The sequence below is a fragment of the Mobula hypostoma genome, chromosome 8 (genome assembly GCF_963921235.1).
Source record: "Mobula hypostoma chromosome 8, sMobHyp1.1, whole genome shotgun sequence".
NCBI lineage: Eukaryota > Metazoa > Chordata > Chondrichthyes > Myliobatiformes > Myliobatidae > Mobula > Mobula hypostoma.
The window spans coordinates 92,260,144-92,397,590 of record NC_086104.1 but is presented as its reverse complement, the minus strand read 5'-3'; the positions used below and the strand labels follow the sequence as shown (position 1 = coordinate 92,397,590).

Sequence of the window (137,447 nt, the reverse complement as noted above, 5' to 3'; positions counted from 1 at the left end):
TTCAATATACTTCAGATTTTATCAGCATCCTTTGGACTACTGGTCCAGGTCTCTCGATCACTAGTCCAGCAACATAACCACTGCAACACCATACCACAGTAGAGCATGCACTAATGATTAGAAATCATTCTGATGTTTTGGCAATTTCCCATTCCCATTCTGACATGTCTATCCATGGCCTCCTCTATGGTCACAATGAAGCAACTCATAGTTGGAAGAGCAATACTGATTTCTCTATCTTCCAGTAATTTCTCCCCCACCCCTTCTCCTTTTCCTTTCTCCATTTTCGTTGTCCTTTCACCCCATTTCCTCCCTCTGGTGTCCCTCCTCCTTCAGTTTCTCCTGTGGTCCACTGTTCTCTTCTCTCAGATTCCTTCTCCTCCAGCCCTTACCTTTTGCACCGATCACCACCAGCTTCTTACTTCATCCCCCCCCTACCCTATCACCTACTTTCCAGCTTGCATTTCTCCCCCTTCCCAACCCCCAACAACTTCTTATTCTGGTTTCTGCCTCTTCCTTTACAGTTCTGAAGAAGAGTTTCAGTTGGAAACGTCGACTCTTTATTCCTCTCCATAGATAATACCTGTCCCCCGGAGTTCCTCCAGCATTCTGTGTGTGTTGCACTGGATTTCCAGCATCTGCAGAAGCTCGTGCCTCTACGCGACCTTAAACAAGTCTTCGCTTCAGGGCACTTAGGCGATGGCGAGAGAATCCCGGCCAGGTTCACACACGCGGTAACGGAGAGCCGTTCCCGCGGGAGCGCGAGGGCGGATCGCGCGGGGTGGCCGGGGGGCGCGAGGGCGGATCACGCGGGGTGGCCGCGGGAGCGCGAGAGCGCCTCACGTGTGCTGACCGGAAAGCGCTAGGACGGCTCAGATAACGTCGAGGGTCTGGCCCACGGTGAGGAGGGAGAACGGAGTGGGCAATTGACCTGTGGAGAGGAGGCGAGGGTGGGAGTCAGGGCCAGCTTATGTTGTGCGAAATGTTAGTCATTTACAGGAGATACCAGTTTATGCACATCAGGCTTCCAAAATGTGATAATGACCAGTCAGCGATGAGGTCGAGGTACTGTATATACTTTGTGGCCAGCGCTCCTAGAATGTGAGAACTGCACTTTACACCGACTTGAGGGAGCTGACAGGATCTTGGCTTTATATTGCTTCCAAAAGATGACATCGAAGAGGTGCACAGGAGCAGGGGCCTGGAATTTTTGTGCCTCGGACATGTAGTATGTTTCTGATTTCACCTCCCCCCCCCCCGCCGTCTTCTTACTTCTTAAGAATGTCCGCAAATGACCCATCACTGTCACTTGAAAGGAATGTGAAATGAGTAAAGATTGATGAGCTTCTCCTACAAGGGAGTGTTTCACAATTGGGAGATGCACACGCAGTTTAAGTGGGATAAGCCCTGTACTAGTAGCAAGAGAGTGCAGGTAAACACAGATGATCTGATCAGTTAGGTAAGGATAATCCATAAAACATTGGGGAAGATTTAGGCCATTTGGCCCATCAATTCTACTCCATTCCTGGGAGCTCCAGACTAATAGGGGGATGAAGGGAGTTAACTGCAAAGGCTAGAAATCCACACCAGTCAAGGGAAGAGCTCAATAATGCATTCATATGTTTTGAGACAGGTATTTTTGCTAGATCCTTTGAAGCCTTTTGTTGAACTCCTGGTTGAGCATGTATGCTCTACTCCTCTGCTTTTTTCCACCAACCCTTGTAATACCATGTTTGAAGTAAGTTAACTAAAATAAATGTGGATTAAAAAATACATACATCAGTAATGATAATTATAAAACTACTGGATTGTTGTAAAAGCACACCAGCTGCAATAATGTCCTTCTGCCTTCCTTTCCTGATCTGGCCTATATGTGAGTCAGCAATGTTGTTGACTCCTCACCATTTCCTCAGAGGCAATTGAGAATGGACAATATATGCCAAAAATATACACATCTGTGAATGAATAAATTGCAAGCATGGTTTAATACTTGCAATGCCCTTTTCAAACTGATTAATGAAAGGAGTGAACAATGATTTCCAAAGTGTTGCCAGTTGCATGAGATGGAATATAACTGTATTCTAAATGCCTTCAAATCCAGTGCTGCAGCTTCAATTTAACCTTGACTTGTCCCAGTACATCATGGGCACATTCCTCCCCACCATCGGTAATATCTGTAGGAGGCTTTGTCTCAAGAAGGCATCATCACCAACTGGGCCTTGCCATCTTCTCACAGCTACCACTGGGCAGGAGATACAGAATCTTGAAGTTTCCCACCATCAGCTACAAGAACATCTACCTCCCTTCAACCATTCAGTTCTTGAAACAACATTATAATTTAGCAACACCATGACCACATTTATCACTTTGCACTAAAATAGACTTTTCTGTTTTGTGTTCTTTCTTTAAAAATTGTGTAGAATTTATCATTTATGCTTTTAATTTATGCTTTCCTTGTGCATGCTATGTGCCTGTACTGCTTCTGCAAGTTTTTTATTGCCCCTGTACTTGGGCACATGGCAATAAACTTAGTTTTGCTGTCGACACATCTCTTGGGTATATTGTCTGTATGTAAATGATGCAGCAAATATTGGGAGAAAGAAACATCAATCATTTACAATTGATAGATATCTTCCAGTCAACTGAAATTATTTTACACAAAAGGTAGTGTCAAATTTAATTATTTGTTTGCCAAGACTAAACAGCCAGAACTGAGGCCTCACTAATCATGTAAAGGCAATGGAGAAATGCTTTGTTTAAAAATAAATCAAGATTGAGATTGGAAGATTGAAGGACAAAGTATAACTTTTTTTTTGCAAAAGAATTAGGAATGAGAATAGGTAATTTAGTTCTTCAAGCATGCTCCACCATTGAATAAGATCTTGGCTGTATCCGCCTCAGTGTCATTTTTATTTCTTTTTCTGATCTTGTGATTCTAAGCATCTTAGGCAGGGCAAGGATCCTCTCTATCCATTCTGAGGACCGTAGTAAGAGCTTTAAGTATCAAAGAATTAGCTCTCATCTTTAAGAACGCCAGAGAATGCAGGCCTAGTATAGTTAATTTCTTCTCTTGGGCAAACCTCCAATTCCAGGACCCAGTATGGAGAACTTTTGCTGCATCCCACCTTGTCAAATTTGTATATACATTATCAGATAAGAAGTCTAAAATCATTCTTAACATTCCAGGTGTGGTCTCACCAAGGCCCGAAATAATTGCAATAAATCCCTAATTTGTAGTGAAAACATAATGCACTTAAATATTCGATTTGGTGCTTTTGCAGGCTATCAGGTTGGTTTTCTTTTCCTGCTAAGCCCTGTCCCTATAGCTTCCTGGGAAACATCCAGAGCAAAAACTCTGCAGTCACCTACCAGATATGGGGATTTGGATTTCAGAATCTTGGAATTCCTAATCTGCACACTTTACAGATTGTGTAACCTCAGAGCAGTTACTAGTATTTAAACAGAGCCTTTTGTAGAGTCACAGCATTGTAGCACAGCACAGAAACAAACCTTATGGCCCACAGAGACCAAATCAATCATTAAGCACTATTTATATTAATTCTACATTAATCTCATGTTTTACTCTCCCCACATTCTCACTCTAGATTCTAGCACGCACTATACATTACTGGCAAATAACCTAGTGTTGGGGGGTGTGGTGGGGGCAGTTGAGTTGACAATCAACAATATTGTTGAAGGATGGTAATTGGTTGTGTAAATATTTCTTGTTTTACTGGATGCCTAAGCTGAACAACCCTGTAGTTCATTGATTGATCCAATATTGTAGCTGTGTTGGAACAACTTGCTTGAAGTATAGATAGACTTTACAGAGGAATGTTGTTTGCCACTCATTGCCTTTGTTGTATCCACTGACTCAGGCAATATTTTCCATTCATTGCAAGTGAATATATAGAATATAAAATCATACCGTTCAGTACAGGCCCTTTGGCCCATGATGTTATGCCAACCTTTTAAACTACTTCAAGATCATTCTAACCTTCCCACCCACATACATAAATTTCAGAATTAAATCTTGACAGATCCAGTGTCAAGAGTTGACTGCCCTACTGGTGGGGCTATGCTGACTGTGAAATCTCTTCAAGAAGTCTAAAATGCCCAACATTTTTCATTCAGTCTGACATGTGTTCACATGGTCCCACACACCATAACCATCTAGTTCGGTCCCGTCTTGCCATCATTGCTCCTCCCCCACCTCCTCCTGTCCACCTTCTTACTGGACAGGCATCTGAAACATAGCAAAAAACAAACAGCAGCTGTGGAGGTAAAGTGGTGGTCACTGCTTCAGGTTGAGATCCCGATGCATAGTCTGTGATGCTGGATCTCAATCTGGAACATCATAGTAGGGGTTCATGTTGCAAAGTTGTCCAGATAGGACCAGGCACAGCCTCAGAATACAAGAATGTCCCATCAGAGCAGAAATGAGGAGGGATTTCTCTAGCCAGAGGAAATCTGAGGAATTCATTGTCACAAACGGCAGTGGGGGCCATCATTGAGTATATTTAAAGCAGGGGTTGATAGGTTCTTGATTAGGAAAGGCGTCAAAGGTTACAGAGAGAAGTCAGCAGAAAGAGGTTGAAAGGGATAATGAATAAGGCATGATTGAATGGTAGAGCAGACCCAATGGGCTGAATGGCCTAATTCTGCTCCGAAGTCTTATGGCCTTATGGTGATTGGGCAAGATGACATGAAGCTTGTATACAACATTAACCTAGGCATGAAAATATCAGGCTAAATAGTCTGCCTCTGTCCTCATATTCTATGTGTTTTTAGTGGTTTCTTTTTATCTTTTCAGTTATAATAATATATGCATGTTTTAAAATTAGGAACAGATTGGATACTCTTAAACATGAGTAGCAGTCAAGTTGAATGGTATGGCTTTTGTGCTTAAGGTTGGACAACTGTTGAACTTGATTCATTGCCAACAAATGTGAAAAGGGTTATTACTGATTAAAAAGTGAGCACTTGATTTGAAATAGCTTCTCCATTATTCTTCAGATCTGCACAGTTTTTAGGATGCAAATAAAGATAAAATATATTTAAAACTTTTGTAAGCAATACTGCTTTTTGTAGCTCTTTTCCAACTCTGAGATTATAGTGATAATACATAATCTGCCCTTGCATAACCTATTTATAATTTACTAATTTGTGGAAATAATCTGAACAGACAAAATGCTAAGAGAACCTTTGTTTTTCAAAGCTTGTACAGTTTATTCAGATAACTAAATAAAACTATCATTTTGTCAACAGATTTAAGAGACTGCGTGATGATTTCAACATCACACAAGCACAGGAATTTTGTGTCCGAACCAATGGGAAACAAATCAGTTTCTGCCTTGGCTGGAATCGGAGGAGCACTTGGAAGAAGACTAGAAGAACAAGGTTTTGATAAGGTAAGAATGGGCTATATGTTCCTGGAAAACAGGTGTATCTATTGAATCAAGGAATAGAGATCTGTGTGTGTTTGGAACCTGTCACATCTGATGAAAGGTCACTGGACTAAAACATGAACTCAAAGCACAGGTACTGCTTTGCCTACTGAGAATTTTCTGTGTTTATGAATAATTCAAGCATCTGCTGTATTTTACTTTTGTACAGCTGATAAATACACTTCCCTTCTGCAATTGTCATCTTCATTTCTTTCAATTCATTCTCCTAGTTTTGATCATGTTCATAGCCACCTCCTTTATCAGCATTATCTCCATTTCTGATTTAATTCGTATCTTATTGAACCAGTTTGATCATTAATGGCATTTGTTTTGGAGAATAACACACACAAAATGCTGAAGAAACTCAGCAGATCAGACAGTAGCTATGGAAGGAATTGAGAGCCAAGGCTGAGACCCTTCATCAGGACTTTTGGGAGCTGTGGCTGGATTAGCCAAGGCAAACAATTGTAGTGCATTTTGTACATGGGACGCATTACAGCCGTGTGTATCAACAGTGCGGGAAATGAATGTTTAAGGTGGTAGAATGGGATACCAATCAAGCCAACAGCTTTGCTCTGAACATTGTTTTATCTTCTTTAATGTTGTTGGAACTGCTTCTATCCAGGCAACTTGAGAGGATTTCATCATAACCTGACTCGTGGCTTCTAAATAGTTGGAAAGCTCTGGGAGTCAGGAAATGAGCCACTTGCTACAGAATGCCCATCCTAGGGGTTACCACTGATCAGAGATATGATTGCATTAACCACAAGGTGGCAGGCCTCAATGGAGTACCTCATAAGGCTCTGAAAACTTGTGCCAACTAACTGGCAGGGGTATTCAAAGACATTTTCAATCTCTCACTGCTACAGTCAGAAGTACCTATCTATTTCAAAAGGGCAACAATTATACCAGCTCCCAAGAAGAGCAGTATGAGCTACCTTAATGACTATCAGCTAGTTGCACTCACATCTATGGTGATGAAGAGCTTTGAGAGGTTGGTCATGGCTAGAATCAACTGCTGCCTCAATATGGACCTCTCATCACCACACTGCAATTTGTCTACGACAAATGTTGGTGATATTAACCCCGATTCTGATAAATACTGTGATTGCAGATACAGGTCAAATGATGCCCTAGTGTCAAGGGCAATCACTCTCATCTCCAAAATTTGCCTCCTTCCTTCATGTTTGATGAGGACTGAAGCGATGTGGTCTGATGAGCAGATTGTGGCATTGTTGGAAACACCTTCCATCGACTTTCTGATGCATGAGGCTAGGTGATAATTTGCCCCACCATTTGTGGATAAGAGAATTTTGATGTGCTGCCAAGTTGTAACTGTATTTAAACATTTTGGCTAGATGCATGGCTAATTCTGAAACAGATGTACAGTACTACAGCTGGGAACTTGTCTATTGCAATAACCTTTAGTATGTCCACTGCTCTCAACCATTTCTTGATGTAACAAGGGGTGAATTGAATTGGCAGAAGGCTTAGCTTCTGTGATGGTGGGGATCTCAGAGGGAAGTTAAGATTAATCATTTATTTATTAACTGAGGTTAAAATCCTTGAGTGCCCTGGTGAGGTACAAGTTCAAATCTTGGCTTCTGGTTATAAATCTGGGAAGTTTACCTAGCATCATTTCATATTACATTCAACCTTTCATGTTTAAGATTCATCTGAAGGAGGGAGGAGAAGATGGCAGCGTGACGCAGTGCGCGTGGCCGTTCCGAATGAATATCGATATGTGTAACTAGGGGTGCCATGCATCAATCCGGATTTGATGGGGACAGTCGTGAAAGCGCAGAGGAACGTCTGGAGTAACTTCTGAAATGCCTGCTTCGCTGCCGCTGCTACTGTGCGATCGAGAATCTCCGGAGACGAAGGCCCCAAATCCTCGACTTTGTGTATCGCCTGTTGCCAGGGCCGGGGTTGAAACACTCGGCAGAGATGGTGCTCGTGCTCAGTGTCGAATAGGTGGTCGGAGGCTCGGAGTTTTTCAGATGGACTCAGAGTCGGACTGTGGTCGGATGCTTCCGGGATGCTGCATCGGCAAGTTGGCGGCGCTGGGGGTTTACCGTCTGCGTGAGATGATGGGGCTTTTGAGAAACTCCGAGATTTTCACTGTGCCATGGTCTGTTCTTATCAAATTACGGTATTGCTTTGCACCGTTGTAACTATATGTTATAATTTTGTGGTTTTTGTAAGTTTTTAAGTCGGTTTGTCATGTGTTTTCGTGATATCATTCTGGAAAAACACTTTTATCATTTCTTAATGCATGCATTACTAAATGACAATAAAAGGGGACTGTGTGTCCTCATAATCATAATCATCTCTCTGTTCTCACTCCCTAGACTGTTCACACTATCCTTCTAATCCCAAATAATCAGTCCTCAGCAAAAATCTCAGTTTCATCCACTTGGACATCTAATGTAATGAATCTCGAGTTTAGTGTGATTCTGAACATTTCTTCATTTATGTTTCAGCTCCCTGATGTCATTTACCCTCACAGGAGATAGTGTCTTTCATTTTCAGAATTTTCATTTCATCTAGGCCTTTCCCTTTGACTGCTTCACCTCTTGTCCTACTAATAAAAGGGGTGCCACAGTGCCATAGCGGATAGTGCAATGCTATTACAGGTCAGAGTTCAGAGTTCAATTCTGACATCACTTGTAAGGTGTGTGTAAGTTCCTCCCTGTGAATGTGTAGGTCTCCTCCCACAGTCCAAAGATGTACTGGTTAGTAGGTTAATTGGTTACAGTAAATTGTCCTGTGATTTGGCTAAGTTGGCTTGCTGAACAGTGTGACTCTTTGGGCCAGAAGTGCCTGTCCACGTAGTAATAAATAAATAAACAAACAAATACATACATATCATTAACTCTCCATATTCTGAGGTCTAGCACTAAAATATTAAGCACCAAGCTCGGCAGTAATGTAGGTGAGAGGGTAGGTTGTGCAATTGGCAAGGTTACTCATAGATAGATATCCTTGGGAGAAGGAAGCTCAGGCTGGTGGAGAGTCATAAGGATTGTGATAATGATTTGAGAGCCAGTAACCCGATGGGGAAGAAATGAAATAAGATAGATGACAGAAGGGTCTAGGTGGAAAAAACAAAGAATGTTCCGAAACATGACCCAGGCAGCCATAAACCTACCAACTTCCAGTTTCTGCAAAGGTGGTGTGCAATGCATTCCCAGAAGGTAGATTAACATTAGAGATTGTACACCTTTGATACATTCTCAGGTTAGATCCCTCTCTCTGGTATTGAAGTGAGTGGATTTATAAGTGACTCTACTGACGTCCTACATCCAATTTATTTTCTTTAACCCATTCCTCAACACTTGAGGTTACTCCCTTCCCCAAACACTACTCATCCTTTCCTTTGCTGACTGCAATCTACTGCTGTTGACTTAACTATTTCCTCCATCTGTTGTTCTCTTTTTCTGTTCATGTTAATCATTTCTCCTTTTACAGCCTCTTAAATAGCTACTTTGCTTCCTTTCTGCCTTCACGTTTACTTCTCTCAATATATAGTCTGCCTAATATTTTTAGCAATTTCTGTTAAACATTTCAGCTTTTGTCATTGTGAAGGGAAAGGGGTATTCTAGGATCACATACATACGTAAGCAGTGATGTGGATTCATAAAGCGTAATAGTGAACTCTAGAAAAACTTTTTAACTTGTTTATGAGTTCTACCTACTAAAAGCCTCCAAAATGTGGTGGATACAGCTCAGCTCATCACAGAAAAAGCCTCCCCACCACTGAGCAGGTCGACAAAGAGCACTGCTACAAGAAAACAGCATCCATCATCAAGGACCCCCACCATCCAGACCATGTTCTCTTCTTGCTGCAGCCATTGAGAAAGAGGTACAGGAGCCTTAGATCCCACACTACCGGGTTCAGCAACAGTTATTACCCCTCAGCCGTCAGGCTGCTGAACCGGCGTGGATAACTTCACTCACCGCAACAGTGAACTGATCACTGTCAAGGACTCCACAACTTAATGGTCTCAGTATTATTTATCTTTTATTATAATTATTATTTTTTATTTGTACAATTTGTCTTCTTTTGCACATTGGTATCTTGTCCGGCCTTGTGTGTAGTTTTTCATTAATTTTATGGTATTTCTTTATCTTACTGTGAATCTCTCTTCCTGCCATTACAGACATTTACACCACACGCTGCATCTACAAAGCAAACAGCATTTTGAAAGACCCCACGCACCCCTCATACAAACTCTTCTCTCTCCTGCTATCTGGCAAAAAGCACCGAAGCATTTGGGCTCTCACGACCAGACTGTGTAGCAGTTTCTTCCCCCAAGCCTTCAGACTCCTCAATACCCAGAGTCTAGACTGACACCAACCTACTGCCCTCTACTGTGCCTGTTGTCTTGTTTAATATTATTGTAATGCCTACACTGTTTTGTGCACTTTATGTAGTCCTGGGTAGGTCTGTAGTCTAGTGTAGTTTTTGTATTGTTTTATATAGCACCATGGTCCTGAAAAACGTTGTCTCATTTTTACTGTGTACTGTACCAGCAGTTATGGAAAAAATGACAATAAAAAGTGACTTGACTTGAATGCCTGCAAGAAAATGGATCTCAGGGTAGTATATGGTGACATACAGGTACTTTAATAATAAATTTACTTTGAACTTTGTTCAACTATTTTGGATTCCTGTGTTCTACTCCTGTCTTTTTAGGGGCAGTAATGAAGGTGCAAAATAAAATCTAGGTGGGTCATAAAGCTGACATCTGTCTGGAAAAATTGAGCTACTCTGTAATATAAAAGGAACATTGAGAGATAGTCCCATAAAAGTTTATAACAGTATGAAAGTGCTGGTTTGAGTTGGCAAAGGTGATGTTTTTGCTTTTGCAGTGGTTTCTCATAATTCCACTTAGAAATTTGGAAGAAACCTCAGCACTCAGAATAATTAGAATGGAAGTGACCTGACAGGAATAGTTGAGGTAAACTGTACAGATGCATTTAAGAAGAAGCTGAACAAGAGTATGAGGTAGAATATATTGATCATTAAATGATAGAAAGTCTGGTATGGAGCATATACTGTGCTTTATATATAAAGAGTAATATTTACTGCTAATCTTTAGTAATCTTATTTTCTGTTCCGTTTTCAGGCTTATGTAGTGCTAGGCCAGTTCCTTGTTCTGAGAAAGGATGATGAATTATTTAAAGACTGGTTGAAAGATATTTGTGGAGCCAACAGCAGACAAGCTGGACAGTGTGTCTTCTGTTTACAGGAATGGTGCAATGCTTTCCTGTAGTTAATATTCTTGTCTAAGGCATGTATGAATTTCATTACTTATGATCTGGGTTAATAAAGGCGTTCTGAACAAATAACGATTTTCCTTTGTTTGTCTTAAGCATGTATGTAGTTCATTGCCTTGATGTTTTGTAGATTAATACCAATATTACATGCAACATCAATCCTTTTTTGTCAAGATATGTGCTTCACATTAAAATGAGTAGCTAGTTTCTGATACAAGTGCTGCGCTTTGTGTGTCCACAGTGCTATGAAACAAAATGAGAAAAAGAGCAGGCTGAAATAGCAGCAGAACTGGTAATTTGATAAAAGTTATATACATTAAAGTAAATTTAATTTTGACTATGGACAGAATCCTTCAAAAGCAAAGATGACAATATCTCTAAGTAGTGGATACAGCCAGTCCATCACAGGAAAAGCACTCACCACCATTGAACACATCTACAAGGACCACTGCCACAAGAAAGCAGCATCCATCACCAAGTACACCCACCATCCAGGCCATGCTCTCTTCTCGCTGCTGACATCAGCAAAAAAGTAAAGAAGCCTTAAGTCGCACACCACCAGGTTCAGGAACAGTAATGACCTTTCAACCATCAGGCTCCTGAACTAGCATGGGTAACTTCACTCACTTCAATGCTGAACTAATTCTTTTTTGTATTTGCACAATTTCTCCTCTTTTCCACATTGCTTGTTTGTCTTTGTGTGTAGTTTTTCCACTGATTTTATTGTGTTTCTTTGTATCTACTGTGAATGCCCACAAGAAAATGTATCTCAGAGTTGTACATGGTAACATATACGTACTTTGATAATAAATTTACTTTGAACTTTTGAACTTTGAAGTATTTAGAGCTCAGTGTAAACACTGCATTAGTTTTGTAGCTTAACAAGTCATAGGCTTATAAATGGTTCACAAAGCCAAAAGAAGTTGCCATATTTAGGAGGGGTCAGTTTTTCTGATTGGTGTACATAGTACTCAAGGTTTTGATTTATTCCATTCCTTTAAGTAGATGTTGACTTACCACACAATGTCTATAAATAAAAAAATGTACAACAATCACATTGGCATTTTCAGATTAGGACAGTATATCATCACGAGTATTGGTAATGGTGGATACATTAAATCTATTGCCTTCAGCTTTGTAGCTTTTTGGAGTGCTGATTATATTTATTTGTGCGCAGCTGCTGCAAAAGAACAGGGTAAATCTGGGGTTAATTTAAGGAGCTGTCAGTCCTTCAGGTGCTCAGTGGGCAAGAAGTGACTGGAGTAAATCTTATATTGCTGCAGTTTAAAAAAAAAATTTTGAACTTTCAACATTAATTTCCTCTAAAGGAGAACCATTATCTTTTACAGTATATTTACAAATTCCAGTCCTTAGAAAGGGCAAACAGGATACCCCACAGTGTGCTGAAGAAATAATTCCTCTCAGGAGACTCAGCTGTTCCTACATGACGTACAGTAGTTGTTTATTGATGGCCATCAAATATCAAACATCCATGGCTGCAACAACTGTTGTAGTTGCATGGGAAGTTGGAACTTGCAGGATATGCATCTGGCTATCAATCATATCAGTGCCCAACAAGAGCAGAGTCAGCTGGATTAGCACCCAGTTGCTCTCACATTTACTGTGATGAAGTGCTTTGAGAGGTTGATCATGACCAGAATCAACTCCTGCGTCAGCAAGCACTTGGACTCACTGCATTTGGCCTACTGCTACAACGGGTCTACAGCAGATGCAATCTCACTGGCTGTCCGGTCAGCCTTGGACTAATACCTACATCAAGTTGCTGTTTATTGATGGAGCTCAGTGTGCAACACCATCATCCCCTCAGTTCTACTTAACGAGCTTTGAAACCTGATCCTCTGTACCACCCTCTGCAACTGGATCCTTGATTTCATTGTGAGATCACGGACAGTCCAGATCAGAAATAACATCGCCTATCGCAGATAATTATCACAGAGGCACCTCAATGATGCATGATTAGCCCGCTGCTCTACTCTACACCTTTGACTGCATGGCAAGGCACAGCACAAAATGCCACCTATATATTTGCCGATGAGATAGCTGTTGCTGGCAGAATCTCAGGTGCTGATGGGGAGGTGTACGGGAGTGAGATAGTTCAGCTGGTTGAGTGGTGTCACAATGACAAGCTTGTACTTAACGTCAGTAAGACCAAGAATTGTGAACTTCAGGAAGGGAAAGTTGAGGAAGTACACATGTCCTCATAGAGGGGTGAACTGTTTCAAGTTCCTGGGTTTCAACATCTTTTAAGATCTACCCTGGGCCCAACATATTGATGCAATTACAAAGAAGCCACACCAACGGCTTTATTTCATTATGAATTTAGGGAGGTTTGTTATGTCACTAAAGATACTAAAAAAATTTCTGGATGTACTGTGGAGAACATCCTAACAAGCTTGACTATCCTTACCAATTCGTTTGAATAGGTAACAGGATGTTGGTAAGGGTTGCTTTAAGACTAACAAATTTCTACAGATGTATCATGAACAGCATCCTAACAGGTTGCATGACCATCTGGTAGGAGGGGCTACTGCATAGGATCAGAAAAAGCCACAGGGGTAGTAGACACAGCTAGCTCCATCACAGGCACTCGCCTCCCCACCATTGAGGACATTTTCAAAAGGCAATTTCTCAAAAAGGCAAAAACCATCATTAAGGACTGCACAACCCAGGACATGTCCTCTTCTCATTACTGCAGGAGCCTGGAAACGTACATTCAATATTTTAGGAATAGCTTCTTCCACTCCGCCGTCAGATTTCTAAATGGTTAACAAACCCATGAACACTACCTCACTATTTTTGCACTAAATTTCATATATATTTCTTATTGTAATTTATGGTATATTTCATGTATTGCTGCTGCAAAACACATTTCATGACATAATGTGTCAGTGATAGTAAACCTGATTCTGATATAATGGAAATCAAAAATAAAATGTCCAGTCCTTTTATGTGTAAATCAGTCACACGTGGAAGAAAATAATTGTAATAATGCTGTCCTGTTTGATATTGCAAATAAGAATCAGGTTTATTAATAACATACTATATACTGTGAAATCTGTTGCTTTTTGGTGGTACATTGCAAGACAAAAATTATCATAATTTGCAAACTTAAATAGATGAATAATGAGGTAGTATTCTTGGACCATTCAGAAATTTGAAGGTGGAGGGGAAGTCGTTCTTAAATGTCGTGTGTGTCTTCAAGTTTCTGTTCCTCCTCTCTGATGGTGGTAATGTGAAGATGTCCCCGATGGTGAGGGTCTTTAATAATAGATGCCACCTTCTTGAGGCACCGCCTCTTAAAGATGATCTTGGTGGTGGGGAGGGTAATGCCCATGGTGGAAATAGGTGAGTCTACAACCCTCTGCAGCTTCTTGAGATCCTGATCATTGGAGGCTCTATATCAAGTTGTGATGTGACCAGTCAAAATGCTCTCCACCAGTCAACATCTGTAGAAATTTGCAAGTTTTGGTGACATACCAAATCTCCTCAAATTCTTTAGGGCCATTAGTGTGCCTTCTTTGTGCTCCTGAGATGTTGATGCCCAGGACCTTGAAGCTTTTCACTGCTGACCCCTCAATGCGAACTAGTGTGCATTCTCCTGACTTTTGCTTCCTGAGGTCCACAAAATGTTCCTTGGTCTTGCTGATGTTGAGTGTGAGGTTGTTGTGATACTAACCAATCTAGCTCATTCCTCTATACCTCCTCATCACCAACAGTAGCAAATTTATATATGGCATTTGAGCTGTGTCAAGCCACATGATCAAGGGTGTAGAGAGAGTACAGCAGTGAGCCAAACCGTGCATCCTTGAGGTGCACCTGTGTCAATTGTCAGAAGTATCACTTGCGTAAGTAGATCAAAAACACATCTTCTGCAGTTGAATCAAATTAAGGACAGTTAAACAGCACTGGAAATCTCTCAGCAATTCTCTTCCCCACCTCAAAATTATTTTAAACTTGCTCCTTAAAACACATATATAGTTCTGCACAGTATTTATTCATAAATGGAACTAATATTTAACTGTTGGAAATAACTTTCAACATTTAGGATTACTAAAGCTATATTCCTCAGGATGCATTATTCAGATTTGGTTTTGAAGACCTTCCATCTTAGGCAGTTGCTTAGGATTACTTGTTATCATACTAGAGAAGAGCAGAATATGTCCACGTATAATCTTTTCTAATGTGGGGCATTCCTGTACATCAGCTATTTTATACTCTTGACATAATGGTGCCTTGGCACAGTAGCAGAGAAGTCTGAGATGCTGAATACCAGTCAGAAAAGCCAAGAGAAAATCTGTAGATGCTGGAAATCCAAGGAACACATAAAATACTGGAGGAACTCAGCAGACCGGGCAGCATCTATGGAAAACAGTACAGTCCATGTTTTGGGCCGAGAAAGCTCTCCATTTCTTTCTGACACCAGACCCAACCAATTCCCCTCTACCACCACTCTCCTCTGTCTAGCGGAACTTGTCCTTACTTTTAATCATTTCTCCTTTAGCTCTTCCCACTTCCTTCAAACAAAAGGTGTAGCCATGGGCACTCACATGGGCCCCAGCTATGCCTGTCTGTCCGCTATGTGGAACAGTCTGTGTTCCAAGCTTACACTGGTGCCTGTCCCACACTTTTCCTATGCTACATCAGCAACCGCATTGGTGCTTCTTCCTGCACCCATGCTGAAATTGTCGACTTCATCCACTTTGCCACCAACTTCCATCCAGCCCTCAAATTTAACAGGTCAATTTCTGACACCTCCCTCCCCTTTCTCGATTTCTCTGTCTCTATCTCTGGAGACAATTTGCCTACTGATGTTTATTACAAACTCACTGACTCACACAGCTACCTGGACTATACCTCCTTCCACTGTTACTTGTAAAAACACCACCCCCTTCTCTCAATTCCTCTGTCTCTGTTGCATCTGCTCTCCACATGAGGCTTTTCATACCAGAAGAAGATGCCCTTCTTCAAGGAGCTTCCCTTCCTCCAACATCAACATTGCCCTCAACCACATTTCTTCCATTTCACACACGTCTGCTCTGACCCCCATCCCCCTGCCACCCTACCAGGGATAGGGTTTGTCTTGTCCTCACCTACCACCCCATCAGCCTCAACATCCAGCATATAATTCTCTGGAACTTATGCCATCTCCAATGGGATCCCACCACAAAACACATCTTTCCCTTCCCCCCTTTTCTGCTTTCCACAGGGATCACTCCCTACACAACTCCCTTGTCCATTTGTCCCTCCCCACTGAACTCCTTCCTGGTACATCCTTGCAAGCAGAAGAAGTGCTACAGCTCCTCCTTCACTACCATTCAGAGCTCCAAACAGTCCTTCCAGGTGAGGCAACACTTCACCTGCAAGTCCGATGGGGTCATACACTGTATCCGGTGCTCCCAGTGTGGCTTCCTGTATAGCAGTGAGACCCGACATAGATTGGGAGGTCGCTTCGTCAAGCGTCTGTGCTCCATCTGCCAGGAAAAGCAGGATCTCCCAGTGGCCACCCATTTTAATTCCACTTCCCTTTCCTGTTCTGATATGTCTATCTATGGCTTCCTCTACTGTCATAATGAGGCCACACTCAGGTTGGAGGAACAACATCTTATATTCCACCTGGGTAGTCTCCAACCTGATGGCATGAACATTGATTTCTTAATTCTGGTAACCCCCCTTTTCCTTCTCTCACCTTATCTCCTTGCATGCTAATTACCCCCTCTGGTGCTCCTCCCCATTTTTCTTCCTCTCCTATCAGACTCCCCCTTCTCCAGCCCTCTCTCTTTCACCAACTTCCCAGTTGTTTGCTTCACCCCTTCCCCTCCAGGTTTCACCTATCACCTTGTGTCCCCCCCCCCCACCTTTAAACTCTACCCCTCATCTTCTTTTCTCCACTCCCGCTGAAGGGTCTGGGCCCAAAACGTCGACTGTACTCTTTTCCATTCATGCTGCCTGGCCTGCCGAGTTCCTCCAGCATTTTGTGTGTGTTGGCTGAATACCAGGTTCTGCCAAACATGCTTAACGCGCTTTGATAAGCGAGGTGGCATGGTAGTGTAGCAGATAGCTCAACACTCTATAACGCCATTGATCAGCGACTGGGATTCAATTCCTGCTGCTCTCTGTAAGGAGAATATATATTCTCCCTGTGACCATGTGCTCCCCCCCCCCACCACATTCCAAAAACATATGGGTCAGGGTTAGTGATTGTGGACATTCTATGTTGGTACCAGAAGCATGGCAACACTTGCGGCCTGCTCCCCACCCCAGCACACTGAATAACCAATAAGCATCAGTGCACACAATGCATTTCAATGTACATGACAATCAAAACTAATCTTATATCAAATGGGAATTTAAGAATTTAAAGGAGGAAATGGAACTCGCACCAAATTTGGCATAGAAAGGCAGGGGGAAAAAAAGGACAAAGTAAACATTTAAAACAAAATAAACCACTTTATATAAACAATGGAACTGCAGCAGTGTGATTCCAGAGATTGCTATTCCCTTTTTAGGGTGTGGGTAACAAGTGGCATTGCAGAAATATAATCCTTGTTATCAAAAACGTCCTTGCACTGCTAAGTGCCACCCTTTCTCAATGCTTTATTTATATTGTGAGGGCTCTTGAAACACAGGCTGCTCTACATGGTTATTGGATGAGTGACACAAATTGTCCAAAAACTTCTAGTGACCGCATTCTTAGGGTATTTATTCTTCGTCATAAATTGCCAAGTTAGTTGCAGAATAAAGAGGGTCATCAAGACAATAAGACGTTGGAGCAAAATTGAGCCATTCAGCCCATTGAGTCTGCTCCACCATTCAATCATGGCTGATTTATTACCCCTGCCGAAGGTTTTCAGCCTGAAACGTTGACTGTACTTTTTCCCATAGATGCTGCCTGGCCAGCTGAGTTCCTTCAGCATTTTGTGTGTGTTGCTTAGATTTACAGCATCTGCAGACTTTCTCGTTTGTCATTTATTACCCCTCTCATTTTGTAAATATTCTGTAAGCTTAGTCCCTTTAAAATGACTTCATGACCAATGCAGTTTTCCTTAAAACTAAAAAAAACGTGAAACTAGAGTAAATAAAATTATATATATATTTAAAAGTTTATATAAGGTTAGAAATAACCATGACTATGACAGCATATAAACCAGGAGAAGGTGCAGTTGTGGTAAATAGTATATAGTGCAACAAATTTTCGAGAAGTTCAAAATTTCCTCTTCATTATTAACTCAATGATAAATGACAAAAGTTTCTGTTTTCTGCTCAAATCAATATAAAAAATGAACTCAAGATTCTGCAGATGCTGGGAATCCAGAACAACACACACAAAATGTTGGAGGAATTCAGCGAGTCAAGTAGCATCTATGGAGAGGAATAAACACGTTTCGGACTGGCATCTTTCATCAGGTCTGGAAAGGAAGGAGCCAAAAGCCTGAAAAAGGAGGTGGGGGGCGGGTGGCTACAAGATGGTAGAAGATATGAGAGGGATGAAGCGAGAAACTAGCAGGTGAAAGGTGGAAGAAGTGATGGGAAGATGAAGGAATCTAGTAGGAGAGGACAGTAGACCATGGGAGAAAGGGAAGGAGGAGGGGCACCAAAGGGTGGTGATGGGTGGGTAAGGAGGAGGGGTAAGAGGGCAAGCAGAATAGGGAAAGGAAAAATACAGAAGTGGGCGAGGATAGTAATTACCACAAGTTATACCATGAGGTTGGAAACTATGCTGACAGAATGCGAAGTGTCTTCACCCCCCTCTGGTTCCCCTTCCCTTTTCTCCACGCTCCACTGCCTGTCCTATTAGATTGCCTCTTTTTCAGCCCTTTACCTCTTCCAGTTTCTTACTTCATTCCCTCTTCCCCCACACACCCACTTTCGCTCTCACCAGGTCGTATTCCTTTCTTCTACCCCCCCACCCCCCAACTTATTCCAGCTTCAGGTGGTGAATCTGTGGAAATCATTGCCACAGATGGCTGTGGAGGCCAAGTCATTGGGTATATCTAAAGCAGAGGTTGAATGGTTCTTGATTACTAAGGATGTCACAGGTTACAGGGAGAAGGTAAGAGAATGGGGTTGAGAGAGATAATGATGAAATAGCAGAACAGACTCAATGGGCTGAATGGCCTAATTATACTCCTATGTCCTATGTACTTCTTCTGCCTTCCTTTCCACATTTGATAGTCTCAGTCCAAAATGTCAACTGTTTATTCCCCTCCATAGATGTTGCCTGACTTCTTGTTGTATTCCTCCAGCATTCTGTGTTGGTCAAAAAGGAACAAAACTTTAGAAGACGTATCCTTTTAAGTAGAACACTAAAATTAATTTATTTACTTAATTCTTGAAGATCTGTAAAGATCAAATACCAGTTGTTGCTCTGTTCAAATGTATTGTAACTTTTTACATGAGTTCTGTGACTTTTTAAATGAAAATAAGTTCAAACTTGCAATCAGGAAATAAAAGAAGAATGGCTTAAGAACAGATAGCAAACAAACTTAGATGGAAACGATCAATGATACAAACACATCCATACATCAGTTGGAAGCCATGATGAGAACAGATTTGGGAGCAGAATTTTCATATGTTTATTTGTTTCAAACGTCTGAGGCATTAGTAAATCTTCATTGAGTCTGCATACTGAATGTTCATCACCTTGTAAAGTGGTTTTGGTAGGTGACCATATACTTCCAGAAATTAGAAAGATAAGGTGCTAAAAGTCAGCCTCCAACAGACAATAAGGTAGATTTTTTACATTTTGTGTTAACAAGTAATGTAAGTGGAATCTATTAGCAAAAATCTTTGCAAGACCTGTCCAGTGATAGCCTCATACCTGAAATGCTCACCCCATTTTATACCCTTATTCCGGTGAATCAAGGTCTCCAAATTGACTTGGATAACATTCAATGACTCCACTTCCCCTTTCATAGGGAAATTAACCAATCTTTAATTAATCATTCTGAGAAGAGTTCCCAAATTACAATAGATTAGCAGAGTGCATATTTTATCCCAGTTAATTTTTGCTTGAGTTTAGCATTTTGCATTAAGGTTGGAAGATTCAAGCAGATCACTGACCATAAATTTGCATTTTAGCTTCAACACAAGGCAATGTAATGAGAAGGGTCAACATCTAACCATCATTGAATGACAATAATGCTCCTTCAGCAGCAGCTGGTTTCAAATTTACAAACAGGAAGGACTCGCCTGGAAGCAGAAAGTAGGTGCCAGCTTGTTTACTACGGCAAATTGCCTAAAAACTAGCTGACAAACCTTATGGCTGGCTAACATCAATTCTATAATCGATTTACTGGGGAAGATTCAATATTAAATTTTGCAATCACTATCCTTTAAAATTTGAAAGTGCAACTTTCAAACATTACTGAAGTAAATAATTTAAACAATTATAAATAAAGGTTTTCTGTGAAGTCCTTTTGAGAGACGTTATATCCTATACAGTCTATAAAAAAAAGTGGCCAGGTTACTTCATTCAAATACTATGGATTGGCAGGCTTATTCAGCACAATGCCCCCAAGGAGGTTACAGATACTATGGATTGGCAGGCTTATTCAGCACGATGCCCCCAAGGAGGTTACAAATGAAGCATGGAAAAATCTCCTCAAACTTTGCTCTCTTTTGCAATGGAATTCCAATATTTAAATCAACATATACTATTGGCAGACAGTTCCAAATGTGAATGGCTCATTTGCAGATATTGTGGCCGATAAAAGCTATTCAAAGCATGTTTATAGCTCTCACAGTTGTGCTTTGATGCATACAGAATAAAATATTACAGGCTCGTGTAATACATAACTGAATGGTCTTAAATGTAACAAAATGGCAAGTCCCTGCAACTGACAGATATCCAGCAGTAAATGGTATTACTTATTCAGCAAATCTGCGATATTCTTCTCATTATGCTATGGTGACATCCATTGTAGATGGAGTGTTGAATAAGGGTTGATTGTGATGTCCAACTGTGAGTAGCTATTTTTCTAAATGAACTAGTGTTCCCTCAAAATGGTTTTATTTTCATTTCATGGAAAAGATCTGATTCAGATCTGGTTCAAGCCTGGGAACCAAGGTCACTGAGCGTACCAAGATAAAGATGTAAATGAAGAATTCTAGGGCAGTATTTACTATTGGACAGTTACTTTAATAATTCAAGTATTATTAGCCCTTAACATGTAGATTTAATTGGTTATTAACACCTGAAATATGTATTATGATTGGTACTAAAATATACAAATGATGGGAATCGGAAGTGCACAAAGTTTCTATTGGATCAATATTTGTATCCAACTAGTGAATTTCTGTATAAAAAATAGCATTTCTTTGTTCAAACTTCAGAAAAGTGTGGTGACAGGGGCCATGCTGTTTTCCTTCTGCATCAGTAAATAAAGTGTGATTGAGGAACGAGTTTTCAGAGTCCAGTTCATTGGCGAGACAGTGTAACAGCCAACAAAGATGTGCTGGGGCCAGCCTGCAAGCTTTGGCAAACATTCCAGCGCCAACACAACATGCCCACCAAGCTTGACAGAACAACACAGGACCACCAAGTCAAAAGCATCACTAGCAAGCCAAGACCTGTTCCTCCCTCCCAACCAGTCCTCTAACCCCAAGACAGGCCATCTTTGGCCTCCAGGCTCCAACGGACTCGTGGATTCGCAGATATTGGGCTTTCGACTTCCACAAAGGACTCAAAGAGGTTTGCACCCTCACAGCTCTGGCTATCATGCCTCGACTTCTGTACTTCGGAACGACCTTAGGGTTTTGATCTTTTGGTAGCGACCCAGGACTCACCAATAACAACGAATGAGGACACAAGATCCAGGCCTTGAGCTCCAGACTCACCGATGGCGGGCCCCTGAACACTAGGCCTTGAACTCTGGTCTTTGCCAGCCCAGCTTGCATACCGAGACATTACCAGCCTCATTCTTGCTGCTTTGCTGGCTCAACATCTGACCACATCCAAGTGGCTGAATGTGGAACAGAGGCCTAGACTCCAGCCTGTCCTCTAAATCCCCCACATCCCTGTCCCTAAATCCTAACCTGATCACTAACTCCCTTCCCAGACCTCAAAATTTTCTCTACAAACCTAAAAAAAACAAATAAGGCAGAGCTTATAAGACAGAAATTGCAGCTTTGTGCAATCTTGACTGGAAAAGGTTAAACAAAAGGCACCATACTTGAAATTCTGTTTCGTGTGAACATTAATCTTTGCATATAGAACATGTCGCAATTTAGTCTATGAATAATCCAATTGAATAAAAATGGTATTACATATTAAAAAGAAACAAAAAATAAACACAATCCACAAGCCCTTAAAATTTAGTTTTTGTTGATTCCTAAAAAATAAAATAAACTTATAACAAAGATTCTCACCATTTTTGTTAAAGATTATGCAAAATCTCAGCCAATGTGGCGACCATCTAAAAATCAGTGATTTTTTGATCGCCTGGATTTAAAACAATAAACCACAGGACTCAGAATATTAAAATCAACAAAGTCTAGATCCGCATTTTCTGATTGCCCCATTGCCACTGGGGGAAGACAATATTTTGAAGAAGGTGTGTGTTCAACCCTGACGGAACTGTTTGATAATGTAAACAATCGCATTTCTCTCCAGTTTCAGTGAAGGGAGTCAATGTAATGGAATGTAGCTCCCAGTGCCCAACTGCTCTCAACACCATTGATCTTTCGAGCAAGCTGTAAAGAGAATCACAAACCAGCTCAGATAAGACACTGCAGAGTACTAAATGAAAAATGTTAATTTCATCCATCACATCCAAATTACCTTTAACTCAGCATCGTTTTGAAATCCCAGCTCCTGTAGCAGTACGGTTATGTATACAAGATCCATGCAAAGAAATGGTTGATCTGTTGACCCAGCTTCTATACTTTGACATGCTGAAAAATAAGTGATTTTCATTTTTCATAAAATGGTCTGAAAAGGATCCAAGTTCTTTTGGGTGCTCCAGTGATTGAATAGTGGAGCAGACTCAGTGGGCCAGATGGCCTAATTCTGCTCCTATGTCTTTATGGTCTTAGAATGAATTTCATAGCAGAGTGAACCACGGAAGAAAGGAACCAGAAGGTAGTGAGGAGCAGGTGAGGAGAAGAGAAGGAGTGAGAATGGAAATTGGAGAAAGAGAAGGGAGAAGGGAGGAGAAAGAACTTAGACTGGATAAAAATGATAAAACTTAAAAGCATAAAAGTTAGACTGAATCTCTATATTTATTCAGTGACAGGTTACCATAAAAGAAGTGGTACTGATACAAAGGTCCAAACATGTCTCCTGATTTAACTGAAGAGTTATATTATGGGACTAACTCAAGAACATCAAAACAGCATTCTAGACATAGTAATTCTACTTCTAGCTATAAAGATAGAAAAAAAACTTATTTTCTGAGTAAATTACAAGAATAAAAACTTTGTTTTTGCATTTTAGAGATTAAATATTCAGGCAAAGTTCCAGTGTTCCTTCAGATATTTTAATTGCACTTGACCTCTAATGCTCAAAGGAAACCATGAAATTTCTCATGCTTTTCGATTTTGGAATTTTTTTTCTCCCTGAATGGGAATGAGGCATTCCCTTGCAATTACATGTGCATACATTGCAGCGTAGTGGGTGAGTCAACTATAGTGGAGACCAAACCCATCTTCAGTGGAGATCCAAAAGTACAGCAATTCCTGCAGGGAATTAGGAACAATAAGATTTTTCTTTCTTTGACTTCAGGATATTGAGGCCAATTCACACTATCTGGCGCATCTCAGATAATGAGGTCAAAAGTGGTCTTTTTGAAAGCAAATTGGGAGAGTCATTCACTGGATTAATTTTGAGAAAATTATGACAACATTATATTGTGAGGCACCATTAAGGTACTTACTACACTGGTTACAGTAACCTAACAAAATCAATATGTGAAGGTTCTTCGTCATCCAGGCCATTGTATATCAAGCAGTAGTAAATCAAAGCAACTGTACTTGCTGTGTTGTCTGGAAGATGTTTTGCCACTCATCCGAGAGGCTTGACATTTTGGATGGGGAGGGCAGGTGGTTTGAAAGAAGAGTTAAAGAAGCCATCGTTGTCAAACTGGAAAACCCATTCCTGAACAGAGGCGATGGGGTACAACACCACCTATTAGTTACTTACAATGCGGTCTTAACATCTCTACAGCAGTTCACACCTCCATTCATGCAAAGATAAGACTAATGACCCTCTCATTACCTCTACTACGTTTAACGACCCTCATGTGATTGCTATACCTTTTAAACAAATCACAGAGTTTATAAACCAGAAAACCACCCACCATGGATTAGAACCAAAGAAACCTTTTGGATGAGTGGCAAAATATCTTCTAGACAACACAGCAAGTCCAGTTACCTTGATTTACTACTACTTGATAACAAAAGCAATGCATTTTAATTCATTTATTAAAGAGTCTTTGCTCTCACCCATTTTCTCCTCAAAGTAGGCAAATTTAAAACTTTGAAATGGCAAGCAGAACAAATACACACATAGTAGTTTCATTCCTGGATAAAAGTATTCCTCGTTTCCCCAAACTGCCCCTCTAGCTGACCAACTACTCCTCCCAGCCCATTTTGTCATAGCACGTGCCACTTTAGCTTTCATATTAAGGTGATACTGTCCGTTTAAACCCAGTAACTTAGTCTATATTGAAAATTCTTCTAATATGTAAGAATTCGTGCTCAAGTCTTTGCAGTGTGCATCATGTTCTATTTCCACTCCTTCAAACATATGAATTATTAGGTATTTTCTCACTTGAAATCAAATACATCCTTGATGAAGGAAGTTCTCAGTGGCCAAGGTGGACACCAGATGTCCTGCCAATTGTTAATCGGTTTTAGAAGGGTGGGGGAGGGGGGTACAATTTTAAAAAGTAGCAAACAAGCCTTTGCTCCAAAATCAATTGCAAACTGGAGGAGCTGCAATACTGTGGCAACATTAACATTTCTAGTGATAAAGACCATTTAAAAATTAGGAACAGCAATACTTAACACATTTTGCTAGAATGGGCGAGTTAAAAAAAAAAATCAGCATCACTGACTGGGCAGGTATGATCTTTTGTTTGCACAATTCATAATTTCTCATATATCCTTACAATATATATATGATATATTCTGCCCAGTGAGTCTAATGCTGACACACAGAGCAATCCTATTCCAAATTTATTTCACATAGACAATGCTAGATGTCTGGATTAATCTTGAGTTAATGAAGCTGTGAAGCACCAGCACCACCCACTGTCATCCCCTGTGATATGGAAGACATTCGGTCACCTAGCTAAGCTGAGAAACATTACAGACTGACAGCAGTTAAAAATAAATACTGTTCAGATTCAAGACGCGCACGATTCCAAAAATTACAACAATAATCTAGAATTGTTGCATTGGTAGTTCTTACCAAGCTTGGCTGCTCTCCTATAATCTTCAACTCTTAAAATGCCTCCTTTTTCTTCATCTGAAGAGGATTATGAGAGGTTAGGAGCTGAAATGTATTTAATTATATTTACAAGTTAACACTTATTCCTGCCCCTCATTTACACATTGGATTGTCGCATTTTCTACTTCCTAAGGAAAGGGTGTGCAGAATGTTTCAGACTTTCAGTCCTTACCTCAAGGAACTAGGAGGAGCTGAACTTTTCTAACAGCTGCTTACTTCCCACCTCTGACAATATTAGGCTTTCAGGAAATGAGGTCCCATTTTTATCTCTATTGCTTGATGGTGCCAATTCATGCTTGCTTGGTTGGGTGTCTGAATGAACAATTCACACAGCAATATCCATTGTCTTACCAAAGTACCTCTTCTTGACGTGAGTATAGGCAGGTTACTCATTCACAGCCGAATTTGCTCAGGATTGAGCATTAGGCACCAGTGAAGGAATGACAATGGGCAGGTACTTTCATCAGCAGTTTGTCAGCAGCAGCACACCACAGGGAGAAGTGGAGGTTTACCAATTCTTGGTCAGTTATGACGTTGGGATATAGCTGTATATCCAAGTTGCATCATCCATCAAGGACACCAACAATCTAGGCCATGCTTTCTTCTCATTACTGTCATCGGGAAGGAGGTATAGGAGTCTTGGGTCTCACAACACCATGCTCAGGAACAGTTAATACCCTTCAACCATCAGGCTCCTGAATCAACATGGATAACTTCATTAACCTTCTTCCCACCCCCCCACTTTCACCAGCTCAGGGCTATTTGAAAAGATCTAGAGAAACTTGACAATGCTGCGCCTTGCAGCAATCTAGTAGTTAGAAGAGCAACCCCCAGGAAACATCACTACAAACACATTTCAATCTGTAATCATCAGTCCATCACCCTTTGTTTCATGTCAGTCAAGTGTGGCTTCACCTTGAAAAGAGCAACATTTTATAACTGGGCTGGTGAATATTACTGAGCACTCTCATGATCTGTGGGCAATATTGGGAACTGAAAGATTCTGCCAACATCACATTTGTTTCTCTTTTATCCCTGTACAAGACTCTGGTATGGCCGGAAGCTGCAGGAGACTACTAGTTGTAAGGAGCATGCAAAATGGAAAGGCAGAGTACTTTATCACTGTGATAGATTAGTAAACATTGAAGTACAGAAACAACCTGGCTGTCCTTGTACACAGGTTACCCACAGTAATCATGCAGTGCTGCAGGGAGTTAAGAGGCAGAATTAGGCCATTTGGCCCATTGAGTCTGTGCTACCATTCCATCATGGCTGACACATTTTCACAAAAAAACACATGCTTTTAAGTAAATGATCCACTGGCCTTCTCTACAAACTATTTTCAGTGGAGGAGAAAGGATGTCTTCTTATTTTGCACACAGTTGAGATCCCAGCAGGTACACTGGGTATAGTTTTTGTGCTCTGACCATAGTATATGGTAAATATAGTAAGTATATACTTACTATAGAAGGTTCACTAACTTGTCAAGGTAAGTTTATTGTCAAGAACGTATTACTGCATGTTACCATATACCCGTACTACCTTGAGATTCACTTCATTGATCTGTAGGATAGCAATACGATCAATGGAGACTGGAATGAGCAGAGTTTAGAAGAATGAAAGGGGATCTCATTGAAACAGGTTTGACAGACTGGATGTGAGGAGATTCTCCTTGACTGAGATGTCCAGAATGGGGGGGGGGGGTCCCAATTTCAGGGTATGGAGTAAAAGCCAGTAGGGACTGAAATGAGGAGGAATTCCTTTACCTGAAAGAGTTCTCCACAACAAGACAGTGCAGGCCAAAATGCTGAGTATATATATATTTGAAAATATATAGATTTCTAGATATGAAAGGTAACAAAGGACACAGGGAGAGATAAGAATGATGATTGAATTATGAGTATTGAGTAATGAAAACACAGGAGGAGTAGATGATTCAGCCCTACGGCATGCTCCACCATTTAACAAAATCATTGATGCCTTTTGATTTCTTACGTATCCTTAGAAATGGATCTGGAGTCTCCTCCCAAAAGCAGCTGTCACAAGAAATCATCAGGGCCACTGATGCCCCTCATGCAATTGCCAAGGGAGAGTTAGGGAGGAATTTATCCTACCTCATTTAATCGTGTTTTTTTTTGCCTGCCGGGACACTGCATGGTCTTGGGGTGCTTACGTAGTGCACATTGTGTGGGTCAGGCTGGAAACACCAGAGTGCTGCCTCTTGTACGTGGTTATTGTTATTATAATCCTACCTACTCTACTCTCATAAAGACAATGAATGCAGTTTTCTGTTGCATAATCTGAGATTGCCCAGTTCAGCACAGGAATTCTTGCATTACAGGTGCAATGGTTTCTAACGTTACTGGAAACAGAAGACCATCAACGAAACAGACTTCCCTCATGAACTTACCAATCAGCCCAACATCGACTGCTCTGTCGTAGTAGTAGGAAAATGCATAAAATGAAATGTTCTGTACTTCCTCAGGCTTATGCACCCTTTTGTAAAGCACCTTCTCTATCCTTGAATAACATGAATCATATAGGTGCTCTCCTAGAAGCAGAGAGAAGGGGGAAGTTATTGGCCATTTACTTGTTACAAGTACTGAACAGTGCAAATAACTCTAATTGTGTGGTTTAATGCCAGTGTAGAGAAGAAGAAATATGATCAAAAGGATGTTTTGTGCATATGAGTTTCAATTATTATTAAGTTAGGGAGCTCAGGCAGAAGATGGCAGTTGATGCCTTATTACTGAATAATAATCAAGTATTTTTTGCTTTATATACTGATGGCAAAGCAACATACTGGGGGAGTGGGAGTAAGAGAGGGCAGAGAGAGCGGGGTGGGGGGGGGGTAGTGAGAGGCTTAAAACATGTCCTTTCAATGCTCCAAGATTCTATAATTCACTTGGAAACATTCACCACAAGTGCTAGACAAATAAGAATCAAAACATATTAAAACTATACTCTACCTGCTTTCTGTCCTTTAATGCTGTAAAGAATTTCAGCATGTTTCCATTCTGTTTTGTAGCCTGGTGCTAAGCAGGAACTGACTAAGTCTTGATCTTTCTCAGCTGTAAATGAGTGAACAAAATCAAGGACAGCAAGACGTTAGAACTCAGTTGCAATTTCTCTCACAAAATTATTGGAAGCAGAGAGGACCTTCATTGGTTGGGATCAACCATGGATGTTGTGTCCCGGCTATCGATACACAAGCCAGGGCAGTACAATATGGAGTGTAAGCTGTTGTCAGTGCAGCAGGCTACCCTCACCACACAGCTGATGAATCCAAAGGATCGGCAGAGACCGATACAGCTTGGCACCAGCTGTGTCACAGGAGTTGCCAGTCAGTGTTGAACTCAACGTAGGACTGCCCAAGGGATGAAAGCTCCAGATTTCCCCTTGGGATTTACTCCCGAAGCCTTACAGATGAGTGAGTATAGCTACAAGACATTGGAGGTTTGAGATCAGAAGTTTCCTTCTCCGAGACAAGCTGCCAAACATGGCTGACGAGCCCCATCTGCCTGGAGCGACTGCTTTTAAGGCACCAGTAACCCGCCTTTGCTCCTTCTCCTGTCAGTAGAAACAGTTGCGCTGGGCTTAGTAGCTAAGCCACATGAAAGCCAGGAGCTGGACCTGGTCGTCAGAGGCCATTTGAGATGCACACCATCAGGAGCATTTAATAAGTAATGGGTATTTATCCCCACTAAAGCCACCCCCCCCCCCCCACCAAGCTATGACAGCTTTTAGAATAAAAATGTTTTATTTCTAAGTTCTCCATATTCAATCATTTTTTTCCCCAGGTAAGACAAGGGAATTTATGTTTGGAATAATCACATAGTTTTTCACTCTTCTTTTAAAGAAGAATGTACTTGTCCTGTATATAGTGCAGAAAAGGTTCTCATGGTTGAAAAGATGTCTTACAAAAAGATTGAGCTGATATTTATTGACAAGTGATCTTATTGAAACATAAGAAAGAGGAGCAGGAGTAGGCCATCTGGCCCGTCGAGCCTGCTCCACCATTCAATAAGATCGTGGCTGATCTGGCCATGGACTCATCTCCACCTACCTGCCTTTTCCCCATAACCCTCAATTCCTCAACTATGCAAAAATCGATCCAACCTTGTATTAAATATATTCACTGAGGTAGCCTCCACTACTTCATAGGGCAGAGAATTTCACAGATTCACCACTCTTTGGGAAAAGCAGTTCCTCCTCACCTCCGTTCTAAATTTTCTCCCCCGAATCCTGAGGCTATGTCCCCTAGTTTTAGTCTCAACTACCAATAGAAACAACTTTTCTGCCTCTATCTTATCTATCCCTTTCATAATTTTGTATGTTTCTATAAGATCTCCTATCATCCTTCTGAATTCCAGTGAGTACAATCCCAGGCAACTCAATCTCTCCTCATAGTCCAACACCCTCACCTTTGGGCCCTCCTCTGTGCCACCTCCAAATCCGTATATTCTTCCTCAAGTAAGGAGACCAGAACTGCATGCAGGACCCTGTACACTTGCAGCATAAACTCCCTGCTCTTAAATTCAATCCCTCTGGCAATGAAGGCCAACATTCCATTTGCCTTGATAGCCTGCTGCATCTGCAAACCAACCTTTTGTGATTCATGCACAAGCACTCCCAAGACCTTCTGCACAGCAGCATGCTGCAATCTCTTACCATCTAAATAATAAGCTGATCTTCCATTTTTCATTCCAAAGTGGATGACCTCTCATTTACCAACACTGTACTGCATGTGCCAGATCCTTGCCCATGCACTTAATCTATGTATATCTCTCTGCAGACTTTCCATATCCTCCACATAATTTGCTTTTCTACTCAGTTTAGTGTCATCAGTAAACTCAGATACACTACACCTGGTCCCCTCTTCCAGATCATTAATATACGAGGGGTAATTGATAAGTTTGCGGCCTAAGGTAGAAGGAGTCAATTTTAGAAAACCTAGCACATTTACTTTTCTTGCATTTACACACTCAGTCCAGCGGTCGTGGAGCATATGGATCCCTTCTTTGTAGAAGTCATCTTGAATCTCCAGAAAGTAGTCCACAGCAGGGGTGATCAATAAGTTTGTGGCCTAAGGTAGAAGGAGATGAGTTATTAACTTCAAACTTTCTGCATTCTCACTCAAAGAGTTGAACTGCACGTGCATGTAACAACAGCTGTATAACTCATCTCCTCCTACCCAAGGCCACGAACTTATCAATCACCCCTGCTGTGGACCACCTGGAGGTCCAAGACGCTCTCGTTACATGCATGTGCAGTTCAATTCTTTGAGTGATAATGCAGAAAGTTTGAAGTTAATAACTCATTGCCTTCTACCTTAGGCCACAAACTTATCAATCACCCCCGCTGTGGACCACTTCTACAAAGAAGGGATCCGTATGCTCCACGACCGCTGGACTAAGTGTGTAAATGTAGGAAAAATAAATACGTTAGGTTCCTAAATTTGACTCCTTCTACCTTAGGCCACGAACTTATGAATTACCCCTCGTATATCGTGAACAGCCTGGGCCCAGCACTGATCCCTGCTCACCACTGATTGCCAAACAGAGAAACACCCATGTATCCCAACTCTCTGCTTTCTATTGGTTAACTAATCCTCTAACCATGCTAATATATCACCCCCAACTCTATGCATCCTTATCTTATCGATAAGTCTTTTCTCTGACACCTTATTGAACGCCTTCTGGAAATCCAAGTAAATAATGTCCATCTGTTCCCCCCTATCCACTGTGCTTGTTATATCCTCAAAGAACTCCAGCATGTCTGTCAAACAGGCCCTGCCTTTGCTGAATACATGCTGCGCCTGCCTGATGGATCCATTTCTTTCCAGATGCCTCGCTATTTCTTCTAAAATAATAGCTTTAACCATTTCCCTAACTACGGACGTTAAACCAACTGGCCTATAGTTAATAGTATAGTTAGCAGACCTTTTGCCTACATTTTTTTGTGAACAATGGCGTGACATTTGCCTTCTTCCAATCCGCCGGAACTTGCAGAAAATTTTGGTAAATTATCACCAAAGCCTCTACTATAACTTCTGCTATTTTTTTCAGTACCCTGGGATGCATTCCATCAGGACCAGGTGACTTGTCTACCTTCAGGTCCACAAGTTTGCTCAGCACAACCTCTTTAGTGATAGCTATTGTATCGAGATCCTCTTCTCCCATCGCATCCATATAATCTCTCTTCAGCATGTCAAAGATAAAGAAGATTGAGGGAAGATGAGCACAGGTTCTGCATTGACTTTCCTCTTTGCAGGAATTACAGTAATGCTAATGAATAAGGCAACTGTATGCAGTCATTTTTCTTTTGACCTAGTTGTCAGCTGGCCCGTCACGTTGCAGCTGTACACAACTTTGGAGTACTGAGTGCAATTCTGACTGCTACACTATAGCAAAGATATGAAGGCTTTGGAGTGGGTGCAGAGGAGGATGTTACCTGTCTTGGAGTATAGTAGCTATAAGGAGAGGTTAGACAAACTTGTATCAGAATCAGAATTAATATCACTAGTGTAGATTGTGAAATTTGTTGCTTTGCAGCAGCAGTACATAGTAATAAAAGCTACAAATTGCAATAAGTATATATAATGGAGGTCACCTTTTGAAAGTGTCCTGGAGGGTAGGGAGGCTAGTGCCCATGATGGAGCTGGCTAACTTTACAAATTGCTGCAGCTTTTTCCGATCCTATGCAGTGGCCCCTCCATATCAGACGGTGATGTAACCAGATAGAATGCTCTCCATGGACCATCTTTACAAATTTGCAAGCGTCTTTGGTGACGTACCAAATCTTCTGAAACTCCTAATTAAATATAGCCACTGTCAGCCTTCTTTGTAATTGCATCAATATGTTGGGCTCAGGATAGATCCTCAGAGATGTTGACACCCAAGAACTTGAAACTACTCACTCTTTCCACTGCTGATCCCTCAATGAGGACTGGTGTGTGTTCATTTGACTTCCCCTCCTGACGTCCATAATCAAATCCTTGGTCTTACTCATGTTGCTGCAACACCACTCAAATAGCTGGTCTATCTCACTCCTGTACGTTTCCTCATCACCACCTAAAACTCTGCTAACAATAATTGTCTTGTCAGCAGATTTGTAGATGATGTTACAGCTGTGCATAGTCACAAAGTCATGGGTCTAGAGAGAGTAGAGCAGTCAGTTAAGCACATATCCTTGAGGTGCGCCAGTGTTGACTGTCAGTAAGGAGGAAATATTATTTCCGATTCACTCAGACTGTAGTCTCCCGGTGAGGAAGTCCGGATCCATCTGCAGTGGGAGGATCAGAGTCCTAGGCTTTGGAGCTTTTTGATTGGAACAGAGAGTATAATTATGTTGAATGCTGAGTTGTAGTCAATTAACAGCAGCCTGAGCTAAGTAATATTATTGCCCAGGTGATCGAAGGCAGGGTGGAGATCCAGTGTAATTGCATCCACTGTAGACCTATTGTGGCGATAGACAAATTGCAACAGGTTCAGGTCCTTACTTAGGCAGGAATTGATTCTGGCCATGATCAACCTCCCAAAGCAATTGATAATAACTGATGTTAGTGCAACTGGATGATAGTCATTGAGGGAACTCACTGTGCTCTTTTAGGGCACTGGTATGATTGTTGCTCCTTTTAAGCAGGTGGGAATCTCAGACTGATGCAGTGATAGAATTAACATTCTTGCCAGTTGATTATAGAGTTTTTCCAGAGGTTTTCAGAGCCCTATCAGGTACACAATCAGGGCATGATACTGTGCGATGGTTCACCCTCTTGAAAGATGTTCTGATGTCGGCCTCCAAGACAGAGATCACAGGGTCACCAGCTGCTGCAGGGATTCGTGTAGATAGTTTATTCCCCCTTTTAAAGCGTGCATAAAAGCCACTGAGCTCATCTGGGAATGAAGCATCAGAGCCATTCATGATGTTAGAGATGTTATTGCATACTGGAGGCAGAGGGGTGAATTGATAGATGTCTATAAGATTATGAGAGATATAGACAAGTTTGATAGTCAGAGATGTTTTCCTAGGGTGGAAGTGTCAAGCACTAGAGGTCATTGGTTTAACGTGAAAGGGGAAAATCTAATGTTTTGTTTACACAAATAGTGGTAGGTAGTGGGAATGTGCTGCTAGGAGAGAGGGTAGAAGAAGATGTGAATGCAACGCTTAAGAGGCATTTAGACAGGCAGGAAATAGAGGGATAATAGACCACGTGCAGGCAGATGGGATTAGCTAGATTGGCACAATGATATTGTGGGCTTTACTGTTCTATATACAGGATGACAGACTGAAACCTGAAATAGTACAATACTACTCACCCGTGGTGTCTATTCCCAGCTAACCTGTCCAGTCTACACTCAGTGGCCATTTTATTAGGTACGCCTGCTCATTAATGCAAATGTCTAATCAGTCAATCATGTAGCAGCAACACAATGCATAAAAGCATACAGACATGGTCAGGAGGTTCAGTTGTTGTTCAGACGAAACATCAGAATGGGGAAGAAATGCAATCTAACTGACTTTGACTGTGGAATGATTGTTAGTACAAGACAAGGTGGTTTATGTATTTTAGAAATTTCCTGGGATTTTTATGCACAAGTCTCTAAGGCGAAAATGTCTTCTTAACGAGAGAGGTCGAAGGAAAATGGTCAGACTAGTTCAGACAGTAACTCAAATACCAACTGTAGTGTGCAGAAGAGCATTTCAGAATGCAAAACATGTCGAAATTTGAAGTGGGTAAGCTACAGCAGCAGAGCAGATGACCAGACTGAGTTCCACTCCTGTACCTAATAAAGTGACCACTGCGTAGATTCATGCAACTTTAGATACAAAAATACAAGCTATTTATAACACAGAATTCAAGCCACAAAACAGGTTTTGTAGTCAGGTTGGCGCTCATTGTTTCCACTGCCCAGCTGAGCTGTGGAGGTGATTTGCAATAACAGGATTGTACACACATAAGGTTTGATTTACAATCACTGAAGGAAAACATTCTTGAGCTCCGATTTATGTTTTGCTGCTGAGTTTGGATTTCATTCATCCATGATTTACCTTGAGAAGGAAGTCCTCAGCCTTCAGTCATGATACACTGCAGTCTGCACGTGAAGGCATTCCTACAATGCTCTTTGATAAGGAGTCCCAGGATTTTCACCTGGGGATGATGAAGAAACAGCAATGTATGTCCAAGTTAGAACTTAGAGGAGGTGGGGTTCCCACCAACATACATGCCCTTAATTCATGCGCTCGAGTCCTGGCCCAGTGATTTGGTCCAAGGTGGGAGGAGGAAAGGCAGAATTACTTAAAGGTTTACGATTAGCCTTATTTGTCACATGTACATCAAAACATACGGTGAAATGCATCATTTGCATTAAAGCAAATCAGCAACAACTGTGCTGGGGGTGCCTCATGCTTCCAGCACCAACACAGCACTCCCAAAACTCATTAACCCTAACTGTATGTCTTTCTGGAATGTGGGGGGAAACCGCAGCACCCAGAGCAAACCCATGTGGTCATGGGGACAACATACAAGCTCCATGCAGAGAGCGATGGGAACTGAAGTTTAATCTGTGATCACTAATCCTGTAAAGCAATGCACCAACCATTACGCTAACTTGGTAGAGACCTGCATCTGCAGCTTCCTGTTTGCCTTCCAGTGAACTCATTCAATTAGTTCAAGGGCTGTGGATATTGGCGTTTTCTGACCAGCTCTAGGTACACCTGTACCATGTAGATAGCTAAGAGTCAACTACATTGATGGATCTAGAGTCACAAATCAGCCAAACTGGGTAAGGACACGGATTCCATTCCCTAAAGGTCAGTGAAACAGATAAATTTCCCCTTTCCTCTCCAGCCCCGGTGAAGGGTCTCAGACAAAAACATCAACTGGTTACTTCTCTCCAGAGTTGCTGCCTGACCTGCTCCAGCATTTTGTGTGTATTCCTCAAGAGATGAATTTATGACAGTCCAACAGTTTTGAGCTTACTATTATCAACACCAGCTTTTATTTCAGATATAAATACAATAATAAACAGATTTAATTACTCAAAACTTAAATTTCCCCAGAGCCAGTGAGATTTGAACTGATGCTTTTGGATCACCAGGCAGACACTGGGTTGCTAATCCAGCAATTCAACCATTATGCCACTATGTTGGGTAACAGTCTCCTGAGTCCTTTACAAAGCTAAATACAGCACAATGTAACAAGCGAGAAGAAAGATATCCTCCTTGAGGCAGAAAAAACTACGACCTGTTATGTCAACTTACTTGGTCTACCTTCAGTTCCTCCTAAAATCGCCAATCTCGCTGACATCAGCCCAAGCCCCAAGTAACTGAAAATTGAAAACAATATTAGTGAAAATTGAAATAAAGGTCATCAGAATAAATATAAACTCTTCCTGTGTTAAAGCTGGCTATAGGAAGCTACAAAGAGGCACATAATTATGGAATTTGGCTGAACATCTTATTCAAATAGATCACAATCGTGAAAAGTTATGCGCTCAGTAATTGTTAGTCTAAAGGAGCTTGAATTAATTAGGAACTATTATTTAGCAATAATTTCTCATTGTGAAAATCATAATTATTACTTTTAATATTACTAAAGCATGGGAAAAGTAAATCCAAAATAAAAGAAACCAAATGATCATTTTTATAGCCATCTCGTACAAGCTAGCTTGTTGGAGCAGACAGTTCCATTTTCTTTGCTCTCCTCAAGTACTCATTCACTTCCCATTTCAGAATTTTAGGTTCTCCTTGCCCCAAACAAATTTTCAACTGCAAATTGTCCAACATCTGAATTCTTGCATGATTAGGCTTCCCTTTACAAATAGTTATTACACAAACGCTGAAAAGAATACTAACATTAGAGGCAGCAAGTAGAAAACAAGTACATTTCTTTGAAGGCTGATGCAAAAAGCTTGGGCTTGCTGCAAACCATCTTTCTTCCAGTCCTGTTCCTCAGAATTCCCCCTTTGCTGGCTGATCTTTTGTGCACATTCCCCTGGTCAAGACCCAACACTCTATTTTCAGAGCTGAATTTGGGATGATGTTTCAGGAATTGGCTGTGGAATGCTACATTAAGGCAATGGATGGAGCTGATTCAAGCAGCAATTGTGAACACATGGCAAAAAGAATTCTCTGGCACTGATGATGACCTGCTGTTCAATAGTTACCCTGCTAAGAACAAGAGGAACCACAGCCAAGCACGTGCACTAACTGTTTGAACCTAAGGATCAGCTAAAAAGCTGTAACGCAAAATTACCATCTGCGGCATTATGACTGATCATCTCCAAGTCAGAAACACACCTGAAGTGTTGCCTGGAGCTGACAGACAGATTGCAAATTAGGGATTGCAAAGCATGTCATGAGTGAGATATTTGGAATACATATGCAACATACTTTATGGAGAATATTAAACAGATTGAATCTTCATTGGCAAAGCAGTTCTACTTTTCAAACAAGACTTCTGCTGTTGTGACATGGTACAGAATGGGATTATAATGAGATTGGCATCAGTGAACTGAGAAATACAAGGGATTTATCCATTGCAAATCTTAGACTTTTTCCACTTGGATAACTATCATCATCATCATTTTGTGCCCTGTCATATGACATAGGCAATCGTAGTCTTCTATCTGTATCGAGAATATTCTTGGCAATTTTTTCTACAGAAGTGGTTTGCCATTGCCTTCTTCTCAGCAGTGTCTTTACAAGATGGGTGACCCCAGCCATCATCAATGCTATTCAGATTGTCCGCCTGACATCAGTGGTCGCATGACCAGGGCTTGATGTGCACCAGCTGCTCATACGACCATCTACCAGCTGCTCCCGTGGCTTCACGTGACCCTGATCAGGGAGCTAAGCAGGTTCTACACCTTGCCCAACAGTGACCTGCAGGCTAGTGGAGGGAAGGGGTGCCTTGCACCTCCTTCGGTAGAGACGCATCTCCACCCCGCCACCCAAATGATAACCATAGTTCCATAAAATCTCAAAATATTTCTTTACATTGACACTGGTTTAATAAGGGGAAGAACCACATTGGTACTTTTATTATCTAATCTGCTTCGAGAGAACAAATGAAACTACATAAAACATAACAAAAATTCTGTTCCTACTTTAACATTGAATTTCGCAGGTTACCTTAACCCAACTCACTTTCTGAATGCTCATATTTAAAAATAATGCTATATTGTGTAGGTTTTCAGTGCATTCTAGCACATCCAGAGGAACCCGAAAACAACCTTACCCATTAACTCATTTGATCTCACCCATTCAGATTTCTTCTACTAATTCCTCCCCCACCTTCTTTGCAACAGAAAATTAACTTTGTTTTTCTCTCTTACCCAGATCTAACAGAGGGAAACATTAACTATATTTCTCTTTGCATCAATGCTGCCTGACCCGCCGAGGGTTTCCAGCATTGTCTGTTTTTGTTACTAACCTGTGTGAGTAAAGTGTGAAAGTGCTATTGAACATCTGAATTGAGGTAATATAATCAACAGGAGAGGTCTGGAGTGTCATCTGGAGAAGAAACAGGAAGACATATTCAAAAGCCGCTGTTCCAAAAAGGAGATTAAAATCTGAATAACTATCCTTAAGACATCTTAAAATAACACAAAATGACTGGAAAAAAGATCAGTGTTAAATAACACACTCCCACAGCGTATCCAATTAAATACTTTTGAAATACATTAATTTTTAGACAAACAAATGCAGCAATATATGTTTTGCCTGGATTCATAATTAAACAAATAACTTGATAAATATTTCTTGCCAAGAGAAACCTGTTTCTCAGGTTTTCTAATCTACTGAAGGCAAGGAATCCTATATGGACATTCAACAATATAGCAACTCAGTCCGTTTGTAATCAAGAGGACATAGATAAAAGTTGAGAGGTAGGAGGATTGAAGTGGATATGAGGAAGAATTTCCACTTCCCTTCCCCCCCTCCATATAGACAGCTGTTGGAATCTGGAACGTGCTGCCTGAGATGTCGGTGGAGGTTGGTACTTACGCAACATTTAAACAGCATTTAGACAACCCATTTGAATCGCCACAGCACAGTAGGCTACAGGCCAAATACAGGAAAACAGAACAAGTAGTGACCAGTATAATGGTTGGCATTTCTATGGTATCTGGGCTGTATGACTCTTTTCTTCCATAGTCGGCAGCAGTTGACAACCCTCCCCGGCACTGCTGGTCAGAGTCTCCGCCCAGGTGTTTTTAACAATGGTGTCACTCCTCTGGCTCTACAAAACTGAGACATGAGTTGGCTTACATGTGGTTTTAATCCCTGCAGAAAGAGAAACACTCTACAGATGCTCATTGATAAAACATGGAAGGGTAAACTGCAATAGGATCTAGCAGATGGACTGTGGACACTTGGTGAGTCTGCAAGTCGGAGGCCTGATGGCACATCCAGAAGTCGGAGGTTCGATGCCTGCAAGTCCAGGCCATGGACTGGGTTGTCCTGGGGTTAGAGACCTGAGAGAGAGGAAAGGGGCCTGTCTTGTTGTTCCGCTGGTTTTCTGCTGAACATTATTGGCATGCTATGTTGGCGCCGGAATGTGTGATGACACTTGCGGGCTACCCTAGCACATCCTTAGGTTGTGTTGGTTGTTAAGCAAATGACGCATTTCACTATATGTCTTGATGTAAGTGTGTTAAGAGAAATGAATCTGAATCTATGACTCTAAGAGCTTCAGCGTAAGTAGGTCATGGACGAGTTGGGAGTGTTGTCAACAGAAACCAGTTGAGGTGTTCACACTGTAATTCAGACCCAGGTGCAAATAAACGACTGAACATTGTGACGTTACCACGTGATAACTGGCGATTGTAATTTTATGCGAATGTTGGCAATGAACAGGATGTATACATGCAAGGCAGCAGAAAAATGGTGCAAGTATATATGCATGTTAAGTGATTAATTGATAAAACATCTTGTTTTTAGAGAATCTTCTCAAAGTGTGCATTATCAGCAAGAATACAAGAGATTCTGCAGATGCTAGACAATAAGACATCTGTTTTCAACATCAGGTTAGTTATTTTCCTAGTGCAATCGAATTAGATCCAATTTACAAAGCTAAGCAAAATGAAGTTAATTCGTTAAATTTTATTTTTGGTGTTTTCACTGCCAAGGCCAACATTTAAATTGTATCCCTAGATTCCTGCGGTGAGCCATCACTTTGATCTGCTGTGATACTTTTAGTGAACATATTCCCACAGCAGTGCTGAGGAGGGAGTTCCAGGATTTGGACACATCAGCCATAAAATAGCAGTGATATATTCAGAACAGTGTAAAACCTGGATCTCAACCTGCTGGTGGTGTTCCTGTTCACCTGCTGTCCCTGACTTCCTTGGTAGATTATGTGTATCCTTCATTAACTTTCTGTCAGTGAGTCATTCAAATGGGAGAGTATTGTACAGCAGACAAGTCCCTCGACATTCATGTCCTAAATTAACATTCGGTATGCAAGTGCAGCAGCATCAACACTGGACTTGGAGGTGGATGGTCGTGCCGGGTCCCAACCTGGGCAGCAGCAGTATCTGTGCGAAAGAAAGCCTGGCAGTCTACTTCCGTATCTTGCTACGAAAGCCCTGTTGTCAACTACGCTATCCATGGGGTCACCATGATGGCACTCAATAACAACAACGCATATATCCTTATTTTCTGGAAATAGAGCAATAACAGCTTTGAAGAGGTCACCTCTTCTAAACTGTGTTACTGTGGAGTAAATACAAACCAATAAGTTATTGACACTACTGGTGTCCCAGCCAACGATCAGCTCTAATCCAACATACAACACCCTTTTCACCACCACGCTCACTCCCAAAGACCAACTCAGCAGCATCAATAGTTGTTCCCATCATACACTATTTGATTTCTGTGGTATCTTTCACAGATTCAAAAGAAGTGACTTGAAATTTCACTTCATGAAATTTCAAGGAACTTAACACTAGCCTTCACAAACACTTTTTTGCATATTAATGAGTTTTCTGCACATCGAGTAGTGATCTTTGACAGAAATACAGCCATTCTGCAGTAAGCTCACTTGACCGTACAATCTCAATCAGGCCGATTTCAACAGAGCACATCATAATTGGTTAGAAAATTTAAATCTAAAGGAATACCAAAATGCAATATAATCTTCTGTTCATAAAATAATCTTTTGATCTTTGCAAGGTAATGGCAACTTTTCCTCACAGATCAAATGGATATTGCTGAATAAATTTGTCAGGGCGACAGCAACAAAACACTAAACTGGAATTATGTTTGTACCAATCAAAACTTCCATAATATTGAGCAAGGCAATCCTCAAGATTCTAACCTTAGTAAACGTTTTCTTTGTTGTACTGAAAGCTGTGCCCAATAGATGGCAGCAGAGCCTGGTAATACTTCATTACAATGAGAACAGTAATAATTTTCATTGAATGAAATACACAATTTGTGCAAATTTATACAGTGAAATTAAACTAACAATTTTAATAGTGCCAAATGAACACACTTATACCTTGAATAAATATGAAATATTGTCAGCACAGGGAAGAACAGAAATAAATTAGATTTATCATAAATTCTAACAATACCAAGAAAGTATTGAGATACAAGTTTTTCCATTTTCAGTGTGTATGTTCTTTTGAGAATTAAAAACTATGGGCTGAAACATCCCTCCACCCTCTCCTTTTCTGGTGCACTGGTTTCTGATATGGGACAGCTTAAAATTACATTATTTTCCAATCCCTCCTTAGCTTCACCCTTCCCAAACTCTAACTTCGTCCAGACTTAGAACTCAGAACTTTAAACTTCCTGAACATGTGGAGCCGTGAGCATCCTTGTATTAACATCGTAACCCTGGCTATCCTGAAATCCTAAAGTGATGTATTAACATATTTCTTCTGAAATAAAATGCTTGTGTAGTCTGGGTTGATTTTTAGTTTTCCTAGCTCCCAACCAACCCAAGATTTTTTAATCTGTTAAAAGGAGACTCATTAATGTATCAGTTCCCGCTTTGAAGAACGTGACCTGTCTTATTAACTTATCTACTCCGAAGGACATTGAGTGAACATGTAATAGCATAATTTGGCTTGAACCACATGTTCCCTAATCAAACCAAAGAGTTCCTTAAAATATACACAGGGAGATTTGCATTTTTGAGTATTATGTGGAGTAAACGGGCAAACTAACTTCAAATCAGAGAGCAACAACAAACAATAATTCGACAATCAACGTCAAGCAGCAACCTTTTAACTATGACAGCGATCAAGATTTTAAAGGCAGAGTCTCGAGGCAATTTATCTGAGTGGAGGAGCGACCAATCAGCAAGAGGCAGTGTGTAAAAAGGGCTACCTGTCAGTCAGGTCCACGTTCAGGATTTAAAAAGCAGAGCTTCGCAGCAGTTTTCTCTGAGTTGGACAATCAACATCAGGGGTGCGTAAAAAGAACAACCTTTTAACCAGAACGGTGATCAAGATTTTAAAGGCAGAGTCTCGCAGCAGTTTCTCTGAGTTGAGGAGCGATCAATCAGCAAGAGGGATTCAATAGAAGGGGCCGATAAAAGTAACTCAAGTGCGAGCAGAGTAGCCTTTCTTTTGAGCGTGCCAGTCTTTGGAGTGGCTTTGGCTCATCAGGCTTAGGTGAGGTAAAGTATCCTGTAAGCTATTCTCTCTGTTCTGATTTGTTCGTTCCTTATCTGTTAGGCCAAGTAGTTTAGTGAGAATGGCACCAGGGGCAGTGTTCCGTCTTGTGTGTGGGATGTACATCAAGCTGCAGCTCCTCAGAAAATATTTCAAGAAACTAGAGCTGCAGCTCGATGACCTTCAACTCATACAGGAAAATGAGGTGATACACAGGAGCTACAAGGGTGTAGTCGCCCCTAAATTGCAGGAGACAGGGTGATTGTGAGAAGGAGGGGAAGTGCACAGCCAGTGCAGAGTACGCCTGTGGCCGTTCCCCTCAATAATAATTATACAACTTCTGATAATATTGAGGGGGAATGAACTACCAACAGGGAGCCACAGTTACCGGGTCTCTGGTACTGAGTCTGGTGCTGTGGCTCAGAAAAGCAGAGAGGTGAAGAGGTCTGCAGTACTGAGATTCCTTAGTCAGAGGAACAGAGACGAGGTTCTATGGGCACGATAGAGACACCCGGATGGCATGTTGCCTCCCTGGTGCCAGGATCAGGGATGTCTCTGATCCGATCCATGGCATCTTAAGGGCAAGGGTGAGCAGCCAGAAGTCTTGGTACATATTGGCACCAATGACATAGATAGACAAGAGGTGAGGAGGTCCTGGAGAGAGATTTTAGAAAGCTAGATAGAAAGTTGAGAAACACAATCTCCAGGGTAGTAATCTCTGGATTGCTCTCTGTGCCTTGTATCTGTGAGGGTAAGAATAGGACAATTTGGCAGGTGAATGTGTGGCTGATGAACTGGTGCAAGGGGCAGGGGTACAGATTTATGGATCATTGGGATCTCTCCTGGGGATGGTACAACTTGTACAAAACGGTCAGGTTACAACTGAACCCAAGGGGGTCCAATATCCTTGCAGGCATGCAGGCTAGAGTTTTCAGGTGGTTTTAAACTGATCTGGCAGGGTGATGGGAACAGGAGTGATAGTGCTGAAGATGAGGTAGTTGGTTTACAGAACGGTGAGAATGTGTAATGATAGGGTAAAACTGCAGTCAACAGGATGAGTTGCAATGTAAAAAGCAGACAAAATGGAAAACGGTGAATACAGGACTGAAGGTGTTGCATTTGAATGCACACAGTACATGGAATGAGGTAGGTGAACTTGTAGAACAGTTACCGATTGGCAGGTATGATGTTGTAGGCATCACTGAATCATGGCTGAAAGAAGATTATAGCTGGGAGCATAATGTCCAAGGATACACATTGTATCGAAAGGACAGGAAGAAGGCAGAAGGGGTGGTGTTGTTCTGTTGGTAAAAAATAAATCAAATCATTAGAAAGAGGTGACATAGGGTTGGAAGGTGTTGAATCATTTTGGACAGAGTTATGGAACTGCAAAGGTAAAAAGACCCTGATGGGACTTATATACAGACCCCAAACAGTAATAAGGATGTGGGCTACAAAATACAAAGGGAAATAGAAAATCTATGCCAAAAGGACAATGTTACAATAGTCAAGGGGGAATTTCAATATGCAGGTAGATTAGGAAAATAAGGCAGGTGCTGAATACCAAGAGAGGGAATTTCTAGAATGCCTACAAGATGGGTTTTTAGACAGCTCGTGGTTGAGCCACTAGTGGATAAACTATTCTGGATCGGGTACTGTGCAATGAACTGGAATTGATTAGAGAGCTTAAAGCAAAAGAATTCTTAGGGACAAGTGATCATAATATGATTGAATTCACCGTGAATTTTGAGGAGAAGCTAAAATCAGATGTATCAGTATTACAGTGGAGTAAAGGGAATTACAGAGGCATGAGAGAGGAGCTGGCCAGAATTGATTGGAAAAGGACATTGGCAGGGTTAACGGCAGAGCAGCAGTGGCCGAATTTCTGGAAGCAATTCAGAAGGCATAGGATGTACATATCCCAAAGAGCAAGAAGTATTCTAAAGGCAAGATGACACAACCATGGTTAACAAGAGAAGTCAAAGCCAACATAAAAGCCAAAGAGAGGACATATAATAAAGCAAAAATTAGTGGGAAGTCGAGGAATTGGGAAGCTTTTAAATACCAAAAGGCGGCAACTAAAAAAAGCCATTAAGAAGGTAAAGATGGAGCACAAAAGTAAGCTAGTCAATAATATTTACAAGGATACCAAAAGTTTCTTTAGATACATAAAGACAGGCAATAGTGGATATCAGAGCACTGGAAAACAATGCTGGAGAGGTAGTAATGGGGGACAAGGAAATGGTGGACAAACTGATCAGGTATTTTGCAACGCACACGAAGTATTTTGCATCAGTCTTTACTGTGGGAGTTACTAGCAGTATGATGAAAGTTCCAGGTGTCAGAGATCATGAAGTGTGTGAAGTTACTATTACTAGAGAGAAGGTTCTTGGGAAACTGAAAGTCCTTAAGGTAGACAAGACACCTAGACCAGAAGGTGTATACTCAAGGGTTCTGAAGGAGGTAGCTGAAGAGATTGTGGAGGCATTAGTAATGATCTTTCAAGAATCACTAGATTCGGGAATAGTTACAGAAGATTGGAAAATTGCAAATGTCAGGAAGGGAGGCAGGAAAAAAGGAAACTATAGGCCAATTAGTCTGACCTCAGTGGTTGGGAAGATGTTGAAGTCGACTGTTAAGGGTGTGGTTTCAGGGTACTTGGAGGCACATGATAAAATAGGTTGTAGTCGGCATGGTTTCCTCAAAAGAAAAACTTGTCTGTCAAATCTGTTGGAATTCTTTGAAGAAATAACAAGCAGGATAGACAAAGGAAAATCAGTTGATGTGGTGTACTTGGATTTTTCAGAAGGGCTTTGACAAGATGCCACACAAGGCTGTTTAACAAGTTAAGATGGCCTCTCTGTAATGTTTCACTGCTAAGGTAATGGTTTCTCTGTAGCAGCAATGTTTGGGTTATGACTAGAGATAACGGGGCTTTGGAATGTGTGCTATCCAATGAGAGGCATGTTGTTCTTTCTTGTGGGTTTGGGAGCAGGGATTTTGCTGTCTTTTGTTGGGGAGAGATGAAGAGGGAAGACACAAATGGAGAGAGCTGGTAGACTGTCAGACAGAGTGGATTTGAAGTGAGGGTCCGAGAGTCGGCTACGCTCAGAGGTTGATGGGGAACAAATGGATGGAACCGTAAGCTCCAACATTGCGCATTAGACTGTTTCATGAGAATGGACCCCTTTTCATTGTTTCTTTACTAACCATATAGTCAAATTAAGAATTACAAAGCTCAATCATTTATTGCATATTGTGTATTGTTTGTTATTTCATGGTATTGATTTGTAACAAGGGAACACATCACGCAGCATCTACCCAAACAAGATTTTGCCGGGGGCTGTCTTCCCCTAGATTAAGCCGCTAGCCAAACTGAGGGTTGCACATGGAATTACAGGAAAGATTCTAGCAAGGATAAGCCAGTGGCTGATTGGCAAGAAGCAAAGAGTGGGAATAAAGGGACCCTTTTCTGGTTGACTGTCGGTGACTAATATTGTGTTCCACAGGGCTCTGTGTTGGGACCAATTAGTTTAATGCAGGGGTCCCCAACCTTTTTTGCACTGCGGACTGGTTTAATATTGACAATATTCTTGCGGACCGGCCGACCCGGTGGGGGGGGGGGCGGGTAGGTTTACCAACGGACAACAGTAGCAGTCAAATACGTTGCGTTTACCCCGAGAAAGACTATAATGCCCATGAAGCCTTGCGCGGGCACCAATGCGCATGCATGTACGTGCCGATTTCTCTTTCTACAAATAGTTTTTGGCGATTCTGTTCGGGGGGGGGTTAATCCTGACCGGAATATAGATGATAAGTAGCTAATACACTCAATTTCGTTTCTAAAAGTCTTTATCTAACGAATTTAATATTAAACACACATCGCATATTTTCCTCGCATGAAAATAGTGATAAGTCAATTACCAGGGGAGCTTGAAGTAAGTGTTGAACGAACTTCTGGTAGAAATGGTAGAGGCAGGTTTGATATTATCACTTAAAGAAAAATTGGATAGGTATATGGACAGGAAAGGAATGGAGGGTTATGGGCTGAGTGCAGGGTGGTGGGACTAGATGAGAGTAGCGTTTGGCACAGACTAGAAGGGCAGAGATGGCCTGTTTCCGTGCTGTAATGGTTATATATCTATTTTCCCCGTATGAACATATAAAATCATTGCAACGCACCAATATCGCTGAATCAGTGGGAGCCCTGGGCTTGTTTTCCTGCAACAAGACGGTCCTATCGAGGGGTGATGGGAGACAGCGATACTCGAAGGGGGTTCCTTATGTCCAGTCTGTTTTGGTTTAGTTTTTGCTGCATTCATTGCAAAGGCATGTTGGAAATGGAAGCAATGTTTTCAGTGCTTTCGTGGCTACCTCAGGATATTTAGCCTTGACTTTGATCCAGAATGCCGGCAGAGATGTTATGTCAAACATACTTTTCAGCCCGTCGTCATTTGCAAGCTCCAGGAGTTGATCTCCTTCCTGCGCTGACATGGATGACGCGTGGGTAATGACCTCGCGTGCGTAATGGCTCAACAGTGCATGACAGGGAAGGGGGAAAGGTGCAGCGGACTCTCATATTGTTTCCTTGCGGCCTGGTAGCACATGCTTTGCGGCCCGGTACTGGTCTGCTGCCCAGTGCTTGGGGACCACTGGTTTAATGTTATATGCCAATAATTTGGATGATGGAATTGATGGCTTTGTTGCAAAGTTTGCAGACAATGCAAAGATTGGTAGAGGGGCAGGTAGTTTTGAGGAAGTAGAGAGGCTATAGAAGGACCTAGATTAGGAGAATGGGCAAAGAAATGGCAGATGGAATACAGTGCTGAGAAGCGTATGGACATGCACTTTGGTAGAAGTAGTAAAAGGGTTGACTATTTTCTAAATAGAGAGAAAATACAAAAATCTTGGGCGTCCTTGTGCAGGATTCCCTAAAGCAGCCTTTCTCAACCTTTTAAAATTATTTATCTACAGCTCATGGTATGTTAACTTGATCAGCAAGTTGTAGAGATAATAATCCAAAAATAATTGTCAATGCTCTTTTGAGTAGACAATGAATTTTTAGCCAACCTTTCTTGAAAAAGCAGGTAAAGCTTAGCTTACCTTTCTTGAAATTACCTCCTCCTTTCTTATTCATAAATTTTAAAAACTCATAAGGCAAACATAACAAATTTCGGTTAATAACTGGCTTAAGCTAAAATGGTATTTAATTTTTCTAAAAGTAGGCTGGGTAGATTTAATTTAAAATGATTGTAAATTGATTTCAATTAATGCTATTTACAACATGAAAACTGATTGACAATTTTGAATAGAAAGTCACTAAAAACCAGAAGCCAAAACAATATGAATAAAAATATAACCACATTGGACCATTGGACATATCTGTAAAACACAGGGATTAATAAAATAAAAAACAATAACTAAATGAGAAAACTGCAAAAAATACTAAAACTTCACAATTTACTTCTAACCTACACAATCCACCTTTTGCAATGTTTACAGCAACAGCAAAGTGGCAGACCAGCAGCTTTTTACAGTGTGTAAAAATTCCTTCTTTGGAACACAAATTTCCCTCCAATTTTCTATGACACCAGTAGAGTTTATTCGCTCCCATAAGTCAGTCGACATCAGGGGAAGCTGGGGGAGGTAATTTGGGAGGGAGAGGCTAACGTTACAGCCCAAGTTGGGCAAGTCCATTCAATGCTCTGAAAACACACTTCACGTTCCTCATCAGCCTACTGTTCCCCCCCCCCGTACAATATAGCACTCACCACCAACCTACCATCCTCCCCTCCACGCAATACAGTGCTCAGCAATTATCAACAGCCTCCCCTATCTCGCATCAAAAACTGAGAATGGACTCGATCAAACAAACACAGTCCTACTGGACTGAATGACCTTTACTAAGATTGCTAACGGAGCTGCTCAGTCACTGCCCACCATCGTGAGAGCTAGCATCACGTGGAATTCAAAAAATGATGTTTGTTTTTAATCACGATCTCTCGCAGAACCCCTAGCAAATTCTCGCGGATCCCCAGTTGGGAAACCCTGACCTAAAGGTTAATTTGCAGGTTGAGTCTGTGGTGAGGAAGGCAAATGTGATGTTAGCATTCATTTTAGATGTCTAGAATATAAAAGCAAGGATATTATGTTAAGACTTTATAAAGCACTGGTGAGGCCTCACTTGGAGTATTGTGAGCAGTTTTGGGCCCCTTATCTTAGAAAGGACGAGCTGAAACTGGAGAGGGTTCAAAGGAGGTTCACAAAAATGATTCCAGGATTGAACGGCTTGTCATATGAAGAGTGTTTGATGGCTCTGGGCCTGTATTCACTGGAACTCAAAAAATGAGGGGCAACCTCATTGAAACCTGTTGAATGGTGAAAGTGCATGTGGAGAAGATGTTTCCTATGGTCAAGAGTCTAAGAACAGAAGACCACAGAATTTCCATTCCTTTGAGAACAGAGGTGAGGAGGAATTTCTTTTGTCAGAGGGTAGTGAATTTGTGGAATTCGTTGCCACAGGCAACTGTGGTGGCCAAGTCTTTACGTATATTTCAGGCAGAGGTTGATAAGATTCTTGATTGGTCAAGGCATTGAGGAATAAGGGGATGGCAGGTGGGCAAGGCAGGAGATTGAGTCTCAGAGGAAAATGGATTAGCCATGATGAAATTGCTGAGCAGACTCGATGGGCTAAATGGCCTAATTCTGCTCCAATATCTTATGGTCGTATGGACAATCAGTTGCCAAACTGACCTTTGGCTAGCTTTGATGTATCCACACCTGCCATGAAAACAGTATGTAGTTTTATAAAGGGGGTGTCTATGGGATCCAGGAACAGAATATAGTTTTATAAAGAGGGGGTGTACAGACTCTGGGAACAGCATGTAGTTTTTATTAAGGGGGGTGTGTACAAGCTCTGGAAACCGTATGTAATTTTTAATAAAGGGGGTGTGTACCGGCTCTGGGAAGTGGGGGGGGGGTGTACAGACTCTGGGAACAGCATGTAGTTTTTATAAAGGGGATTGTATGGGCTCTGTGTACAGTATGTAGCTTTTATAAAGGGGTGGTGTTTATCAGCTCTGGAAACGGTATGTAGTTTTTATAAAGAGGGTGTGTATAGGCTCTGGAAACAGCATGTAGTTTTTATAAAGGGGGATATGTATGAGCTCTGGAAACAGCATGTAGTTTTTACAAAGAGGGGATATGTATGAGCTCTGGGAACAGTATGTAGTTTTTATAAAGAGGGTGTGTACAGGCTCTGGGAACAGTATGTAGTTTTTTTTAAAGGGAGGTGTGTATGGGTCCTGGGAACAGAATGTAGTTTTTATAAAGGGGGATTTGTCTGAGCTCCGGCAACAGTGTGGAGCTTTAATAAAGGGAGGTGTGTATGGACTCTGGAAACAGTATGTAGTTTTTTTTTAAAAGGGAGATGCCTGGACTCTGGAAGTGTGTGTTGTGAGCAGTTCTCAATAGCATTTTTGCAAACCACTGGTACATTTACTTGCTCAGGCTATACTGCACGGTGCTGGAGTGCCATATCAAACCTTGAAATAAGTGTGATTTGAAGTGGTGTTGGGTTAAATACAGCATAGCACTTTTAAAAATAAAATAAATTAGCTTAGCCTCAAAGAGAGCTGAACATTAAGGACTTTTGCACTCCATAGCTTTTAGCAGTAATTTATACCGCTCAGTGACAGACACATGTTGGCCTGCCTACAACCCACTGGTCTTCCAGTTTACAATGTACAAGGTAAACGCTGACTGCTACATTCCAGGGTACATGCTGAGGGGAACACTGAAGCTCCACCACAAATGCTTTTTTGGGAAGGAGCACATTTTAGGGATCTGCTGCTGCCACGCCCTACCCGCCCCGCAAAGCTCCTGAAACCCAATGAGTGTCACTGAGTTATTGCAAGGGAACATATTGGAGTGCTGGTAAATGAACGTAGAGAAAGAGACGTCCCAATTGTATTTACTTTACACATTATACATGTATACTCCTGGGGAAAAAAATTGGATGAAACAAAGTTACATTCGACTAATCACATTCAGGCAGGTCACAACTCTGATCGCCACTCATGGAACAAGTTAGATATTCATATTCAAAACATACCTCACTGTGAGGCAAAAATGTGATTTGCGTAGAACCACCCCCAAGGTCAAGCATTCCAACAGCATCTTGCTTTGAATCTTGCAAGCTGTCTGAAATGAATACACTTCAATTAGTACTGCAATAATCAAACAAAAATCAAGTTCCCCCGAGAACGTATTTGAAACCAGAGCATGTAGCCTCATTCCTTCCCTTAAAGTGCAGATTTATTGAATGTGCTTGTGGTAAATCAACAACTACCCATACAATTCAAGGGAACATGTATATAAGGAACAAGAGACACCCTGAAGGATCTGGCTGCTGCTACGTGAGAAATGCTTACAGGAACACCAAGGTGATCCTTAAAAAGCAAGTACAGGTGAAGCAGGTAGGGACTTGAGACAAAACCATAGAACATTAAAAACAAGGAAGAGGTCTAAGATGGCAGAACACTGGAACGATTTCAAGAAAATTATTTCATCATCGAAAAGGGGAGAAGAAAAAACTCTCACGAAGATTCAAGAAAGTAGTAGTTTATCAAGAAGAGAGGAGTACAACAGAAATTATGCTATCTAAACAGGGCGTGCTAGGTATACAGTACAAATTTAATAGGTACACCAAACAAGTGACTAATTCTTGGCAACATTCATAGACACTGAGCTGCCTAAGCTCTTTAATGCTTGTACTTGCCCACGAGACTTTCACATGGATTCAGCCGGGCAAAACACAACTGATGTGTAACTAAACAAAAACATCTTGGCCACATTAGGATTAAAATCTCCTACGATTAATTTACTAACATTAACAGTCAGGAAAACTCATTTCTGTAGAATTCACAAAGCATCAGCAAGAAAACTCAACTTTTGCTTACCTGTTAAAAAGTTGACAGTAATCCATGCTGAAATACCTGCAATTACAAAGCACTAGTTACAGGAAAGTAGGCAAAGAATCAGAAAGCAAGTATTTACTGATGGAAAGACCATCATATTGTGTCTGATAGTAAAATAATAAAAATCAAAAGAATTTACATTAAAATTCTGCATGTAAAATTTGAGAAATGTTTGAAGCGTTCCTGAGTTCTTTGGGCACAGAGCTCGAAAAAAGCAACACAACAGACTTTTAACACCATAAATCAGCAAGTTGTTTTATGTCTCCCCTCTCGCTGTGAAACGGGGACACCTCTTTTTTTTCCCTTATTAGGGAAATGCTAATGCCCTTGAATGGAAAAATCCTCCAAAACATAGTGGATATAGCCTAGTCCATCACAGGAAAAGCCCTCCTGAACACTGAGCACTTGTAGAAAAGCATTGGCACAACAAAGCAGAATCCATCACTAAGGACACCCACATTCCAGGCCATGCTCAATTATCACTGATGCCAGCAGGAAGGAGGTACAGAAGCCTCAGGTCCCAGGTCCTTATTAGGGAGAGAGAGAGCCTCTGGTATGTCGAAAACTGGGTGAATGAGTAGTCTTTGGGGTATTGCAAGTCTGTGTGTTTATTGATGCTTTGCTGCACGCTTGAGTGCTTGGTGGAGGGTGCCGATGCTTTTTATGTTGGTTTGGGGGAGGGGTAGTTGCTTTGCTGCTGCTAATGCATGGGAGGGGGAGCTGGGGGGGGGCTTTGGGGTTCTAACATTTAACTGTCATTCATTCTTTGGGGCACTCCTCTGTTTTCATGGATGTTTGTGAAGAAGAATTTCAGGATGTATATTGTATACGTTTCTCTGACATTAAATGTACCTATTGAAACTATTGAAGTATGATATGCACAGGAGAAAACATTTGAAATTTTAACTCACATCATAGAATCACAGGAAACATAGCTCTTTGAAAAAAACTGTTTATCTGCATATTTTTGTTCCCCTTGGTCCAGATACTGCAAATTTACCTTTTTTATCCTTCTCCTCTGACCTCTCCCAATAACAAGACGTTTTCACCCAGAGAACTGGCACTCATTGGATTTTATTTTGTCTTTCGCACCACTCTTTGTAATCTCTAGAGCAGAGGTTCCCAACCTGTGCTTAATAGTTATTGGTCCCCATGCTTAATAGTTATTGGTTCCCATGCTTAATAGTTATTGGTCCATGGCATAAAAAACGTTGGGAATCATTTCTATAGAGACTTGAGCGTGAAAGTGAGTTCAGCAGTTTCTAAGATACTCAAACCACCCTGTATGGCACCAACAATCATTCCATGGTCAAAGTTAATTAGATCACATTTCTGCCCCATTCTAATGTACTTACAGATATATAGTTATGATTTTACAGGACAGATAAGTAAAATTAAGCTGCATGGTACAGGTACATCTGGAAGACTACTCAAAACTATATTTGGACAATAGAATACAGGATCCTACCAGTAACAGGTAAACATTGGTATTATATTTTCCACATCAATTGATCAATTCTTATTTTTTAATTTTTAAAAATGTATTTTATTTAGAAATTCAGTGGGGAACAGGTCTTTCAGTCCCAACGAGCTGCAGCACACTGCAACCCACAGAACAATTGACAATGACTAATCAATCTACTAACTGGTACGACTTTGGAACGTGGGAGTAAACCAAACACCCAGAGGTTATGCACGTGTTCATGGGGAGGACGTACAAGTTCCTCACAGTGCCGAAATTGAAAATCCGATGCTTCAAACTGTAATAGCACTGTGCTATCTGCAATGGCATCGTACCTTGAAACGGTCATTCAGATGGTCAGAGATATAAAGCAGAGAAACAGGCCCTTTAGCCTAGTTCATCCATGCTGACTCAATTGTCTTCCTGAACTAGTCCCACTTGCCTGTGTTTGGCCCACATCGCTCTAAATATTTCCTATCTATATACCTGTCCAAATACCTTTTAAAATTTGTAATTGTACTACCTCTGGCAGCTTATTCTGTATAACCTTCACCCTTTGTGAGAAAAACTTTTCCCTTAGATCTTAGAACATAGAAATCTACAGCACATTACAGGCCCTTCGACCCACAATGTTGTGCCGACCATGTAACCTACTCTAGATACTGCCTAGAATTTCCCCACTGCATTGCCCTGTATTTTTCTAAGCTCCATGTACCTATCTAAAATCTTCTTTAGAACTTTCTCCTTTCACCTTAAACCTAGGGCCCCTATTTTTAGATTCCCCCTACGCTGGTAAAAATCCATTCATGTTATACAATTTCCCTCCCCCATGATTTTATAAACCGAAGGGCCTGTATTGTGCTGTAGGTTTTCTATGTTTCTAATGTCACCCCTTTGCTCCATTAAAAAAAAAGTTTTGGCTTATCCAGTCTCTCCTTATAACTCAAGCCCTTAAGTCAGTGGTAACATCCTTAGGAATCGTTTCTGCACCCTCTCAAGCTTAAGCACTTCAAATAGTATGGTGATCAGAAGTGCACAATATATTCCAAATGTGGTCTCGTCAATGTCTGACCAGCTGTGATATGACATCCCGACTCCTGTACTCAAAGCCCCATCTGATGAAGGCAGATGCCTCCTTCACCACTTTGCTACCCGTTTTGCCACTTCCAGGGAACAATGTAATTATACCCAGAGCTTTCTCTGTTCTTCAACACTTTCCAAAGCCCTGCCATTCACTGAGCAATTTTTGCCTTGATTTAACTTCCCACTTGTCTGAGTTAAAATTCACCTTCCATTCCTTTGCCCATTTTCCCAGTAGATCTAAACTCTGTTGTAATTTTAGACAATCTTCTTCATTGTCTACCACACCACCAACTTTGGTGTCATCTGCAAAATTATTAATCATACTGCTTACATTCTCATTCAAATCATTGATAAACAGTATATGCCTAAGAACAGGGGACTCAACGCCAATCACTGCAGTGCACTGCTGGTCACAGGCCTTCAATCTGAAAAGTAACCATTCAATACCACCTCTAACTCCTTCCACCAACAACTTTATATCCATTTAGCAAGCCCACCCTGGATCCTATGGGATCTCACCTTATGGACACTTCTACCATGCAGGACCTTGTCTAAAGCCTTGTGAAGGTTCCTGTGAACAATGTCTACTGCACCTGTTTAAGACCCATCCCCAAGCGATCACTGTCCTTTTGCAGGATCTATGTATCCTCCTTGCAACCTGTTCTTCAGTTATCCTTGCATAATCAGAAAATGCATCAGCAGCACTTAACTAACCAAGTATATGCATGTTAGACATAAATAACAGTCAGTACCCTACCTTCATCTGTCCCATCCATGATAGTAACACAATCATTTGACACTCGGAAGGGACTTGATTGAAAGACTTCTTTCACCTGGAAGAAGGAATTCAGAAAAACACAGAAGAATTACTTTAATTACATTTTCCAATTGTACTTTTGATCCTAGCTATTTAGCAGACAGTGAATGGCTGCATCCCACATGCTTCAATAAACACATACATTTACAAGCTCAGAGTATAGTAGTGCTAGAAGTTAAACCTCTGCATTTCTTCTCGGTAGCCATAAAATGTGACAACAGATGAGTTCTACTAAATGGAGTTACTAATGCCCGTTTTTATATGCACATGGCACAAAAAACAGGAACCATTGAAAAGAACAAGTCTTGCTTTGTGTGTGAATTTCACTTGGGCCAATAAACAGTAAGAATTAAGCAGAGCAGCCATTGTCTGAGTGGACAGAGTTAGAGTGGGGAACTGAGGCTTTGGCAAGGAGGCACGGGTAGTGTTCTTTTTATGAAGTAGTTAACTGAAAAAAGACATCAAATAACAATTAATTAAAGCAGGGATGCAGGATCAGGTGATGTGAGTGCTGGTGGGCGACACTGTAGCTCTGGGTTCAAGTGTTCAGGAGCGCGGGCTCAAGGTTGATGACCTGGAATCTGAGCTTCAAACACTGCGATGCACCAGGAAGGGGAAGAGGTACCTGGATACTGTGTTTCAGGAGGCAAGTCACGCACATTAGATTAAATTCCTCAAATTCTGGCTGTGCCAGGGATAAGACCATGACTGTGATTGAGGCAGATAGGGAGATTCTAGAGATAGTGCTAGAGGATCCTCAGCCCCTCTGCTTGCCCAACAAGCCTGAGATTGTTGCTCGTGTGGATGAGCGTGGGGCTGTAGGAAGGATGAGCAACCAAACCATGACAAATTGGCACAGGGTTAATAAGATCAGAGAGTTAAATGCATAGCTCGTAGATCGGTGTGGGCGAACTGGGTTTGAATTTGCACCAGTACTGGGGAAGGAGGGTGCTATTCCAATGGGACTGGCTCCACCTAAACAAAGCTGGGACCAGGGTCCTGGTGAATCACATAACTAGGGCTGTCTGTGGATAAGGCTTTTAACTTAGTAGGGGGTGGGTACAACAGTTCGGAAAAGTATGAATAAAGAAATAGAGAAGGAGAGTGAAGGAGAGGTTACTCAAGTCTGCAGAATAAAGAATAAGAAAAATTTGAGAAAGGGAAAAAACTTAAGACTACACGGAGACAAAATTGAAAAGGTTGGTGAATACAGGGCTCAAGGTGTTATATACGAATGTAACGTAGATGATCTTATAGTGCATTTAGAAATTAGCAGGAATGATGTTGTGGCTATCACATCGTTGTGTTTCAAAAAAGATCACAGCTCAGAGCCTAACATCCAAGGATACATACATATTATATTGAACAGACAAGTAGGTGGGGTGATGCATTAACATCAGATAACATCCTAGAAGCTATAGCTTTTGATTATCTGTTTAAAAATAAATTGATTATACCTACATTCAACATTTTAACTACTTGGTTTATGCTTATATACAGTACATCATTTGTACAGTAAGGTAAAGCATACAATCAGAATAAGTTCTGATGAAAGATCATGACAGTTCACTGTTTTTATCTCCACTGATGGTGCTTGACTTTTTGAGTAATTCCAGCATTTTCTGTTCTTATTTCAAGTCACTGTACCTGTTGAGTGAGAGAGCGCGAATGGGTTCAGTGAGTCAGTTTCTTACACTCAGTGGGTCATTAATCTCTGGAACTCTGTCAAACGGAAGTGGAAGCAAAGTCTTTGAATGCTTCACCCCAAAGGTACAAAGATACACAATAAAAAGAACAAAGGATTATTGTACAGCCAAGGCTAAAATCAGATCAGTCATGATCTTATTTAATGGCAGAAGCTGAATGATCTACTCCTCTCAATTCTTATGCTTATATGTAAAAGGAGTTTCAAGCTAGGAGAGGAAAGAATGCAAGTGATTCATTTGTTATTTAAATAAGCAGGGTTCACAGTTTGGAAATCAAAGAACCATGAAAAAAGAATTCACTGTAGCATTTAAAGATTACAACCTTTGAAAGACTGATTCGAATACTGCATCGTTTACTTTTTTAACAATATCCTATAAATAGGCATAATGGGAATTTTCTAAATGAACTACTTTATTCAATGCTAATAAATACAATAAGGAGGTTACCTTGTCTAGTAAAAGCTGGGCTTTTACTCCAGGTAAAAGCCGTAACCCAGCCGTGGCTTTTAATACTAAAGGAGTGCTTGACCAATGGTCATAAGGAACTGATTCTTTGGCAACCTCCAGCAGATCTTGAATTCCCTTTGTGCTCTACAATACAAAAGCAAAATATAGCCAACAGTGATAAACTAGATTTATTGATCAAGGAATACATTTGTCTAAAAACATTTATGGTACTTAGAAAATTACAAACACACTTTTCCTACTTATTGACTACACAAATTTAGTAACTTACTCAAGAGAATTATGAGGCTATGCTACTGGATGGATCTATTGTTAAAAGATTAGGAAACTGAGGGCTATTTGGAAGAGGCACAGAAGAGCTGAGGCCTGGGCAGATCAGTCATGATCATACTGAATGCACGGCAGGATTAAGTGACTGAGTGATTTACTCCTGTTCCTATTCTCTTGTACTTAACTTAGTATAGAAAGTCACATTAGTTGTAGGAGTCAATTTGATTCCATCTCTTTCAATAAGAGTGTTGTGGTTGATTAAGTTTCCATCACCATTTTGTTTGAAACAGTGCTTTTATATTTCAGAATAACCCCACTCCCAGGTTGAAGGATCAACACCTCATATTCCACCTTGGTAGCCACTAACCTGACAACATGACAATGGTTTTTCAAATTTCTGGTAGTCTCTCCCCTCTCCATCTTTCTCTCTTTCTCCATTCTGGCTTCCCTCTTATCCTTTCTATTATCTTCCTCTAGTGCCACTCATCCTTCCCTTTCTCCCATGGCCCACTCTCCAACAGACTCCTCCTTCTTTAGCCCTTTACCTTTTCCACCTATATCCCAGCTGCTCACTCCACCCCTATCTCCCCATCCACCCATTTTTCCTCCTAACCTGCTTTCAGCTATCACCTGCCAGCTTGTACTCCTTCCCCTCTCCCTCAACCTTTTTATTCTGTTTTCTCCTCTTTTCCTTTCCATTTCTGATGAAGGGTCCTACCCAAAACATTGACTGCTCACAGAGTCTTCATAGATGCTGCCTGACCTGCTGAGTTCCTCCAGGATTTTGTGTGTGTTACACAGAAATCAGTCCTCGTGACGAAAGCTTTGCTGGAGAGGAAACACTTATCATCCACTCTTCAAGGCTCGGGGTAGTGGTGAGGCTCCTTGAACAGTTGTTGTCTTTATGTGGTGAATGCCCGCAATACTCTGATGGAGTGAACTTTAGATCTCAACTCATCAACATTAAAATAAAGCCACAAAAGGTCCCAAGTTATTTGCTATTTAATTTATGATTTGTAAGGCTCAATTCTGCAGTTTCTTATGTTAAAATCCAATCTAATACATACTTGCAATACTCTAGTTCTAGCTCTGAGTTCAAGAGTAAAACACTCAAATATTCTTTAACTGAGGTACTATTTTTCAATCTTAAAGCTACCACTAAAATAGGATTATATTGCCTAAGGATTACATTTGCTTCCTGATTATTACTTGCAGCTAGATGCCATACAAAATAAGTTTGGTCACAGACATTTTTACAGTAACTTCAAGGTAGCAACCTATCCCATAGGTCTTTACAGAAACAGCTTCAATTAAAATTTAACATTGAACATACAAGACACGAGGACAGATGACCAGAAGGTTAGTCAAAGAGGTTTTTTTGAGAAGGAGGAAGGTACAGAGAAATTCAGGAACAGTGACCTTTAGTTGCTACAGAAATGGAGCAATTAAATTCAGAGAAGATCAACATCTAGAAAGTGACAGAAGACAAGGGTGCCATGGTAGTGTAGCGGTTAGCATGACGCTATATAGTTCTAGGTGTCGGGAGTTTCCTCCCACAGTCCAAAGATGTACTGGATAGATTAATTGGTCATTGTAAATTGTCCCATGATTGGTTTAGGGTTAAATCAGGTTTGCTGGGGGTTGCTGGGCACATAGCTCAAAGGGCCAGAAGGACCTATTCTGCGCCATATCTATAAACAAACAAACAAAGTCAAATTTCAGAGAAATCAGAGCAGTGGAGCACAAGCCCTTCGGCCCACAATACTATACTGACCTTTTAATCAATCTAACCCGTACCTCCTAAATATCCCTCTATTTTTTGCTCATCCATGTGCCTATTCAAGAGTTTCTTAAATGTCCTCAATATATCTGCTTCTACCACCAATCCTGGCAGCACATTCCACCCACTCACCATTCTCTGTGTAATAAACCCACCTCTGACATCCCCCCTATATAGTCCTCCAATCACCTTAAAATTATGCCCCTTATATTAGCCATTTCTGCCCCAAGGTTTCTGGCTGTCCACTCGATCTAGATCATCAATTCCTTCAATGCTGGATTTGAAATGAGAGAAGATATTGAGCAGAGTGGGTGGATCTTGAGCTTGAGAGAGTGAGAGTCAATTTTACTGAAAGCCAAGTGGACTGGTCAGATTCTGAGTTATGTTTCCTCTGACTGGGTTGTTCAGAACCAGAATTCAGGACAGAGATAAGAAATAAAAACAGAAAATGCTGAAACTATTAAAAACGCAGATGCCTGATCAGCTGAGTTTCTCTAGCATTTGCAGGTACTGTATTGTTTGAACAGAAATAAAAAGACACTTCTTCTTCCAGGAGATTGTAAACCTGTAGAATTCTCTACCCCAATGGACTGTGGAGGATCAGTCACCTAGTATATTTAAGATAGAGACTGATAAGTTTTAGGTATTACGAGAGTTACAAGAGATGGTATTAGCGTAGAAGAGCAGGACAGAGCTCGAAAGATCAGTCATGATCCTGGTGAATGGCAGAGCAGGCATCAGGGGCTGAATGGCCTATTCCTTACTACGGAGATAGGAAGAACATGTGATTCTTTTCCTTTCCCCCAACCATCAAAAGTCAAATCTTTGCATTCTCTCCTAGCTACACCCCACCATGCAATGACCCCTACGTTTGAGGTATTGGATGACCCCACCAATCCTACCAAGTCAAGAAGCTATATTATCTTATGGCCCAACTTAGGAGCACTACCCAACTTACTGAAAATCACAAACAATCTGTTGGAAGAACTCAGCAAGTTGAGTAGCATCTGTGTATGGAAAGGAATTGACATTTCGGGGCAAAACACTGCATCAGGGCTGAGATGGTCAGTATAAAGTGGGGAGTGGTAAGACAGGAGCCTATTGTAATTGGTGAATGGAGCAGGGGTAGGAGATGACAGATGGGTAGTGTCAGGCTGGAGAGAGAAAGAGTTGGAAGACAGTGGCAGGTGAATGATAGAGGGAAGTTAGGGGAAGGGGAGGGGGAAGAGTGGAAGAAAACACAATAAAGACAGATAAAACAAGATAGGGAGCATGAAGACTGACAAGCAACACACATCAAAGTTGCTGGTGAACGCAGCAGGCCAGGCAGCATCTCTAGGAAGAGGTACAGTCGATGTTTCGGGCCGAGACCCTTCATCAGGACTGACGAAGACTGACAGTCTGATTTGCATTAATTAGAAACAATGGGAAAAGAATGTGGATAAGCATGGATTTTTAGATTTCCCATCTAAGTTCTGCCAAAACCTATGAGTGGTATAAATAGGGTAAATGCAGCAGACTTTTTCCATTGAGGTTGGGTGAGACTACAATCAGAGGTCATAGGTCAAGGGTGACAATGAAATATTTAAGGGGAACTTCTTCACTCAGAGGGTGGTGAGAGTGTGGAACGAGCTTCCAGGACTAGGGATATTAAGTCGATTTAAGATAAATTTCAAAAGATACATGGGTAGGAGGGGTATGGAAGGCTATGGTGTGGGTGCAGGTCAATGGAACTAGGCAGATAAATGGTTTGGCACAGACTAGATGGGCCCAAGGGCCTGTTTCAGTGCTCTGGTGTTCTATTACTCTAATCATCATCAGGCTCCTGAACTGGAGTCGATAACTTCACTCACTACATCTCTGAACAGATTTCGCAACCTACAGACTCACTTTCAAAGACTCTACAACTCATGGGCTCAGTATTATTTACTTTTTATTTGCCTTCTTTTGCACATTGGTTGTCCGACAGTCCTTATGTAGAGTTTTTCATAAATTCTATTGTATTTCTTTATTTTCTTGTAGATGCCTGCAAGAAAATTAATCTGAAGGTAGTAAATGGTAACATATATGTACTTTGATAATAAATTTACTTCGACTTTATTTGGTTTAAAGCTTATAATATTGTTCCTTATGCTGCAAGTTTACCTGCTATCTTTTTATGTTTGTTAAGGTTCACTTAATCACTCAATTTGCTTTATAATATATGCTGTTAGCTAAGTTAGTCAAAGTTTGACTGGAACATAATCTTCACATTGAACCATTTAATACTAGAAGCTTTGTTGTTTATGAGGGTAAGGAGTTTTGGAAAACATGCTATTTAAAAGAGGACCTGTTTTAAAACCAGCAGGAAGACATTTCTGTTGAAAAATACCTTTTTCATTAGATTTGGCACCTTAGCAGGTCTTTTTTTTTAAAACACTGCACATCAGTTAATAGAATCTTACAATCCTGTGTAAAAAAAACAATCAGAATCAGAGGCTGTTCGAGCATAAACAGTGCCTGTTTAAAATTTTAAATTGCTAGGTTAAAAGGCCTTAAATGTTTGTGGCATACATTAATGCTAGGATGCAAATGAAGCAGATATGACCACCAAAATTAGTACTGGAGATAGCGAGGAGGATTGCCCAAGGGTACAGAAAGGTGTAGATGAACTGGAAGGTTGTGTGGAGCAACGGCAGATGGAACACAATCCTGCCAAGTGTGAGGACAATCAAAGGCAGGATATGCACAGTAAATGCTATGGTCCTAAGAGAAGGGAGATAAACGGAAGGATCTTAGAGTACAAGTCATGAAAGTGGCAGCACAAGTAAAGAGGTATGAAAAGGAGATATGGGATGGACAATACTTTAGACAGGATGACAAAACCCAAGACAAAGTTTAGAGGATTGTTGGTAAATTGATATCAGATATGAGGGAGCTATCTAGATAATTTTTGTTACGACAAAATAGATCAAGAGAGTCCTAGTTATGATATTCCACTCAACTGAGTTTCGATCACAAGAAAAACATCTAAGACAATTATTTGCACCATTTATTGTACCGCATGTTGCCTCCAACGCCTTCCTTCTTGGGTAGTTGTAGCGGGCCACAACATGTTACACAAGTCCAGCTCCACTGTTATTAAGTAACTTGATAAAGTGGAAGTAAAAACAGTTTCAAACATAACCTTATTTAGATATACAAAACACCACATAGGAAAGCTGGAAGATGAAAGCAACAACAATGATGGTGAAGGAGACAGAGACAGAGAAGATGAAGATGGTAAAGTTGACAGCAAATAAGACGACCAAGATGAAGAAAACGAATAGCTTTATTTCTGGAGCGGAATTAACAGTCAAATGTTTTGGGCTAAGACCAACTGATAAAGGATCTTTGCTTGAAACATCAACTGTTTATTTCTCATCATACATGCTGCCTAACCCACTGAATTTCTCCAGCATTTTGTGTTTATTACTCTGGATTTCCAGCATCTACAGAGCCTCAAGTTTGTGAATATATTTATTTGTCACATTTACATCGAAACATTCAGTGAGCTGTATTTGCATCAAAACAAATCAGTGTGTATTGTACTGGGCGGCCCACAAGTGTCGTAAGAGACCATAAGACACAAAAGCAGAATTAGGCCAGTCGGCCTGTTGAGTCTGCTCCACCGTTCCACTACGGTTGATTTATTATCCCTCTATAAGACACATACAGGAGGTGAATGACTTTTATTATCTCCACAGTTCAATGGTTCTAATACTGATCATATTGCTTCTATATTTCTTTTTCTAACACTGGTGGTAAATCAACTTAAAGTTCTCTGTCTAATCATCCCTCTCCCTGGTCTCTTTCTTAGTTCTACAAGTTATTTAGCATTTCCACAGCAAAAGTACTAATACAGGATCTAAATTGCCTCTCTACGTTCAGTCAGCATGAGCAACTCCGAGCTTGCAGTCCCTTTGCATTTTAATTCTCCAGTCTTTTCCTATTCATGATTGTTCATCCTTTGCCTCCTACACAGACCTGATCAAACTTAACACACGCTTAATGAACAGCCCCTCATTCTCATATGATGCTCTTTCCAGCTTTCTGAGTTGAACATAAAGACGCAACAACAGCTGCTCTGGATATGGTAAAGCTGTGCGTGCATGCTCAAGGTAAGGAAGTTGCTTGAAGTCTAACTTGCCTTTTGTCTATGACATTCTTCAAATATATAAATATTCTTTTCCCCAGATTTCCCATGCTCCATCCTCTTCTCTTTCATCTGGCAATACTTTCTCCTGACAAGTTTTCATTTCTTTACTGCTCCCATTACCATCCAACTATTCACCTCTTGTATTTTCCAGTTCAATCTGGTTTTCAGACAGAACCATTTACTTTACAGATAGATAGATACTTTATTGACCCCAAAGGAAATTACACTGTCACAGTAGCATTACAAGTGCACAGATATAAACATTAGAAGAGAAATAGAAAGAATAAAAAATAAGTTACCTCAAACAGTCTAACAGGAGGGGCTCATCACTTCCCCGGCTATAGGTTGACTCATTATAGAGCCTAATGGCCAAGTGTAAGAATGACCTCATAAAGCACTCTTTGGGCAGCGCAGTTGTCTTAGTCCTCTTTGGACCTTTGCCCCTCTCCACAGCTGCTTCAATTTGCTAAATGTTTACTGTACATTGCTTTTATTGTACTGGGTAAATTGCAAACAGCATTATTCACTATTAAGAAAACATACAAAATTAAGAAGAAAAATTACCAAGTGAGGCTTGTCAGAATATGCTGACAATCCTGGTTTCAAGGCTTTGAAAGTTTCATTTGCAAGTTTAGGAGATTCTGTTGAAAATAAACAAAATTTAAAAATGACTTAAACTTTTCATATCAATTACGGAGTATTTAGCAACAGGTATATTCATTGCTTGTCTTGATAACCAAGCTCAACTAAATAATCTTAGCATAATAGATGAACAATTAAATTAAAAAAAAGTATCAAGTACAAATAAGATAGAGCTTAACAATCTTTTAAATTCATATTTTTATGATAAAAATTAGAACATCAAAACTGAAAGGACTAAGGTCCAATTCAAATTAGCCCCTTTGCTTGCATTTCACCACTAAATGCATTGCACTGTACAAACTGAAAATAATCCACCTTCATGCTGTTCATTTCCAGGGTACGGGATGTCTCGGATCGGGTCCTGAATATTCTAAAGGGGGAGAGTGAACAGCCAGTTATCTTGGTACATGTTGGTACCAATGACATAGACAGGACAAAGGAGGAGGTCCTGAAGAGAGATTTCCAGGAGTTAGGAAGGAAGCTGAGAAGCAGGACCTCCAGGGTAATAATCTCGGGATTGCTACCTGTGCCATGTGCTAGCGAGGGCAAGAGTAGTCGGATCAGGCAGATGAATGCCTGGCTGAGAGACTGGTGTAGGGGGCAGGGCTTCAGATTCTTGGATAATTGGGATCTCTTCTGGGGAAAGTATGACCTGTTCAAAAAGGACAGGTTACACCTGAACCTTAGGGGACCAATATCCTGGCGGGAAAGTTTAATAGAGCTGTTAGGGAGGGTTTAAACTAATTTGGCAGGGGGATGGGAACCGGAATGATAGAGGAAGGGGAAAACAGAAATAAATCTAAGATAGTGAGCAGTAAAGATGTCAGGAAAGACAGGCAGGTGATGGGGCAAATGTGTAGCCATTGGGATGAGTCGCAGTGCAATAAAGTTGCAGTGAAATCAAAGCAAAAAGTATCAAAGACTGGTCTTAAGGTGTTGTACTTAAATGCACGCAGCATAAGGAATAAGGTGGATGATTTTGTTGTACAGCTACAGATTGGCAGGTATGATATTGTGGCCATCACTGAGACCTGGCTAAAGGATGCATGTCTCTGGGAGCTGAACGTCCAAGGATACACGGTGTATCGGAAGGATAGGAAGGTAGGCAGAGGGGGAGATATGCCTTTATTGGTAAGAAATGATATTAAATCATTAGAAAGAGGTGATATAGGATCGGAAGGTGCAGAATCTTTATGGGTTGAGCTAAGGAATAGCAGGGGTAAAAGGACCCTGATGGCAGTTATTTATAGGCCTCCAAACAGCTGCAGGGATGTGGACTACAAATTACAACTGGAAATAGAAAAGGCTTGTCAGAAGGGCAGTGTTATGATAATTGTGGGGGATTTTAACATGCGAGTAGTTTGGAAAAATCAGGTCGGCACTGGATCTCAAGAGAGAGAATTTGTAGAATGTCTGCGAGATAACTTTTTAGAACAGCTTGTTGTTGAGTCCACTAGGGGATCGGCTGTACTGGATTGGGTATTGTGTAATGAACCGGAGGTGATTGGAGAGATTGAGGTGAAGGAACCCTTAGGAGGCAGTGATCATAACATGATTGAGTTCACTGTGAAATTAGAAAAAGAGAAGCCGAAATCTGATGTGTCGGTGTTTCAGTGGAGTAAAGGAAATTACAGTGGCATGAGAGAGGAACTGGCCAAAGTTGACTGGAAAGAGACACTGGTGGGAAAGACGGCAGAGCAGCAGTGGCTGGAGTTTATGCGAGAAATGAGGAATGTGCAAGACAGGTATATTCCAAAAAAGAAGAAATTTTCGAGTGGAAAAAGGATGCAACCGTGGTTGACAAGAGAAGTCAAAGCCAAAGTTAAAGCAAAGGAGAGGGCATACAAGGAAGCAAAAATTAGTGGGAAGACAGAGGATTGGGAAGTTTTTAAAACCTTACAAAAGGAAACCAAGAAGGTCATTAAGAGAGAAAAGATTAACTACGAAAGGAAAGTAGCAAATAATATCAAAGAGGATACTAAAAGCTTTTTCAAGTATATAAAGAGTAAAAGACAGGTGAGAGTAGATATAGGACCGATAGAAAATGATACTGGAGAAATTGTAATGGGAGATGAGGAGATGGCAGAGGAACTGAACAAGTATTTTGCATCAGTCTTCACCGAGGAAGACAGCAGGATACTGGACACTCAAGGGTGGCAGGGAAGAGAAGTGTGCGCAGTCACAATTACGACAGAGAAAGTACTCAGGAAGCTGAATAGGCTAAAGGTCGATAAATCTCCTGGACCAGATGGAATGCACCCTCGTGTTCTGAAGGAAGTAGCTGTGGAGATTGCGGAGGCATTAGCGATGATCTTTCAAAAGTCGATAGATTCTAGCATGGTTCCGGAAGACTGGAAAATTGCAAATGTCACTCCGCTATTTAAGAAGGGGGCAAGGAAGCAAAAAGGAAATTATAGACCTGTTAGCTTGACGTCAGTGGTTGGGAAGTTGTTGGAGTCGATTATCAAGGATGAGGTTACAGAGTACCTGGAGGCATATGACAAGATAGACAGAACTCAGCATGGATTCCTTAAAGGAAAATCCTGCCTGACAAACCTATTACAATTTTTTGAGGAAATTACCAGTAGGCTAGTCAAGGGAGATGCAGTGGATGTTGTATATTTGGATTTTCAGAAGGCCTTTGACAAGGTGCCACACATGAGGCTACTTAACAAGATAAGAGCCTATGGAATTACAGGAAAGTTACATACGTGGATAGAGCGTTGGCTGATTGGCAGGAAACAGAGAGTGGGAATAAAGGGATCCTATTCTGGTTGGCTGCCGGTTACCAGTGGTGTTCCACAGGGATCAGTGTTGGGGCTGCTTCTTTTTACATTGTACATCAACGATTTGGATTATGAAATAGATGGCTTTGTGGCTAAGTTTGCTGACGATACGAAGATAGGTGGAGGGGCCGGTAGTGCTGAGGAAACGGAGAGTCTGCAGAGAGACTTGGATAGATCGGAAGAATGGGCAGAGAAGTGGCAAATGAAGTACAATGTTGGAAAGTGTATGGTTATGCACTTTGGCAAAAAAATAAACGGGCAGACTATTATTTAAATGGGGAAAGAATTCAAAGTTCTGAGATGCAACGGGACTTGGGAGTCCTCGCACAGGATACCCTTAAGATTAACCTCCAGGTTGAGTCGGTAGTGAAGAAGGCGAATGCAATGTTGGCATTCATTTCTAGAGGAATAGAGTATCGGAGCAGGGATGTGATGTTGAGGCTCTATAAGGCGCTGGTGAGACCTCACTTGGAGTACTGTGGGCAGTTTTGGTCTCCTTATTTAAGAAAGGATGTGCTGACGTTGGAGAGGGTACAGAGAAGATTCACTAGAATGATTCCGGGAATGAGAGGGTTAACATATGAGGAACATTTGTCCGCTCTTGGACTGTATTCCTTGGAGTTTAGAAGAATGAGGGGAGACCTCATAGAAACATTTCCAATGTTAAAAGGCATGGACAGAGTGGATGTGGCAGAGTTGTTTCCCATGATGGGGGAGTCTAGTACGAGAGGGCATGACTTCAGGATTGAAGGGCGCCCTTTCAGAACAGAAATGCCAAGAAATTTTTTTAGTCAGAGGGTGGTGAATCTATGGAATTTGTTGCCACGGGCAGCAGTGGAGGCCAAGTCATTGGGTGTATTTAAGGCAGAGATTGATAGGTATCTGAGTAGCCAGGGCATCAAAGGTTATGGTGAGAAGGCGGGGCAGTGGGACTAAATAGGATAAAATGGATCAGCTCATGATAAAATGGCAGAGCAGACTCGATGGGCCGAATGGCCTACTTCTGCTCCTTTGTCTTATGGTCCATATTATTCAGTATATACATCACAGGAACTAACCTTCAATTCCTCTTGCCTGCTATCTAGCTCTATACCTTAAACTGTCCAGTTAAGACTTCCTCAAATACATTACCTACACTACTATCTCAATCCCAAAAGCTGGAAACTTCAATTACAAGTTAGCAGAAGCGCTCAACCACAGAATTTAGTACACCTTATTCAGTGCCCCATAGCCATTGAAATTCACTGCTCTTCAACTTAGACTCTGATTTTCTTTTCCTTACTCTGTATTATCTTAGTTCTCAGAACCATAAAATCCTTTGCCAAAACTTTGACATCTATTTCAATTGTGTGGTGTACTGATGTAATTCTGTGACTCATGAAAGTCTAATATAATTTATTTAAGTTTTATGCTTTTAGTTCCAAAGTTACAATTTTGTATAAAGTACTTATTATTACTAAACACAACAATTTATTTGGTCACATTTAAAGGAGTATAAATTAAAATGTGTCTGGTGTGCTAGCTCTTTATAAACTACAGAACTGTGCAAAAGTCTTAGGCACCATAGATATGTATATTTATCTATGGTGCCTAAGACAGGGGTCCCCAACCTTTTTTACACTGCGGACCGGTTTAATATTGACAATATACTTGCGGACTGGTCAACCCGGGGGGGGGGGGGGGCGGGTTGCTAACGGACAAGAATAGCAGTCAAATACATTGTGTTTACCCCGAGAAAGACTACAATGACCATGAAGCCTTGCGTGGGCACCACTGCGCAAGCGTGTACTTGCTGATTTTTTTTTCTACAAATCGTTTTTGTCGATTCTGTTCGGGGGGGGTGGGGAGTGTTAATCACAACCGGAATATAGGTGGTAAGTGGCTAATACACTCAATTTCCTTTCTAAAAGGGTTTATCTAACGAATTTAATATTAAACACACACCACATATTTTCCTCGCATGAATATAGTGATAAGTCAATTACCAGGGGAGGACAGGGGAGCTTGAAGTAAGTGTTGAATGAACTTCCAGTAGAAGTGGTAGAGGCAGGCTCGATATTATCATTTAAAGAAAAATTGGATAGGTACATGATAGGAAAGGAATGGAGGGTTATGGGCTGAGTGCAGGTTGGTGGGACTAGGTGAGAGTGGCGTTCGGCATGGACTAGAAGGGCAGAGATGGCCTGTTTCCATGCTGTAATGGTTATATGATCATATAAGTAAGTCAATAGCATCATAACATTGGATATTAAACACACAGCACATATTTTCCCCGTATGAACATATAAAATCATTGCAACACACCAATATCGCTGAATCAGTGGGAGCCCTGGGCTTGTTTTCCTGCAACAACAGCGGTCCCATCAAGGGGTGATGGGAGACAGCGATATTCAAAGGGGGTTCCTTATGTCCAGTCTATTCCGCAATTTAGTTTTCGTTGCATTCATTGCAGAGATATTTTGGAAATGGAAGCAACGCTTTCAGTGCTTTCGTGGCTATCTCAGGATATTTAGCAACGCAAACACGAGGAATTCTGCAGATGCTGGAAATTCAAGCAACACACATCAAAGTTGCTGATGAACGCAGCAGGCCAGGCAGCATCTCTAGGAAGAGGTACAGTCGACGTTTCGGGCCGAGACCCTTCGTCAGGACTCTGTGTCAGTCCTGACGAAGGGTCTTGGCCCGAAACGTCAACTGTACCTCTTCCTAGAGATGCTGCGTGGCCTGCTGCATTCACCAGCAACTTTGATGTGTGTTGTCAGGATATTTAGCTTTGACTTTGATCCAGAATGCCGGCAGAGATGTTATGTGAAACATACTTTTCAGCCCACCGTCATTTGCAAGCTCGAGGAGTTGATCTCCTTCCCGCACTGACATGGATGATGCGCGGGTAATGACCTCGCATGCATTCAAGCTCAACAGTGCGTGACAGGGAATGAGGAAAGGTGCAGCTGACTCATATCGCCAAATCATATTGTTTCCTCGCGGCCCGGTGTTGGGGACCGCTGGCCTAAGACTTTTGTACAGTACTATATATTGGTTACAACAGGAAGGTGGCTGGGAAACAGAAACAAGAGTACTTAGCTCAGTGGTATGAAGTGTTATTTGGTAACTGGAAAGACAATGTACAGTATTATGCAAAAGTCTTCAGAACCCTTGCTATACAGTTGCATGAAAAAGTTTGCGAACCCTTTGCAATTCCCTAGTTTGCTGCATTAATTACTCATAAAATTTAATTTAATCATCTAGGCCACAATAATAGACAAATACAAACTGCCTAAACTAATAACAATTGTACTTTTCACGTCTTTATTAAACACATTGTTTAATCATTCACAGTCCAGGCTGGAAAAAGTATGTGAGCCCTTGTATTTAGCTGATAGAACATCCTTTAGCAGCAACAAACTCCAACAAACATTTCCTGTAGCTGCTGATCAGACTTGCACAATGGAACATACCAAACTGTTTCAGTTCATCAATATTTCTGGGATACCGTGCATGAACAGCCTTCTTCAGGTCATGCTACAGCATCTCAATTGGGTTAAGGTCTGGACTGACTTGGCCATTCCAAAACACAAATTTTCTTCATTTTAAACCATTTTGTTGTTGATTTACTCTTGTGTTTCAGATAATTGTCTTACTGCATTATCCAACTTCTATTAAGCTTCAGGTGACAGACCGCTACCCTGACATTCTCCTGTAAAATGTCTTGATACAATCTTGAATTGATCTCTGAACGGTTGCAAACTGTCCAGGCACTGAGGCAGCATAGCAACCCTGAACCATGTGCTTCTTCCACCATACTTCACAGTTCAGATGAGGTTTTGGGGTAGGTGTGCAGTGCCCTTTTCCTTCTAAACAGAGCAGTGTACATTTCTGTCAAAAATTTCAACTTCTGTCTCATCTGTCTACAGAACACTGTCCCAGAGGTGTTGTGGAACATCTAGGTGGTCTTCTGCAAACTTGAGATATGTAGCGATGTTTTTGTTGGAGAGCACTGGTTTCCTCTGTGGTGTCCTTCCACGAACAAAATTCTTGTTCAGTGTTTTTCTTATAGTGGACACATGAACCGAGACTTTAACAAGTTCAAGAGATTTCTGTAGGTCTTCTGCTGTTATCCTTGGGTTGTTTTTTCACATCCTTCCACATTGTATGTCGTGCTCTTGGTATGATCTTTACAGGACGCCCATTCCTACGAAGAGCAGCAACAGTACCGAACTTCGTCCATTTGTAAACAATTTCTCTTACTGATGAACACTCAGGTCTTTAGAAATGCTCTGTAGCCTTTTCCAGCTTCATGCATCTCTACAATTCTTCTTCTAAGACACGGGTCCCTAACCTTTTTTGCACTGCGGATCGGTTTAGTATTGACAATATTCTTGCGGACCGGCCGACGGGGGGGGGGGGGGGGGGAGAGGTGGTGTTAATCACGACCGGAACATAGGTGATAAGTCAACAATAAGTCACTTATCAGTGGCTAATACACTAAATTTCATTTCTAAAAGGGTCTATCTAACGAATATAATATTAAATGCACAGCACATATTTTCCTTGCATGAATACAGTGATAAGTCAATTATAAGTCATAAGGGGGTTCCTTATGTCGAGTCTATTCTGCAATTTAGTTTCCGTTGCATTCATTGCAGAAAACCCTGCTTTGCAGAGACATGATGTTGGAAATGGAAGCAACGTTTTCAGTGCTTTCGTGGCTATCTTAGGATATTCAGCCTTGACTTTGATCCAGAATGCCGGCAGAGATGTTATGTCAAACATACTTTTCAGCCCACCGTCATTTGCAAGCTCAAGGAGTTGATCATCTTCCCGCGCTGACATGGATGATTCACCGGAGATATTCACAAATGGGTCACGGACCCATTCCTTTGCACATCTTGGGTCATTTGCGGTTGGGAAGTAACGCTCGAATTCTGTCGACAGCAAAGATAGGTGTTCGTGCGTCAGCTGTGAGCCTCAGTCTCTCCCAAATTCCCAGCTAATGTTGGGAACATGTCAAATATGCCCCTGTCCACTCGCCGTCCCCACAGTTCCAGTTTGGCTGTGAAAGCAGACACTTTATCTGCCAACTTGAAGACAGTTGTCATTCTCCCCTGAAGTGACAAATTGAGTTCATTGAGCAGGCTGAAGATTACACACAGATAAGCGAGTTTTGCTATCCACTCCTCGTCATGGTGTGCTGCCAGTGGTGACTTTTTTTTTGAAAGAAATCTCTGTAGCTGTTCTCTTAACTCAAAAACCCTGGCCAGGGCTCTCCCCCTTGATCGCCACCTGACTTCAAGTGTAAGAGAAGGTGTTTGTGCTCTGCATCCATTTCCTCGCAAAGCTGCTCAAACAGACATGAGTTAAGGGCTTTTGCTTTGATGTGATTGATAAATTCAACAGCGTCACTCAATATGCTGTTAAGATTAGGTGACAATTTTTGGCTAGCCAGCATTTCCCTGTGTGTGACAGTGTGTAGACTGGCATTCAGGAGCAACCTCTTTGACTCGGGTAGTGAAACCAGACTAGTTAAACCGTTCCAACAGCTGTGCTTCAATGTCCTCCGCTGTGTCATCGATTCTCCTTGAAACTGTGGTAGCTGAAAGAGAAACCTGTGCCATCTTGTTAGCTGCAGCTTCTCCCAACAGTTCACGGCACGTCCTTGGCAGCAGGCAGAATCAATGTTTCACCAACAGTGAAAGGCTTCTTAGCCTTAGCAATACGGCTAGCCACTAAGTACGACGCTCTCAGAGCAGCAGCATTTGTGGATGTGGTGGCTCTCAGCACTTGCTTCTGTCCCGCTTGCTCACGTTTTACTGCTCAAAAAACTCAACGGGTTTGTCTTTAAGTGCAGGGTGCTTGGACTCAAGATTCCGAAGCAGCTTTGAGGGCTTCATTGCCTCATTAGGCAGCTTGTCTCCACGATCACACACTGGGGGCTTGGAGCGTGCGAGTCACCAGTCGCAATAAAGCTATATTTTATGTACGACTTGTCGTATTTTCTGTTGAAGGAAGCTTTCTTTTTTTTTTGCAGTCTCAGCCTCAGCTGTCTCTGCGTTATCATCATCATTAGGCCTTTTATGTCCCCTACTATTTCTTCCAAAAAAACTCTCAAGCAACGTTTGTTCTTCACTCATCGAGTAGTTGTAAGTTAATGACCGACTGTTGAACTTGCATGGGTAATGACCTCGCGTGCGTTCAAGTTCAACAGTGGGCGTGACAGGGAATGAGGAGAGGTGCAGTTGACTCATATCGTTTCCTTGCGGCCCGGTGGTTGTGGACCACTGTTCTAAGGTTCTCTGAAAGTTGTTTTGATCGAGACATGGTACACATAAATGGATCTTTCTTGAGAAGAGCAGGCTCTGTCAGTAACCTGACTTTGTGTGTCTTTTTCATAGGGCAGAGCACCTCTACAACCCACACCTCCAAATAGCTTTTGTAAAAGGCATTACCCCAGAAATACACATACTTCTTGAACCAAGACTGTAATTGTTTAAATTGTGTATTCAGTATTGACGAGAAGCACAATTGTGTGTTATTAGTTTAGGCAGATTGTGTTTGTCTATTATTCTGACTTAGATGAAGATCAGACCACATTTTATAAGTAATTAATGCATAAAACCAAGTAGTTGCAAAAGAGTTCACAAACTTTTTCTTATAACTGTATGTGCCATATGGATTTTTGCATATCATTTGCATCTTTGTCAAATTTCTGTTGAATGTGGGTACTATTCTTTTCCCTGAGAAGTTTGTGGTTTCAAACCACGGAAGTGCATAAAATCTGGGCAGAAATTCTAATTTAAAAATTGGGGAGTCCTATGCTATTGGGAGTACAAAGAAAACAGAAAGCTGAATTGCATCCTTAGATGTACACAAAAGATCCTACGGCATTGTTTCAAAGAGATGAATTATCTCCGTGTCTTCTACATTACTTATCAAAGGTTCAAAAGGTTCATTTATTATCAAAATATATAACTCTGAAATTCTTCTTCTCCAGATAGCCACAAAACCAAGAAAGAAAAGTACAGTAGCACTCATGCAACACCTAAAAACAAATATTCTGGTCATTAATACACTGTTGTGCACAAATTGATTGCTGTAATTCCAAGTGCACCTATAGTTAAAAAAGTATTATTTTTGCTGTGTTCTGTATTTTCAATCATTTCTTCACATTAAATGGAATGAATCATTTGGCTGGAGATGGGCTCCTGCGATAGTGGAAATCTTATAACTGTAAATGACATTGGGAGATCCTAAGATCACAGAAGGCAGTATATAAATTTTGGTTTGAGATGTTGAGAAATTTCTTTACACAGATTTATATATTATACCAATTCTTGATCTACCTTAGAGCACTATGGAAGCTTAGTCATTCAGAGAGAGATACATTTTTCAACACTAAGAGAAATGGAGAATATGGGAATTGGTGGCAGAAGTGAAGGAGGCATATGACGAGCCACGATCTTACCTAATGATGGAGTGGGCCTTGTGAGACACGAGGAATCCACGCTCCTATTTGGTCACAGCAAGATACAAAGTGAAACAGGCCCTTCAGTCCACCAAGTACATTTAGTGAATCAGGTACTTACACTAATTCTACATTAACCCCATTTTGTATTCTCCCCAGATTCTCAAATTCTACTGCTTACAGGAGCAATTTTACTGAAGTCAATTAACTTAGCACCCTGCATGTCTTTGGGATGTGGGAGAATCACGCAGAAAAAAACCTATATGGTCACAGAAATAATGTGCCAACTCCGTAGACAGTTCTCATATTCCTAACAGGAAGCGACAAAACACAAATGATATGCAAATAACAGCATGATTAACAGTTTCTAATCACAACTAACCATTACAGAAGGGATTATGTTATTCAGTGCCTTTAATGTTCATACCATTACTATTTCACAAAATAGCTGAACAAAAATCCTACCATTTGCCATCTGGGTAAACTTGAAAACATGGATGCGTGTCCCAGTGCTGCCAGCATCAAACATAATTCCATAGAAGGCTTGAGGAACAGGCTGTTCGTGTGTGACCTGCACATTGAATCCAAGTCCACTCTGTATTCGTTGCAAAGGTTTCTTCTGATAGACGTATAGGAATAGGCATATGAAAAGGACCAAAACAAATGCAATTTTTGGGGCCTTCATGGTTATCAGCAATTAAATACATATTTTATTTGCAGCTGATCCGCTCATGGAATACTGAACTCGAAATGGAACCTATCAGGAAAGAACAAACAGTTAGTTTCATCAAGATACAGGAAGAGATCTGTTTGCTCCACATACTTAAGCAGAATTGCTCTTTTATCTTTGCATTGGTTTATAACTGTTGAAGCCAATGCAAACCTTTGGCATAGTTTCAGTGACTAGAAAACAAAGACAGTACAACTTGAATCCAAAAATAAACAACCCTGCAGATTCTATAAAACTGAAATGATAAACAGAAATGGTGGAAATACTCAGTAGATACGGTGGTTTCGTCAGAGAGGCAAAGTGAGTTTATGTTTCAGGTTGAAGGCCTTTTAATGTAACAGTCCCAAAGTGCTGGACCACATAAGGGCCATCAGACATGAAGTTGTCTATCTATGCTCAATCAAAATTAGGCCTAGAGTTTGCTTGGAAATGCCAGCACCAAAACCATCTAGACCTGGTACAAGTCAACTTGTCAATGATGAGAATTCAGAAAACAAGATGGACAAGTTACATTATTTTGAATTGTGTGGACTCAATTGCTTTAAAATTTTTAAATGTTGAAGTTTAATTATTTTAAATTTGATTTTTAATAATAGTTCAGTAAATTTTAAGCTTGTAAATGTCAAAAACATTCACAAGCATTCAAATCCCTTAGCAGTATTTTCTGACCAAAAGGCAGAATCCGAGTTTCTCCTCAGTAAGTCCATGTGAACACCAGTTCCACATGAAAGGGACTAACTTGTTAGTGCTCATTAACAAGTCACTTGTTAAAAATCATACTAAGCATAGTATCATTTATTAGCAAAAAACCACACACCTTCAGTGAGGCTAACACAAGGCAAAAGCAGCAATCTGACAGCAGAGCAATATAACACAAGACAAGAAATTAATGCCAGCCTACTGGTCAATTGTAGTGACTAGCTTCTTGCTCTATGCTAATTATCTTGGAGAAATTACAACCTATTTACAAAACATCAATTACTGTAGGCCAAAAACAGAAGGTAGATTTAAATGATAGACAATCTGAACACTATTGATAGGTCTCTCAAATCTGAATGTGGAGGACTATTTTTAAAAGACCATTTCAGCAACGTGAACACACAATCTAAAGTGCAGGATTAAGGGAGAATCAACGTTCCACAATATATTTTCTTTAAAATAATACCATCCTTCAAACAAAAATGGCCAGATAATCAGATTTAATGATGCTGGGAGCTACACTCAGTGGCTACCTTATTAGGTACACCTATACCTGTAATGCTAGTAATTATCAGTTAAACACGCGGCAGCAACTCAATGCATAAGAGCATACAGAAATGGTCAAGAGGTTCAGTATTGTGGATATAGACCTCCACTTAGCAAATCAGAAGTTAAGGGGTTGGTGGGGTTAAGAAATAGGGGATTATGGCAAGACTTGTAGGATAATGGGCTTAAGGGGAGATACCTTTACAGAATTCATAAAGCCATTGGGTTTATGGAAGAACAGGGTAAAACAAGGAAGGAAGGAATTATATTGGCTCGACTTAGAATTGGGCATATTCTGCTTAATTATTCCTTATATCTGTTGGACAACATCACTCTGAGACGTGTAGGTTTTGTAATCATCACATTCTTTTACAATGTGAAGCATGTAAGATTGAAAGAAATTAAATGTAGGCTTCACTATCTTTGGGGGTTGAGAGCTTTCATTTAAAAACTTTACTGAGCTATGAATAACTTTAATTGAATTCACAATATTGTCTCTCATTACTTACAATCTACAGACCTTTTAGGGTAATTTAGCTTTCATTTGATAAAGAATTAGTAGGGGTTTTATTTCCCAATTATCTACACCACATTCCAGTCAGTGGCGGTAATGCACCTTTATGTTGGACTGCCAACCACCATTAAAAGTCAGAGAAGGGAGACTTCCAGTAGAGCTCATGGAGTGAAGTCGTGTTCTTGACTTGCTCCATTACCTCTGAGCTTTATCCTATGATCAGCTATATTTAAGCTAACTTTTAAGGCACCGACTTTTACAATACCTTGCAGCAGATTGCTATTATATATTTGGATGCTTTTAAAGTCCGCTATGTCTAAGAACGGGAAAGACAGCAAACCCCCGGTTAGACCGAAAGTTACTAACCCCCCTCTGATTGAACCAGCGGTAACTATGCAAGCTATATCGGATCTGATTCATGCGGAAATTTCAACTACTATATCAGATCTGATTCGTGCGGAAATTTCAACTACTATATCAGATCTGATTCGTGCGGAAATTTCAACTAAACTGCAGAAAATTATCGATGAAATTGATAAAATGAAAACATCTATCACGGAACATCAGATTGCTATATCTAATCTCCAAGTATCTACGCAACAAAATGAACTCAAGATGGGGAAAATTGAAGAAACAATTACTGTAATAAAGAAAAAACTTGACTTTCTGACCTTTAAAAATTCCGACTTAGAACGCAGAATGCGACAACAGAACATTCGAATTATTGGTATACGTGAAGCCGCTGAATCTGATGACCCTATAAAGTTTTTCTCTCAACTTTTAAAAGATTCATTTCCCACCTTATTTCCTGATCAACCACCACTATTGGATCGGGCTCACAGAGTCCCATTATCGCCTAAGTCAGATTAACCTCGGCATGTTATTTTACGATTTCATTATTTTCAAGACAAGGAGAAGTTGCTTCGCTTTGCTCGCCCTAAAGGTTACATTGATTTCTCGGATCTTTGCATTCGGTTGGTGGAAGATTTTAGTAAACAGGTTCGCGATCAACATGTCCGTTACAGATCTGTGACGTCGGAATTCTACAAGATGGATTTAAAACCAGTGTTGCTTTATCCCGCACGTTTGAGGATTCGATTGTCTGATGGGTCTTCCCGTTTTTTCGACTCTCCATCGAAAGCCCAGAGTTACCTGGATCAACTCTTGCCTTCAATGTCTTAATCGCACTATTAAATCATCTTTGTTTGATCGGAGGCAGTTAATCTGTTGGGTTTAATTTTTTTTTGCTTTATATGAGGGCAAAAAAGTTTTTTTTTTCGGTTTAATTAATATGGTTGCCAAACTTTTTTTTTAACTGTGTCATTCTTCTTCCCTGGGGATTCTGGGTGGCTATTCCCTCAGCGTCATTTTACGTATATCCCTGGAGGCCTTAAACTTTGTAGTTTTCAAACGTACTTTTTGTAGTTTTCTTGGCTAGTCTATGCTAATATTTCATTTTCTTGTTTAATTATACGGTCTGTTGTAGGTTAACGGTTTTCTTTATATGTACCTGCTTTTTCTTTGTATTATATCGTTTTCGTTTTAATCGGTGTACTTTTTTTTATTCCTTTATTGTTTTAGAACTTTAGCTGATCTTTTTATATATACACTTTTTTTTAGTGAGCGTCTATCGGCAGTCATGGGGGTAGTTCTAGTGCTCGCTTCTTTCTGGTTGGTCTATCTTAGATTTAGCCTTGGGGATATGGGGGGGGAGTAGGGGGGGCTTCACTTTTTAGGTTTTCTTTCTTTTTGGGCTTCTTATATTACTGAAGTATTGGTTGCGTTCTCTCTCCCATTATCTCTTGTTTATTCTGTTCCCTTTCCGGGTTCGTGGGTCAAACCTATTGTCAATCCTCCTTTATTTGAGGGTTGACTTTAGGGATTACGGAGTCTACTATTAATTTTGTCTCTTGGAATAATAACGGTCTTAATCATCCAATTAAAAGAAAGAAGTCTTTAAAGTATCCCGGAGACTTAAAGCACATATTCTATTTTTACAAGAGACCCATGTGCGGAGAGGGGATAGACTACGTTTTTTTAAGTTCTGGAAGGGTCAACACTTCCATTTGAATTCCAACGCTAAAATTCGAGGAGTTTCTATTTTTATAGATCCCTCAATCACTTTTGTACAACACGATATTATTTCTGATCCGAATGGTAGATTTCTATTGGTTAGTGGTTTACTCTTTAATAAAAAGGTAGTTTTGGTTAACGTCTATGCTCCCAACATGGACTGTCCGGAATTTTATAAATCATTATTTAATTTGTTCCCGAATTTGAATGAGTTTTCACTAATCTGGGGTGGGGATCTTAATACCTGTTTACCCCCATTATTGGACCGTTCAGCTCCTTTACGGACTCTACTCAATAAATCTGCAACCTTGATTAATTCATTTCTCTCAGATTCCAGGTCGACGGACATTTGGCATTTTTTGCATCCTCAGGAAAAAGATTTTTCTTTTTTTTCACATGTTTATCATTCCTATTCAAGAATTGATTATCTTTTTATTGACTCTCGTCTTATTTCTTCAGTGGTTAAATGTGAATATGACTCTATAACCATTTCGGATCATGGTCTACTTAAACTTTCTATTAAAATATCGGCCAATACACAAAATAATAGACAATGGCGTTTTAATTCGCTGTTGCTTCAGGACTCGGATTTTGTTAACTTTATAAATGAACAGATTGATCTCTTTTTTACAATCAACTGTACAGAGGATATATCCATGAACACCCTTTGGGATACTTTTAAAGCTTATATTCGTGGTCAGATCATCTCGTATTCTGCTGCTTTGAGAAAGAGGTTGGAGGAGGAGGAGCTGGTTATTGTGGACAAGATTAAGGAAATTGATAAGAAATATGCTACAGCTCCCTCTGAGAAGTTGTATAAACAAAGAACTGAACTTCAAATGGAACACAGTTTATTACTTTCGTCCTCTATTGCAAATCAATTAATGAAAACAAGAAGCGAATTCTATATACATAGTGACAAAGTTGGTAAACTGTTGGCTAATCAGTTGAAGACTAACTATACTAAATTTCAAATTAATCAGATTTATAATCAAAAAGATCAACTGATATTTGATCAAGCTGAGATTAATCAATCCTTTTTTGACTTTTATTCCTCCTTATATGTCAGAGTCTCCACGAGACTCTAAACGTGTATGACTTTTTAGATAACCTAGATTTCCCTAAGATTTCACATGATATATCTTCTATGTTAGACTCTTCCTTTACCACTGATGAGATTAAGAATGTTATTTTTTCTACGAACCCGGGGAAAGCTCCTGGTCCTGATGGGTTTACCACGGAACTTTATAATTTTTTTGCATCTTCATTAGTCCCTTGGTTATTCAGGGTTCTGGAGGCCTCATTAAAACTTGGTAAACTTCCTGAATCCTTTTAGAGAGCATCGATCTCTTTAATATTAAAGAAGGATAAAGATCCTGCTCAATGTGCATCTTATAGACCAATATCCTTATTAAATGTTGACTCTAAAATTTTTTCTAAATTATTAGCAAACAGATTAGAAAAAGCACTTCCTTATATTATTTCGGAAGACCAAATGGGTTTTATTAAAGGTCATTACTCTTTTTATAATATTCGTACACTGTTAAACATTGTCTATACCCCGTCACAAAATGATCCTGAATGCGTCATTTCCTTAGTCGCTGAAAAAGCCTTCGACAGAGTCAAATGGCCTTACTTATTTAAGGTGCTTGAAATGTTTAATTTCAGCCTGAAATTTATATCCTGGATCAAATTGTTATATCATTCTCCTATGGCCTCAGTTCGTACTAACTCTTTAAACTCACCTTTTTTCCCTCTTTTTCAAGGTACCAGACAAGGTTGTCCTCTTAGTCCTTTATTATTTGATATTGCATTAGAACCTCTTGCAATTGCTATCCGAGAATCTCCAAATATTATTGGTATAACTCGTGGTTTAAAGTCTCATAAAGTATCACTTTATGCTGATGACTTACTTTTATACATTTCTAATCCTCAAAAATCTATTCCTGCCGCTTTAGATTTATTAGCACAATTTAGTCTTTTTTCAGGTTATAAGTTAAATCTCAGTAAGAGTGAACTTTTCCCGATTAATAAGCAAGTTCCCTTATATCAGAACCTCCCGTTTAAATTGGTTAATAACCATTTTTCATATCTTGGGATTAAAATTACCTGTAAACATAAGGATTTATTTAAGACTAATTTCCTACCCTTAATTGATCACATTACTCAACTTTCATTTAAATGGTCTCCACTTTATTTAACTTTGATTGGTCGTATTAATGCTGTTAAGATGTTTATTCTGCCAAAATTTTTATATGTATTTCAGGCACTACCGATTTTTGTTCCAAAATCCTTTTTTGACAAAGTTGACTCTAAAATTTTTTTCATTTATTTGGCAAAATAAAAACTCGAGATTGGGTAGAATACATCTACAGACAGCTAAGAGAGATGGAGGTTTGGCATTACCTAACTTTAGATTCTATTATTGGGCAACTAATATTCGACACATGAAATTTTGGTTACTTGACCAAGCCACACTATCCATTCCTAAATGGGTAATATTGGAATTACAATCTGCTCAAGGTTATGCACTCGGCTCCATTTTAGGTTCTTCTCTTCCTTTCGATTTGAAACTCCACGAACAGGTTTGTAACCCGATAGTTAAATATACCATACGTATTTGGTTTCAATTCCGAAAATTTTTCAATCTTAATCAATTCGGGCTTGCGATTCCTATTTTGGGCAACATATTCTTTCCCCCCTCTTTCATGGACCGTGCCTTTCAAATTTGGAAGACTAATGGTATATTACAGTTTTTGGATTTATTTTTAAATGGTTCCCTTATGTCTTATGAACAATTATCTAACAAATATAACTTACCAAGAGTACATTTTTTTTGGTATCTCCAAGTTAGAAATTTCCTAAGTACTATACTCTCTTCCTTTCCGACGTTACCTCCTACATATATTTTAGATACTATAATTAACCTTAACTCATATCAGAAAGGTGTAACGGCTATTATTTATAATACTATCATGAAACTTAGGAAAGCTCCATTTGATAAGATTAGGTCAGATTGGGAAAAGGAATTGGGCTTTATTATCTCGGCGGATGACTGGGCGCATATTTTACAACTAGTCAATACTTCCTCTATCTGTTCCAAATATTCCCAAATTCAATTTAAAGTTGTTCATAGAGCACATATGTCTAAAGATAAATTAGCTCGTTTTTATTCTCATATTAATCCTCTTTGTGACAGATGTCATGGGGAGATAGCCTCCTTAACGCATATGTTTTGGTCCTGTCCTACTTTGGAAACTTTTTGGAAAGACATTTTTAATATTATTTCCAAGGTATTAAATATAGATATTTCTCCCCATCCTACTACTGCTATCTTTGGATTACCTACAATTTCCAGTACTGTTTCCCTTTTAGCCCATAGAATGATTGCATTTCTTACTTTAATGGCGAAAAGATGTATTTTACAACATTGGAAGGAGATTAATGCCCCAACTACGTTCTTTTGGTTTTCGCAGACGATATTATGTTTAAATTTGGAGAAAATCAGAAGTAATCTTTATGATACTTCAGTTAAATTTGAACAGACTTGGAGATCTTTTATTCAACATTTTCATTTAATGTAATTTTTTTTTCTCTTTGCCCACATTTACATTCCCTTCTTGCTTTTTTAACTGTTTTTAATGGAGGTCGGGTTTGAGGACGTGATTGTTTTAAGTTGTTTAAATCTACTGATACCTAGTTAGCTCATTGCCTTGCTTTGCTTTTTAGATTAGTTGCACGGTGGGTTTTTTTTCGGGGGGGGAGTTTGGGGTTTTTTCTTCTCTTTATTGATATGTATGGAAAATTAGTATACTATTATATTACCTTGTTATTTTATATCTAAACTGCACTGTTTGTACTAACTTTTTTTTGTGTATTAATATCTCTTGCAAATTTATATTGCAACAGTGTATTAGGGTCTATATGGTTTACCTTTTGTGTACTAATTTAATAAAAAGATTTAAAAAGAAAAGTCAGAGAAGAAGAGGAGGAGGAGGAGGAGGTTGTTCAGTTGTTGTTCAGACCAAACATCAGAATAGGGAGGAAATGTGATCTAAGTGACTTTGACCGTGGAAAAATTGGTGGTGTCAGATGGGGTGGTTTGAGTATCTCAGAAACTGGGATTCAACAGTTTCTACAGAAAATGGAGCAAAAAACATCTAGTGAGCGGCAGTTCTACAGGTGAAAATGCCTTGTTAATGACAGATGTCAGATGAGAATGGCCAGAGTAGTTCAATTTTTTGGAATGTGACAATAACTCAAATGACCATGCGTACCAACAGTGGCGTGTAGGAAAGTATCTCTGACCACACAACATCAAACCTTGAAGTGGATGGGCTACAGCAGCAGAAGACCACGAACATACATTCAGTGGCCACTTTATTAGGTACAGAAGGTACCCAATAAAGTAGTCACTGAGTGTATATCCACCAGGCAGTGGTGGCATCTGTTAGTCTCGCGAGACCATGGATCTGCGCCTGGAAAGTCTAGCTTCAGTCTGTGTTAGAGCAGTGTCTGTTGTGGCTGTACAGGCCCACACGGGAGTGATAGTCTCGGCTGCATCAACTGCACTTGAAGGCGCTGTCCTCCAGTGTTGTCTTGGTGCTGTTTTTCCAACGAGTGCGCTTTTCCTCAGCAGCAAGCCTCAGCTTCTCTTCTCCTCTTTTTAGACCACTGTGTAGTTCCAGCCTCCAGTGAGAGCGATCGCTTGCGATGTCTTCCCACCTCTCGACGTTCATTTTCAGTGACTTCATGTCTCTCTTGCAAACGTCTTTGAAACGAAGATGGGGTCGCCCTTAAGCTCTCTTGCCGGAGGCCAGTTCCCCATACAGCAGGTCTTTTGGGATCCTCCTGTCTGACATGCGGTGTACCAGGAAAAAAACCCATCAAATCAGATCCAATCTCTGTAGTCTTACAACAGATAGCCCTGAATGAAAATGGGTAATAACAAAAGGAAACTGTTCAAAGACATCTGTATTCTTTACAAGTGTGAGTGTGTGACAGTGAGAGAGAGCAATGTTTTGTGGAAACTAAGGCATGGCAACGGTTAAAATAGTGTGATGTATAGTACAATATTCTTGGAAGAGGCAATTCCCCTGAGAACATTGTGGGATATTATGACATAGCAGACCACACAAGATAAAGATGTTAAAGAGGGATAAGCAAGCATCCAATAGGACAACGACTCTTCCCTGAAACTAAGATATGAATGTTTGACTCGATGAGATTAAATATGGTTCCCACTGGTCACAAACACTTGTAAATCTAAATCGTGACTGGGGATTTCTCTTATTTGTATTTTAATATGAAACGAAGTGTACAAGATTCTCAAAGAGTCAATGGGACTGTACTGTTCTCTTTGTGCACTAGTAAATAAAGCTTGATTGGGAAATGGTGCTCCGGTTTCTTCCTACAGTCCAAAGACGTACCGGTTGGTAGGTTAATTGGTCGTTGTAAATTCTCCTGTGATTAGGCTAGGATTAAATTGGGGGTTGCTGCACTGTACCGCAAAGAGCTGGAAGAGTCGATTCCGCACTGTATCTCAATAAATAAAAGAAATGATTACTGGATGACAGAGTTCAGTTAATTGGCAATGAGCTTTCTTGGAGATTCCACTGAGATGGAAAACTTTTGCCTCTGCTATATAGGGAACAAAACTGAGCCCTTGTGGCCAATCTGGCCTGAGTCTGTGAGCAAGTAGGACTAACTCTGTTATTGGAACTCAAATTTCTTCCTGTCCAGAATAGTTGAAGTAGGCCATCACATCAGTTGCCAAAGAAGGAAGCAACTGTAAACAGAGATTTGAGTCCCCCATAAAGGAACCACGTCCTGGCAGAAGAGCCACAGCAGTCAGAGATTTGAGTCCTGATTCAGATGCCCATGAGATTGCGCCCTGCCTGTAGGTTTCAGTCCTATGAAAAGGACCATTGTGGGAAACAACAGGAATTCCTCAGTGCGAATAGGTGTGTGAGAGCAACTAAAATGGCAGGGGAGCTCCATCAAAGGATTCTGCCAGACTCCGTACTACTCCCCAAGGGAATGCCAGTGACATACATATTTTTTTTTTTACACACCATGACCCTGAGAATGCAGAACATGCTGAGAGTAGATAAAGTGGACAAAGGGAGCAGACAGGTGTTTCCCTCCAGATGGTTTCATCAGGCAGAGGGTATTAGTGGAAATGGTAAAAGCTAAGAAAAACACTGTTTGATCTGTATAATTACTGGAGAAGTGAAATGCAGAAGCAGCTGGATGTACAGCATAGAGCAGAGGAAAGGAGGAGGTGGAAAGGACAATGGTATCTACCTCACATTTTAAAAAAATCCAGTACTTGAATTACTGGTGTAAAAATAATAGCAAAAATCAGATGAAGACATTGGTGATTATAAAACCATAAGACATAGGAGCAGAATTAGGGCATTTAGCCCAGGGTCTGCTTTGCCATTTCATCATGGCTGATCCATTTTTCCTTTCAGCCCCAATCTCCCACCTTCTGCCCTGAATCCCTTTATGCCCTGACCCATCAAGAATCTATCAATCTCTGCCAGCTGCCTATGGCAAAGAATTCCAGATTTAGCACTCTCTGGCTAAAGAAATTCCTCATCTCTGCTTTAAAGGATGCCCCGCTATTTTGAGGCTGTATCCTCTGGTCTTAGATACTCCCACCATAGGAAACATCCGCTCCATATTCACTCTATCAGGGCCTTTCACCATAATAGATTTCAATAAGGTCACCTCTCAGTGCTTTACGACATTGCAACATTGCATCCTTGCTTTTATATTCTATTCTTCTTGAAATGAATGCTAACGTTGCCTTCTCCTCCCTCACCAAAGACTCAATCTGCAAATTAACCTTTAGGGAATCCTGCACAAGGACTCCCAAATCTCTTTCTGCCTCAAAGTACTTTCTCTCCATTTAGAAAATAATCAACCCTTTCATTCCTTCTATCGAAGTGCAAAGTTCTACCATACACTTTCTGATACTGTATTCCAACTGAAACTTCTTTGCTTATTCTCCTAATCTAAGTCTTCTGCAACCTCCCCATTTCCTCAAAAGTACCTGCCCCTCTACCTATCTATGTATTGTCTACAAACTTTGCAGTAAAGCCATCAATTCTATCATCCAAATTATTGACATATAACGTAAAAAAAAATCAGTCCCAACACAGACCCCTGTAGAACACCACTAGTCACCAGCAGTCAACCAGAAAAGGCTTCCTTTATTCCCATTCTTTGCCTCCTGCCAATCAGCCACAGCTTTATCCATGTCAGAATATTTCCAGTAATACCATGGGCTCGTAGCTTGTCAAGTAGCCTCAGGTGTGACACCTTGTCAAAGCTCATCTGAAAATCTTAGTATGCAACATCAACCATATCTTTGTCTATCCTGCTTGTTATTTCTTCAAAGAATTCCAACGGAGATTTGTCTGGCAAGATTTTCCCTTAAAGAAACCATGCTGACTGAAGTCTATTTTACCATGTGCCTCCAAGTGCCCTGAAACTACATCCTTAACAATCAACTCCAACATCTTCCCAACCAATGAGGTCAGAATAACTGGCTGATAATTTATTTTATTCTGCCTCAGTCCTTCTTGAAGAGTGGAGTGACATTTATAATTTTCCAGTCTTCCAGAACCATTCCAGAATCTAGTGATTCTTGAAAGATCATTACTAATGCCTCCACAATCTCTTCAGCCACCTCCTTCAGAACGCTAGAGTGTACACCATCTATGACTTATTCCCTTCAGACTTCTCAGTTTCCCAAGAACTTTACCTTTAGTAATGGTAACTTGACGCACTTCATGACCCCTGACACCTGGAACTTGCACCATACTGCTAGTGTCTTCCACAGTGAAGACTGATGTAAAATATTTATTCAGTTCATTTGCCATTTCCTTGTCCCCCATTACCACCTCTCCAGCATCATTTTCCAGTGGTCCGATATCCACTCTTGCCTCTCTATTACACTTCATGTATCTTGCTACCTTCCTGTAGCTCCTGTCTATCACCTCCCCATTCTTCTGTATGCTTCGAAGGTTATCAAGCTGCACCTGGTGCAGACTTCCCACATCCCACACTCAGTACAAAACACTGCCCCAGAGCTTTTCTCACTACACTATGCACTAATAGATGAGGAGTAAACAAATAGGAACAGAGAGAGAGCAACTTATAAGACAATCTACCTCACCCAAGCCTGATGAGCCAAAGCCACTCTAAAGACTAGCACACTCAAAGGAATAGCCACTCTGCTTGCACTTGATTATTCTTATTGGCCCTTTCTAATGAATCCCTCTTGCTGATTGGTCACTCCTCAAACCAGAAAAACTTATGTGAAACTCTGCCTTCAAAATCTTGTTTGCCACCCTGATTAAAAGGTAGTAGCTCTTTTCTCGCAGCTCTGGTGTGGATTGTCCAACTATGTTGAGCATGTGGGCACGTGGCCAAGTGGTTAAGGCGCTCGTCTAGTGATCTCAAGATTGCTAGTTCGAGCTTCAGCTGTGGCAGCATGTTTGTGTCCTTGAGCAAGGCACTTAATCACGCATTGCTCTAGTGTCTGTGTGAAGAATGGCGCCCCACACAGGCTTCCAAGGCATGAAAATGCCCGACACAGGCCTCCCATAGTCTGAGTCGACATTCCCTCCCTCCCCTCCCATGTTGAGCATGTGTGATAATTTGATAAATTGATGGCACTTGGCAAACTCACATTGATTAATGCTATTGTAAACATGTTGCAACCCTGTATCAAGCGTTTTGTACTAGAATTGGATAGGAGGCCAATCCATTGGCTTGAGGTTCTGACTGTTTTACTTGTGACTGTCAAGTCCATCATCAGCAAAAGAGACAGTTTGATTAAGTTTTACATGCAGGCCCAATGGGACCAGGAAATGCTCCAAAATTTAGGAGACAGAAAGGATAGTGGTAATCTAAAATATAGCCTTCTAGTTTCTTTTCTATTGATGAAATGGCAAGTTAGCAGGATAAACCCAAGATACCGCAGATGCTGGAAATCCTGAGTAACACACACACAATGCTGGAGGAACTCAGCAGGTCAAGCAGCATCTACAGAGGGGAATAAACAACTGATATTTCGGTCAATACCCTTCACCAGGATGCTACTGATGATAGTGTGGGGGGGGGGGGGGAGGAATTGGCAAAAGGCTGACTGTTTTCAAACAACCAAAGGCCTTATTTCACCTGCAATGGTAATGTGGTTTCCCCAAGGAACCTTTTCCCTTGGCTTGTCCATGCATGTCTCCCCCCCCCCCCCGCCCACATGTGGCAAAATGGGGATGAATCATATTATTCCACAAACCTGCTATGAACCAGGCTTCACTACTTAAGCTGATAAAGTTAGTATAAAGTCTATCATTTGCCAAAAACATAACACAGGAAAAACCTCAAATATTAAGCTGGCTTTGCACTCAACAATGTGGACCCTTCATACATATGCAAACTAATTTTATCCAGATTCCCAAATGCACGGGGATGTTGCATGCAGTTGTAATAAAGGATTTTTTTTCTAAATGGTTAGAAGCATAACACCCCCTCCCCATAAGGAGAAATAATGCCGTAACTATGGCTAAGGTGTTACTAAATAAGGTTTTTCCTAGATTCGGAATACTGGAGATGATATTGAAGAACAACTGACCACACTTCACCAGACAAGTGGTAAAAGAAACAATGAAAGGTTTATACAGTGTAAGGAACATTTGTCATGCCCATGCTGTCTGCAGTCTACAGGTGCAGTAGAGAAGCAGAATGGAATTCATAGAACATTGAACAGTTCAGCACAGTACAGGCCCTTTGGCCGGCAACATTGTGCCAACCCTTAAACCCTGCCTCCCATATAACCCCCCACCTTAAATTCCTCTATATTCCTGTCCAGTAGTCTCTTAAATTTCAATAGTATATCTGCCTCCACCACTGACTCAGGCAGTGCATTCCACGCACCAACTATTCTCTGAGTAAAACAAACCTTCCTCTAATATCCCCTTTCAACTTCCCACCCCTTACCTTAAAGCCATGTCCTCTTGTATTGAGCAGTGGTGCCCTGGGGAAGAGGCACTGGCTGTCCACTCTATCTATTCCTCTTAATATCTTGTACACCTCTATGATGCCTCCTCTCATCCTCCTTCTCTCCAGAGAGTAAAGCCCTAGCTCCCTTAATCTCTGATCATAATGCATGCTCTCTAAACCAGGCAGCATCCTGGTAAATCTCCTCTGTACCCTTTCCAATGCTTCCACACCCTTCCTACAGTGAGGTAGCCAGAACTGGACACAGTGCTCCAAGTGCCTTACCAGTGTTTCATAGAGCTGCATCATTACCCCGCGACTCTTAAACTCTATCCCTCGACTTATGAAAGCCAACACTCCATAAGCTTTCTTAACTACCCTATTTACTTGTGAGGCAGCTTTCAGGAATCTGTGGACATGTACCCCCAGATCCCTCCGCTCCTCCACACTTCCAAGTATCCTGCCATTTACTTTGTACTTTGCCTTGGAGTTTGTCCTTCCAAAGTGTACCACCTCACACTTCTCCGGGTTGAACTCCATCTGCCACTTCTCAGCCCACTTCTGCAATCTTATCAATGTCTTTCTGCAATCTTTGACAATCCTCTACACTATCCACAACCTTTGTGTCGTCTGCAAATTTGCCAACCCACTCTTCTACCCCCACATCCAGGTCGTTAATAAAAATCACAAAAAGTAGAGGTCCCAGAACCAATCCTTGTGGGAGACCACTCGTCACAACCCTCCAATTCGAATGTACTCCCTCCGCCACGACTCTCTGCTTTCTGCAGGCAAAGCAATTCTGAATCCACCTGGCCAAACTTCCCTAGATCCCATGCCTTCTGACTTTCTGAATAAGCCTACCATGTGGAACCTTGTCAAATGCCTTACTAAAATCCATGTAGATCACATCTACTGCACTACTCTCATCTATATGCCTGGTCACCTTTGATAAATCTGAAGATCACATTTGATAAATCTTGTAGGGAAGTCGTTTTAAAATAGCCAGAGGCCCTACTCATCATGCTTATGTTCATGAGTTCCAGACCTAATAGAGCGATTCATCAGGCAGTAAATAGCTGCCCCAGTTGTCTGTCAGTGCCCCTTTGAATGCTACGGAACTGGATATGCATAGCAAGAGCAAGGACATGTTGACCTACTATATAGCATTGACTAAGTGTTTTGAGAAGTTTCCATTCACAAGTATCAGAAGTGCAGGAGGCAACTAATGAGACCTGCCACGTCTATGAGCCAGGGAACTATGCGTCCTTTAGAACATATCGGAGAAAGCATTGCTTGTACTGTGGTGGGACAGACCGTAGCAAGTGCTACTGACTAACCAAACTGCAGTGAAGCTCGATGGACAATGAACATGGATAGATGCATCACATTGCTAGCATGCTCCAACACTGGACGAATGTCTAAACCAGGGGTTCCCAACCTGGGGTCCATAGACCCCCTCAGTTAATGGTAGGGGTCCATGGCATAAAACAAGGTTGTGAACCCCTGGTCTAAACTATGCTTGCTTAGTCTTACTGTAACTCAATATGCAAGTGTTAACTAATGGAAGGATAACTCAGCTGTTCTGCAAATGCTGTCTGTAGACTCTCAAACCAATTGTACAAAATGTGGGATATGTACCTTTTTCCTCCACTACTGATGCCTCAGGAATGCACTCTTTGTATTTTCCTTGAATGAGCTCTGGCATAAAAGACAGTGGGCATCTTCGATAAGGAATGTTACACTGTGGAAACCCAAACTTTTCAAAGCAGAAATGCCCAGCACATTAAGTATCATCACAAAGCCACAACAGTGCCTCTACTTGCTTAGAAGTTTGCGTAGTTTTGGCACATCATCTAAAACTTTATCTAGTTTAACCACGTCTTTCCTACAACAGGAAGACCAAAACTGTATACAATTGACTGATAAAAAAACTGACCTAGGTTAGGCAAATCGCTAACAAATCTTCATTAATTCAGAATTTACACTTTGTCTCTATGTGAAGATCAATATAGATTATGTTGACCACCAGGCCAACAATTTAATTCTTGAATGCTATTGTTCCCTTTGTAGCAATACCCTTCCAGACCACCACTGCAACCTATTACCCTGTCATTGGGAAAATGATTGACCCTTCTTCTCCCTTCCCCCCTGGCATGGGGGTCTTCCTTGTGACAGTCTCTAGAATTCTTGATGCTTTGAATCTGAAGCCTCTCCTTTTCATTCCCTTTTCTTATCGGTCTAAACTGTTGTGCTTTGATTTTGTCAGCTCTCGTCTAACTGCTAATGTGTGTCAGTTTTCTACTCACTCTGGTCCAAGACAGCACCACTCTATTACCCTTCTCCCAAGTAAAAACATGTACCCTATGTATCTCTCTTTGTCCTCCCCAAGTCAATCCCATTCAAACCAGTTGAACCAGATCAGACAGTTGAACCAGGGTTACTTGCTTTATTTTAGAATTAGAGCAAAGTAACAGGCCCTTCCGGCCCAATCAGCCCACTCCACCCAGTTACACCCATCATCACCATTATGAGCCTTGTCGTATGACGCGGGCGATCATGGTCCCATGACCATGACTGCTCTTGGCAAATTTTTCTACAGAAGTGGTTTGCCATTGCCTTCTTCTGTGAAGTGTCTATCCAAGACAGGTGACCCCAGCTGTTATCAATACTCTTCCGAGATTGTCTGCCTGGCTTCTGCAGTCGCATAACCAGGACTTGTGATATGCACCAGGTGCTCATACACGACCATCCACCCCACCACCTGCTCCCATGGCTTCATCTGACCCTGATCCAGGAAGGGGGGGAGTGGCGGCAAGGCTAAACAGGTGTTACACCTCACCCAAGGGTGACCTGCAGGTTAGCAGAAGGAAGCACCTCCTTTGGTAGAGACACATCTCCACCCCGCCACACGCCAATTACACCCATGTTACCAATTAACCTACCAACCTGCATGTCTTTGGAATGTGGGAGGAAACCCACATAGTCATGGAGAGAACGTACAAACTCCTTACAGACAGCAGAGGAAATTGTCACTGGTGACACTGCACTACCATGTTGAAACAGCATTCCTCAAGTTAGGCAACAGTATGGTTCATTCACCCAGAACCTTCTAACTCAAAGGCTAGAATGTTAAGATGGACATAATAATTGCAAAAGCAGATGATGACAGAACTACTACACTGTTGTGGTACATAAATGGTGATCCTGTTTCTAATAAGTCAGAGAATGAAGTATTGCATGCTCGTTTGTAATAGACTGTCTAAATTAAGCAATAATACTTTATGAAAACATGGGATTAAGGCAATACCATTACTTATCAATGCTGAACTCTGGTGGGACAAAATCAACAGATTGTAAGTTGCTCTGCGTGGAACTTGAAGAAACATCTGAACAGGTAAGGGTGACACAGTCACTCACCAGATATTACCTCACAGAGCATTTTGGATAATTTACTTCGGTTTACAAAAGTTTAATTTGGATAATTTACATTGAAAGTAGTTTATTTTTCATTAAAATACATTTTTAATAAAGTTTCACCCCTCCAAATTTTATCTGAAGCAAACCGGAACCGTTGATTTATAATTCATAGGTATTATAAAATCCTGAGATAAATAGTGACGGTAAAACATATTCAAGAAAAGCAGTAGACCATTGACTATTCGGTAGTTTTTCTGGATTCTCTGAGGCCCAGTAATCTAATGAATAGCTTTACAGTAGATTGGTTAAGTTGCAGAGCAGCTGTGCACCCATGAATAGCTCAAGTGTTACAAATCTACTCCCAAGTAATGCTACTTGAACAGAATATTGCCCGGTGAGATTTAGGCTTTGTTGTATAAGAGCGCCATTTAAGATAAGGTTTAGATAATAAAGTGAAGATCCAAAATGAAAGCAAGTAATTAGACTTTTGGAACAAAAAGTTCCTATTATACTGAAGGATCTTGGTATGAGACACAGTCAATATTAAGAATGGGGATCTACGATCTTTCAAGGTATAAGGATTAATATCGAGCAAATCTAGATAGTTTAACTAAGAATCTAAAGACAACAAAAATGGGATGCAATACAAGGTTCGGAGAGAAAGGGTTGAAAGGCAAAGAACAGAAAGGAGAGACCAGCGCAGTGAGGACAGGAAGACCTAGAGGTGAAGAGGGGGTATCGTGAGCGGGCAAGTGAAGAAGAGGGGCAACAGGAAGGACAGCGAGGTGGGTGGGGGAACGCCAGGTGGCCGGGAAACAGAGGGGATTGGGGGGGGGCGAGATCTGTAGGGAAAGGGAGGACAATGAGTACAGCTAATGCGATGGCTACAGCTGGAGGGACTGTGATACCCGGCAACTGCATTAGAGAATAATACCGGAACCACCCCCCTCACCCCTCACATTTAACACCCGCTGGAGTCGTCCCCAACAACCCACTGTCCTGCCCGCACTCACCACATCCTTCACCGACCGCCACTCCGCTGCCCGTGACGTCACCACGCACCGGTCGCCGCCGTCACGCGACCCAGCTCGCGGGCCCTGATACGCATGCTTAGTTGGCCCGGCTCCCGTCCCCCGGCACGTTGACAGCAGTGCGCATGCGTCGGCCGTGGAGCCTGCCGGTTTGCCGGGTAGGTTTTGGTACGTTGCGCCCTTCCCACACGAACCCGCTTTCTCTTACGTCCACACTGGACCGGATAATTTTGAGAACGCCGGTTTCGAGTAAAAACGACAGGCGTCCACACTAAAACATATTATTTGGGCGAATCTCCTCCTACTGGGCATGCACAGACACAACTACAGAAAACAAGCGAAGAGGAAACGGTATGATATTTACGTTTCCGCGGCCGCGTTGTTCTATTTCCATTGGTCAAAAACTAGAGTACCAACAACAACAGCGAAAGAAAGTTTTCAAAAATGTCTTCAAGGAATACAAAGAAAACCTCCGCTGGAGAAAGCAGACCGGACTTCGTTTAGACAGACAATGAAGTCGAGCTGTTTCTGCGAGTTACAAACGACTACAAAGTCAGCAAAGCAATGGAGAGTCTGGAGATGTTTAACTCCAAACAAGCTATTAACGTAGACAATAAACAACACAAGCATGAAGCCGTCCTCTACCCAAGATCAACATTATCAACAATTACAAAATGTTAAATGGTCAACTCGACATAGACTACCAATCCCACATCAAACCCAAACATATTAGGAGCAGAAGAGGGCACTCAACTCAATTTGAAATACTAACTATCAAGTCAGATGTGTACAGCAATTCATTTTTCCCCACACAATTAAAGCATGGAATAATCTTAATCCTAACACAGTCACACAACCAAACCCAATTAAATTTAAGGCAGCTTTTCTTCTTCAAAAATCTCCTTCCGCCCTCCCTCCGCCACCTCCAGTTTAAAATCCATGCAAAATATTTTGGAGGATCAAGAACCAAGAGAGTGGAATCTTCTGCCGCCAGACCTGCGCAGTATTTCTGACATTAATATTTTTAAAGATAGATTCAATCAAATCAATTTAGGGGATCGAGTCAAAAAAGCTCACTTTACAATTTAACTCTCACGCCATTCACACTGACTGCGCGTTATAACAGTGGTGGTCAGTCAGTGACAGTGCTGGCTTGGAGACCCCGGGGTACAAGAGATCGAGGGTATGACAACGGCAGACTGGGAGACCGGAGAGTACGGGCAGAAGAACAGAGGATGCAAACAGAGAAACTGAGGGGACCAGCTTGAAAGCCACCTCCAGTTTAAATTCCATGCGGAATATTTTGGAGGATCAAGAACCAAGAACAGCCATCCGGCAGTGTTTGAGTAGTCCCAAGCAGAAGCAGAAAAAGCATTGTTGTTGTGGTGTTGTCATGACAACATTTTTAAATCTCTCCGTTTACCCTGTCCACACTACAACGCGAAACAATCGTTTTCAAATTTACACACTCTGGAGAGTGTTTTCAAAAATCTCCGTTTTCGGGAGATGAAAATGCCATTTCAGTGTGGACGGAAGGTCAAAACGAAGAGAAAAAGTTTCATTTTCAAAATTATCTGGCGTAGTGTGGATGTAGCCTCAGTGATACTCCGCTCAGAGGAGGCCTTCCGTCATGAGGACATCACCTTCTCCTCCTTGTGAAGTTTCATCGCGGTTGGCAGGCCAACATAAGGTGCATTGCCACCTACTGAAGTGGAGTGGGAAGCAAAGAGACGGGAAATCCCCGCTCCCCCCAAAACAAATTTAAATAATATCAGAAAGTCTAATATTTTTCGGAGTGTCAGATACGCACTTGTATACATTACGGTAGCAGAGATATCCTAACAAGCTTTCCATGTTTAACTATACCTGTCCCAAAGATCTCAATTTAGCAATTAGATCTTTCCTTTGCACCTCATAGAAACGAAATCAGAATCAGGTTTACTATCACTGGCATATGTTGTGAAATTTATTGTTTCGTGGTAGCAGTACATTTCAATACATAATAAAAACTATGAATTACAGTAAGTATATGTTTAAAAAGTAATGAATATGTAGTGCAAAGAGGGAAATATACTGAGGTGGTTTTCATGGGTTCTTTGTCCAATCAGAAATATGATGGTGGGGGGGGGGTCTGGGGTGGGAAAGAAGTCATTCCTGAAACATTCAGTGTGTGTCTTCAGGCTCCTATACCTTCTCCTTGATGGTAGCAATGAGAAGAGGGCATGTCCTGGGGGATGGGGTTCCTTAATGATGGATGCCGCCTCCCTCGATGCTGGGGAGGCCAGTGCCCATGATGGAGCTGGCAGAGTTTACAACTTTCTGCAGCTTTTTCCAATCCTGTGCAGTGACCCCTTCATAACAGATGATGATGCAACCAGTTAGAACGCTCTCCATGGTACATCTGTAAAAACCTGTGTCTTTGTTGACATGTCTCCTCAAACTCCTAATGAAATAAAGCCGTTGTCATGCCTTCTTTGTAATTGCATCAATATACTGGGCTCAGGACAGATCATCGGAGATGATGACACCCAGAAACCTGATGCTGCTCACCCTTTACAATTCTGATCCCTTGATGAGAACCAGCTGATCTATCTCAGTCCTCAATACCTCCTCTTCCCCGTTGCAAGAAGTGCTTTGTGCAGATGAATGGCTCCGAGGAGGAAGGGGCAGTGCTCATGAGAGAGCCAGTTCATTCGAGATGGTCTTTGAGGGAAGTTTGGAGTGTGGCAGGTCCAGCACGTGAGTGATGAGATACACCCCTGACTACTCCAGAATGAGTTCCAACGTCGGACTGGTTTAACTGTAATGGGTGCTTTTATTTTCCTTTTCTTTTTCTGTAACTTTGTTGAAGTTGAAAATCTGGTGAATATACTTTCTTTATAATTTTATGCTGGTGTACGATCAGTCATTTCTGGACTACCGATAACTGTGTATGGGCAGTATTTACACAGCTTTTGCTACCAGCTATGTTCATTAATTGGAACAGCCTGACTTCCCTGTTTGGTTGGAACCCAAATCATACCAATGCTAGACGTATATTGTTTATGAAAGGTGGCCTTCTCACCGCTAAGTCACGTGGCTGGTGGCAGAGTTAGCTGACAAGTCAAGTTGGTGTACGAGCCCCATTCAATACCTTGAGTCCATGAATGTTGCAGCAATCTGCATTCGAACACAATACAAAGATTCAAAGTTTCAGAGTGCATTTATTATCAACAAATGTATAAATTATACAACCTTGAGATTTGTTTGCTTAACAGGCAGTCGCAAAGCAAAGAGCCTGAAAGAATCTAATTAAAAAATAAGACCAACCCCCAGTTCCCACAGAGAAAGAGAAAAAAAACACAAAACAAATCATGCAACTTACATCAAAGTTGCTGGTGAACGCAGCAGGCCAAGCAGCATCTATAGGAAGAGGTACAGTCGACGTTTCAGGCCAAGACCCTTCGTCAGGACTAACTGAAGGAAGAGTGAGTAAGGGATTTGAAAGTTGGAGGGGGAGGGGGAGATCCAAAATGATAGGAGAAGACAGGAGGGGGAGGGATAGAGCCAAGAGCTGGACAGGTGATAGGCAAAAGGGGATATGAGAGGATCATGGGACAGGAGGTCCGGGAAGAAAGACAGGGGGGGGGGTGACCCAGAGTATGGGCAAGAGGTATATTCAGAGGGACAGAGGGAGAAAAAGGAGAGTGAGAGAAAGAATGTGTGCATAAAAATGAGTAACAGATGGGGTACGAGGGGGAGGTGGGGCCTTAGCGGAAGTTAGAGAAGTCGATGTTCATGCCATCAGGTTGGAGGCTACCCAGACGGAATATAAGGTGTTGTTCCTCCAACCTGAGTGTGGCTTCATCTCCACAGTAGAGGAGGCCGTGGACAGACATGTCAGAATGGGAATGGGATGTGGAATTAAAATGTGTGGCCACTGGGAGATCCTGCTTTCTCTGGTGGACAGAGCGTAGATGTTCAGCAAAGCGGTCTCCCAGTCTGCGTCGGGTCTCACCAATATATAAAAGGCCACATTGGGAGCACCGGACGCAGTATATCACCCCAGTTAACTCACAGGTGAAGTGATGCCTCACCTGGAAGGACTGTTTGGGGCCCTGAATGGTGGCAAGGGAGGAAGTGTAAGGGCATGTGTAGCACTTGTTCCGCTTACACAGATAAGTGCCAGGAGGGAGATCAGTGGGGAGGGATGGGGGGACGAATGGACAAGGGAGTTGTGTAGGGAGTGATCCCTGCGGAATGCAGAGAGAGGGGGGGAGGGAAAGATGTGCTTAGTGGTGGGATCCTGTTGGAGGTGGCGGAAGTTACGGAGAATAATATGTTGGACCCGGAGGCTGGTGGGGTGGTAGGTGAGGACCAGGGGAACCCTATTCCTAGTGGGGTGGTGGGAGGATGGAGTGAGAGCAGATGTACGTGAAATGGGGGAGATACGTTTAAGAGCAGAGTTGATAGTGGAGGAAGGGAAGCACCTTTCTTTAAAAAAGGAAGACATCTCCCTCGTCCTAGAATGAAAAGCCTCATCCTGAGAGCAGATGCGGCGGAGACGGAGGAATTGCGAGAAGGGGATGGCGTTTTTGCAAGAGACAGGGTGAGAAGAGGAATAGTCCAGATAGCTGTGAGAGTCAGTAGGCTTATAGTAGGCATCAGTGGATAAGCTGTCTCCAGAGACAGAGACAGAAAGATCTAGAAAGGGGAGGGAGGTGTTGGAAATGGACCAGGTAAACGTGAGGGCAGGGTGAAAGTTGGAGGCAAAGTTAATAAAGTCAACGAGTTCTGCATGCGTGCAGGAAGCAGCGCCAATGCAGTCGTCGATGTAGCGAAGGAAAAGTGGGGGACAGATACCAGAATAGGCACGGAACATAGATTGTTCCACAAACCCAACAAAAAGGCAGGCATAGCTAGGACCCATACGGTCCTTTAGCTACACCTTTAGTTTGGAGGAAATGGGAGGAGCCAAAGGAGAAATTATTAAGAGTAAGGGTTAATTCCGCTAGACGGAGCAGAGTGGTGGTAGAGGGGAACTGATTAGGTCTGGAATCCAAAAAGAAGCGTAGAGCTTTGAGACCTTCCTGATGGGGGATGGACGTATACAAGGACTGGACATCCATGGTGAAAATAAAGCGGTGGGGGCTAGGGAACTTAAAATCATCGAAAAGTTTAAGAGCGTGAGAAGTGTCACGAACATAGGTCGGAAGGGATTGAACAAGGGGTGATAAAACAGTGTCGAGGTGTGCAGAAATGAGTTCGGTGGGGCAGGAGCAAGCTGAGACAATAGGTCGGCCAGGACAGGCAGGTTTGTGGATCTTGGGTAGGAGGTAGAAACGGGAAGTGCGGGGTGTGGGAACTATAAGGTTGGTAGCAGTGGATGGGAGATCCCCTGAGCGGATAAAGTCAGTGATGGTGTGGGAGACAATGGCCTGGTGCTCCTTAGTGGGGTCACGATCGAGGGGTAAATAAGAGGAGGTATCCGCGAGTTGTCGCTGTGCCTCGGCAAGGTAGAGGTCAGTACGCCAGACTACAACAGCACCCCCCTTATCAGCGGGTTTAATAATAAGGTTAGGATTAGTGCGGAGGGAGTGGAGAGCAGAGCGTTCCGAAGGAGTGAGGTTGGAATGGGGACAAGGTGCGGTGAAGTCGAGACGGTTGATGTCCCGTCGGCAGTTAGCAAATAAAGAGATCCAGAGCAGGCAGAAGACCAGAGCGGGGTGTCCATGAAGAAGAGGAGGGTTGAAGACGGGAGAAGGGGTCATCGGTGGGGGTGGAAGAGTCCTTGCCGAAGAAGTAGGCTCGGAGACAGAGATGGCGGAAGAAAAGTTCCGCATCGTGGCGAACACGGAACTCGCTGAGGTGTGGGCGAAGGGGGACAAACGTGAGGCCCTTACTGAGAACAGAGCGTTCTGCCTCCGACAGTTGAAGGTCGGAGGGGATGGTAAAGACCCGGCACGGATGAGAGCTGGGATCAGAGGGGGGAGGCTGGGGGTGTCAGTGGAGAGGGGAGGGTTGGGGTGAGAGGAAGATGGAGCCTCTGAGGACCCAGGAGTTGACAGTGGGATCTGAGGAAGCTGGGGCTGCGGAGTGGTGGTGGGGGAAGGGGAGACGGGAGTCACAACAGCAGCACATAAAGACCCGGCCTGGAGTTCAAGGCTGGAGTCGCAGTTGGTGGTTGCGCAATCACTTTGAATGTCTCCATGGTCGTTGCTGGAGTCCGGGTTTTGAATATGTCCTGAGGTGTTGGAACCGCCGAGATCAATGGCAGGGGCCGCAATTGAAAGTTCATGCCTGCTAGCGTCGGGGCCGGCAGGCTCTGGAGTCCGTAGATGTAGGATCTTGCGATCTTTGCCTAACATGACAAAGTCAAAAAAACGGCGATTGCAGGCGTGAATCCGACGGAGGATGAAATAACGGGTAGGACCATTACAGACGGCGAAGAAAGTGTCCCGAAGGTGTGGAAGGGTCTGGGATAGGGACACCAAGTACCTCCAAAACAAATCATGCAAGCAATATAAGTGAACAACATTCCAAACCAAATTGAGTCCTTAGATCCAAATCCTCAGAGTAGGCCCAAAGCCTCGGTATTCAGTTCATCATATTGATGGGGCAAATCACTGCAAAGTTCACAGACATGAAGCACAGCAGCTGGGGGCAGCCTCACAGCCTTAGCGCAGCGGAGAGAGGGGCCCCCAGACTATCTGGGCTGGCATTTAAATTGTCTGAACCTCACACGAGGAACCAGGCCCTGCTGTGGTGAATTGCTCCGGGCCTAGATTTCAACTGTCGGAGAAGCCTCTCTCAACCTGTCCAAGTTGGCTCAGCGCTTAGAGCGATACTACCTTACCCAACTCTCGATGCCCTGCCTTTCCAGTCTATCTGGGCCAGGGTGCTTAGATTGTCCAAGCAGCAGATTGTATCTCACGTTAGGGCTGGGGCCTTGCCATGGAAAACCACCCTGGACTTAGAACACGCTGTCCAGCATTTTGCTTCAGACCAGGATTTCATTGCCGAAGAGGCCATTCTCGACCTCACTAAACCGGCTGGGCACTTGCAGCGATTCACCCTTGCAGCTAGGTTAGTTGGACAGGCATCTGAACTCTTCTGTCCCGTCTTCTCCCCCCCCCCAACCCCCCCCCCCCCGAATCGTCCACTCCAACCAGTATGGCTGCAATTCGAAGTGTGTCAATTTTGTAGCGCACCAGCAGGGCACATTTCTTGAGTTCTCTCTGTCCTCGCTTGCCTCTTCATTGTTTGCAGTGATAGTTTACCACAACTTACTTCAAAAAAGGTGTTTTTAATTATGTTTTAAGTCAAATTCCTTTGCTTTCAAACCACCAGTAAGCTATTTAATATCTTTGGTAGCGCCATCTTAAACTGGAAGAACCAGAATACATTTTGTCTAATGCCAAGTGAACACCTGGGGGCAGGGGAGTGGGGAAGCAGCACCGACTCCAGCTTGGACGCCTCCAGTGGCGTACACCCACTCCAACGCCTTTCTCCTGGGCAACTAAACAGGCGATGCCGTGGCTTGAGGCCTGGTTCTTGCTAAAACCGAGGCCATGCAGCTACCCCACCATCCACCCCGCCATCCACCAATAAATCAGTGACTTGGACGTGCAGCGTTCTACATTCACAATGTCCAACAGGTTCTTGTGAAAACAAGAAAAGCTTTTCTTGACAGACTGATGATCACCCACTGTCAGACTGCACAAAGCCTTTGCTCACTGACTTCTCTGATTGCAGGCCACACCAAGTCCAGTTCCTTCAATTTCTCCGCCAACGAGCAGCAGAGTCTTGTGATCGTAAAGAAATACATTTATAATAGACAATAAAACTTCTGGTTGACCCTGTAGCGCCACTGCAATCGATGGTGCTGCCATCTTACCGGATGTACATCGAAGCATAGAGTCAAGTGCAACAACGAACAACAGAGTCCAAGGATAGGGCAACCTACAAGTGTTGCTATGCTTCCAGTGTCAACATAGCATGTCCACAACTTATTAACCCTAACCCATGCATCTTTGCAAAGTGAGAGGAAACTGGAGCACCTGGAGAAAACCCACATGGTCAAGAGGAGAACATATGAACTTCTTACAGACAGTAGCAAGAACTGAACACCGATCTTTAGTTGGCACTGTAAAGCCTTACGCTAGCCGCTACACTACCGTACAACCCCATTTTTGGGTTGGATCATCCCAGTAGGTTCTTTTGGGGCTTTTTATTATTTCGAAGGCACTCTGTGTTGTGATTCTACTGTCTCTGAAAGAGAGTTTGAAATTGGACCCAAGCTGAGAACCACATGAACAAGCCATAATCTTTGTGTAGGACAATATCAGACCTGGAACTGCCAATTGTGGTTAACCACAGTCTGTATTTACAAAAACTAAAATTTTCCAAATTGAAGAGTGTTTAGTCCTTGTAAAAAAAGATATAATGGTACAATTGCCCACAGCGTACATCTCGCTGACAGAAAATTGAACAGCTAGTCACTTTTTCTCCACCAGTTTTGTTTTCAAGATTTCAGCTAATTTTCTGTGGATTTGCAAACCTTCATCTAGTTCTAGTATTACAACTTTGACTTTTGTTTGGTTACAAAGAGGAAGATATATTTAACTTGATTTGGATCTATATCATGCTTTCCCTCCATGATCTGATTTCTGAATGGACAATGAACCAACTCATGACAATACTTCACTTTTTTTGGTCTCTTTTACTCTACTTATTTAATTTAATGTATATACAGTGCTGAGCAAAGTTTTAGGCACCTAGATTTTTTAAATATAAATTTTGTTTTGGATTTGTTTTTGTTTTCTGCATTAGTGTGTCAGTAGAAAAGAGCAAATATTAGATTTCCAAACATTTATTTTCCAAACTATTGAACATTACAGATGATTTTTTGTTTTTTGTTAAAGAAAGTAACATAAACCCCTTTTCACATAAAAACTCAATTGTAGGTACATAGTCCAGTGTATGACTAAATATAGATAACAAACAGGTGCTAATGAACAATGACATATGAGTTGAATGAACTAATCTGATTAACTGAAACAGAAATGGGCGTAAAAAGAATCAAACTGGGTGAAGGGCAAATGCTCTAAAAGGTGAGGGTGTGGCAATTTGACCTTCACATCATGAATTCTTACACCATGGCAAGAGTGCGCACAGCAACGAGTCACAAGGTGGTCATCCTGCATCAGCAAGGTCTTTCCCAAGCAGAGATTTTTGAGGCAGACAGGAGTTTCAGGATGTACTGTCCAAGCTCTTCTGAAGAAGCACAAAGAAAGGGACAAGGTTGAGAACCAGAAATGCAGTGTTTGGCCACAGAGGACAGAGGTAAATCAAAATGACTTCACTTCTAAATCAAAAAAAGTCCAGCACTGCTATAAGCTCTGAACTCACAGAAACCACTTAAACCCAAGTATATCCCTCTACTGTCTGGAGAAGTCTCGTCAGAAGTGGTTTTCATAGAAGAATGCTGCCAAAAAGCCATTTCTCTAAAGCGGAGACAAAGCCAAGAGACTCACCTACACAGAAGAAACACAAGGACTAGGGTGCTGAACAACGGCAGCAAAAGTGCTCTGGTCTGATGAGTCAAAATTTGAATTTCTTTTTCAAACAGGAGGCAATTTGTCCATAGAAGATTTGGAGAGAACTATACGGTTGAGTGTCTGGAGCTAACAGTGAAGCACAGCAGAGGTTCTCTGCCGCCAAACAAGTGGAATGAGGTGTCGAAATCTGAATAAGATCATTGCAGGTGGGTGGGTTACATGTTGATCAACAGCCACTGGCCATGGGTCAATGATCATTGCTTGCTAGTCAACAGTCTCAGCTACTGCAGGTGAGTCAACAGCCTTCACCCATTAACCAACAGAAAAAGTGGGACTGGAATTCACCTTATGCTCTGCAGCGACCTTGGTCTGAACACTGCTAAGACCAACCTCCTGAAACAAAATGTCACTTCTGTAATAGAAGAGAACATTGGGCTTGAAGTTGTCAGCACAGAAAACATGATGGACAACAGAAACAAGCTCAAGAAGTTCAATCCTCTGCCCTACGGAATTGTCAGGAAATCCTGATCTGATGACATGGTTCCAACAACTAATTTTGGATGTAATAGACATATTGTTGAATACAAACACCAACTAAGTCCTCGCTTGCCTTGTTAGGATTATATGTTAACTTACTGATTGTGAAGGAATGTGCTGAATTCTAGTTGGAGATGAAGGATGGTGATGATCATAACTGCAAGGATAATAAAGTGCCATGACAATGCAAATGATTACAAAGAAACACCTCTATTGAACCCGGGTCTGACTCTGTACACTGACGGCTCCTCAACAATTTAGGAAGTTTGATTGACTGGTACCTGACATGGTTCCTGGTACCTCTGTATAACAGGGAGAACTGAAATTCCTGATTGAAGCCTGTAAGATTGTAGAAGGAAGATCAGCTAATATCTACACCAATAATCAATATCCTATTGGAAATGCTCATGATGTTAGAATGTTAAGGAGGCAAAGGAGGTTTCTTATGGCCGTAGAAACCTGAATCAAGAATAGCCTAAGTCAGGAACTCATGATTATTATAGAATTGCTGTCAGAAATTGCTGTATTAAAATGTAAAAGCCACTCTAAAATTACTATAATGGAAAGCTGTGGAAATACTTAAGCAAATGAAATTTTGAAAATGGGCAGCATGGGAAGGGCATAAAAGAAATAAAATAAGTAAAAGAAGTTTAAAAAAAAAAGTTAAGAGTTGAAGGTAGTGAGATCATCAGTGAACTGACAACTGAAATTATGGAAACCGAGTCGAACGCTTTCATACATAAACATGCAAGATATTCGAGAGATGCAAGCTCAATGCTCTAACCAGGAAAAGTGATTCTGGATGGAGAATGGTGGGAAGTTAAACAGTGGTGGAGCATAGTGATATGGCATGTCATAGTGTAGTAGCTCCAACTATGTTGCTTCCTATCTGGCACAGCAGATAAACTCCCTAGGCTATTTTGGAGCACAAAAGATGATCCACAGTTGATCTTGATGGTAGTGGAATGCGAAGTTCAGGGCACAAACTCAACAAACATTTGAAAGATGTATGATATGCCAGAAAACGAATCCTGAAGCAATGGAAAAGCTATCATAATTAAGTGCTCCTGCACCATTTGGCCCATTTTTATATATATAAGTGAACACAACTACAGCTGTGAAGATCCCTGTGATCTCTGTCTCAGAGGCCGATGTCAGGCTGTCTTTAAAGAGAGTGAACCCTCACAAGGCAGAAGGTCCAGATGGAGTACCTGGTAAGGCTCTGGAAACCTGTGCCAACCAACTAGTGGGAGTATTCAAGCACATTTTCAACCTTTCACTGCTATGGGCGGAAGTTCCCACTTGCTTCAAAAAGGCAACCATTATACCAGTACCTAAGAAGAATAATGTGAGCTGCCTTAATGACTATCACCCCGTAGCACTCACATCGACAGTGATGAAATGCTTTGAGAGGTTGGTCATGACTAGACTGAACTCCTGCCTCAGCAAGAACCTGGGCTCATTGCAGTTTGCCTATCGCTACAATAGGTCAACGGCAGTTGCAATCTCAATGGCTCTCCACACGGCTTTAGACCACCTGAACAACGCAAACACCTATGTCAGGATGCTGTTCATCAACTATAGCTAAGCATTTAATACCATCATTCCCACAATCCTGATTGAGAAGAACCTGGGCCTCTGTACCTCCCTCTGCAATTGGATCCTTGACCTCCTAACCGGAAGATCTCAATTTGTGCGGATTGGTGATAACATATCCTCTTCGCTGACGATCAACACTGGCGCACCTTAGGGGTGTGTGCTTAGCCACTGCTCTACTCTCTATATACACATGACTGTGTGGCTAGGCATAGCTCAAATACCATCTATAAATTTGCTGATGATACAGCCATTGTTGGTAGAATCTCAGGTGGTGACGAGAGGGCGTACAGGAGTGAGATGTGCCAACTAGTGGAGTGGTGCCGCAGCAACAACCTGGCACTCAACGTCAGTAGGACGAGAGAGCTGGCTGTAGATTTCAGGAAGGGTAAGACGAAGGAAAACAGAACCTCATAGAGGGATCAGAAGTGGAGAGATTGAGCAGTTTCAAGTTCCTGGGTGTCAAGATCTCTGAGGATCTAACCTGGTCCCAACATATTGATGCAGCTATAAAGAAGGCAAGACAGTGGCTATACTTCAGTAGAAGTTTGAAGAGATTTGGCATGTCAACAAATACACTCAAAAACTTCTATAGTTGTACAGTGGAGAGCATTCTGACAGGCTGCATCACTGTCTAGTATGGAGGGGCTACTGCACAGGACCGAAAGAAGATGCAAAGGGTTGTAAATCTAGTCAGCTCCATCTTTGATACAGTACTAGCCTGCAAAGTACCCAGGATATCTTTAGGGAGCGGTGTCTCAGAAAGGCAGCGTCCACTATTAAGGGCCTCCAGCACCCAGGGCATGCCCTTTTCTCACTGTTACCATCAGGTAGGAGGTACAGAAACCTGAAGGTACAGACTAAGCGATTCAGGAACAGCTTCTTCCCCTCTTCCATCCGATTCCTAAATGGACATTGAACCCTTGGACACTACGTAACTTTATTTAATATACCGTATTTCTGTTTTTTTGCACATTTTTTAATCTATTCACTATACGTATACTGTAATTGATTTACTTACTTATTATTTTATTTTATATTTTATGTGTTACATTGAATTGCTGCTGCTAAGTGAATAAATTTCACTTCACATGCCAGTGATAATAAATCTGATTCTGAACTACATTATTTTATCAAAGTGTCAATGATACTCAGACATACCGGTAATAATACACATTTTTAAGGTGGGTGGAAGCTATTCCAGCAAGGAAAGCCACAAACACACACACACACACACACACACACACACACACACACACGCACGCACACACATGACTATATTCTGATTTGGGGATTGCCATAGATAGATAGATATACTTTATTGATCCCGAGGGAAATTGGGTTTCGTTACAGCTGCACCAACCAAGAATAGAGCATAAATATAGCAATACAAAAACCACAAACAATCAAACAACAAAATGCAAACTATGCCATGTCACATTGATTCTGCCAAAGAGCACATTTCACTGGAATATTTGTCAGGAATTATGTAGACTGATGAACACTGAATGAACTTTCCTTTGTTCACATCATCTAGAGTCATCAGGACACGTCGAGCGAATGAATGGAACCATCAAACAACTAAGTATCATGAAGAAGCTGTACCATGGCTTATGGCTCTTCCTATTGTCTTGTGTAGCATCAGAACAACCCCAAACTAGAAAACAAATTAAGTCCATACGAGGTAGTAACAGTACACCCCATGTCACTACCAGGAACCCTCAATCTCAGAGAGACTGATATACAGATTATGGCAGACGGTTCAGTTAACTATTGTTGAAATTCATCCAGGCTGTCCAGTCTGCTTTCCAACAGGTTTCTGCTGATTGGAGTGATCCAACAGAAGGACAACACACCTTGAATCCAGGTGAGTGGATCCCCTTTAGAAAAATGCTTAGGGAACCACTGGGAACTCAGTGGGAAGGTCCTTATCAAGTACTGTTGCTTACTAGCTCAGTGGCAAAGGTAGGAGGTAAAAGTAAATGGATACATTCCAGTAGTCACTGCAAGTGAGCTGAAGCGGTACCCAATGAAGACAACAAGCACTGAGGTTAATGTCATAGTTACGTCTGACTCAGTGACTACACTGAGTAAGTTACTAACCAACCAGAAGACTTCAAACAGAGTCAATAACTACTGAGTAAGAAGATGCTCTTAATTTTTCCTACTTACAATGATTCATAATGTATACTTGAGAGTATTAGATGGAATTGCTGATGCTGTTAATGCTTCTAGCTGTTGGGTATGTCAATATATATACCACACACTTCAAAATAGTCACCAGTGCTAGGCATTCCTACAGATCCAGAACAAACATGTATCCTTTTTCCTTAAGACACATTCATAATCACAATCCAACAATAAATAGTTCTTCAAGATTGCATAGCATTAGATCTTCTGTTGGGGGCGGGGGGGGGGGGAAGAACGTGTGCAGTTATAGGCAAGAAATGTTGTACTTGCATACCTGATGAGTCAGAAGGCATAATTGATTTGGCTGATCATATTGGTAAAGAAGCAGCTAAAATATATCTATCTGATGGATAGCATTTTTTGACTAGGTTCAATAAAGTCTAGGAATCTGGAGTTACTCAATATTATGAGTCATAATATTTGCCTTGACATGCCTTATCATAATTTGTGTCTGTTTTACAATAAGGACAGTCATTAATAGAGCAGCTCCAACTCTTTATGTACACAGACAGTCTACCTAACAATGAGATAATCCAATGAATACCCTTTGATAGTTCCATAACTGGTGAATTTTTGATTATTTTATACTTAACGTAGGTATCACAAGGTATCAAAATGTTTGTTGTGACCCATCTAGTGTAGTGGATAGTGCTTGTCGCTCTCACTTCCAGCTTCCACCACTGGCTGACAGTCTCACGAAAAGGAGTCTCTCCCTGCCTTACGTAGCCTCTCCAACAGCAAGCCTCATGTAGTACCTCCTCACAGGCAACACGAGGAAACTGAACTCCTTTTGGACTCCGGCTGAACTACAGAGGACAGGTCTGGGCCCTGCACACATAGCACACAGGCCCACCAGCATGTAGACATGCACCGATGCTTGTGAAACAGATCTCCGGCTATGGGTAAATAGCCGCACTACCTCATGGGCAGCTTCGGGAGAGACCGAGACTACGGGAGTAGACCCAGACAGCAAATCTGGAGTGGAGCCCCTCAAGCCACTGGACGTCATTGAACATCCTTCCGGCAGCTCCTGCAGCCAAGCTGGTGCAAAACATATTGCTTCATAAACTTTCCTTTGGACTACGCTGGTGAGGCTGAGGGAGATCTTGGCAATTGGGCATCTCTGGATCTCCATACCTTCCACCATGGACACTACCAACCCCAGCTGTGAAAGGAGGAGAGTTGGTAATGGGGCTAGCAACCCCATCCCATAGAAACCCAGAGCTACAGAAACGTCAACAGAAGCTCCAAAGACCTCATCCATGGGAGAGGAAGGATCTTCACCTAGTGGTCAGAGAACTTTGGCGAGCTGCTGTCAGTGGCCTATGCCCCAATAGTGTTGATGGGCTTCAGAGAGAAGGGAGTATCACATTGTTTGAACAGGGATTTTTTTATTTGTTAACTGTTATCTTTGGAATTTCAGTGGAATTACCAGTCTGGTATAAGAAGACCAGGCCATTTTTTTGGGTTTCTTTGTCTTTTGCTCTCTGCTCTTTTCCTTTCCTCACGTTCACTTTGTTCTTATAATGCTTAATAAAATAATCATAAGCAACAGAGTTATGCTTCATTCGTGACTTCCGAATGTCCATGGATCACAGAGCATCAGGATCCAAGAGAGGGTGTTGGATGGGAAGTGTAGCTTTCTTGCAACACAGTTTAAGCCTGTTGACATAATGACATCACTTTGGTTGAGAGCAATCTACCCTGAGGTAGATTCTGTTGCAGCCCACTTGGGTAAGTATAAGACCATAAGATATGAGAGCAGAATTAGGCCATTTGGCCCATTGAGTCTGCTCTGCCATTTCATCATGGCTGATCCAATTTTCCTGTTGGCCCCAATCTCTTACTTTCTCCCCGTAGCCCTTCAAGCCCTGACCAATCAAGAATCTATCAGCCTCTGCCTTAAATATACATAAAGACATGGCCTCCACAGCTGCAAAGAATTTCACAGTTTTAGCATTCTCTGACTGAAGAAATTCCTCCTCATCTCCATTCTAAAAGAACATCTCTCTATTCTAAGGTTGTGCCCTCTGGTGTTAGATTCTCCCATTACAGAAAAACATTCTCTCCACATCCACTCTAACAAGGCCTTTCACCGTTTGATAGGTTTCAATTAGGACACCCTTCATTCTTCTAAGTTCTAGTGAATACAGGCCCACCCATTCAATCCTGGAATCACTTTCGTGAACCTCCTTTAAACCCTCTCCAGTTTCAGCATTCTAAGATAAGGGTCCCAAATTTGCTCACAATACCCCAAGTGAGGCCTCTCCAGTGTTTTATAAAGTCTCAGTATTACATCCTTGCTTTTATATTCTAGACCTCTTGAAATGAATACAAACATTGCATTTGCCTTCCTCACCACAGACTAAATCTGCAAATTAACCTTTAGGGAATCTTACACATAAACGCCCAAGTCCCTTTGCACTTCAGTTTTTTTGTATTTTCTCTCCATTTAGAAGATAGTCAACCCTTTCATTTCTTCTACCAAAGTGCATGACCATACACTTCCTGACACTGTATTCCATCTGCCATTTCTTTGCCCATTCTCTTAATCTGTCTAAGTCCTTCTGAAGCCTCTCTACTTCCTCAAAACTACCCACCCCTCCACCTATCTTCATGTTGTCTGCAAACTTTGCAACAAGGCCATCAACTGGGTTGTGCCTTCTTTGTATAATCACAAAGAAGGCACAACAGTGCCTCTACTTTCTTAGAAATTTGTGTAGATTTGGCATGTTGTCTAAAGTTTCGGCAAACTTCAATACATGCATAGTGAAAAAAATGCTGTCTGGTTGCATCATGACCTTGTATGGAAACACTAATATCCAAGAATGGAATAGCCTACTAAATGTGGTGGATACAGCCTAGTCCATTATGGCAAGGCCCTACCCACCACTGAGTGCAACCTCAAGGAATGCTGCCAGAAGAAAGCAGCATCCATCATTTAGGGCCTCCACCACCCAGACCATGCTCTTTTTCTATGCTGCTGCCATTGGGAAAGAGGTACAGGAGCCTTAGGTCCCACACCACCAGGGTCAGGAGATTCAGCGTGGACAACTTCACTCACCTCAATTCTGAACTGATTACACTTTCAAAGACTCTACAACTCATGTTGTCAGTGTTATTTGTTTATATTATTTTGTATATTTGTACAGGTTGTCTCCTTTTTGCACATTTGCTGTTTGTCAGTCTTTATTGGTGTGTAATTTTTCATTGATTCTATTGTATTTCTCTGTTCTGCTGTGAATGCCAGCAAGAAAATGAATCTCGGGGTAGTATAAGTTGATATTTTGCAAACATTGTTTGTTAATAAATTTTATTAGAACTTTGGCTTGTATACCATTATGCAGCAAATGTAAGCTGCAGAACAATTTATGTTGACAGCCAGACTATCTTCACTGTGCAGCAACCTCAAGAAAAATACAAAGGTTCAGTATTGAATCATGAATGCTGCTAAACACCGACATGGAACGGTAGTTGCTGTTCCTTTGGCTAATGGTTATTTCTCCCAAGTCATCAGGCTGATCAACGCCTTCACCCATTAACCCACCCCACCATCCCCACCACCACTACATCCACATCAGCCTCTCCTCATCCCCCATGCACTGTCATTTTTCTGCTTACACTCCACACCTCATACCTACACTGACATAGTCACTGTGCCTCTGTGTTTTCATACGCACTGCGAGTTCATCTTGCCAAAAGTCACTTTAATCAGTCTATGTATAGAAGCCAATCTTGTGTAAACACAGCCACACTCAACAGTTACTTGTACATTGTGTTTTATAGGATTGCTTTTATCTTTATTTGTGCTTTTTATGTTGCATTGGATCCAGAGTAACAATATTTTCTTTTTCCTTTATACTCATGTACTGAAGAATATTGAACATTGGGCTTTCTTAGAACAGGGTAGGAAGGAGAAGGCAAAAGTCAGAGTGAGAGTGGGAAAGGAAATGCCTGTCAGTGGCAGTATTTGACGTATTATTGAGAGCAGTGCTTCCAAAGATCAGAGCATCGTTGTTGCTGAAAGTTTAACTTAGCATTCTTCTGGACACATTGGACAGTCCTGGCCCGTATCTTTCATCTGCAAATGATAAACAGTAAACTAGGTGGCAGGTGAGTTTTGTATTGTTTTTACATCTTTAGAATAGGGGCACCCCAGTAGTGCAGTGTAGCATGATGCCATTGCAGCTTGGAGCATTGGACTTCACAGTTCAATTCCATCACTTTCTGTAAGGTGATTGTACATCCTTTCCGTGAAAATGTGAGTTTCCTCCAGAATTTGTAGCGTCCTCCCACATTCCAAAGATGTGCCATTTAGAGGAGTAATTGGTCATTATAAATTGTCCATGATTACTTACTGCCCATTATGCCTGCTGGTGTTTACGGCAGCAAAGAAGGTCCTCCATCTCTGTTTGTACTGTTGCACACAGCTGTAGGGTTCCTCATTGCTTTTTCTGTAACAGTTTTGCTTGACCAGTCAGGATTGTTAGCCCTGAGGTGAACTGCCGAACCTGGAGGATAGGTGGACCACTCTTAGTCTGGCCTCTACCCTATGGCCTGTTTGGCATGGGTGCCATCACCAAGAGCCAATACACAAGGACCTGACTCCAGCCAGCCTAGCTCTCCGGGTCATCGAGGCATGGAAGCCTCTAAACCACAACAAGGTTGTGGCCCTCTTGGAGGTATCTCTGACTAGGCTAGGTTTAAAGAGGTGGGTTGCTGGGCATGCGGTTTGTTGGGCCAGAAGGGCCTATTTCCCACTGCATCTCTAAATAAAAAATAATTCATTAATTAGAATCTAATGCCGGCATTGCGTGCGAATCACCAACTAGACAATTCTCCTTGCTTTACCTAATCCTTATCCTCATCATTCTGATTTCAATTGCGAAGGAAATCTCATTGAAGTAAACAATAAGGGGTTAATCCTATGGGTAGTGATCGACATTTTATGGAAAGTAAAGATTTCAAATTCTCCCCACTTCTTTAAGAAGATAATTTTAATCTATCGTCCTATTAGCCGAAAAATCTGTGTCTACCACATGTCCTGATGATTTAAATAGCATCAACATTTAATTTTGTTAATTAATAAAGGCAAATAATGGCAATATGCCGAATTTACGGTTCAGTGCAGAGGCGCACTGATGGTGTGTGGCACTGAGTAGGAAATAGCAGGATAGGCTTCCAACTTCCCTGTGGTAATGGCCCTCAGAGCAAGGAGCTCAGAAATAACGTGAAATGAGCCAGCCTCAAGAGGTTCAACTGTTATGTGAGGCAGTAACAGGTGTTAGTAGTCAGGCTAAAAAAGCAGCTTACAAGTACAGGTATCTAATATATTTCATTTCATGCAGTTAACTTTGGCTTGTAAATGAGATTATTTGGCCCATTCTGTCTCTAAATAGCCACTAGATCCTTGCTTTCATTGTAAAGCATAAAAACAACATTCCAAGGTTGCCTGTTGTTTGTGGTTAGAGTGCAGCTCATGTGGGTCAATTTTACTCATCCAACTTCCTTTCAGCTTGGTCTCCTCATGGCCAACACAAGTTGCCACAATTTAAAGTCAAACCTGCTTCAATATGGACACAATCTGTATAGTGTAGTTACCCCGTCCATAAATAATACTCCCATCTTCCCTATCTAATTCTGCTAATTATAATATTTTCTCCTTTCCTGAAATAACAGGACTCTGTTGCCACCAAACTGTTAAATTATTTAGTGTGGACTGCTGAAGAATTGGAGGAGTGTCTGATTGGACAATTAGATTTCCGTCGCCTACATTGAAGCGTTTCTGTTCATCTTTAAAACAGTAATTAATGGTACTTTGTCCTTCCTGACAATACGGCACCAGCTGGTCCCTCTCTGATTGGCAAATGTCAGCCACACTGCCTTTTTCTCTGCATCTGCCTGAGTTACAGTTTATGAATCGTTTTGTTAATGTTTACCAGTCTGGAGTAATCAGCTAGCTATTCATTATGTCCGTTAACAAGCAGTGAGGGGCCTCTCAGGAGCCAATCTGTTTCTTCAAGAGATTTGATTAAGGCGCGCAGAATATTTATTGGTCAAGCCAATTAATATCCCCTTATCGATGTGTCCGGGGAATTCAGAGGAGTAGCAGAAAGTCAGCAAAACAAATATTTTCCGTCCAGCGTGTCCCCAGACTGAATGGATAGCACATCACAAGCCTGAAGGTGCCATATGCTGCCGATACAGGGTACTGTTGGGTTATAATGAGTCTTGTCAGAACTCCACAGCCTGTCTATTCTCTGTGGCCGTGTGGAGCAGCTGGGAGGAAATCAAACTGTAGCCACCCTCAGTGGGCGTGATAGCCTCCCTAAATAGCTGCACACTTGAGCAATTCCATTGTTACCCTACAGGTCATTACATCTGCTCATTAACAGTCATAGCGAACATGGATAAAGAAAGAGCTGCAGCTCTGGAGAACAATGAATCCAAATGCATACTGTCACCTGCAATTAATATCTAAATGTGGCAGCTTGCTGATGCCATTTCTTGCTATTTAGTCTGTGTTATGCAATTTGGAGAAATAGCTTCCCAAATGTCCCAAAAATTGCAGCTTTTTAAGGCAGTGATACTCTATGATTTCAGGGTGAATGCAGTGGCTCCAACAAGCAAGAGTCAAGCAGCCATCCCCATCCTAACCCTACATTACAACGTTATTCCTTTAGAATGACAATATATGAAAGGCCATCCTGTCCTCTGATCTTGGCAATTTACTTGCAAACGTTTTCATCACCATGTGAGGAGACATCGTCAGTGTGCTGTTGATTGTGGTGTGTCCCCCAAATGCTTGGCCTCTATGTACTCTTTCAATCAGCTGATTGGACATCATTTTGGAAACTCAATTGTGATGCAGGGAGAAAACCTACTGCTGATTGGCTGTGTGGCGAACTTCGTTCAGTCGTGCACAAGCCAACAGCAACGTTGAGGAGAGTACTTTGCAGACCAAAAGAATGAACCAAGCTGTTAGACAAGACTGTTGTGGTCCACATAATCCAAAGTGGCGACTGCAGCCAAACTGGGAGAAAATTATCCACAAGGATCCATGAACATCAACTGGCTTTGAAGGGGTATGACCAACTCTCCGTAGTCTCTATCCATGAACATCGAGAGGGGCACAAATTCGACAGGCGTCAGTGAAAGTCATGGTGAAAGTGAACATGTGGCATACAAGAGAATTCCTAGAAGCATGGTTTTCTGCAAACAATTCTGTAAACAAACACGTAGACCTCAATCTTATTTGTGAACCGATGTGGGCAAAGTTTCAGACAATGCATAAAATTTGCCACACTGCTAATTGGCAGTGAGACTTTCTCCCCACATCACAACTGAGTTTCTGAAATGATATCCAGTCAGCTGATTGAAAAGTATATAAAAGCCAAGCATTTGGGGGACATACCACTATCAACAGTGCACTGACGATATCTCCTCGCACAGTGACAAAGCGTTTGCAGGTAAATTGCCAAGGTTGGAGAACAAACATTTGCAGGTAAATTGCCAACATCTTCCGAATTATTTCCACCTATTCTGTCCACCGGAACAATGCCAGTATTCATTCCCCATGCAAGCAAGCTTATCTATTTGCTCATCTACTTATTTACTTTCTTCATTTGACATGGCCTCAAATACTGCTCCTTGCGGTATCCACATTGTAACCAGTATCTGAGTGAAGAAGTTCCACGTGATCTTTTTATTGGATTTTATTAAATAACAAAAATTCAATTTGTGCTTCTTCATTTTAATTATCAGTCTCTGCAAGCCTGGAAAGCTTTAGCAGATAAAGTCACTTCTAAAAATATTTTCTATTAGTGGACAGATTATACAAATAAAATGATTGGTACTGTGCAGGTATTAAACTCTTACAAAATCCCTTAGTCTAAGAACGTTGTTTGAATTTTGGAGATAATGAAAACAAGAATTCTTAAAGGGACCATGAAGCATAATATAATGTATAAAATATGTATGACCTTTCAGTCTTCCTCACTGTTGACTTCCTTGTGTACTCACAATTTGAATCAACATATTTTAGAGCAATTTAACCATAAAAGCCACCAGTCTGCAAGAAGCCCTTAATTATCTGCCCCCTCATCTGGCTTCACCTATCATCTGCCTGCTGTATTCTTTCCCCTCCCCCACCTTCTTATTCTGACTTCTGTCCCCAAAACATCAACTATTTATTCCTCTCCATAAAAGCTGCCTGCCCTGCTGTGTTCCCTCAGAATTTTGTGTGCGTTTCTCTTGATTCTCAGCATCTGCAGTTCTCTTGAGTTTGTGACCGATGAAAGTTGTTTACCACAAGAAAAATGAAATCATGATCATGTCTGCCTGTTCAATTTATAACAAGTTCACTTCTCAACGATCTGAGGTAGAATGCAGAGTTATGCTTTTAGAAAATTGTTCTGGGTTGTATCTATTTGAATTCTGTTACATCTAATATTTATATAATAGCTTTATATCTCAAAGATCACATTAAAGTGAGACACAGATATAATTTTTGGAGAATACAAGTTGCTTATGGTAATTCCTATGGTGGTTGGTGTTTATGCACTTTGGATGTGGGACAGTTATAACTCTGTAGGAGATGAATGGAATTATAAGCATTATGTAGGAGACAGATTATATACGTAGGTTATTTATCTAATTATTTATTTTTGTTAAAGATACAGGGTAGGACAGGCCTTTCTGGCTCAACGAGTCGTGCCATCCAGTAACCCACTTGTTTAACCCTAGCTCAATCATAGGACAATTTACAATAAGAAATTAACCCACTAAAGAGTGCCATCCTTGGGCTGTGGGAAGAAACCAGAGCACCCCGAGAAAACCCATGCGGTCACAGAGAAAACGTAGAAACTCCTTATAGACAGTGCCAGAATGGAACTCCAAACTCCAATGCCTCATGCTGTAATAGTGCCATGCTAACTGCTATGCTAATGTGGCACCCAGCACTGATTGAAACTTGGCATGAAGATCTAGCATTGAGAATCACAGTGCAATGTTATTATGTAGGAGATGAATTTGAATTATATAGCAAATCACATAGAACCCTTTTGTTTTTTAACAAAAATAAACCTCCAATGATCATCACCCATTGCCCTTTGAGACAGACGGATGGCAACCAACCAGTTCTTAGATGTATGCATTAGTAACAAGGTATTGTCCATTCAAAGTTCAAAGTAAATTTTATTATCAAAGTTCATATATGACACCATATACAACCCTGAGATTCATTTTCTAGTGGGCATACTCAATAAATCTATGGAATAATAATCATAACAGAATCAGTGAAAGATTGCATCAATGTGGGCGTTCAGCCAGTGTGCAAAAGACAGCAAACTGTGCAAATACAAAAAGAAAGAAATAATAATACTGATAACAAATAAACAATAAATATGGAGAACATGAGATGAAGAGTCCTTGAAAGTGAGTCCATAGGTTGCAGGAACAGTTCAATGATGGGGCAAGTGAAGTTGAGTGAAGTTACCCCCTTTGGTTAAAGAACCTGATGGTTGAGGAGTAATAACTGTTCCTGAGCAATGTTCTCTCTAAGGTGTGCACACCTTTTGCTACTAGCTCACAAAGGAATTTAAACTGCGCACAAATGGTTGTCTCCCTTTACCTCGTTAGCATGTTAAGTATATTTCACGATCATACACAATCACATTTCCTTTTCCAGTTTCTGATGCGGACAGTGTTAACAAAGTGGAGTTAGCAATGATTTATTCTGCAGATTTTAGAACTGGCTTATTTATACTGTTTTTATTGAAGAAATTATTCAGTATGCTCATGTTGTTGTCACTGGACAAAATGTTGCACAACATAAGATTTTTGCACACACTGGTCATTACAAATTAGAGGGTACATTGTTCCTGAACCTGTGAATCCTGAGGCCTCTGTGCCTTCTTCCTGATGGCAGCAGTGAGAAAAGAGCATATCCTGGGTGGTGGAAGTCTCTGATGATGGATGCTGCTTTTCTGTGACAGCATTCCTCAATGACAGGGAAGGCTTTACTCATAATGGACTCCTGAGAAATAGGAAGTGAGCCATTTTCTTTGACCACTATTCTCAGCATTGTGAAACTACTCCCGTAGTTTGCAAGTTGTAGGGTCACGAGTGGATGCTTTTTTGGGTGTGAGGTGGAGGGAAAATTTACAGTTGATGCACTGTCCACACACTGTCCGTACCCCTTAGGGAATGAAGGATTTGGGAACTATTGTTGAGGAAGAAGCCTTGGCAAGTTTATCCCGTGATTTGTACGAGCTGCATTATCTGAGGTGTGGGAAAAGGACTGATGTCTGCGCTCTCTGATATGGAGGCACTATATGGGACAGCAGGGGCTAAGAGATAGGGAAGAGAAACAGGGCTGGGGTCTGTGCTGCATGGCTTTGTTCCATCTGTCATAAACATGGGCAGTTTTTGCTGAACAAAAAATGTCATCAATTTTCCAACACTGACTTGCTGCCTATTGATTCACAAATGTAACATTGTTCATTATTCACAGCAGTTGCCTGTAGAATTAGTCAATTCTCATCAGGGATTGAAACTTATCACGAAGGTCTAGCATTGAAAATCCCTCAGTTTAATAAATTAAAGAGTAATATTACACATAGGTATTGTATCCTTCTGATTAGAGGATACACAGGGCTAAAATTGTGTCCATTTACAAACCTGACTTTATATGTTTTATAGTTTATATAACTTTATGTGGGGCAATGGAAGCAGTTATTGTCCTTCCTCTCAGTACCTTGATAAAGAAGTAAACCAGTCAAATGGTTTGCTAGCCCAACTTATTGGACAGTGAGCAATAGGGATGGAGTCACATGGAGGTAAGGACAGCAGAACACGCAGTACTGTGCACAGGTCCTAGGCACAAACATATACAGTAGCTCAGACTTTTGCACAGTACTGTATCTGTCAACATGGAGTGGAGACCGGATTTGTAAATCTGGCGGGAGCAAAGGATGTTGGGTGCGAGGGTGGAGCGCCATGGGAGAGGTATGGAACAGGTGGCAGAGAAGAAGTACCAGGGATGGTGGGGGTGGGGTAGTGCGGTTGTAGACACAGACAGCTTGAGACACAAGGCAAGGTCATTTGATTCCAAACAATTGGTTTATTGATCATTACAAAATGTCTCTCTGTGCTTCCTGCTCCCTCCCCTCTCTCTTCCCTTTTTCCCAACCATGATTCCCCTCTCCCCGCCCCCTTCCCACACTCAGTCCACACTAGAAACCCATATCAGAATCAGGTTTATCATCACTCATATATGTCTTGAAATCTGTTTTGTTTTGTGGTAGCTACGCTGTGCAATACATAAAATTACTACAGAACTGTGCAAAAGTCCATAGCTGTATATTTGTGCCTAAGACCTTCACACAGTACTGAACATCCTATTTTATTGAGTGGCTCAACTAAAACTTTCAAAGAAAGTAAAGAATTGAGATTTCTCTCATCTGTAGTTTCTTGGTTTTAGATCTCCAGCCTTTGCAGTTTTTGGACTTAATTTTCCAACATGACCAGTGGATTTTAAAATGGAGTTTAACAATTGAAAGTAACGCACCTCCCCCCATTCCAAGTGGGTATACCTTTTGATTTCATTAGGAGTTTCAGGAGATTTGGTATGTCACCAGAGACCCTTGAAAATGTCTACAGGTGTAATGTGGAGAACATTCTGGCTGGTTGCATCACCACTTAACATGGAGGTTCCAATGCACAGAATCGAAAGAGACCGTAGAGGGTTATTGAATCAGTCAGCTCCATCATGGGCACAAGCCTCCCCGCATTTGAGGACATCTTCAAGAAGGTGTCATCCTTCATTAAGGACCCTCACCATCTAGGACATACCCTCTTCTCATTACTACCATTGGGGTGGGGGGGGGGGAGCTGCAAGAACCTGAAGACCCACGCTCAACATGTTAGGAACAGCTTCTCCCACTCTGCTGTAAAAATTTCTGAACAGGGTCCATGAACACTGCCTCATTATTCCTCTTTGGCATTATTTATTTATTTGTTTGTTTGCTTGCTTGCTTATTTATTGTCACTGATAGTAATTTATTTATAACAAGCAAGAGGATATCTGCAGATGCTGGAAATCCAAGCAACACACAAAATGCTGGAGGAACTCAGCAGGCCCCGCAGCATCTATCGGAAAAAGTACAGTGAATATTTCAGGCCAAGACCTTTCAGCATGAGTGGAGAAAAAAAAGATGAGGAGTAGAGTTTAAAGGAGGGTGGAGGGGAGGGAGAAACACAAGGTGATGGGTGAAACTGGGAGGGGGACTGGTGAAATAAGGAGCTGGAAAGCTGATTGGTGAAAGAGATACAGGGCTGGAGAAGGGGGAATCTAACAGGAAAGGACAGAATGCCATGGAAGAAAGAAAAGGGGGAAGGAGCACCAGAGGGAGATGATAGGCAGGCAAGGAAATAAGGTGAGAGGGAGATAGGGATGGGGAATGGTGAAGGACGGGGCATTACAGGAAGTTTGAGAAATCAATGTTCATGCCTTCAGGCTTTTCATTCCAGAATGTAAGAGATGTCCTCCTTTTTCAAAAAAAAAGGCTTTCCTTCCTCCACCATCAATGTTGCCCTCAACCGCATCTTTTCCATTTCACACACGTCTCCTCTCACCCCACCCTCCTGCTACCCTACCAGGGATAGGGTGCCTCTTGTCCTCACCTACCACTTAACGAATATCTGCGTCCAGCACATAATTTTCCAGAACTTTCGCCATCTCTAATGGGATCCCACCACCAAGCACATCTTTCTCTCCTCACCCCCCACCACTTTCTGCTTTCCGCAGGGATCACCCCCTGTGCGACTCCCTTGTCCATTCATCCCTCCCCACTGATCTCACTCCTGGAACTTATCCTTACAAGCGGAACAAGTGCTACACCTGCCCCCACACTTCCCCCTCATTACCATTCCCGGCCCTAAACAGTCCTTCCAGGTGAGGCGACACTTCACCTGTGAGTCTGTTGGAGTCATCTACTGTGTCCAGTGCTCTTGGTATATCAGTGAGACCCAAAGTAGATACCCAAGAACCTGCACTCCATCCGCCAGAACAAATGGGATCTCCCAGTGGCCTCCCATTTTAATTCCACTTCCCATTCCCATTCTGACATATCAATCCATGGCCTCCTCTACTGTTGTGATGAGGCACACTCAGCTTGGAGGAATAATACCTCGTATTCAGTCTGGGTAGCCTGCAGCCTAATGGCATGAACATCAATTTCTTGAACTTCCGGTAATCTTCCCCCTCTCCCCTCACCATTCCTCACCCCCTTTTCCGTCTCTCACCTTACCTCCTTACCTGCTCATTGTCTCCCTCTGGTGCTCTTCCTTCCCGCTTTTCTTTCTTCCATGGCTTTCTGGCAATCCTATTAGATTCCCCCTTCTCCAGCCCTGTATCTCTTTCACCAATCAACTTCTCTGTTCTTTACTTCATCCCTCCCCCTCCCAGTTTCACCCATCACCTTGTGTTTCTCCCTCCTCTCCCCCAACCTTTTAACTCTACCCCTCATCTTTTTTTCTCTCCAGTCCTGCGAGAGGGTCTCGGCCTGAAATGTCGACAGTACTCCGTTCCATAGATGCAGCCTGGCCTGCTGAGTTCCTCCAGCATTTTGTGTGTGTTGCAATAATTTTATTTATGTCTTGCACTGTACTGCTGCCACAAAGTAACAAATTTCATGATATATGTTAGTGATAATAAACCTGATTTTGATTCTGATTTAATTTGTCTCTATATCATTTTGATCAAATCAAGATACTTCATCAGAAATGTTAAAGTGAGAAATGTCGTGATTTCAGTTGAAGAGAGAGAGTGGAGAAGAGAGCAAAGAATGCCCGTAATAACATAGAGCCCAAACTTTAGCAAATAATTGCTTCCTTGAAAATTTTGTACTCCACGTCATCACAGACATTCTTCTTTGCTCTCTTCTCCTCCCATTCCCTTTGAATGAAATCATGATATTCCTCACTTTACTATTGTAACATGGGAGAGCAGGTTCGAGGATTCAATGAGTAAAACAGGTGACACAGATTTATTTCAGAAGTGAACAGTGAAACACTAAATTGGGTGTCTAGCTGAACAAGTGTTGTGTAAGCTACCCAAAACCACTGCACTGTACACTCAGTGACTCTTTAAATGAAAGGGTACTCTGGTAAACACCCCCACCCCCAGTTTAGAAAACCCAAAAAGTAAGCATGCTATGAACAGATACTTAACTAAACAAACCACATGGGGTGAGGGGCCCGTCTATGTCTGCAATACTCTCCCTCAGTGGTCCTTCAGGGCTGGTCATGAATTCAGCCTGAAGTTGGGTGGCATGAAAAAAAGAGAGCGAACCCTCTACAGGTGCTATTTTTATACCCCCAGGGTGCCCGGAACTGGAAATAGGCTCTGTGGCGTGTAAGCCAACCAATAGGAGAAGAGCATTGCAAACTTTAAATGGACCAATTAGCATGATTAAAGCAGCTTTTGACCAGAATAAGCTATGCCCTCCAGAGGACAATCATTTCTGACGAAACATCTTGATTCGAAATGTCAACTCTGTTTCTTTTCACTGTTCCTGTGTGCATCCCGTATTCTCTGGATTTGTTCCAAATATAATGAATCAATTGGGTAAATGCTTCCATTGAGGGAAGCATGTGTAAAACCCAAATGGGAAAATTAAAAGTCATGATGAAAGCTTCAAGATAAGGCAAGTCAAGTTTATTATCATGTGCACAAGTATGGTGAAGTATTGGTGAAATAAAAAACTTTATCACTGGCATATTCACTGAGTATATATTATCATACACTTCTGCACCTAATATAGTGGCCACAGGAGTGGAATCTGGTGTGATTATTTGCTGCTGTAGCCCATCCACTTCAAGGTTCGATGTATTGTGTGTTCAGAGATGCTCTTCTACACAACACTGTTCTAATGTGTGGTTATTTGAGCTACTGTGGCCTTCCTGCCAGTTTGAACCAGTCTGCCCATTCTCCTCTGACCCTTTTCTCATTAACAAGCCATTTTCATCCACAGAACTGCCGCTGACTGGATGATTTTTGTTTTTCACACCATTCTCTGTAAACTCTAGGGACTGCTGTGTATCAAAATCTCAGAAGTTCGGCAGTTTCTGCGATGCTCAAACCACTCCCGTCTGGCACCAACAATTATTCCACAGTCAAAGTCACTTAGATCACATTATTTCCCCATTCTGATGTTTGGTCTGAACAGCAACTAAAACTCTTGACAATGTCTGCTGCCATATGATTGGCTGATTAGACATTTACATTAATGAGCAGGTGTACATGTGTACCTAATAAAATGGCCACTGAGTGTAGGTACAGACAAGATACAGAATACACCCATAAATTATACGTAAATTTTGCATGGATTATACAATACAGTAAAAAGAGACAAAAAGACTGTGCAAAAATAAGACATTTGTGCAAAATATAAACACTTTTTTTTGTCTCTGTAGTTAACGGACAAAATGCGGTCGAATATGTCTCAACAATGGAACCTCAGTTCTAGATCAGTAACTAGTGCTGTTACATCAGAACATGACATAAGAAAGAGGAGCAGGAATAGGCCATCTGGCCTGATGAGCCTGCTCCACCATTCAATAAGATCATGGCTGATCTGGCCATGGACTCATCTCCACCTACCTGCCTTTTCCCCATAACCCTTAATCCCCCTACTATGCAAAAATCTATCCAACCTTGTCTTAAATATACTTACTGAGGTAGCCTCCACTACTTCATTGGGCAGAGAATTCCACAGATTCACTATTCTTTGTGAAAAGCAGTTCCTTCTCATCTCCGTCCTAAATCTACTCCCCCGAATATTGAGGCTATGCCCCCTAGTTCTAATCTCACCTACCAGTGGAAACAACTTTACTGCCTCTATCTTATCTATCCCTTTCATAATTTTATATGTTTCTGTAAGATCTCCTCCCATTCTTCTGAATTCCAGCGAGTACAGTCCAGGCGACTTAATCTCTCCTCATAGTCTAATCCCCTCATCTCTGGAATCAACCTGGTGAACCTCCTCTGTACCACCTCCAAAGCCAGCATATCCTTCCTCAAGTAAGGAGACCAGAACTGCACACAGTTCTCCAGGAGTGGCCTCACTAGTACCCTGTACAGTTGTGGCATAAATTCCCCGCTCTTAATTTCAATCCCTCTAGCAATGAAGGCCCACATTCCATTTGCCTTTTTGATAGCCTGCTGTACCTGCAACCCAACCTTTCATGATTCATGCACAAACACTCCCAAATTCCTCTGCATAGCAGCATGCTGCAATCTCTTATCATCTAAATAATAATCTGCTCTTTCATTTTTCCTTCCAAAATGGATGACTTTGCATTTACCAACATTGTATTCCATCTGCCAAACCCTTGCCATTTCACTTACCCTATCTATATCTCTCCGCAGATTCTCCGTATCATCTGCACAATTTGCTTTTCCACTCAATTTAGTGTCATCAGCAAACTTAGATACACTACGCTCAGTTCCCTCTTCTAGATCGTTAATGTACCTCGTGAACAGTTGCGGGCCCAGCACTGACCCCTGCAGTACACCGTTCACCACTGACTGCCAACCAGAGTAACACCCATGTATCCCAAATCTCAGCTTTTTATTAGTTAACCACTCCTTTATCCATGCTAATACATCACCTCCCCACTCTTATTAGGGAGGCCAGATGTCCGGCTTTTGAACACTCTGTCCTCCGTCCGGCGCCACCTCGAGCCGGACGTTAATTTGTCATCTTTTTTTGGGTCTGACTAAAAAACTTACATAAGTTACCTCAGATATACTTAAAACAGTGGAAACTGAAAGCTATAACAAGCGTTAACGTATTTTATTCTATGTAGTTGCTGTTGTCAACACTGCTGATGAGCCACAGCGTACGAGTCACGTGACGTCAACACGTCTGAGGGGTCAGTCCGCCCAAGGCCACAATGGAGAGTGGTTGACTTTTTTGTTCTTGTTTCAAGCCCCTAAAGAAATGCCGAAAAGAAAGACTATATTTAACCATGAATGGGCCAAAGAACTTTGATTTTTTGCTAAAAGCAGAAAAGATAGCTTTCATGTTTTTTGTACACTATGCCGTTGTGATGTGGAGGTTGGCAGAAAGGGAACAAGTGTAGTTGAACGACACGCTACCACAGATGAACATAAAGTTAACACTCGTACTGCTGGTACGTCATCATTGTTATCATTTTTCTCCCCAGCTCAATCAAATCAAGATGACAAAATCTTGGCTGCAGAACTGTGTAAAGTGTATCATGCTGTGAAACATCATCAGTCATACAGAAGTGTTGATTGTGGAGTAAAAGTTGACAAAGAAATATACAGTGACTCATTGATAGTGAAAGGTGTAACGTGAGAGAACTAAAGCAAAAGCTCTGTGTGAAAATATTCTAGCACCGTATTCTGTACAAAAGCATGTGGAGTATATCAAAGAACATGGCTTGCCTTTTTCAGTAGCAACTGATGCTTCAAACAAAGGTGCAACAAAGTGTTTCCCAATACTTCTGAGATACTTTCACTTTGAGAAGGGAGTGCACCATGTGCTACTTGACTTTTACAGGGATAATAAATCATCAGAGGGCATAACAAATCAGCTACTGGTTAAACTAGAGACGTCAGGTATGGGTCTGAATAAAGTGTCTGTATACACTGCTCACAATGCAAGTGTAAACCATGGAAAACACAACAGTGTTTATCAAAAACTGAAAATGGCTCAGAAGAACATTATTGCTGTAAGTTGTCTGTCCCATATTTTGTACAATGCAACAAGATTTGCTACAGGAAAACTGGAAATTGTTGTTGAAAATATTGTGCTCAAAGTGTACAACCATTTCAGCATCTCAGGTAAAAGAACAGCACAGTTAAAGGAGTTCTGTGAACTCGTGGATGTTGATCATTGTAATCTGTTACGGCATGTTGTGACTAGATGGCTCTCTCTTTTGCCATCTATTGACAGAATACTTAAGTGCTGGGAAGTCCTAAAATGTTATTTTCAGAGACTAGGTGAGAAGGAGTGCCCCAAGGTACTGTGGAAGTGCTTTGGAGATGAAGGAAATGCCTGTGAGTTATCAGAGGTCTATTTCTTCTTCCTCAGTCACACTCTTAAATTGTTCTCAGACACTATTGAAGCACTAGAACCCAAGTCATTCGGCATAATTTCAATATTTAAGCTAATGGCTGAACTGAAAAGCAAATTTGAACTTGAGAGAAGAGGAAAGGACTGTTTTTATGGCTTTGCAGTGAACGCCAAGCTTAGCCAGCTTTCCCTGATGTGTCTAAGAAACGTGAAGCAGACTTCATTGTTTTCGATGAAAGAGTCGTAAAGTACTAAAGTGACAGGTATGACTTCTCTGAAAACAGCTTTCATAACAAAGTGTCAAAACTGAGCCTAACAAGTGCCCTACCTTTTGGTGAATTCTGTGATGCAGTCAAGGCCTGTAACCTTCAAGATATTGATATGGATGAAATATATGAAGAGTATGGGATTGTGGAGGCAATTATCAATACTCCTGAGATGGTAGATAGCCATAGTGAAGAACGTTATCTCAAGCTGTTCAGTAAATCTGAGGTCTCTTACAAACCTCCTCTTTTCCATGCAGCAATACTCACACAGAACAAGTTTTTTCAATGATGACCTCAGCTTGGAGAAACGAGAGAAACCGTCTGCAAGTGGACTCAGTCAAAGCAGAGCTCCAAATATGTAACAACTGCTCAGAAGAGTGCCCAGCCATGTACATAAAAATCTTGGCCAACAGAAAACTCCTGGAGATGGCAAGTAAAGAGCAGAAATACAAAAAATGGACATCCATACCTGGCAGTCCATGGTAGGCCGAAGTAGGCTACTTCCTTTAGTTTGTGAAGTAAGTTAATTTGGTGAGGATATCTGCTTCAGCAGGAGTAAAAATGAATATTCATTTCTTTCAGTTCTTTATTTATACTGTATGAATGCATGTATGTAATATGCAGATGATGAATCATTGAATAGGAAAAAGGGCTCTGGCAGAAAATCACTGATTCACGATGAAATAGCTAGGTTTTTGCTGGATTTATATAGGCAAAAAAGTATCATGTTAGAATTTTTATTTAATAGAATAAAGTGATCGTCTGTTTGCATTTGTTGTTTTTGCAATACGGTTTAAATTTTATTTAAAAAATAATTTTTTTTGAAACACACTATATATATATGGTAACCTAAAACCACGTATGCAATGTCCTCCTTTTTGGAAATTTGGAAATGGCCACCCTAACTCTTATGCATCCTTATCTTATGGATAAGTCTTTTATGTGGCACCTTATCGAACACCTTCTGGAAATCCAAGTAAATAATGTCCATCTGTTCCCTTCTATCCACTGCGCTCATTATGTCGTCAAAGAACTCCAGTAAGCTTGTCCAACAGGGCCTGCTTTTGCTGAATCCATGCTGTGTCTGCCTGATGGATGTTTCTTTCCAGATACCTCGCTATTTCTTCTTTAATGATAGCTTTAAGCATTTTCTCAACTACAGATGTTAAACTAACCAGCCTATAGTTACATGTACCTGCCTTTTGCCTACATCCTTTTTTGAACAGTGGTGTGACATTCGCCGTCTTCCAATCCGCTGGGACCTCCCAGAGTCCAGAGAATTTTGGGAAATTATCACCAAACCTCTGCTATAACTTCTGCCATTTCTTTCAGTACCCTGGGATGCATTCCATCAGGACCAGGGGACTTATCTATCTTCGGGCCCACAAGTTTGCTGTTAAATGTTCATCAATTTAATGTAATTGCTAACCTATAGTCCCTTCTCCGACGGTGAACATTTAAAGTTGAAGTCCCTGTATCAGAATTCTCTTTTACTTTCCACAGGCACTGCCTGACTTGTTGAGTTTTTCCACCATTTTTAGGTTTTGTTTTGGCTGAAATTAGAATTCTTTAATCACAAGATTTTTGTTGATATCCCCTTGCAATAATAGGATATTATGGTAATAATGAATATTATTTAATTCCTCAGAAATTAAATAATTTATATTAATAGCCCTGCAGAATCATTTTAAAGGTAAGTAATATTGTTCAATCCACTATAAGGCATTAGGGAGGATTTGAACGATAGAGTTTGTTGGTAAAAGGTATCCTTCTGGCCTTTAGCCTAAATAAGGGAGATTTCGCCATTAACTATTATCTTCCCCAAGAGTACATTTTCCTCCAAATTACTGTCATGGGACGGTTAATCCCTGCAACAAAACGCTTAGTCTTTGTTTAAAAATAACTATATGCTCAGTGGCCACTTTATTAGGTACTGTACCTCTGGTGCTGCAGCTCATCCACTTCAAGGTTCAACATATTGTATGTCCAGAGATGTTCTTCTGCAAACCACTGTTGTAACGTGTGGTTTTTGAGTTACTGTCACCTTCCTGCCAGTTTGAACCAGTCTGGCCATTCCCTTCTGACTTCTCTCATTAATAAGGCATTTTCATCCACAGAACTGCTGCTGACTGGATAATTTTTCTTTTTGCACCATTCTCTGTAAACTCTAGAGACTGTTGTGTGTGAAAATCCCAGAACGTCAGCAGTTTCTGAGATACTCAAACCACCTCGTCTGGCACCAACAATTATTCTCTGGTCAGTCACATTTTACCCCCATTCTGATGTCTGGTCTGGACAGCAACTGAACTTCTTGACCATGTCTAAAATCTTTTATGCATTGAGTTACTGTCACATGATTGGCTAATTAGATATTTGTATTAACAAGCAGATGTACAGGTGTACCTAATAAAGAGGACGCTGAGTGCAATTCTAAAAATCAAAATCCAGCTCAATTCATTTTCTATTTTCTTCCCAGGATACATGAATAAGTGGCAAGTTTGGCCATTTTAACTTGCCTTAAAATGCATTAGGAGATCTAATTCTGAAACCACTGTAATTAATGTAATAATTCTTTGTAGCCTTTTCTTCAATATGAGTGCTTTGTTGGCTGCTAGAGGACATTTAAAAGTCCGTCTCCTTGGTGTGAGACTGAAGTCACAGACAGATGACAACAGGTAAGGTCCTTTGTTGAAAGCCGTGACTAGTCCAACATTTTACATTGTCCCTGATACCTCCATGTTATCTCCAGATATTAAACAGAATTCTAATGAAGGTGGAATGCAGAACAAAGAGGCATCGGTTTGAGCCCGGGTCACCTGCAGGGTTGCGATATGGGAGCGGGCCATACCATTTAATATGGTTATGATCCATCCTCTATCTCAATGCCTTTTTCTGGATCTCAGACAAAGAATTGTTGAGAACTGGAAGTTCTATCTGCAAAAAGCTTTTAAGGATAGCTCTATTGAAAATTTAAAAACCAAATCAAGTAGATTTTGGGATATTGGATAAAAGATCAGTCGACGGAATTAAAACCTGAGATAGTGGTGGTCTCATATGATAGAAGACGAAGCTTGAGGAGATGAACAGGCTCCTTTTGGTCCTACAGCCATCAATTTCCAAAACATCTGCCTCATCGGCATTGTTCATGGGTTTCCAGTTCTCTCTGGCAGGAGCCAATTTAACATAATTCAAATCTGTCAGTTGCAAAGGTGAGATCTAAACAAAAGTCCTGGTACTTAGAATACCGATTCTATAATGTAATTATAACATTTGCATCTTTCCCGATCCATTCGCTCTCCCCCATGTGGAAGTAAGAAGGCAGGATTTGAAGGGAAGATAGACATAATGGCTACTCTGGGTCCAGTTAAAGGTGTATTTGTTCATTCTGTATGTCTATTTTACAACTGCAAGTCATTACTGGATACTAAGAACATCAAGTACTATAGGACTATCCCATCCGCGAGTTGCTTGATAGCGATGGAGTTATGTTGTCGCCCGGATGGTGCACATTGTGAGTGATTGTCTTGGACATTTTTATTGGGATCGCAAGACCCTGTTGAACACTGGTAACGTAGTATACTCCAAATTCCATTCACTGGTTCATTGGCGAGTCTAAACAGGGAGCTACACTGCCTTGGTTGTGGCAGGGACTAGGCCAAAGCCGCGGGCTTTCCAGGAGAGGAAATGCCAAACCTGTGTGGGAGAGCCTCTGTGGGGCGTGTGGAATCAAATTGGGTTAGTTGCTGACCCCTGCTGTTGGTGCTGCCCTCCAGTGTCACTCAGTGCAGCCCTCTGGTGTTCGGTCAATGCTGCCTTCAGTATTCACTAGGTGGAAGAACAAACCGGACCAGGACTGCAGTCATGCCATTCAGGGACTCGAGCTATATTATTTTCTTTCTTTATGACTGTATGATTTTCTGGAATTGTAACTATATGTGCTATTTGAGCTATGTACTATCTATTGTTGGTAATATGTGTTGTACCTTGGCCCTGGAGGAACACTGTTTCGTTTATGTATTATCTGTTGTTGGTAATATGTGTTGTATCTTGGCCCTGGAGGAACACTGTTTCGTTTGGCTATATTCATGTATAGTTGAATGATAATTGAACTTGAACTTCATGTGGTATATAAACTTAGGCAGGCCAAGTAATTGGATAGTTGGGCATATCCAGCAAGGCCAAAAAAAACCCAAACTTGTCTACAACCTTTCCACAGGGTAATCTTAGGAATTATTATTACCAGTTAACACCAGAAGATCAGAAAAGGTTTAATGGTGACAAAATAGAAGATGCAGGGAGTACTCACCAAAACAAGCAACATTGGCAGAGTGAAAAAAGTTGCTAATGTTTCTATTTTCATCTGAATGGGGATGACTGCTGTCAGTATCTCTGAAAGATGGTGTGAGTTGAGGCAGACCTGGAGAGTCAATAGAGAGTAGAAATGCAACATGATAAAGATATTTTATCTATTCATCGTCTCGCAAATACCTCATTAATAACCCTCAGTCCTAATACAAGTGTCTTGGATTAATTGTATTTAGAGAACAATATCAAATGTTCTCATCCTGACCTCAAATTAATAATAAGAACATCAGAAGCCAGGGAAGAGGTGGGTTGCGTGTCCCTGTACCATTGAATACAATCAAGACCTTGTCCACATTCTTGCTTGGACCCTACTCCCTTTGATTCTCTTAATGTTCTGTTGATCCAAGTCATGAGAATACTTAACCAGTTCTAATGAAGAACCATTGACCTGAAGCTCCATTGCATTCTTTACAGATAGTTCCTGATCTGCTGAATATTTTCAGCATTTTCTGTTTTTTTTTTAAAATTTGGATTTCCAGAAATGTATTGCTTTTCAGTATGCTACCCTAGGGTGGGGAACTCTAGAGACCCTTTGAAATTTCACAAGCCTTTGGAATTTCAACTGCATCGTTATCAGTTGACTCCTAATCTATATTGCTTTTTCCATTTTTAAATCCTGCAGTTGGAGAAATCAACCTCCTTCCCACCACCAGCACGACCACTCAGTCTCTACCCAGTTCTTCTAATTTGAATATCTCTTATTTTCCTGAACCACAGGCACTCCATTCTGAGCTCTGGATGAGATTAATATGCAGCCAGAAGAAAACACTCAAGGATGTGCTTCAAGCTTCCTGGAAAAAGTGGAATCTTCCCGTTGACTCCTGGGAATCTGCGTGCCATGAAAACTCAAGGTGGAGAAGGAACATTCGGGACTGAGGACCTTAAGGCCACGTCCAGGGAGTATATGCAGGCCCTGTGCGAGTGACAAAAGCAGTGTCCCACCTCACAAACTATCCTCCCACTCTGCCAGCCACTCCCTGCCCCATCTGGGCAAGTATCTGTGGTTGCACAATTGGCCTCTTTAGCCACCTCAGAACCCACAAACCTAGAGTGGAAGTGAGTTACCCTGCACCCCAATAGACTGACTAAGAAGTAGAAAGCTGGCACTCATGACTTCTCCTGATATTAGATCAGCAATATTAAACTCAGCTTTTAAAAATACATACAGGTACTCCGAACCTTTAGTAGTTCAAACAGTCAATCAAAGGCTCCAGATTGTTAAGCAAGGAGGCTAAACCTGTATATATCCCCCACATACATTGTCAAAAAAGTCCTGTATAGCTGCAGCAAGAATTCCACTTGCATTCCATTCTCCCTGCAGTGGAGACCAAATCCCAGATATATATGTTCACCTTCTCTTCCTTGCCACCCTGCCATGCACTGATTTCTTTCTGTCTTTCTTCTCCAAACCCCATTACTCCTGACACTTCTAAACCTTTTAGGCTCAATCTCCTTTTTTACAGTAAGATTTAAGATCAGCTTTATTTCTCACATGTACATCAAAAATACAGTGAAATGTGATGTTTGCATTAAATCAGATCAGCAAGGATTAGACCATAAAATGATAAAATATAAGAGCAGAATTAGGCCAATCGGTCCCTTGAGTCTGTTCCGCCATTCCATCACGATTCTCTCAACCCTATTCTCCAGCCTTCTCCCCGTAACTTCTGGCATCCTTACTAATCAAGAACCTATCAACCTCTGCTTTAGATGTACCCAATGACTTGTCTTCCAGAACTATCTGTGGGAATTAATTCCACAGGTTCTCCACCCTCTGGGTAAAGAAATTCCTTTTCATCTCTGCTCTACGGGATAGTGCTGGGGATGGCCCGCAGGTCTTGCCACATCTCTGATGCCAACATAGTATGCCCAAAACTTACTAACCCTAACGTGTATGTCTTTGGAATGTGGAAGGAAACTGGGGAACCTCGAGGAAACCCACGTGATCACTGGAGAACGTACAGACAGTGGCAGGATTCGAACCCTGATTGGTAATCTCTGGTACTGTAAAGAAATTGCGCCAAACACTATAATACCATGTCAATCTTGCATTCTGATCCAGTTTTGCTTGCACAATACATCCAAGCTGGCTTAGGAGCCTCTGACATATGTCGAGGTCAGCTGGCAATGTACGAAGAAGAAACTCAAAGTATTAAAATATCCAGAGGGCATTCCCCCAGCTGGAATGACATCTTTTACAGTAGGAGTGATAACATGGGCAAAGTCTTGTTTAATATGTTTAAGGAGCTCTGTAAGGAACTGAAGAATTGTTAGTTAAAGTAATTATAATCATCTGAAAGTACTCAGGAAATTAATCAGGAATCTTATTCAAGCACCTTCTTGGGTTCAGGAAATCCCAAAGCACTTTATGACTAATTAAGGAATTTTGAAATATTTTTTCAGTTTAATGCATAGCAAGATCCCACAAGGAGCAATGGGATAATGCTTTAATAATCTGATTTCAGTGATGACTATTGGAAGATAAATATTGGTAGTATAGCACTGGAGGGAGGTATGCGATGTCCATGGAGGGTTAGAAGCTCTGCTGAAGAGACATATCGTGTCTATTCTGGGGTAGCTCACTCACCTTTTGTCCCCACCGGACACTCAGCTGCCACCTGTGGCTCAAAGTAACTGTTTGCCTGAGACAGCGGCCACAGGTGGGGGAAATCAGGTGAGGTTAGCTGGCAGGCCTCATACCGCAGTGAGATACTGGCATACCTGTCCTAGCATGTGCAGTCAGCACCAGTGGACTGGGAAGGTGAGATGCAACGACCAGGAAGATGGTTTTTGCAACACTTCGTGGAGAGCGAAAGGCATGATAAAGCACAGAAGAAGTCACGGTTATACAATGCAATCAAAGCAGATCCCAGTTGTGATGACTACTCATACCACTGGATCTGGACTTCCAAAGTCAGGAGAGTGGAGCTGTCTCAGCTCTCTCAGACAGATTTCAAAAACTATCATTGGCGGATATGATGGATAGCCAATCAGTCATAGCACCAGAGAGAACTTCCCTGCTCTTCCTCAGAGTAGTGCCAAGGAACACAGTCGTTTTAATGCCTCTGCTGAAAGATTTAAAGGAACATGGTCCATATGTGTCATGATCAAATTTAATGGCACGGACATGATTAATGAGCTAAATGTGCAATATTTATGTGAGGGGGCCAGGATATATAAAGGTGTAGTCAGTGAGGTATGAGAAGCTTTAGCCTCCATTTCCCTCTCCTCGTGTTTTTGAAAATTCAACATAGAGTACTTTGTTACAATATTGATTATAATATTAGTATTACAATACCAGTCCTGAAATGTTGAATGTTTATTCCTCTCCCCAGGTGCTGCCTGGCCTGCTGAGTTCCTCCCGTGTTTTGTATGTGTATGGCTGTGGGTTTTCGGACCTGCAGAATCCCTTGTGTTTACAATATTTTACTTGTTGGATTGATATGAATATATAAGGCATGCTACAGGCATGAGTAGTAATGGCAGGGGGTTGTTGCAGGAGCTACCATAAAGTGTAGGATGACTTAATATTCCTTCATTGGTTTAGTGTAACAAATGAAACCATGTAAACCATTCACAGTAATGTGTGCTCTCACACTTTATTGTCCCGATTTAACCAACGTGACCACACTTCACATTCGCATCGCAGGCTGAGGACGTTAGGAGCTCCTGAGATGTGAAAGACACTCTGTAAACATAAATTCCTTCTTTATGTAAATCTCCCTGAAATTGTTGCTACATAAATCTGGCAATGGTGGCCAACCATATTAATTCCAGTCCCCATTCCCATTCTGACATGTTGGTCCATTGCCTTCTCTACCGCCATGATGATGGCGTTCTCAGGTTGGAGGAGCAACACTTCATATTACGTTTGGGTAGTCTCCAAACTGAAGGCATGAACATCAATTTCTCCAGCCTCGGGTAATTTCTCCCCCTTCCCCCTTCTCTTCTTTTCCATCCCCCATTCTAGCTACCCCCTTACCCTCACTGGGTTATCACCTCCCCCTGGTGACCCTCTTTCCCTTTTTCCCATTGTCCACTCTCCTGTCCTATCCTTCTTCTTCAGCCTTTACCTTTTCCACCAATCACCTCCCAGCTTCTCACCGTCTCCGCTCCCCCACCCACCTACCTTCCCCTCTGCTGGCTTCATCTATCACCTTACAGTTTATACCCCTTCTTCTTCTGGCTCCTCCCTTCCTTTATTCTTCTCCATGAATGCTGCCTGACCTGCTGAGGTCCTCCTGCAGTTTGCGAGTGTCTTCCTGCCTTTCACACTTGTTGTTCTTTTTTGTAAAGCTATAGTCACTTTATGATTGGTGCAGGATGTTTGGGGTGAGTGGTACCAGCTTTTTACAGCTCTCACCTGCTTCTGACCAGCTCCCAGTTTTCCCGGAGGAAGTCTTTGCAAACTCATCAGCCATTTGATCTCATACCATTTCAGGTCAATCAGATAACCAGAAGACCAAAAGACAGGGGAAGAATTAAGCCATTCAGCCCACTGGGTCTGCTCCGTCATTCCAACATGGCAGAAGTAACATCTCAGGCAACCCTATTCTCCTGCCTCCTTCCCATAACCTTTGACACCCTTACCAATCGAGAACCTAGCAACCTCCGCTTTAAATATATCAAATGACTAGGCCTCCAGAGCTGCCTGTGGTAATGAATTCCACAAATTAACCACCCACTGGCTGAAGAAATTCCTCTTCATCTCTTTTCTAAAGGGACTTCCTTCTATTCTGAGGCTGTGCCCTCTGGTATGAGACTCTCCCACTATAGGAAACATCTTGTCCACATCCACTCTATCTAGGCCTTCCAATGTTTGAGAGCTTTCAATAAGAATGCCCCCCTACTTCACTTCTCCATGCCTGTCATGAATTCATGTACCTCCATCAGGTCCTCTCTCAGTTCCGTAAAAGACACACCCAGCCTATCCAGGTTATGATCTGTCGCGCCAGCTGGTGATTTTCTGGTTAAGTTTCAACAGGAAATGAACATACCATTTAAAAGAGAAATTTACAGTTACAATGCTCTGGGAAGTAGCTGTGGATTGCTAATAAATGAATGGTTTGCTCATTGAGAGCTGAATAGCTTCCACTGCTTTGAGTGATTTATTAGTAAATCTTTCTCCACTTTCTCAGGCAATACCTTGCACATCATTGCAACTCATGACAGGCTGAAAAATAATCTTCCTACCTGTCACCTCCCATTACAATACTCAGCATAATTTTGGCAGGGTATGGCCACTGGTGCGTTCCCCCTCCGCTCCATCACCTTGACGTCTGCAGCTTGGCATTCTGCCACTGATGTGTTTATTATCTTGAATTTGCCATGGTTCATCAAAATAATAATAAGATTTTGTTGGAAATCTATTTCGATCAGCTTAGAATGAAAGTGGGGTAAAGCTGATTACAAAAAGCCAAGTATGCACATGACTGGGCCACTGCCTGCAATATCAGCAGGAACAATCAAGAATTAGGGCTTAAAATTGACTGTGCTTGGAGTTGCGTGGTTCTGTGGTTGAAATTATGGGTAATTTGCCAATAACAAGTAAAAGGTTCCTCTGATCACAATGCGCCAGAAGCCTGTTGGATAAGATTTTCCTTTTTTGAGGTTTCTCAGAAAATTATACATGTATTCTTTTAATACAATAAAAATGCAAAAAATGCTGGAAACACTCAAAGACCAAGTGGCTTACTTCCTGCCTCATAGTCCAGATCGTACTTGTAGTACCCTGGTTACGATTTTCACTGTTATGCCTTAGGTATTTCATTTTAGCAGTTCTGTAAGAGCAGTCTGTTCTGATTTCAGCCTGTTTGGGTTTGAGCTGATATAAGGGGCTTTGTTGTTCAACTTAGGAATGTGGTGTCAGCCAATCAGGATGGTGGAATTGGGAGAAGGTTCGAGAGAACGCTGGGCAGAGAGGTTTTGTGAGAGACACTGATGTGGGTTGAGTTCTTTTTTTTGTGCCAGGAGCTGGGAGAAGACAGGAGGGAAGATGGCTCAGGGTGTCACCTTGTTGCAGAAGGTACTTTGTGCAGATGAATGGCTTCAAGGAGGAAGGACCAATACTCCTGTGGGAGAGCCTGTTTGTTTGAGATGGATTTCGAGTGATATTCGGAAGATGGTGTGTACTTTCACGCAGACTGAGGGTCTGTTAAAGACAACTTCAAGATGAACTCCAACTTACGTGCACATTTATACTGTTTAACTATAATGGGCCCCCTCCATTTTTTTTCCCTTTCTTTTCTTTAATATCTCTTTGGTTAAGTTATTGTTCATAAATATATTTCCTTTATACTTGTATGCAGCATACGATCTGTTATTTCTTGCCAACAGGCGATTGCAGGGGTGCAGTAAATCACACAGCATTCACACAAACTGGGGTTTGGGTGGGCAAGACATCCCAACCTCATGTGGATTGGCAGGACCAAAGTCATATACACCCTAGACGTATAGAGCCTGATAAAGGTGGGATTCTCACTGCGGAGTCCAGTGGCTGTTAGCAAGGGGCTAACGAGCCCCATTTCCAGAGATGCCCAGTAAAAAGGGCTGTTAGGTGGACCATGCAGAGTTGGAGAGTTGCAGTGTGCTTGGAGTTATGAGCCCTTGCACTGATTTGGGGAAGTCAAGGATGTGCTGCAAGGTCAGGTGGGGGTGCCTAGGCCCCCTCCTCGTGTACTGGATTTGGTGCCCACCTGCCTGACCCTATGGGCACTCGTTGCCCCATCTGTAGAATGCAGTTCCAATATTGTGGGTTCTGAAGGGGCCAATTTGGTGAGATCCAGAGTGGAACCAAGTCGCTTGCAGGGAAGATACTAAGAATAAGAGTACAGAGAAAATTTACAAGGATGTTGTTGTGACTTGAGGACCTGAGTTATAGGGAAAGGCTGAAAAAGGTGGGACTTTATTCCCTGGGATGTAAGAGAATGAGGAGAGATTGATTGAGGTATACAAAATTATAAGGGGTATAGACAGGGTGAATACAAGCAGGCTTTGTTCCACTGAAGTTGGGTGGGTAAAAGGTGAAATGATGAAGGGGAACATGAGGGTGTGTTTCCTCTCTCAGAGGGTGGTGAGAGTGCGGAATGAGCTGCCAGTGGAAGTGGTGGATGTGGGTTTGATTTCAACATTTAAGAGAAGTTTGGGTAAGTACTGTTTGTACATGGACAAGAGGGCTGTGTTCCAGGTGCAGGTCGATGGGACAAGGCAGAATAATAGTTTGGCATGGGTTAGATGATACGAAAGGCCTGTTACCATGCTGTAGTACTCTATGACTAAGTTATTCTCCATCCCAAGAGGCCACCCAAAGCCTCTTTCTTATACCATCCCTTCAGCCACTCGTACATCTGCCTCATCTTCCTGTAACTGCACTCACTAGCATGTGGCACCAGAAACACTCTGTAAATTGCTACCTTTAAGGTGTTGCTTTTTAATCTACTTCCTACCTCCCCAACATCTGCTTGCATGACCTTGTTTCTCTACTTGCGTCACTGGTACCAATGTGGACCATGCCCTTTGGCTGCTCACCTTCCCCTTTCAGGATGCTTTGAAGGTGCTCAGTGACATGCTTGACCATGGCACCAAAGAAGAAACATATCCACCTGTCTTACCTGAAAGGCCTGTCTGTGCCCCTACCTGTGGAAACGCCAATTATGGATTAGGTTAGATTAGATTAGATTATGAGGACACACAGTCCTCTTTTATTGTCATTTAGTAATGCACGCATTAAGAAATGATACAATGTTTTTCCAGAATGATATCACAGAGACACATGACAAACCGACTTAAAAACTAACAAAAACCACATAATTATAACATATAGTTACAACAGTGCAAAGCAATACCATCGTTTGAAAAGAACAGACCATGGGCACGGTAAAAGTCTGTAAGTCTCTTGAAAGACTTTGAGACTTTGTATCCAGGATGATACAAAGATCAGTGGAGGGACAAGCAGGGAGTCTGCAGAAAGGCATGAACAGATTAGGATAATGGGCAAAGAAGTGGCAGCTGGAATACAGTATGGGAATACAGTGTTTTCTAAACAGAGAGCAAGTTCAGAAACCTAGTGCAGAATTCTCTAAAAGTTATCTTGCAGGTTGAGTCGGTAGAAGGAGTGGCAAATGTAATGTTAGCATTTATTTTGAGAGGACTAGAATATAAAAGCAAGGATATAATGCTGAAGCTTTATAGTGCATTGGTCAGACCACATTTGGAGTACTGTGAGCAGTTTTGTGCCCCTTATCTAAGGATGTGCTGGCATTGGTGAGGGTCTAGAGGAGGTTCATGAGAATGATGCCAGGAATGAAAGGGTTAACGTACATTCAGAGGCCACTTTATTAGGTACCTCCTGTACCTAATAAAGTGGCC

The 137,447-nt window shown here is 41.6% G+C and overlaps 2 protein-coding genes across 5 annotated transcripts; one reads left to right on the top strand and one right to left on the bottom strand.

Moving 5' to 3' along the window:
• The first annotated feature begins 682 nt into the window (after positions 1-682).
• Positions 683-11,479, top strand: LOC134350171 (barrier-to-autointegration factor-like). Of its 3 annotated transcripts, none has more exons than XM_063055141.1 (3): positions 683-734; positions 5,269-5,411; positions 10,580-11,479. In XM_063055141.1, the coding sequence occupies exons 2-3, from the start codon at positions 5,286-5,288 to the stop codon at positions 10,724-10,726; spliced, it is 273 nt and encodes a 90-aa protein (XP_062911211.1). In that variant the 5' UTR covers positions 683-734; positions 5,269-5,285; the 3' UTR covers positions 10,727-11,479. The 3 variants fall into 3 exon arrangements, with proteins under 3 accessions (XP_062911211.1, XP_062911210.1, XP_062911209.1); XM_063055140.1 differs by lacking the exon at positions 683-734 and adding an exon at positions 823-900; XM_063055139.1 differs by lacking the exon at positions 683-734 and adding an exon at positions 4,983-5,068.
• A 7,496-nt stretch (positions 11,480-18,975) lies between these two features.
• On the bottom strand, positions 18,976-92,505 carry entpd6 (ectonucleoside triphosphate diphosphohydrolase 6). Of its 2 annotated transcripts, XM_063056332.1 has the most exons (14): positions 92,463-92,505; positions 73,922-74,213; positions 63,131-63,207; positions 56,322-56,465; positions 54,109-54,184; positions 50,789-50,824; positions 49,942-50,030; positions 37,637-37,716; positions 35,464-35,528; positions 28,170-28,271; positions 27,611-27,751; positions 25,162-25,218; positions 22,531-22,643; positions 18,977-22,442 (listed from the first exon to the last, which is right to left on the bottom strand). In XM_063056332.1, exons 2-14 carry the CDS (start codon positions 74,139-74,141, stop codon positions 22,365-22,367), a joined length of 1,278 nt encoding a protein of 425 aa, XP_062912402.1. In that variant the 5' UTR covers positions 74,142-74,213; positions 92,463-92,505; the 3' UTR covers positions 18,977-22,364. The 2 variants fall into 2 exon arrangements, with proteins under 2 accessions (XP_062912403.1, XP_062912402.1); XM_063056333.1 differs by lacking the exon at positions 25,162-25,218 and having other exon boundaries at positions 18,976-22,442.
• Positions 92,506-137,447: the final 44,942 nt, after the last annotated feature.

Excerpts from the sequence above, each read along its gene's own strand:
- LOC134350171 (XM_063055141.1), top strand. The coding sequence starts at position 5,286 with ATGATTTCAACATCACACAAGCACAGGAATTTTGTGTCCGAACCAATG. Across the intron at positions 5,412-10,579 it reads AAGAACAAGGTTTTGATAAG|GCTTATGTAGTGCTAGGCCA; the intron begins GTAAGAATGGGC and ends TTCCGTTTTCAG.
- entpd6 (XM_063056332.1), bottom strand. The coding sequence starts at position 74,141 with ATGAAGGCCCCAAAAATTGCATTTGTTTTGGTCCTTTTCATATGCCTA. Across the intron at positions 63,208-73,921 it reads GTTTACCCAGATGGCAAATG|AATCTCCTAAACTTGCAAAT; the intron begins GTAGGATTTTTG and ends TATTTTCAACAG. Across the intron at positions 35,529-37,636 it reads TTCACACTTTACTCACACAG|TTACTTGGGGCTTGGGCTGA; the intron begins GTTAGTAACAAA and ends TTCAATTTTCAG.